We start from the raw sequence: 144179 nt of genomic DNA, 5'->3' as shown, positions 1-144179 counted from the left end.
TGTTCTATTTCAAAAGACATAAGGAGAATTTTATTGAGTGATTCAGATGTTAAATATTTCAGAGTCCTTTAAATCAAACCAGAAGTTCTGATGGGGAAAACAAGACATAAATACTGGAAAAGACGTGGGCTTGCAGCTGACAAAATTTGGCCTTTGGGTATACGTTACTAAGTCCACAAATTACTCTGCCAAAACTTACGGCAGACTAATGGTATATTTTAATGCAATTATGGAGCGAGATGCAAAGAAAAATCTCATCACAGATGACTAAATAATCCCTTAGGAGGGATTTTATATTCTTGAAACATCTCGAGTTCCAGAGGAGCTCTAAATTCAGCAGTGAAATGTCAGGCCTGCATTATGCACTCCTGGCTGTGTGCCTGATGACACACCTTACCATGAAGCTGTTGTGTGTTCACTCTTTTGTAATGAGCTGCACGTGTAGCCCATGTATTCAGGCCTAATCCTGTCATCAGTACTTACTGCAGGTACTAAGCACCTCTGAGGACAAGACCTTCTTTACAAAACTTGAAAGAGCTGGAATTTTAAATGCATGTTCCAGAAAGGCATGAAAGTGGGATTTACCAGAAAGACTGTCTGCACAATGGCAGAAATACTGCTATCAATAAAAGTTTGCTACTAGTACTGCTGATTTTAAGTTCTGTAGGTGAGGAGAATACTCCAGATGACACACACAAGTGAAACATGCCTCATGAATGGCAGTCACTACGAAGAACCTTTTCTGTATAACCTGTCCTGTCCCCGTGAAAGCTCACAAAGGTCTGCTGTTAGCTGGAATGGTTGGGGATTGGCACCTCCCAGCATGATGGGCTCGGGGAATTAGGAATCTCCTTTGCTGTGAACTGCAAGGAGGACAATGAGAAGGCATTCCAGGCATAAGAAAAGACTGAGTGATGCATGCCAAGTAAGAAGGAACATATGCACATATCCAAGGGCCTGTTACCCTGCTCTGTCTCTGCTCTGAGCCCCAGATGCACCAGATACAGTCTGCCAAGAGTTGAATTCGTACAGCTTTTTGCATAAACCCATGAAGAAAGACTCCTCCACCCCATCTGCCTAAAGAGCACATTGCCCAATTCTGCCCTCTGTCTCAAACACCTTTACATTTTGTTTGGAAACAAACGTGGGAAGCTAAGAGCTGGCAGGTCACACCCTGGCTCGGGGTGTTCTTACCTCATCACCATCCTTAATGAACTCCTTCCGGCAGATGTGGGCCATAATCCCCGCAGCCAGGGCATCTCCCAGGACGTTGATCATTGTTCTAAACCTGTCTCTGGTAAATGACATAGTAAGGGTAAATTGTTGGCTCTTCAGCTACATGCCCTTGCCTTCATCACTGCAGTATTTACAGCTGAAAGTCAGTTTGGCTGTTTTTACAAGATAACAAGTTTAGAAGTTTAGTTATTTGGTGCTCCACTGGGTTGTCCAGTCTTTCCTGAACTTGGTGCACTGTGCCTCCATGTGCTCTCTGACCAACACCTTGAGAACTCACTGAGAATTGCAGCCACTGCCATCAAACCAGACTGATGCACTGGTTCCACAAAAGCAAGGTCGCACATCCCACTAGTTTTACGGTTGTGTTTATCTCTGGTTTTGTGCTAATAGAAAGTACTGTGTGTATTGTGTGACAGACAGCAGCAGAAGGGCAGTCTGACAAAATGGCATCTGACATGGAAGTGCACAGGAAGCAAAGGGCAGGAATTGAATTCCTCTATGGGGAAAAAATGGCACTCACTGACACTCATTGAGGATTGCTGAATGTTGATGGAGACCAAACAGTGGATGTGAGCACAGTGGTGTGGTGGGTGGTACATTCAGAAGTGGCAACAGTGGGTCGCATTCACTGGTGCAAATTTTTATGGGTACAACCTGCAGGCACTTGTTCATCACTGGTGAAAATGCAAAGCTAATGGCGAAGGGTATACTGAAAAATAGTGTTCTGTAGCTGAGAATTCACTCTGTCAAGTAGTGTTATATTCTTTGTATCTGGCATAGTTTCTATGGAAACAAATATGAAGCATTAGTTTTGGTGCAACCTACATATATGCTGGCCAAGACAACTCCACTGAGTGTGTCCCAGGCAAGCCAAAAGATTGGACACCCATGCACAACTGCTTCCCTGTGCATGCAAACTGATCCAGAACTAGAAAGGCTTAGCACAGCAGATCAAGACTGCATCAGTCTGATATGTTAAACTCCCTATGGGCTCATTTGGAGGCTGCTGATGCAGATGTTTTGATTCAATACAAGTAAAGGGCATTCAGTCCAAACAATACCTTGTACTGGGTATCAAGATCCCAGTCCTGCATTCTTGAGCAATCTTCTCAGTAAGAAGATTATTGTATAAATAGCAGAACACAATTAAAAGCTATTTAGAAGCTAGCTAAATAACTAAACTCACAACCCAAGCAGGCAGTGACCACTTACTTAAATCCTATTCATTTCTGAAAAGGTCCATGGTTGCCATGGCACCTCTGGCTCTTAAAGATTCTTCATTTCCAGTTACCTTGTTTTCCAATTTAACTTCTTATGTTTGACAATATTGCGTATACATACAGTTTCACTGTTTTTCATCTGGTTGTTTATGGGATCAGTTCTTCCCTGTTTTACATCTTTTAGCCACCAACATCTCAAAAATATTGACTGTAAATACACAAGAGTGAGTGGTTGCCATAGACAAGTCCTTTGCTTGAAACTACTTGGAATCTATTAGTTAAAACTGGTGAGATTTCAAATAGATGATATAGTTTTTAGGGCTGAAATATATCACCTTTTTCCAAGAAAAACATTCACGTCTGAAAGCTGTGTCAAACTGGTAACTTAATTTATAAATGTGGGTTATAAAATGGAGGCTCAGAAATCTCCAGATGTTTGGCTTATTAAAGGGAGTGGCAGTCCAATATCAACAATGCCCAGATTTCTGATCCTATAACTTATTATAGAAAAATAATTGAAACTGTGTGCTTATGTTTTTTTCACCATATATTTTAGGCATGTAATCAATGCATGCAAATGTTTGTGCAGTTGCTTGCCTAACTAAAAGAAAGGGTTCTTGCATGACATGTTATTTGCCTGAGCAGTTATCCAAATTATACATGCAATTGCATGTAATTTCATCAATTAAATTTCAGCACTTACACCCGAATATGCTTGTTGAATTTAGCATCCATTGCTAATCTTGTTTGCTGGCTGCATTTTTCTGGTACCTACTGTTCTGAGAATGGGTTTTGCCTTGAGGAAAATACCCACAGTCGTGTTTAGTTAAGCAGGGGAAACTGTTACAGCACAAACTGGGGAGGTGTTCCTGTTACACATAGGCTTCTTTTTCTCGGATGATCATCAGATTTGGATTCTTGGAAATCTGTTCTGGAACGTCTATTTTGGATTGTGCAAAAAGCTGTGATGGAGAAGAGGTTGTACGAACAGAGCTTGAAAGTTTGTACTCCCTGTTATCTCTGATTAGAATCTGCTCTGAAGACAGAATTTTCTGGAGGAAACAGTGCACCATACTGAAACTCTTAAGGAAATGGGTTGCATGGCACGCTGTTGGATCAATCCTGTTCCATGTTCCTGTCTGCAAACAGGCGCCTGCACCACATGTGAGTAGAACTGCACTGCACACCTCTGAAATTTCTCTACTAAGGGGCCAACCTTCTGCTTGTGGCATTTCTTTCAGTGAAAACACTTGCAGCAAGTGTTGAAGTGGTATTTGAGCTTTAGAGAATATCATAATTAAAGACACAAAACTTTTATCTTGTATTTAATAAATCAGCTGAGAAACATTTTAACTTTCTTCTTCTGTCTCCAGGCACTCGTGAAAGGCATGTAGTTCACATACATGTTATGTCTACTTAATGTATTGTAATACCTTCAGTGCACTGGAATGGGTATTTCAGTCTTGTGAGATCATCTAATCAGCCTTCTTTAAGCATTCCTTGTACTCTAGTGCTTCCAAAGCTAATATTGAAAATATTCATCACGTCAACCATGTTGACACTTTGCATCTGCAGGCTCTTGAACGCAAGTGCTGAAACACTGAAATATACTTTGTATATGAAAGGTCATCCACAAAAGACAGAAAACTGAGTCTGTTCCTTGCCTGCTTTTAATAGTGTCTGGAACTATAGCCCGAGTGAGCTTTTTTTGTCTGTTGTTTTGAGATGTTTTGTAAAACAAAAGCATAATTCCCATATACACTGGAAGACTTACTGGAAAAACAACGAAATGCTGATGTTGCAAGAGCTGGGTGAAACCTGAGCAATATAGAAGGAAAAGGGTTTTGTAATACAGCTTAAAATGCTTTGTGACTTTTGTTGTGCTTCTATAACTATGGAGCTTCAATGACCAGTAGTAGTAAAAATAATAAATATATATTTACGTATATTTTACAGAATTCTGACATAATTAAACTTCAATGCATTAAGATGGGTAATGGAGATACATTTCACATAGATTAATTTTTTTAGAAAAGGACTGTTTCTTTGTGGATACATATGCTAGTTCTGTAATTATTTGCATTGCCAATGAGCTAGGGACATGTGTTTTACCAATCAGTCATCTTCTTAGACTTCAAAATATGTTCATTTGTTTATGGACACTGACATAACAAGATTCCAAACAGATCACTTATTATGAATTTTTAAGGTGTTTCTTCTCACGGGTAACAGGAATCCCTTCTAGTCTGAATACGTTACGTTTCTGTTTCTGTTCCTGCTGTGAAATCCTTAGTGATTAGGGATCCAGCACAGCAACTTCCACACTGAAACCAGAGAACCTAACTGCTTCAGGACCCCTGACAAAAGGAATGTATTATCATTCCTAATGCAGTACACTGCAAGTACAACATGCAGTCTGTATCATGGTTTAGTTGCAGTAGTAACTAAACATGGCAAAAGCCAGTGCTGTGCTGTGGGGTGGGTGTGCTTGCTTGCTGAGCACTCAGCCTCTCTGTAGTGTGCCTCATTACATGGATGTGCTGTCCTCAAAGCATCAGAGGGTCAGGAAGCACTGCACTGGAAAAGCACATTTCCTAGGAGTGCTGGCCCCTCACCCTTGTCCAAAATACGTACTTCCCATGCCTTTTAGGTATATTCATATTAACTCCTTTGGGAAACATTTGCCTTTTTAGAAATGGAAGCCTCAGATGTTTAATGTTACTTACAGTGCCCAGTCAACAGCGATGATCAGTGTGATGTCATCCGTTGGGAGTCCAACTGAGGTCAGGACAATGACCATTGTCACCAGGCCAGCTTGGGGGATACCAGCAGCTCCTATGCTGGCAGCTGTTGCTGTGATGCTTTAACAAAGAGAGAAAGAAGTAAGCTTTATCAGTGATGGATTGCTCTGCAAGAAGCAAAACCATGTTTCTACAGGAATTTTCATATACCACTCCTTCTTATACATACCACTGCAAAGAAATGCCAGTGTTTGGTGGACAGAAGCAAGCTCAAAAAGCAAGGACAGGACAGACCTCTTCTATTTTGCACTCCCCAGTGCCAAATTCTCACCCTCTACCTTGGCAGCCCTGGCTGTGGTAAGAAAGTTGTGTGTTCTCCCTTAACCTCTCCAGTGAGGAGAAAGGGGGCTGTGTGGCTGTGGCCTCTCTGAGTGATGTCACCAGCGCCATATGCCACGAGCCTGCCAGCACTGCTCCCTGCAGCTTCAGCCTCAGCAGCAGAGCTCTCTGCAGACTTCTCTGAGTCATCACTGTGGCTCCTGTGCCAGGCAAATCCTGTGCTGGCAGCAGTGAAGGCCTTTCATGTCAGTCCATCACACAGAGGCTAGGCCAATGGTAAAGGGGCTGGGCCAAGGGTGAAACTTGCACAGCATGTGACTTTGCATACTTGGATCTAAATGCAAAGCAAGCACAAATGTGACTGTACCTCTTAAGTTTCAGGAAATTATTTTTAGTTGACCTTCACACCATTTTTTCAGCCAGGCAAGCAGAAATGAATGGGAGACCAGAGCAAGAGTGGACCTGGCAGGCCTAACATTTTCTTCATAATGCTATTTGTAGGGGATGGATTTCATTCCTTTTTCCAGGAGCAGAAGTGACTGTACATATTCATTCCCTCCTATATGGCCACTTCCAAGAGCCAGGCTATCCAGCAGAAAGAAAAAAAAATGAATTTTGACTATTGTAAATGGATGACATAAAGTATACATGGTGATAATCCACTGCATTCATTGGTTCAGAATTTCAGAGCTATTGGCAAGGACCTACGTCTCATCAACCTCCTTTGGTGGAAAATGAGTGTAACAGTATTCATCCGTATGGAAACTGAGACAGAGATATCCAGTATCTTGCTCACAGCTGTACAGTGTAGAGCAGTGTAAGTATTTGTAACTAGAGCCCTTCCCTGAAATAAACAAATACATTTGTGTGTGGGTGTGATGGGGGAAAAGAAAGATTTAAAACTGAATTTTGAAAAATTTAGCATCCTAATAGCATTTTAATAGGCAGGGCATAGCTAGGAAGGAAGGTACAGAAGCTCAGTAGTTGTATAAGAGATAAGTATAATGAATATGAATAATGAAAAGTGCTCTAAACTGGCTTGCTGATTAGAACTGCCTCTGCCTTTCAGGTCAGTTCAGGCAAGAATGTCAAAATGAGCAAAAATTAGAATGTTTATCCAACACTGTACAGGCAAACTCATCTGCTTCTCTACTGCATTTTGACCTTAGTATAAATGATTCTTCCACTAATTGGCTCGAATGATAGGAATATGATCTTTACTCTCTGCCACGTCTAGGATTGTATAATCACACTGATATAAACTGCCAACCTGGATTTTACAAACTGTGAACAGAGTAGGCTGATTATTTTTCTAACGTTTTTCAAAAAAAAAAATATCCTGGCATTCAAAATTGAATTTCAACTCTCCACCTCCCAGAATATCTGGATTTAGCAAAGGCTTGGCCCATAGTTAGAACTGGGCTTCACATATCCATTACGTAGTGAACCCACTGTAAATTCCTGTTTTCCCTTCTTCTGTAACCCAGCTTTATTATTTCTTTTCCTTTTTTTATGGGGGGATTTTTCTAATCTTAATTCGTATAGGCAGTGAAAATAAAAAGATAAAAGAGGGTTCTGCTAAATAAGAGTTAGAACTTTCCTTCTTCCCATTTACCATCACTCTCCTTCCTCCTTCCTAATTTTTAAAATCACCATTCTCTGCTTCAAGGTATAAGTAATGTCCACCCACAGTCTGGGACCACATTCTAAAAACATCCCCAAATTTAAAATCATAAATGACTATTACATTAGTACAGGAGCATTCCAATTATTTTTTAGAGAGAGGGAGAGAGAGAGCTCAAAGCAAGAGCTCATATGGGCACAAGTTTTTTCTTCTGCTTCTGCTGTAACCAGATCTTGCCAGAAGTCCATCAGCAGGCACCAGCTGCCATTGGGGCTAGTTTCAGGACTTCTTCCTTCTTGAAGCCATGAAGCTTTTCAAGTTCAGCAGAGGATGGACAAGGCCCAGCAAAGTGAATGGGGCAGTGAGGTCACTGGGTGGGTAAGAAAGCTGATCTCAAAATTGTTGCACAAGGCTCTGACTATGAAGAGTGTTTTTCTGATCATCTGTTCCCTGCTGGAAACCCGCAGGTTTCAGTCCCTGAGGCATTCTTTGGAAGTCAGTGGAGTTACTCTGGCAGTAACTGTTCAGCTGGATCTTTTCTTTTGGATCCATTACTGACCTTTCAAGGACAGAGTATGCAGCTATAGCACACTACCACTGACAGCATGGTTGTTTATGAAGGCTTCTGCTTTGACAAGCAGCAGAGAAGATGTCTAAAAAATATCTGAGTGCTGTGACATCCTCATGAAACCTGCCTTGATAGTAGCATGCTTCTTCCTTCCCAGACCCCACTCTCCCAAGGCTTGACAGAGCTCCCTAGCACCCATTATTCCCTGAATGTATTACGGAGCTTCTCAAACAGAAACCTGCTGTTTGTTCATGTCCATGCACTTCTTTGAAATGGTACCAGTACAATTTTCCCCTTCTGCAGTCCTCAATCTCTGTATTACTTCAAAATAACCATCCTATGAAAAATGAGTGCTTTGAAAATTGAGAAGATGAGTTTTGTTTTGAACGTTTCTAGACATGAGAATCATAAGAATGTCCCACTCAACATCATAAGCTGGGCACGTGGAATTTGAGATTTATACCTTATAGTAATAATCTGCCCAAAATCCAGTTCATAGTTGTTTACTTGTGCAATGAAGATGGCAGCCACTGCTTCATAGAGTGCAGTCCCATCCATGTTGATGGTGGCTCCCACAGGCAGCACGAACCTTGCAATCCTCCTGTCCACGTGGTTGTTCTCCAGCAAGCACTTGAAAGTAATAGGCAGCGTGGCTGAACTGCAACACAGCAGACAGAAATACACCAAAATTATTACATTTTCTGGGGAACAGAATGAATTGTAGCAAAACTTCTCCTGGAAGGGTAAATTCTGCACTTCATTCCTTGGTCTGCACATGGGACCCACTTGCCCTGCAACTCATTTGCTTGAATATTGGGGGATAAATGCTGTCTCACATACACAAGCTAGAGTTATTGCAAGTTTTGCTTTCCAAAAAAATTAAAATGTAATTCTCTCTTTCCCTCCTTCTGAAGAAAAAGGACAGAAATCCTGCAGAGTTAGTGTTGTACGCTCAAATGCAAGACAGAAGAAACACCCCTGCAGCTTATTATCAAAACCTTTGGAAAGTAATGTGCATTGTTTTTTAAAAAAGTTTCCTTCCAGGCCTCCTGAAATAGAAAGCCATTTTTGAGCAGCAAGAGTAGCCATAAACCGAGAAAAGGTACAAACCAAGAAAGGCTCCTAACTCACGTTAAGGAAATACTTCATTAAGACTTTGAAGTTGCCTCTTAAAAGAGATGAGTAATTTAGGGGCAAGTATTGGTATCATGATACAGAGTTCTTTAATTTTCTGCTCTCTTGTGAGCTACTTGCCCCTGGCAGTGAAACAGTGATGTCTTCCCACTAGTACAGGCAGTCTGAATTGCTCAGTCACTGTGTTAAGAGTCTCACATCAGCAATTTATCTCTGCTGTCTCACAATGGCCATTATCTGTTCTTCACGGAAAAAAAGACAAACAAAAACCCACACATATTTGATTGACAAATGCTTTCTCAGTCATGACATTTGTCCTACAAAGTCAGGAGAGCTTCTGAAAGTCCTAGTATCTAACTCCAAAGTTTCAGGAATGCATTAGCACAATGTTTCCATGAGTAGGAGCTGTCATGTTGGATTCGTGCAAGCTGTTGTTCGAGGAAAATCACAGTTAGTGTTTGGAAAGGAAAAGTAGTTTCCTGCAATAGAAATGCAAAATGACCAAGAAAGATCAAGGATGGGATGCTTTCAACACAATCTCTCTGTTTTCCCTAGCCTTATAATGCCTGACTGGTGAATGATTTACCGTGGTCACTGCCATGTAAATCTGGGCAAAAGAAATTCACTAGATATGTAAATAAACAGAAAGGACAAGGAATCAAGAAAAATCTGATTACTTCTGGGAACAGGGTTATGTTCAACTTTTTCATACTGGCAGTCCTAATATTTAATCAATATTTACTTTGAAAACCAAACAGAGCAAGGCATAATGCCTCAAACTATACACTAGATGTCATTCCCTGCTTGAGCGTGCATCTGCTTATTTTTTTTACACATTCATTTGTGAATGGCTGGATTTCTCTATCCCTTGTTTACCATAAACTACTTATAAAATATGAGTGAGACTGGAGTTCACAGGTAATGCAGAACAGAAAATCCTGCTGTCCTAGCACAGACACCCATTCCACGCAGTCTCACTCAAATTCAGATCTTAGAGGTAGCAGTGTGTCTGTCCTAACTACTCATAGACTGTCCCATATTTAGGGCTTTGGCTCTGGATAATTACAAGTAGCAAAGAAAAAATGGAAAGTTTTCTACTATCACTTTTGATTTATGTTCATATATCACTTCAATGGCTAAAAAAAGAAAAAAGAAAAAAAACCCACTAATTTGTCTATTCAGTTAAATTAAGTGAAATTTATGTTCTTGAAAGCAGCTTTATCCAGTAGTAAACAGTGGAACAGAAATATGAAAGCCTGACATGTAACATGTATTTGGAGGAAAAAATACTCTAAATCAGATCTTAATCTGCTAAGTCTTTTAGAACTTTCCTAAATCTTCCAGCTTAGAGTAGAGCTATCTTCTCTCAGCGCTAACTCTAACAATTAAAAATACATTTTTAGAGTCTCATCTCAATTTTGTTTTGGATAAAATGCTGCAGCTGCAGAGTGAACATAAGCTAATGCTGGATCAGGTCAAGCTCTTAGTGGTGTGAGGCACAAAGGCAGCTAGTCACTGTGGAAGAACAGCTGTTCAGCCTGCTCTGTTTATCTTATCATTCAAATGCATTTTGATATTTGCTCCAAAAAATCAACAAACTGATCTCATCTCTCCCTGTCACTAAATCTGCCTTTAATTTACACTGTGCGATGGCCAAGATCTGAGTGTTTCATAAGCAGCAAAACCCTTGAACGAGTCATATTTTATTGTTTGTCTTCACAGAAGATGAAAATTGCTTCTTTTGATGGGATGTACCACTGAGGAGACGCTGATTTAATTCATTAATGGTATGGAAAGATGACCTAGAAAAATAAAACTCCCTCATACCATTGGAATGAGGAAAGCTAAAAATGAGGAATTTTTGTCTGTGGGCCAAATGCTGCTCTTTTAATGCAGAGGTGACAAGATCAGGGTTAATGTGGGGGGAAGAAAGCAGCAGGTCAAAAATTCATGGCTATGTAGAAACTTTCACTGAGGGGAAATGGGTTGAAATAATGTGCAGATCCAATGAAATCATTGCCACGAGATGACTGTTAAGTTGCTTTCAGGTTCCCTTGTGTTACATTCTTGGGTTTTGCACATGGTACTGTTTTTCCCTCATGCAGTTTGACTTTTAGCTTAGAAAGAAAGCTTTTCACAGGTGCAGACTAACTGGAATGAGTATCAGAACACTGATTTGTGGCTTTCTTTCTATCTTTAGATGTAGACATGAGCTGACAGAGAAACATCTGCAAGGAACCCATCAGTATACTTAAAACCAGCTCTTTGTTCTCTTAGATGATCTGAAAATCCAATACCCACATGATGAGTGTTATATAATGCCCCTGTGGCAAGTATTATTTAACCAAATACAGATGTGTTGACTATCAGGAGAAGCAGCTCTTCTGCCCAGACCCAATTACTTGTGCATTTGTGCATGTTCTTTTGGCAAAAGCTCAGTTATGTGCAGTATCCATTCCTTTCAGTGTAATGAAGGTGAAAAGTTCAGCCATCTCTAGACAAGACAATGCTATTTGAGAAACAAAACATTAAAAACCTTGTTGGGCCTATATGGATTTACAAAATATACACACTGGTAAGAAGAGGAAAAAAAATTAGTCATCAAAGTGTACAGGCCTCAAACCTGGAATTTCAGAGCCATTCCTCGGGGCTCACTTTAATCTTGGTGGTAGCTTCTGCCAGTAGAGATAGTAAATCCCTTCTGGTAGCAAGTCCTGAGCTGCTGGTTGCTGCCAGAGCTGATCCCAAACTTCATGGGGACTTCCTTTGGAGCTGAACTCTCCCCATGAGGAGCCTAAATGTGCATGAGGGGGTTCCAAGTGATTGAATGCTGCCTAAACGTTAAGCTTTGGTGATCACTGTGATAGGCAAGTCTTTTAGAAGGGCCAGCTTACATATGCTAGAGGGCATGCATGTTCTATCCTTATACTACTGCAAATAATTAAGAGAAAAAATAACTAACCTAAAAATTGCCAAACCAACTACAACTTTCTCCAAGTTGTAATCTAACTCTGGCACCCATGTACAGAACAAGGAAATCAAGACCCTGCAAAGCTTAGTAGATCCAGTTGTGTATTTATTTATCAAATCTGACTTTTGGTTTTGTTTTTTAAATAATGCTCTTAGCATTGGAACATTTCCAACTTTGAAAGATGCTGTGACCAACCTGGACATGAACATATTATAAACTGCAAAGAAAGCACTTTGTGCATGTAGGCAGACTTGACACTTTCAAAGTGAGAGACACGGCATGGAGATGAGGTCCAATGAAGAAGCAGTGAACTGCTTTGATAGGAGACAGATCTTTAAAAAAGCACAAGCCTAAAAATCAGTAATGGAATTGTTAATTGGTTATAAAATCAAATTGCAATGATGGTGCAAAAGAAGGAAAATTAAGGAAAGTAATCCAGTTTTAAATAAACCACACTTGATAATGGAATCTGTTGTGAAAAAGTGAGTTAAGTAAAGTAGGAAAAAAAGAAGGAAAAACTCTTCTGTAGATGATAAAGGAGGAACAACCTTTTATCTTTATCTCTTAAAACAGAAAAATTCGGATTAGATTTTTAAAGAAAAAATATTTTTTTTCTGGAAAAAAGGATCTCTATTTCCTTATTCCTTTCTAGAAAAGGAGAATTAATGAAATAGCACAGAGAAAAAGCCTGAATTGCCAGCAATAGAGCACCTTCAGAAACAGAACTCCCAGAACTCCTAGAGTAGGGCAGATAGTCAAGTGTGTCAAATGTGAGAGTGAGGAGTCTTTTCCAACACTAACATCTCTGAGTGAAAAATTAACATCTTACTTGAATGTGAGGATGTGATGACATCACAAACTACAAGCTTTTTATGCTCTAATAAAACAGTCTACCTTAATTATGTAAGTCTAATTAGAGTTAAAAACACCACCCAGAACAAGAATTATTCTTGACTTTGTGTTTCTCAGTATGGTGCTCTTTATAGGTCAGTTTGGGGCAAACTATGAAATATGAAAACACCCTGTAAAGTGAAATATGCTGGAAAGCCAATATATTAAAACTGTGCTGAAATGATCACTCCTTCCTCTCCTTTCTTTTGATTCTTATATATTCCTTCTGCTCTGCTTATTATTGCTTTAATGTAAGTATATTCATGAGAGAAATAGCCATCTGCATATGTGCTTCCTCCCCCACATTACCATGTTGGTCCTCATTAGAAGTCTAAGGAAGTAATGAGCCTAATCAGGCCAGTGGAGTAGGGATGAATGTTTTAGAACTCTTTTCCCAAGTCTGGCACAGGTCTGGCACTACTTCATTTTTCTCTTTTGCATTGTCCCTTGTGTAAAATAGACTATTGCTCTCAGCATTGACTGTAATTACAACACAGAAAGATAATGTTTTGAATCAAAAATGTTTAGCAGAAGATTACGGTGAAAATGAACAACATTAACTAATCTGAGTTGAGGGAATGTATACAACTGCTTCTCCATTTGTGAAGATACTTAGGATATTATCAGTTGCAGATGATTTTCAGATTTGTGCAAAACCCACATAATCATTTACCAGCAGTGATGCTCTATGCCAAACCATATGCTCTGAATGCATCATGGCCCTTATTTGACTATTAGAAATAATTTATTTAAATTTTCCCCCTGTAATCCCATCAATTAAAAATGTACTTTATTTCTGAGTGGGTTCCTTCACTGAAAGATGAGAGGTTATATTAATTCCTCCTCAAAGAGCTTGGGAAGTTACCAAGAAAAATAAGATCAGAGGCAAAAGCTGATACAACCCTATTGCTGTAGTGTGTGTTCCTTAATATATTTTAAGTTTGCAGAAGGACAGTATCTGTTTTTATAGAAAAATACCCTTATTGCCTTTTAGTTCTCTAAGCAAAACTATTTTTGTCCAATAGTTTTTAAGCTGAGGGAAAATAATGTAACGAGCGCAACAGTCAAATGGCTTCCACTCATAACTTCCAAATGTTGACAATACAGAAACTAGATAATACCTGGAGGAGGTGGCCAGAGCAATAAGCAAGGCTTGAAGAATCCCTCTGATAAAGACAATAGGATTCTTCTTGGTGATAAAGAAGTACATCATTGGCAGAATGAACAGCCCGTGCACAACCAGACCGCACACTACAGTAATGGCATAAAACCCCAGTTTCTTCCCAATGGCTGAAGGGTCATCCATTTCTAAGATTTTACCAGCAATTAGGAACACAATTCCAAATGGAAAGTACCTGAGGAAAAAGAAAGATGGTCATTAAGAGGAGATAGTTCACTTCCACCTTACAGTGTGAGGGGGCAAACTCCTGTATCCCATCCATAAGTGACACAGCTGGACTCAGTTGTGTCAGTCCAGATGTGCTTAGGCCCACACCTGATAAGTGGGTCCGAAGCATTATTCCCACTGCTCCTTTACCTGGGGTGATACTGCTGGTCAGGAATGAACTTATAATGTTTGAGTTCAGAAGAAAGTTCTGACTTTGTAGCTTAAGGTAGGTCATTTTCTTGGCAGCAGGGGAATGAGTCCCAGGCTCTGCTGTGTTGTTCATACTGATGTGACAGCTGGAAACTGTAAAGTAGATGTTTAGGCAGCCTTTGGAAGACATGGAAGAATTACCAATATGCATCAGACATGCTCTTGGACTGCCAAGGCAGAAGATTACCTAGTTTCTGAATTGTGGTGTTCACTGCAGAGGCTGCTGAGCTAGCAGTATGTATACTGGCTGCAAAACAGATCCTGAGGGCCCATCAGCTTGAGCAAGCTGAAAACAGGTGAGAATTTTTGTGGAGCTGTGCTACAAGGTATGGGAGTACTGAGGTGCTCCTGTGTGTGGGTTGGATGTGTTATAATCCCCCAGTGTATCCAGCACCCATCCACCCAGCTACACTGTGCTGAGTAATATCTGGGGTGCCTCTGTTAGAGTGACAGAACATTCCCACAAAACTAAGGGTTGTTCACTCTCAGTTATTTCCTTGAAAATAGGTTTATGCCATTTCTGTCAATTTTTTTTTACTCCTTTTTAAAGCTTACTAAAACTGTTACTTACCAAACAGCAACTGCCACTATCTTCATGACAGATTCATTTAAACACTGACAAAAGCTGACCAAAGGAACACCACTGTTTCCCATTCTTCCCAACATTATACCTGCAAATGTAAACATTTCTGTTTAAATTCTCATGTGCCTTTGTGCAAATCCCGAGCTTTCCCTCCCTGCTATAACTCAAGGTGAATTAAATGGGACATGGCTGGATGAATGTCTTGGTGCAGTAGGAATAGACAATATATCTGAAAATCTCACCTGACGCAGACACAGAGCTCTGAGGAGTCAAGGCACAGCCTTTTTCTTTGGCTCCCTATTGGGCTCTGACCCCACTTGACATGTTTGAGGTCTTATTGTCTCAGGTTTGTCTGTAGCTACTACAGCCAGGGCTCACCCAGCAGCTGGGGCTGTTGTGTGCATGGCAGCAGTGGCTGTACATTCCATGTATCAGCCAGGACAAAGCCAGCCCTCAGCTTCCATCTCTCGACTCCTGTGCCAGCAAGAGTTAGGGAATGATAACAGTATACCTTCAGCTCTGTGAAGACAATGAATGGTTTTCTGTGCTGAGAAGTCCTTGATTCTATTAAGAATATGCAATTAATTCATTCATGTCCAAAAACTCTCGGCTGGAATATTGGTTGCTGTGACGTTGTACTTTGGGAATTGGCTGTAAGATATAACAAACTGAAGGACAGCCAATTTCCAGCAGCGTTGCATATGGAATACCATATACTGGAGAAATTAAAAAGACAGACAAATCTGCTAACTCTGGACTTGATTTTTGACCCCTTGTGCTAGTACAAGTAGCAATATAATAAATAGTTAAAGATGTTTTATGGAACTACCATAGCTGACCAGGTTAATTTCAAAGAAGAAATTAGATAAAGAAAATTGTATCAGCATTTTCCTGTAATAATCATCTGAACATAACCTTTGTCATCGTTAAGTAGGGCATATTAAGGGAGTGGTTAAGTCCCCCTTCCTATTTCACGGGGACAATACAACACACATGGCACCAGTGTTTCTCCAGCAAGTGAAACCGAATATATTAGCTAGAGAGAGCTCTTACAGTCCACTGAGATAAGCTACTAGATGGTATATATATATATAAACATTGCACAATGAAAAAAATGGAAACAGTGAAGTTTCAATCAGGATCCATGAATTTAAAACTGTTTAAAGAATTTTCCTCTGAAACTCACTCACCGTATCTCTGAGGCTTATTATCTTATTGTGCTCTTAGATAGGGAAGTGATAGTTACATTTTACACTAATAATGTAATAAAATGTGATTAAGAATGGATAAGAACAACAGACAGGGCAGATTCCAGGGCAAAAAATCAGTTTACTGCTTCCTGAGGAGAACTTTAGTGAAGGACCTGGTCTGGAAGCAGATTAGTTTCAAGAAACCCAACAGACCAACTCTTTTTCTCTTCAAGGGATACTTGGATTATTGCAAACCAGTGTGTCTGAAACCTACCCATTGTTGCAGAGAATATCACAATCCCTAGCACGTTCATGCCATCACTAGTGCCTGGTTCTGATTTGTAAATCACTTCAGGTGGAGGAGTGATGTCCAAGGCAAAATTCTGGACATTGGATCCATTCTCATCCTGGACTCCATATATTATAATGCGATGAGTCGTGCTTTCAGATGATGCCTTGTTAGCTTTAATGATGGGAATACTCTTGGTGCGATACTGAAAGAAAAGAGAGGATTTTTTTACTGCAATATCCCAGCAGAAATTAACAGTTAAAATGAGACTTCATAAGTTATTTAGATCAGGACGTTTGTTAAGGGACCAGCCCAGAAAGAATAACAGCTCTTGACCCTATGCGCAGAAAATGTTGAATTTTTGGAAAAGCAAAAATCAAAATTTCCTAAAATCAGAGCCATGGTCAGTAAACACATGATCTGATAGAGCTGCTTTAGACATTCCCTTGTATTTCCTTTCCTACAGGATATAATCAGGAATTACTTCCCAGATGTTTGACTGCCCTTCTCTTTGTCTCACAGAGTTCCTAATAAATATTTCCAATAAATAAATACAGCCATAAATAAATAATTACACACAACTTTCAGATACGATTTTCTGGCCAAATTCCAATTTCAGCAATTAAATTTTTCCTAAATACATTATTTTGTTGCTTTAGTTGGATATCGTATTCTGTTCTTTATGTGGTGTTACTGTGCTCTCTATGAGCAGATCTAAGAATAGAAAGAAAATGGGGTCCACATATAGACCCCACACCTGAACCACGATGTGTGCTGGCTCCAGTCTGGAAAGAGCAGAGCTGTATTATTAGCAAGGTGAGGTGTCCTAATTCATCCTCCCTCTGAGAACTGGGTATTGTATGGCTGACCTGGCACAGCACCGGTGTGAAGCACTTGATGTACGTTTAGCTACTCAGGCTTGAGTCTCCAAAGAGTTCGAGGTTTGTAAAACAGACAGTTACATGATAACTCAAAACAAAGCACAGAATGCTATGCTATAGCAAAAATGTAAATTCCTGAAGGTTTATGTTGAAAAAGAAATTGTGAAAAAGATTGTATCCATAGCCTACTCTATGTCACAGCTTTGCTCCAGATGGGAGCTCCAAGTGGGATCTTTACTGGACTATTAAAATAATTTTGACCCACCAGTTGTAGTCAGGCTACAACACTGCTGAGGCTAATGAAAATGAGCTCATTAATTCTTAAGTGCTCAAGGTACTTGTAATATCTGAAGTAATACACAGTGTCTGTACCTGGATTGTGTTTTACATCTTTCTATGATGCTGGCTCACCTCTTCAGCAGTGACAGAACAACAGCCACTTACCTGCTTGAATGTGGCCTCAACAAGGTTGGCTGGAAACATGTTCCTAGAAATGAACAAATACAATCAATACTGTGGGACTGAAGGCAGTTTCTGCTTACTGGGTCTCAGACCACTGAGATAATTATTATTTACCCTACAAGAGAACAAGGGCTTCACCCATTCATGGTGCAGGAGGCTGCCACACAGATTTATGTGTGGCACAGCACAGCAGGGAGACAGTTCTGCAGAATTAATGTTTTGGGACTCATTTCTAAATACTGGAGTGAAACCCAGGAACTCTAGTTTTAGTTTCTGGATCTAACGCTGTCTCCATGTTGCAACTGGCAACCTAAATGGTATAACTCCTTTCCCCATCTAACTGGGGAGAAGAATATGTCTTTATTCTGTATTCTGTCTTGCTTATTCAGATAATGAGCTGTTCAGAATCAAAGTTCACGGATGTACTCCTGATACCCCAGGATATTGTGTTGTGATCTACTGTGGGACTTTAAGCACTGCAGTGAGATGACCTCTGAGCAGTAGTATGTCCTGATACATTTTCATCACTAAACTTCTAAGCATTGTAGATTTTGCAGAGGTTCGGTCACAAACAGTTTGCTTTTCAAACAAATGATCTGGTTCCTGATAAAAAGAATTGGGACTAGAGCTGCATAGTGTCTGCTAACTTAGTTTTGTTCCGAGGCTTCAGAACAAAAGACTGACATGAGGCAAACAGCTCCATCTGTGCTGACAGCTGAGCTACAGCCCAAAATAATGACCATACACTCTGAGATCTGCGGTGAAATTGAAAGATTTTTAATTCTGAAAGGGACTCCTGTTACTTTTTTCTGACTTACTCTGTATATCAGACCATAACATTTCACCCAATAATATCTGGAGTTAATTTATAACTTCTGTTTGAACTAGACTATTGCCTTGTAGAAAGTTATTTAATCCTTATTTGAAATGGAGAGCGCACCCTCTAGAGGCTTCAAAGAAGAATAATTGAGCAAAAAAGCTGAAAAGTCATATATTTTCATGTAGCATTTGGGAATCAATATTTGTATGATTACCCTGATAGTATCTGATAGAACTGATTTATTTGCAACGGCACCAAGTTTCTGGACCTAAAGGCAGAAAAGAGTGGAACCTTGTGACCCAATTCTATGCTTCCACATACATAAACTTATGCAAAGGGAATACTTCCTGAACTCTGAATTTTCTAACCAAGTCAAGCTTCAAGGCAAGACAACACCTAAGCATATGTGAAAAGGCTAATCTCATTCTAAGGAGAATTATAACTGTGTATATAATTAAATGAAGGCCAAACGGAAACATTTTCCAGATCTGTTTTCCTCTTTGCACCAGCAGCATATGTGTGCAGGCTTAGTTTAGAAAAAAACAAAACAATTTCATTACTGTTTTAAGTCAAGATAATGTGACATTATGGTTACACTTTGAACTATGAGGTAAAGTCTGTTTCAATATCATCAGACAGAGCAATTACTACAAACAGGGAATTAATCTTTTCAGGGTAAAGCAGAGGGAGAAGAATGTGAATTACAGGCCAGCAGCACTGTCTAATGATTGAAACAGAAGACTGAAAATCAGTCGTACTGTTGGCCCAGTGTAAGAGCAGACAAGGTGAGTGAAGGCATTGTTTGCCACCTTGGTAAGGCTGCTGCCTTACAGCACAGTATTTAATATCAGGTGAGCTCAGGATGATGCACAGCACTTCTCATCTTTACCCCTCCTGGCCCTTACTCACACCAGTGGAGGCAAGCCAGCCCAGATGACCTTCTCTTGCCACCTGAAGTGCTGCTACCTGTGGGATCACAGCATCTCCAAGCTGCCTTGCACACTAGCAATGTCTCCTTCCATTTTACCTTCCCTGCTTAAAAGCCCCAGGCATGATGATGGCTGCATTCTAGAAGGACATGAGATTAGAAAGCTCTTCCCACATAAGCAACTCGTCATAAGGTTCAGTTAGCAAGGTTTAGTTAAATTAATGCAGTCCCCTTGTACACACCATTGTTTAATTGGCATTAGCTACAGACATGCAGTGATGTGGTTATTAAGAAGCAGTGCTCACTACACTGCTGCAACTCTGACTACTTTCACCTCTGTAACAGCAGCAAAAGCACTGAGTTATCTCTGCAAACTTTCCATAAAAGCTGATCATTCTCTAGTTCAAGTGCCAAATTTGCAGCCAAAACAACACACAGATGACAGCCAGATGTGCATCACTTTCCTATCAGATGCAGACACAGCCTTTTGCCTGAGCCCCAGGAACTTGGCTGATATAGAGGATGAGCTGAAGGACAGCTGGATGGAGCTGGGAGAGATGGAGAGGAGGTTTATAGGAGAGGGAAAAGTTTGTTACTGCTTTAGTATGCCTCATAAGGGAATGCTGCTTCCACAGTTTTAGAGAGTTCATTCATATTAAATGGCATTTGCTTTATGATTTGAGGTGCTACAGGACTGCAAAGTGATAATGTAATTATTGTGATATAATCTGTTATAACTTACTGTGTGAATGTGGATTATTCTGAAGAATGGAATTGCACTGAGGAGTTCTGCTTAGGTCTTACTATGAATGCCATGTACAAGACAGCTCTACAGAGCAATATGTATGTAATTGCTGATGATTTCTACTTTCTCTCTCCACTTTATAGAAGAATTAAGAACAAATTAAAACTGCTTGAGAAAGGGAATATCATGCGGTTAGTAGCTAGATTAAATGTTTGACAAATTTGAGGAGGATTAAAGCATTTTATTTCTTTATCATTCTTTATCCTGCAGGAATTACAACTGCCCACATAATACTGGATGCTGGAATGCTCCCAATAATTTTTAATATATTATGCACTGTGATCCAGTCTTTGAGACACAATTTATATAGTGAATGGATGACCTGAATGTGCTTGCCAGCACTTCAGCTTATTTTTTATTTTAAGCTGGTTTACTTGGATTGAAAAAATCCAGTATTAGCCAAAATTTAGTTTTGTTAATGAAAAACACTGAAGGGAGCAATTTGTGGAAGAGGACTCTAATGAACCAAAACCAAATAATAACAGCCACAGATACTCAGGAGATGAGTGGGAGTTTACTGACTCAGCCAGGCCTCTTGGGAAACATCTGACAAAGCCTTTCTGTAGAGATACACCTTGCTGCATGTTGATATTTGTCCTCCTATCTTCCAGGCATCCAACCTGAAACCAGATCAGCCCTGACACATCTCTACTACCTTCACAAGGATGAAGTCATGCCCATGTGGATCTGGTATCAGGATCATAAAGTGAATCTGCCTCTCTTCTCAGAATAGGTACTGTGTTTATCACTGTCACATGCTGAATTAAAGACACGGTCAGTACTTAAGAAGTAATCATTTGAGCTGAATTACTTGTTGCTGCCACCACCTATAAATGCTCTGGTGTTTATTCAGTTATAAGAACTAAGCAGGTAAAATATTTCTAGATTTCCATACTACTGCCTGATTGCCAATAAAATATAGAACACAAATAAGACTGTGGGAAACAAAGTGATCTAGGATTCATTTCTCTATCACAAGTGACTGTTTCTAACCTCAGGGGCACAATTTGGCATTCTCGGCAGAAATAATTTCACACAATAATAGAGAATTATATATAGTGAATAAAAGTGAGGGAGATTGGTGTTGAACACAGACACATTAAGGTCTAAGACAAGGATATGACTGTAAAACAGAAGCTTAGACATGTGGCTTTTGGTTATGTAAAAAAATTAAGAGCTAAATACTATCTGCCCTGAGGAAGAACAGAGGACACATTTCCCAGAGCATCTTTTGCTTCAGGAATTCTGCCAGACAGAGCAGGTGTGTTCAACACAGGCTGAAAGAGTGAACATATATGAAGCTTCAGTATGAACTCTGTGAACTTTCTACAGATCATGAGCTACTGAACCAGAGATGACATACCTGGCCTGTATTTGCTGTGCTATCAGCACATACAGACAAGGGACCTACTGAACGCTTCCGAGTGCATCCTGCTTTGATGCACAGGCTGGTTTATTCTACTAGCAAATTTTGGAATCCTTCTCTCATTTTTGTATGAGATGAGGATTCAGGCATAAGGATATACCAAGAGTTAGAAACAAGTATGCAAATCAAGAGGTGTTTAGCAATGGAGCTGAAAGAACCATGAAGTTGAAAGAAATTCCTGAAGACTTGTAGCAAGCATGGACCGGTCTAAGGAGCTGCTCTGAGGGTGCAGCTTGTAATATAAGCAAAACTATTTAGCACCTTGTCAATGCTAGTGAGAGGCTTTTTTCCTTTCTTCATTGTCTCCCAGTAATTAATCTAGCAATTTTCATTCATTATTCACTCATTTTTGCTCCCTTAGCTTTCTGCTCTTTTAGGAAGCTGAATTGTTTTAGAAAATCATTTTTCAGCTCAAGCAATGCTTTGGCAGTGCCCCAGGATGTGAGTGCCCTCCTGCTCCCTTCAGAACGTTGCTGACTCTGAGAAGTATGGTACTGAGACAAACATCAGCACTGTTAGACTATTTTTCTGCTCATGCATTTATTCAAATTGTCCATGAAGCACAAGTATACAGCTATTGGAATAGACAGTTTGATGGCTCCTGGATAACTGCTATTACAAATAAAAGGCCAAATTCTGGTTGCAGTTATACTACTGAATGTCTGAAATACTCATTTGGAGTCCTGACCACACCATCTGTTGATTCAAAGCACTCAGTTTTCTGCAGATTTTTAAGAAGTTAAGCTAGCAGCCACAGGTACAGCAGATGTTTCCTTGATTCAGAACACCCATTCCCTCTGGGGCACTGTTTGCTCTGCAGCAGCAATCTGGTTTTGCTCTCAGGCTTTGATGTTGTCAGTGCCTAATCCCTGCCACACCAGACAGTCTTTGGCTGCAGTCTCCCACGCTGCAGAATTAAAGCCACCTGACTGGGTGCTTTTGCAACATACGTGTCCTGGTAATATTTTATTGGCCTATATTTGTGTTGGGCATAAAGCAGCTTTGGACACTGCTCTCTGTCCTGTATTTCTCACATTTGAACTAATTTAGCTTGCAAGAACATTGTTTTAAGAGTGCGTTTTTGGCAGTATTCAGTACAGCAAGAATATGGAGACAGTAAAAATGGAGTCTGAGCAGCTTGACACGACACCTATAAATTTTCCACTATTTACAGCTCTGCAGAAGAATGAACAGATAAACAGCACTGTGGTTCCTATTTACTGTAATCTGAAGTCAGGTGTTTCATCTTTCTCAGTGACATTCCTTTAACCTCAAAGACTCATCATTAGCTGTGCAGACGCCTGAATACTGTTACTGTACCACAAGCCACAAATCCTGTCCTCAGCTGTATAGGAATACATCTGAAATAGCTTCCTGCTGGTGTCAGTGGGCTCCATGAGGGTTTGCACACCTGAAATCAATGGCAAAATTTATTCCAGCCAGACTGAACAAGAGACCTATCTCAAGGTCCATGGAAGGATGCATATGGCACATATATAATCATCTCATTTGGAGTAGAATGGAATGGAAGAAAATAGAACAGTTTAGTTGAAAAATATCTACAAAGACCATCATTGAGTCCAGCTGCCTGACCACTTCAGTGTTAACCAAGAGCTGAAGCACATTATTATGGGGGTTATTCAACTGCCTCTTGAACACTGAACCATCTAACATCTACCATCAACACCTTGCTAGGAAGCCTGTTCTTAGTGTCATCCTTGCTATCTTGGCTACAAGGACCAAGCATGCTTTTGCAAAATAGAAGCCTTAAAGTACTATTATTATGGTAAAATATGCTAATGACATGCAAACATCACTAATCAAACCTAAGCCATTGTGTCATGCTTGTCTTTTTATAGATCGAGACTGAACTAATATGGAATCTGTCAAATACTTAGACGCTTTATACGTCCTGAGGGTGACACTGTTGCATGGCATTTCAGTTCCAGTAAGGGACCAGGAGAGTGAACCCCTTGCTTCTTCTGAAAGATAAGATCCTGGCACAGCTCGAATAGTGCTAGGACTTCTTGAAAAACTCATTTTTTGGGGTGGAAGCACAAGTACACCACATCTTCAGGAATCTTGAAAAGGTTGACTCACATCAAAAGTAGCATGACAGGCCCAACACATTTGCATTATGTTCCAGGAAAGCAAATTTATTTAATAGCAAGTGTTCTTTCACTTCAGAAGATGTTCAGGCCAAATTTCAGGAGGATGAGCAATTTATTCCTTTTTGGGGCTGAAGCTTTCCTAACACACTTTTAACTCATGGCTCCCACGTGTCGTCTGCTTCTAAGTCCCTCTTTCCAGCATCATTTTCATCATGGAATTATCTTTTTTCCATGTTGGTTTCCTTTTATGACAAATAGGTACCATACACTTAGGGACTTCAGAGCAATTCGGGTTGCTGAGCATCTTGAACTTCTTAAAAATTAACCAGAAGAGAACATCTGGTCACATACAGTGTCAGACAGTGCTGGCATCAGGCTTCTTCTGTGAGATAAAAGAAATCTGGAAAACTGAGCTGATTAAAAAAAGCTAATTTGCCACAGGAGACAGACAAATATTTCTGTCATAGGTACACAGTGGCTTTTGGTAAAAAAAAAAATAGTGTAATGTAGATCAAAGCTATTAAAAAAAAAGTTATTTTGTAGTTTAGAGTCTGAATTCTTAAATGCACTCTTAAATATCTTATTGCCTGCATATGCAATTCAGTCTTCAGCTGTAAACTTCTTTAAGTGTGACTCTTGGTTTTGCACAGCCTCAACTTGTTCCTAACAACAGCAGATATCAAATTTCTCCTGCCCTGTTTTGAAGAAATGGAATTTCTACACAAAATAAAATAGGCCTTAGCTTGAGAAAAGAGGAAGGAAATTATTTTAACAGTACTTGGGATTCCCACGACAATATAAATCCTCTACTGTGCTTATATTCTCTTCTAACTGTTAATGGCATATTTAAATAAAAAAAAAAAACAACAACAAAAAAAAAACCAAACACAACCCAACAGCAAAAACCAAAACAAAGAAAAAACCTCTTTGGTTAAAGCAAGTGAGCCAGACTCAGTTTCCAGGTACCTGCTTCAAAGTCTATTAAACTGAATGCAGTTCTGAATATTCAGTGGTAAAATTTATCCTTCCAGTAAACAGTGTATGAACTCTTGTGTTACGTTGGGTTAAGGCGTGATTGGATCTGGTCTGTATTCACTGAGTTGTTTTATTTGGAACTTTTGAGCTCAACTGGCTCACAATGTTGTTCCATTTGGTTAGGTTTAAGAAAGACTAAAAATGGCTGGGAGCCCTACATGTTGTGGTGCCCATTTGCACACACAATAAGCTGTATATATAACAGGAAGATGAACCCCGGTTTTGCTTGGATTTGTTTTCTTGAGAGGATGTTTATAGTGTTTCATCATTTGTCTTTATCTGATCAGACAAAATTTATTTCCATTGATGATAAATGTGATTTAAGTTGCAATGAAATTCACACTTATAAATCTAAGGTATATGAGAATGACAATTGAGCATGGTGAAAATAGTAACTGCTAATGTAGATAGTGCAGTCCTGTGTAATAGATCTTGTTTTACAAGTGTTCAACCCCAAGTTCTATGTATTTTCTATTCTATTTGTCAAGTGAGCATAAGTTCCTGAAGAGAACACACCAAATATTTTCAATTGGACATTATTCCTGTAAATGAGGTCCTTTATCTGTCCTTTAGAGTAAAACACTATCTTCTTCATTTCTTTACTACAAAAAGGCCACTAAATATGCTTCTTTTTTTTTAGTATTTGGAAAAAAGTACAGAGTTAATTTCAATAATTCACATAGAAGAAAAGAAGGCAAAAGTCTGTGCTGATTCACTGCTATTATTTCCATTGAGATGCCCCAAAAACCACATTCCTAAAACATGACTCTACTAGCTCTCATACAAGCTGGGAATATTCCCTCTGGCACTGCTGAATTTTCTGAATGATCCTCAGTGAGGTATTTTTTCCCCATACATCCCAGTTCTCCAGTTGTAGGAAAGGAAAATGTTTCTTCCCTACCTCACAGAAGTGATGCACATCATGGGAATAAATCCATTAAAATTCACAAGGCACCAGGTGCTTTGATGCATTAAAGAGAACAAGATGATGATCCTTACCCTGAGGATTTATATTTTTAAATATGGATGAAAATACAATTTCATGAGCTTGTACCAGAAATCTTGACAATAATTAAGGCAGATTTGTATATCTGTCTCAGCCCAGTAATAAAGTAGAGAAGAATTTTTAGAACAGCATCTCCTGCAAAGCTTCAGACTGAATATTACCATCTGAATTACTTTTGCTCTACAAAGCCTACATCCTTACATAGTTCCAAAGAAGAGAGGCACACTGGGGAAGGGGAGATTCCTGCACAGATATGAAAGTGAACTAGCTGGTTAAATGGATGTCTTCCAGCGACGGAAGATGTGTTTGATTTAAAGTTGGATCAGATTAAAACAAAAAATTCAGATATTTAAGTCCAAAACAGCACTAAAGACTTTGAGTGTAAAGGCTAAAAATGTGTATTTTATGCTGCATTCAGTGACTCTTCTGTCTAGGCTGAATTCAGGAGAAAGTCAGCAGGGGCAGATTCACATGCAAGATCACGTCCCCCATCTCTGGAGGTTCACTTTTGAATGGAACCCTTTCAAATACTTCTGTTCAGACATAAAATGGCTGACTTGTGGGTATGTTTCTTGAGGCAGTAAATTCAATATGTTGATCAGATTACACATGTCCTGGATGATGTGAGGTTTAGAGCCATTTCAGAATTGTGTGGTAGTGTCCTAGTCATGTCACATACTCTAGAGGTTTTGTTACTGTTTTTTAACTTCATAGATAAGTAAGCGGAGGAACCACCACCTGCAAAATAATACTGTATACATGCTGCATTATACTACCACCAGATTCTTGCATATAGCATCAGCACTCTTGAAATGTGAACACTGATTAATGTTATAGGTGTTCAGAATGATGATGAGGCTCTCCAGTAGTTCTCTGCTTTATTTCTGATTAAAACCACTCCTAAAAACAGAATCCACACCCAAAAACTCCAGAAATCCAATTTCAACATCCTTCCTCTCTGCCCAAAATTCCAAACCTGACAATGTCATATATAACATCACAAGAAATACTAACACGTGTCATAATTTCCAAGTGGCTTCATATCTGAAATAAGTGAGGGTGAATGTGTGCTGCCACCATGCCAAAATTCACGCACTCCGCTTGTACCCTTAGCATTCTTCTTTTTGAAGAATACCAGATGCTTCCTGTGCAAACTTCTGTGCACATGTGCAACTGATACACGGAGAGGAAATGAATGAATTGAGAAGATAAGCCAATCTGGGCCTGAAAAGATGTTCTCCAGCTGTGAATGGAAGTGATTTATCACTGAGCTGAAGGATCAGCTTTTCTAGCTCAAACCAGCAGATACATCATTACATTTAATCCAGACTTCCACACAGATATTTAGAAGTCTTGCAATTGTCTTCACCAGAGCCAAGATTTCACCCGTAGTGTTTATCTAGGCTGAAAGCCCACTCCCCACTGTTGCATTATTATTTATTTATTTAGTGAATGTGGTTATTTCTGTTGTGGAAGAATAAAAACCATCAGTGTACACTCAGGGTAGAAAGAGAGTGCAGCTGTGGATGGTTCTTAGCACAGCAAAAGGGGAGTGAGCTTCAGTCTCTCTGTTAAAGCTTCAGTAACGAGAGTGGCTACTAGGCCCATCATAGTTGATGTCTGTGCAAAACTGTGAAGATTTGTGAAGATCTCACCACTGAACTGTGGTGAGACTCAACGGAATAAAATGCTCCCAAACCTCACCACTAGGTCTGTGATGTACAGGGGGCTGAACTGGCCAGACAGAGAGGAAGAGGTGAAATCATGATTAAAATCTTGGGTTCCAGTTGTACGGACATAGAGTTGTTTTATGCAAACATATTATAGAGCTGAATATAAACTTTGCACCCTCCTCTTATTTTTCATCTCCATGAACTGGCTAGCTCTGGCTTTCAACAAGCATCCATGCTGCTGCAAGGGGATGGAAAATATAGCTAGAGAGACTCTTTCAAGAGCCAGCTATAAGGTTATTTTGGATGTAATAGTTCACCATATGTCTCCCTCACCCTAAGCCCTTATGCATCCAAGAATGAGGCTTTAGGAAGCAGCTCAGCATCCAAGGAAATGCTTCTAAGCACTGACACTATGAAGATAATCAGCAGGATTACACGGTTTTGTTACATTCCCTTTTATTTCTATCAGTCTCACATTCAAAGCTGCATTTCCTTCCTCCTGGTATATTAAAGTCATTTATGCAGTAGAAATTAAACAGTGTGACTTAACAAGTAACAAACACACACAAATCCCACTGCATGTAGATCAGATCAAAGTCAGGGAAGTAGAGATGCCATGAAGTGGGCATCCTCCCATTGCAGATTAACAGGATCATTTGATGGAAGACTACAAGAGAGTGCTCTTGGCTACTTCTCAATGACCAGAATAATTTGTTCCACTCTTGGTAAGACATTGATACAACAGAAAAACAAGAAAAGATTTTTGTAGGCTTTTCATCCCACTTCCTTCTGATTTGAGGTCCCAAGTAACTCTAATGAAAGTACTTTGTGTGCTGATGCCCATTCATGGTAAGGAATTTGGGTTTTCGAAAGAAAAGTTGCCCAACATCTTGCATTTTCTTAAATAAAACTCCAGAGATAGTTCCTCACAGTTCAGATACACAGTGGGCCTAAAATCCGTTGTTCAGTGTGAAATAAGGTCAGTGGCTTGATGAGTAGGCCAAAGGCAAAACCTGTTTTCTTTGCATGAGCAAAATAAATTTGAGTTACATGCTGTGTTCAGTCAGGAAACTCATCCTATTGGCACCTGAAATGATGATACAAAGAGAGATATCCAGACAAGGCTGTTATAATACCTAATCAGGGCTGTAATGCTGGCCTAAAAGAACAGCCCCCCCTTCTGCCAAAGTAAAACAAGAAAAACTACACATCAGATAAAACAAACGATATGATAAAAGTAAGGAAAAGATCCCAACTGTGGTCTTTTTAAACGAGTCCTTAATCTGAGAGCCATGAGCAGTTTTAACAGTGCTTTCAATAAATACTTCCCGAAATATGTCAGTTTCAACACTTATATTTAAGGTTTTTCCTAACACAACTGTCAGCCCTCATTTAAATTAATGTTACATTTTAATAATACTGTTTTTGATCTTACTAACAGATCTCCACAGCACACATGTGATTCTGTAGGAGTAAAAACACTTACTGCAGTTAGAATTTTTGTTCTAGTTCTTCTCCAATTGTTTAAAGTTTACTAGAAACAGACGATATAAACATCTCATAACTTTAAAACCATCTTCTGAAATTTGCTTTCTCCATTTAAATGAAGCGTTCATCATTATGCTCAGAACTTATCCTCAGACTACAGTTCCTCCTCATGCATTTATGTACAAAACATTATCTCCAGAAACCAGACAGAATGAATGTAGCTACCGGATTAAGTCCAGCAGTGCGTCTGCAGAGCTCATGATGGGCTTTCCACCCTCCTCAGTGCTCTCCTTCTGTGCTGCTCCACCAGGATGGATGATAGAGACCATGATTATTCCCACAATCACAGCCACAAATGTTGTCCACAGGTAGTAAGTGACGGTTATGATACCCAATCGACTGGAAGTCTTGGCATCCAGGGCTGCTAGCCCAGACATTAAGCTGTGGAAAGAAAACACAAAATACATGGCACCTTATGCACAACATCAATGCAACAGAAAACCTCATTTCCTAATTATTCCATTTTTCCTGATTCTTGCTTGACTGCCTTCATATCAGTGTTTTTAGAAGTTTGCAGTAACACAAGGCTGTAGCCTGAGCATCTAAAAAGATGTTTCCTTTGTGCTATATAAAATCCTGGTTTCCTGAAGGAACTTGCAAGCTCAGGCTGCACACATGGCATTCGAATCCTATTGACAGCTCCCTGAAGCTTGAGGGACAGTTTTATACAACCTGTGTGTTTAATGGGCCAGTTCACAGAAGCAATGGCAGTAATCTGTCAGGAAAACTTAGGCATGAATGCCTACATGTAAATTTACAGAATAATTCAGGTTGGAAGGGACCTCTGAAGGAAATCTATCAGCCCTTTCATCTCTTCCTGTGTGAAGAAAGACCATAACTTCAAAGTTAAAAATACTAAAGGGACAAGTTTGACATATGGTCAATTTTTTACCTAAAAATAAAAATAAGAAAAAAGCCCTTTTATTTTTTTCTAAACCCATACACATAAAAATATATTCTTTGTTTTAGGAGGAGGCATGCTGGGGGGCGGACAGCCTCTGTAACTGTACTGTGAGCAGAGGAGACTCCTTCATGGGCTGGTACAGCCAAGCATCACAAGAAACACTGTGGTGATTTCATCCCCTTCTTTCCCCTTTGGCCTTTCCCACCACTGCCAGAAGATGGTCAGGGGCCTCACAAAGGTTGCCTCTGCCATGCTATACAACTCTCTGCCAGGACGCCAGCCCTCTTTCACAGGCAAATTAAGGTGCTACTTGGTCCCTGAACTTGCCCTAGGCTGCTCTGACAGACCTTGCTGCTGTTTCCCAGTAATCTGAGACTGAGACTTGAGTTTCTAATGACATCAGTGTTTCTTGGGGCTTTTAACTGAGGTTTAGCTTTGAATTATTTGGTGTAAACTGTTTTAAACATGCATCTCAGGAATAGCAAAGTTGAAATAAAATATCACATTTACTATTTGATGTGACCCCACTGCCTAGCCTTATCATCAAAGCAGAACAGATTATCAAGCCTTTCCTCATAAAAAGTGATGTACTGAACTGCACCTCCTTGGATGAGACCTTCTTGACCTCACTCTACTCAGTGAAGCTGTCTGGAGCCAATACTAAAGTGCAGCTTAACCTTTATAGTGCATTTAATGAAATCAAATGGATGGGGTTTAGTGCTCGGGCTCCTGCTCTCCACTAGATTAATTAAGAAAATGCACTGATTTTCTGCATCACCAGTCTCTCATGTAGGACAGTTTTTGTTAATGCTATAGGAGCAAGGGAAAACGTTGGCAGTGGTGTAATATGGATCATTTAGAAAATGAGCATCTTCATCTCTCTCACTTCTGTACCCACTGTTCTTCCCTCTCTTCAAAGATTTTGATAAAAATTCCACCTTTCTGTGTGTCTGTAAACCACTGTTTATAAATGCAGCACTGCATATAAAAGCAAACAAACAAAAACAGCAGCAGCCATGATACTTCCTTGGCATTTCCCTATGGAAGACTCAATATTCTAAAGCACAGACTTATTTGTTATTTGTATCTCTGAATAAGCTGATTCCTAACTAGCTGGATGTTTTCCATAGTAATCGTTTGTCATAGGTACATTATGCAAGGAAACTGACACCAGTGGTATGAAAGCCTGATCCCTGACCAAGCAGATCTGCAGCTTTTGGGTAGGATGCCATGCAGGCTGATTGCTTGCAGAAGGCACAAGTGAGATGACACAGCACAGTTTTTTTCCCAGTGCTGCCTTGAAGCCATTTTCTCTGTAGGAAAGACACAGTGTTTCTTCCGTCCCTGATGTCACCTGTGCTGTGCTTTCTCTGCAGAGCAGCAGGAGATGAACTCTGCTGCACATCATTCTTGAACTGCCACAATTGTTCACCTGAGAAGTATGACCAGGAGAACTGAGGGCAAAACCTCATAATTAAGCAATTCCAGTGGGCCACGTGCCATTGGGGTGCCACTTCAGCCTCAGCCATTGTACAGTTAGGATCTGGGAGATGATGTGCAGCTAGAATCTAATCAGACGTTGGCTCGTAGGTGGCAAATCCTGAGGGGGCTAATAATGAGATTGCTCTGTCTTGGGGATATTCATTAACAAGATCATCATCTGTAATGAGATTACCCTGTCACCAGATAAAGTCATGCTCGGTTCATGCTGTGATGAGAAAGTTCTCAAAAGTAATTAACTATGGAGATGCAACAGGGGAAACTGTGGTGTGATGAAGCATGAATCAAGGCCTGGGTTCAGATAAAGCTATGTGTTATTATTCATGGCCTGCAAAGCTCAGTTTGAAGAGGAGACTGATGGAAGCAGTTTTCCAAAGGTTGTGGAGCAAGAGTGAACATTTTAAGCAATTGCTCAGACTAATTTTAAGGAAGAAATGTCTGTAAATTGTCAGAGACTGTAATCACTCGTTAACTACTTTTCATTTGTCTTAATACATTTGATGTCAGAAGGAACAGAACAGAAGACACCAAGATCAGCATATCTTCTGAACATCACAGTTACTGTATCAAGTAAGAAACACACAGTTACATCACAGGATTTCCTCACTGTTCATCACTATAGCTCTGGTGTTTATATAATGCAGCTGAAGAACAGTATGAAAAAGTAATTGTTCTCATTTTCTACAAAATAGGGAATTCAGGAGGAATAGCTTCCTAAGATCACTATATCACGTTCAGGTTTTACCTTTAAAACTAATGTTCATTACACACTCTTGGCTATATAAACCCCTTGCCAACAGCAACCCAAGCTTCTTCTATGACTGAACAAAGATGCTCCCGTGACCTTCAGCACCAGACTCTTAAAAAACAGGAAGGAATGATAACCAGAATACCTTAAATTCTTATTAATCCTCAGAATCCAATTAGGCTTAGAATAACAATGCAGATATTTGATGTATAGGTTAAAATCGTTGGTCTTACTATGTAGTTAATTGAGTGGCTTCCACAAGTATGTTTCATGCACAGCTTCCATGATACTTTTTAATGATTGCCAAATGACAAAAAAGGAATAAGACAATGAAAATGAATGTGCAGCTTTTCTGAATAATTACAGTATTCCTCACTCATTTAATCAGTCTGAACAAAAAGCAAGATAGAAAAAAAAAATTGCCATTTCCTATCTAGGGACCATTTCTCAGTCTGTGTTGAAAAAAAAAAATACAATGACAAGTTTAAGGCCTCCAAAATACATCTGAATTAGTTTTGGAAGAAATAATAAACCTTGTAGAGCAGGATGTAAGTGAAATCTCTGGTTACTGTGATTTATGAGGTTTTTTTGCACCTTGCTTTGAAACATCTGGTACTGGATGTAATAACAGGCATCAAAACAAACAAAAAAAACAGTCCCTTGACCTCTTTATTTCATGCATAGGTTGTTCTGGCTGTATGTGAAAATGATCTTTCCATGGTTTTTTGTTTGTTTGTTTGTTTGTCTTCATTTTTTGCTTATTTTTTCCTGCTGTCTAGAAGAGTCTGCTGATTTATTTTAAGATCCTGTTTCTCCAACAGATCTTGGATGAAACTGTGTATTCTCAGAGATGATGCACAATTGGGAACAATAACCTCCAAATCTGCTCCATCTGCTATATAACTGTATATCTGTGTACATATCTGCCCTATGGTCCTTCTGTGGCTCTCAAGCCTCTTCAAAGTTGTTTTTAATAACCTTAAGATCTCTTCATGATATGAAACTGATACTCCACAGTATTTGCCAGAAGAGATTCCTCTTTAAGGTTTATATTTCTTTTCTTAACAATTAGGTGTCTGGCGTTTTTTTTCTTTTTCTTCTTTTAACTAAGACTTGGGTAATTCTAAATCTACTCTTCTTTGTTTTCAGTAATTAAGTTGTTTCCATTCAGACAAATCTGTCTTTTCTCTGAACTACTGGAGATTACTACACATTTTTACTGGAGAAAGAGTCAGGAAGTCAGCGAATAAGATGGAAGCAGTTTGTTCAGAAGCTGGATATGGAAAAGTATTAAACGTATTTACTTGCAGCATTTTAGTGGGGTCAATATTTAAGGCTTACTTATTTCTCTGAAACTTCAATTGTTTAATTGTTTATGGTTAGTAAAAAACCTCAAACAAGCAACAAAACAGATACATTATTTTATCTAGAATCACTTGATTAATTGTTGAGGGGAAAGTCTCCTTATGATTTATGAAATGTTACAATGAATTATGTCTTTACTGGGTCTTTGTTGAGGGAGGACAGTAAGGAGGATCAGTGGAAAATCTAATGAAACTCAGATGAAGCTCTTAAGGGGAAACTGGAAGGGAAGATGTCCAGATCTCCAGGAAATATTTTTATATGTGACTAAACAAAAGTACAAGGTCTGTTACTATATTGTTTTAAACACTGGTAATAGTACAAACAAATGAAATAAATAAATACTATGTTTCACGTCTGCTTTGAGAGAAATCTGCACAAAATACCAAAAACTATTCGAGGAGTTTTTAATTAATGAGGAACGGACTTCTTTCAATATCGTGGAAATCTAATTAGCCCCCTGCAAACAATTAACTAAACTCTTGTGAGAACCTCTAGACTTGTTCTGGTTTCCACTGATAAGCATCAGAATACTTATGAAGTATTTTATTTACCTTCAAAAATAGAACTTCCTATCTTCCCTGCCATTCTCTAAATTTTTATTATCTGTTGCCTTCTGATAAAAGCAATTTTTTACTTCCTTCAAGATCAAAACCTATGTCCCCAGAAATGGAAAATACAAGAAGCTGCTGTAAAGACTCCATTCTGCTTGTTTGTCTTCCTTGCCACCAGAAGCCATCTGGATGTTGCTTTGAAATAGATGGATTATGGATGAAGTTATCAGAAAGGATTAGCGTGATTAGAAAGACATTAATCCTGTCAAGAAGTAATGGTCAAGTATTAACCACAAGCAGTTGGTTCTAGAATCATGTTTGTTTTCATTCATCCCATTCCCACTCTCTCATTCTCATTTTGTAATTGCGTGCCATAGAAAGGGCCTGGCTAAGCAAGTCCTCCTGGTGAGGCTGGGAAGCTCCTCTAACAGCTGCATTAGAGATGATTATATTACAGTCTAGCATCATGAAAGTGAAGTGCAGGCTCCACTAATGCTGCTTGATCGGGCAGGCAGGCTGTCCAGTAGCTTTTTGTCAAGGTCAGTGCCTTCAAGTTTCAACGTAGTAATAATCTCCATTTCCATAGCTCAAGCCATTTAATCATCTTAAAATGCTTCACTAATGTAAAAATCCATCATACAGAAAGGCACTCTTTTTTACAGACAAGGAAACAGCAAAATTAAGGCACTTATTTAAAGACAAACAATTTGCAGTGAAAATCGGAAGCCTGAAGTTATCTCTGCACTGTCACGAACCATCAGCACTTCCCTCACGGGTGCCCAGGCTGCTTCATTTCCACGGAGGTACCATTTATAGAGAAACAGTTTGCAACAATGAAAATAAGGCACTTCACAGTAATCAGAGAAAGAAACAAGGAGCCTTCTCTGATTCTTTCAACTGTGAGTTAAATGATAGGAGAGTTAAAATGATGTTAGCAGCCAGGATCAGAATGAGTTTTCCTTTCCAGGATATTCTTTCTTCTAACACAACAGAATACCAACAGAGCTAGGCAGAGAAGTCTGCTGCTGCCTACATACACCACAGCAACAGTGGTACTGGTGGGAGGACTGCAGCCCATCTCTGCTTCACCTGCACTGTCTTCTTTTACTTAAAGTGACTTAAGTTTCTATCTCCAGATGTCATATAACAGGAAAAAATGCCTCCGGCCCAGACATGTACAAACACATCTGCTTGGCACATCTGTTGGTCCCCACCTGTATACATGTCACACAAGAATCACAGAATCACACAGTCACAGAATCACAGAAGTTGGAAGGGACCTTTGGGACCTGAAGCACATTGTGTAGAGGAGGTTACACAGGAAGGCATCCAGGCAGGTTTTGCTACTAGTAGCTACTTTGCTTAAGATAGTGACATCTCAAAGGTGTCAAGCATGATGGAAAATCTTGCCCTCTGCCTTCAAACAACAGCAAATAAAAATGTCAGGAAATCTAGCTGTCTGAAATATACTATTTGCAGTTAATTGTGTTTTATTTTACAGCTAGACTTGAAGACAAGAAACTGAAAATTTATTTATTAATCTACATTTCTAGCCCATCACGATGTGCACCTTTTTGAGCAGGAACTCCAATAATGCACTGTACTTTATTAGCGTGCTATAGGGAATCTGTTCTTACAAATGAGTACAAAACAGGCAGGACTTTGCTCAGCAAACAATGAACATCAAAGTCCAATGGCTGTTCTGACACTGCTTCCTCTCCAGTAATCCAACACACAAACCTAAAGTGACAGACTGTGAATGCTGGAAGGAATGAAGAGCAACCTTTGGTCGCTGACTAATGAAGGACACCTGAGACACTGTACTACAGCACACACAGAATTCAGCATGGCAGATTGACTTCAGCTGTTCCGATACAATATTTCCTAAATTCAGATGCTGGGATGCAAACAAAAATAAATTAAGCATGGATGTGAAACTTCCATCTGTGGGGAGCAGGGAAAGAGCCAAGAATCTCAATGATACTTGATTTTCTGTTCAGACAATTCTTTCAAGTGTTTTTAGATTAAAAGACCAGAAGGATTTGGAATACAAATTTGGATTATAAAAAAGTCAGATTTATTCAGCTGCTTATAGTTCACACATGGCTTTATCCTAAGGAAACAGAAAGATTAAGCCAGCTCCTCAGACTTCATGTGCCATTGCCACTTCTTTGCAGGACATTAACTACTTCATACTTAGAAGACTGCAGAAGAATTCTGCCACAAACTATTTGGACCCATTTGTAATTGTATCAGTGCTCTCCACACTCATTCACCTTGTGATCGCAGACGTCTGTCACATATCATTATACTCCTACTGACACTGACAAAATCATTTGTATGGAGTTGGTCCAACTTTGTCATTATGACACGAAAACCTCTGCAACATGTCATTTTTCATTGGAAACACTCTGTACCTCTAGGTTACACCAGTAAGAAAAAACACCAGAAGACTATTAGATCCAACTACTAGATATGGTATTTCTAAACACATGTAGCTATATGAAAATGTTAGTTTATAATGTAATGAAGTCTCTGAAAATATCTGAGGCGTGGGGAGGGGATTCACAAGGTCTCCTAAGAAGGCAGAATGAAATTCTCCTCTACAAGCTCACACAATCCTAAAGCACCTTTTGCAGAACTTCAGGGGTAACCTGGGATCAGTTCTGCAGTGTAATAGAGATATGGGTAATTAAAATTTATGGTTAATTACTACCAGTAAGTAGTTACTGGTATTGGGTGAGCTTCTCTGACCACTTCTTCTTACCCATGAATAGAACTTCCCGTTCACTTTCATTCAAGTACATTTCTTCTTTTCATTTGAAAACTTTATACATTTATTTCCTTATCTCCTTAAAACTCTCATCTCTAGATGAACTGTCTCCTCAGTAAATCTGTAGATAACACATCCTAGGAAGGGACTAATGCCTTGTTCTCACCAGGGTGAAATTTATTACTGTTATTATTTCTATTACAGTGATACACACAGCAGGTGAGTCAGAAATGGGATGATATACACGCTTTACTTTACCATTCAAGTATCACACAGTTTTTCCCACACTAACCCAACAGAATACTCACTCCTCTGCTGGGAAGTTTTGTTCCTGAGTGCACTTTATTAAGCCCCAAAGCCCAGCTTAGCCCTGCATAAACGTAGGAACAGTGACTGATATTTAGCAAAGAACGACTAGAGGGAATTGTTTAACTCATACATAGCAGAGAAGAACCAAACCAAAGCTGTCCACAAGTCCACATTGCCTATCCTTTCCCATTCAATCTTCTCTTCCAGGAAAGGATTAGAAGAATGAGCACTTAACGTACTGTCATTCATTACAAACCAAAACCATAGGGTAAATGAATTTTAGCTGGCTTCTCAGTTTAAATTTAATGACAAATACAAAAAAGATACTTTTCATAACCTTCTAGAGATTTGCATCTCCCTTCTGAATGGACATTATGTTGGCTGTATCAGTCACAGATTTATATTCATTTTAGATTGCATAATTCAGTACCAGCCTTTGAGTGTTCGGGTTTAATTTTTCATCCCTAGAAAACTGTAAACTTAAGTAGTAATACAGATAAATAAGTTCCAGTCTGTGGTGTATTGTCAGTTTCATCTTCAGCTAACAACAAGCAGAACAGTGCACAACACAGTTTTCCCAAGCCACCCATGTCTCACAGCATAACTAAACTCCAAACTCTCAAGAAAATTCTGTTGCACAGAAGTTATTTAGGGTATGTCTACGCAGACACGGACATGCCCTGTCTTCAGCCTGAGCTGCCAGGACTGCCATGGAGACACCTCAGCTCTTTGCATATGGGCTTGGGATCAAAGCCACGCTAATGCAGCTCTGTGGCTGGTGCAGGTCTGCCTGGCTTGCCTCGTGGGCTGAGTGGGCTCACATCGGCCTGCACCCAGCGTGTCTCCACATCTTACAAAGTTTATACAGTCGTCAGCTCTTCATATACAGCCAACAAGTCCTGGTGTGGAGCAGTAGAGCAGAACAAGAACAGAATTCCATAAAAACAGAAGGAGCAGAATTTTTCATTAGTGGGACATTAAAATGCCAATGCCTTTCCTTAATCAAATGACTGAAAAAAAGTATTTATATAAATATATATACATAAATATATATATGGGTAAAAGGGTACTATGAAGGAGTAGTTTTCTAGCTAAATACTAGGCTTTAACAGCATGAATAAGAATGACCCACTCAGGAATCTGAGCAGAAGGATAAGGGATTACCAGAACTGATGGTATTATGGACAGGAATCCCCTTAAAGACAGACAGTTCTATATTTAGCATATCGTATTTAATTCAGCCAACAAAACCCCAAAAGTATCAAACATTTAGAATGAGCTTTACATTAAAAAAAAAAAAAATCCAGGTCAAATTGGATATTTATATGCGACTATAAAGGGAACCATCTTTCTTTAATAGATTCTACTAAGGGAAAAAGAGCAAATATCTGCTACACGTTATTTCTTAAGTGTCCAAAAATGGTTACCATTAAATACATTTAAAATGCAATAATTATTCTGAGCTCAGCACAAGATAATTTAAGTTCCTGTAAGGCTTGTAAAACTGCATGCCTGGATATAGGAAAAACATAATCTGTTCAGTTCTAGTATTATAGGTTCATAGGTTCATGAGGTTGGAAAGGACCTACAAGATCATCTAGATGCTCAGCAGGGAGTTGGCACCATGTGAGTGGAGGCACAGTGATGGCCAGAGTGCCTGGCCTGCACTCAGCCAGCCTTTGTGGAGGCCACTGCTGGCACTGGGAGAGCTTGGTCAGAGGTTTTGTGGTAGCTTTAGCAAATTTGAGGTGCTGTTGATGGAAAAAAAAAAAAAAAGAGCTTTCCAGCTTTTCATTCACTAAACTGAGTGAGAGTTAGAGATTTTGTGATTTTCTGGTAGGTAACACTAAAAAAAGCCCCAAAGGCATCCAGACGTACTACTCTGGAGGAGCTGCAAACACTCCACTAACAGCTCGCAGATCCTGGCTCTTCCACACAGAGCCATCTCCTGGCTGAAGAGGGGAAATTCATAGTCTGGAGAGAAGTCTGGTTAACAAATCTGAGCGCCTCAAACCAGCTGATCAGCAGATCATAGCTCAAGAACTGGACCCACGTTTTTTTGAGACATGTCAGAGGACTCAAGACAGGATGCACTGAGATCCACTTCTATCACTGCTGTGAATGTGAGTGCCTGTTTGAAAGCCTGAGATATCTGCTGAAACCTATTGGATATATGAGAGGAGATGAACTATCTGCATTGCAGTAATCAGCAGAAGGTAATCAAGTCCACTGTCCCAGAGAGAATCAGTGAACTTCAGGTCTTCAGATGATCTTTCAGCTTTTTCAGTCTGAGGCAGTGTATGTGTTCAACCATGCTTGGCTTCTGCTCTCTCTCAACTCCCTTATTATTCCCATTTCCAGTATTAAAAATAGTATCCTATGTTTATACAGGAGAGAAACAGTGTGCATCTGGTATCTGCAGAGGGTAAAATCTGATTCTGTAGCAAAACACCTACCAAATATTCCCAGGGCAGATACAAACTCTGTCAAAATATTTATCTTTATTTCTTTATGTTGCTTATAGTAGTGTAGCTATTGCTGTGTGGCTACCTGTTCTCACCACAAAGAACTGCAAACTCGGTACATCACACACTTAGTGGCCAGTAATAGAGATGGGCAGGGCTAAAACTCTGACAGAGGATGGGGCAATCAAAATATCCATCTTTTAGAGCAATGCATTATGGTGTGAAGCTTGTTTATGTAACCAGATAACTTAAATATCAACTTCCATCCTTACTGAAGGCACACATCACACCAACCCCAAAGCTCACGTGGGGCTCAAACTGGCTGGCAAGTTTTACTAGTGGTTGCTTCTCAAGACTTTTGTGTGTGCAGAAAAACAATAAAAAACAGGTGATAGGAGACATCAGAAACAGGTACAAGGGCAATTCCAGGTGCTGTGACATCACTGCATAAGCTAAGGAACAATATACTGAAGAAACAGCCTCCCAGTGTTTGACTGATTTCTTCTGCAGCCAGGGAACTTTTCAAACTAACACAGTTCAATCAGAGATTCCTCAGTATCTCTCCTTCCTAAGAAAGACCATCTGCAAAGTTTCCATTTTAACTCTCTATCAGGTCACAGGGATAGCACAATTATTCACCCACTTCTGTACAAGCAGGATGTGAGCAAGTGACATATAAGTACAAGATTTCCTACTCTTGTCAATCTTCTGGACCACACACTTGGCTTGGGATTGTATAAAACAAACAAACAAAAAGGGTGTACAAGAATGTAACTACATCTGGAGTATTTTTTTTTTTTGTTTGCAAACCCCCCCCCTGAAATTTCAGTATGTAATATCAAGTAAGGGTCAGTTTGTTATACAGAGAGCTTAAGTCTTTCTTCCTTAGAAAATGGAATCTATCAATTCCAATAGTATGGCTCAGAGATTCTTAGCTGACACATCTGTAGGTAACCTATAGCTACCCCAGGCTGTGTCAGTGCAGCTCTTTCCCACTGTGACTCCTCCTCACAGCATACCAAAACCCTTAAGGGTATCTAAAGAACAATACATTTTAGGGAAGGCATGCAACTCTACTCTCTTCTGTCCTTAGAACATCACTTGCTCATGTTACATTTACGTCTTCCTTGGGAAACTCTCCTTTTATCTCTCCCTAAAAAATCTTTTATCTTGCACTGATGTTTGATTGCAGTGTGGGACAGAGCCAGGTGGTCACACTGCCAGCATTAGACACGCGCACACCTTGAATTGGCTTCGTTCTGTGAAAACCATGGGAAGTTTGATGCAAAGGTGGGATTTAAAAACAGCATTAGCACTGGATTTGTGTTTTAACTCCGAATGATCTGAAGTCATCTGTTCTTCAGATCATAACTGAAGAACATAACTTTCTCTTAAAATGAAAGACAAGTTTTTGACAGATCTATTAGGTTCCAGAAGCTGAGGTTTCAAGGAAAGGCACCAAATATTACAAGATTTTTGTCTCAGATCTGTTAAGGTAAAGTTAGCTTTGCTACTCTTCATCTCCTCTTATCTCTCTCAACACTGGGTACATGAGAGGGTTTTTGTCCATCTTACTGGCATTTGGTTGTTACTGTAATCAGCTGGAAGACATAAATGTACAGGGCTTGTCTAAAGGCAGCTGGTAGAGCACCCTGAGCACCTAGATCATCAGCTCTGCCTCTGTCAAGGTGGCACCATTCAAGCTTCCACATTTAATATATTAAGAAACCATTTTCACTTCCACATATAGCCACGCATACACCAGTAAGTCACTGGACACATGCTTTTTTCCACACTATTTCTCACTATGCAGCAGATTTCTCAAAGTGCTGCAAAAGATTATGAACTAAATGTGCTTTTTCATCTTTTTTGTGTGGTGCATTATTTCAGTTGTTTAAATTTAAGGCAGATTTTTGGTACAGTGGGTTAAATGTTCTTCAAACATTTAACTGCCATTTCTATAATACCTGTATGAAATATTAGGGAAATGTTCCTATTGATGAGAAAAGATGTCCATAGCCCTACTTTAAATATAAACGTACAGCAGTCAGTAATGTTCCTGGCTGTCTGACATTTATTCTGTTAAAAAATAGTGGTGAGTGCATGTCTTATTTAGGAAACTTCCACAGTTATTGGAACAAGCATTGTCCTTACTTACCTTGAGACAACCAGGGGGAGAATCAGCATTTTCAGCATCCTCATCAGTAACTCACCAGGAAACTGGAAATAACTAATTTCCTAGAAATACACAGAGAGATGCTTACAGTTTTGTGACAGCCTGCCCTTGCGAGTCCTGATAGAGCTGTGGGTCAAGTGGTATGAGCAGGTAAAATCTGCAGCTCTAGTAGATAAGGTGGCAAAGACTGAAGGCATTAAAAGGCTGTTTGTAAATCAATTAAGTTACATATTGTGTTGTAATTCAACAAAAAAACACACAGCATTTTTCATTGCTTTGCAAAAGAAGACAGAAATGAAACATGCTGCCTCCTGGAGACTGCTGCGAATAGGCTGCCGTGAATAATCCCTTCACTCTGCATTTTCTGTGTTTTGCTAGATGTGTATGAAGCTACTGATAGGAACACAAGTGTACAGACTGCAGTCAGGGCAGCAGAACAAAGAACTGTTTAAGCTATTGTGTTTACTAAGTGCCATCACTTTTAACTGAGGTATACACTGTGTGCTCAAAGCATTCAGCAGTGCCTGTTGTCCTGTTTACTAACAGACCCATACAGCAGTAAGAAACAAGTCACTGCAAAGAGCTTAGCTGAAGTACACTGGAGGAGAAATCCCCAAGTGACTTTAATAGCATAGTCTGTTAACAATGGGAAATCTCAGATTTATTAATATAAAATACCATCAGTGTAGCACAAACATCTGTACCCAATGGTGAAAATTATTGCCAGCATTTTCTTTAGATGTACACATTCCAAACTAACATAAAATCCAACACACATATCATAGTGTTTTTCCATACATTCAGCTTATGATCCGTACTCACAACATTACAATGGGGTCATGCTGGATTTATTAGTGTCTTAAAGACCAGAACCTTTACAATATGCACTGAGAACTGTGAAAAGCCCCCAAAAGCAGTGTGTAGATTAACAAACAAATCAAATTACACAAACTGAACAAGTACACAGACATGTTTTCTATCTCGAGTAGTCCATCCTGAAGTTCTGCAAGCTGTGATGCCTTTTGTTATGTGTTTTCCCTGCAGTGATGCACTCTGTGGTGCCGCACGTACCTGTTGGGAGAGCCGCCTCGTCCTGAGGAAGAACCCGAGGAGACAGCCAATGGTGACCGACAATACTGAGAGGATGAGCAAACCGTTTCTTTTACAAACATCCTTGATCCGAGCAAGGATCGCATCCAAACCCACCGCCATGGTGTCCTCCGTGCTCCTTGGAGAAGAATCAGCATCCCATGCAGGGAGAATCCACTCGCTTCTCTTATTGGAGAGGAACAGACCTCGCTCTGTATAGATCAGATCAAAGCACTTCCAGTTCTGCTTAGCTGACCTGCAAGGTCACCCCTCTGCCAATCGCCACCAAGCAAGCAGCTGGCATTATTGTTCCAAATTAATACCGACAATCCTATTATCGACTACATCATTAAGAGCCTGCAAGAAGATTAGGGGGCTCTGGAAAATTAGAACGGAATGCAGCAGAATTTCTAAAACAAGACTGCTTCAAAACAAAGTGACACACTCGGCGTGCATTCCCGGGTCTTCCCAGTTTGGGGTTTGGCCATCCACCCCTACAAAGGGAGCAGTAGGAATGATGCACACAAACACAGGGAAGGAACGTTAGCGCATTGTTTTTCTGTGCAGGGAAGAGCAGGTGACATTCTGAACTGGACTATCACAACAGGGCAAGCCAGGTAAAACTAGACTTCATTAATTAAAGCAGGCTTGGATTTTTTTTTATTTTCCTGAGCAAAACAAGACTGAAGGCACACCGTAAGAACCACGCATCGATCAGAAAACGCTGAAACACAGAAGGAAAGCTTTCGGCATTCGGCATTTTAATCATTTTAATTTTGGAAGCAAAACGATTTCACTTTTTCTTCCACCCCTCTGTTGATTAGAGCATGGCCAGTTTACTTTCAGAGGATTATCAGAGTAAGCCACGAGGATTGCTTTCCTTCACCGTGTCTGCCCTCAGTACCGACGCCGGTTTTTATGCTGCTCGCTGAAACGCGACAGCACAGCCCGAGCCATTCAGAGATTATTCAGCGCTTCTGCTGGAAAACACGGAACAAATTCGGGTATTGACAGTGCTTTACTCTGCGCTGCGAGGCAGCGCGAGCAGGCGCGTGCCCACGTGTGAGTGATGGGGTCCTCTGAGCCCCTCCCATAGGACGCTGCTCCCGCCCCGCAGCCGCATCCCGAGGGCGCCGCTCAGCGCGGGCAGGCGGGGCGGGGCGGCGACGGGCCAACATGGCGGCGCGGCGACGGGCCAACATGGCGGCGCGGCGGCTGGTGCTGGAGCGGGCGGCGGTCCCGTGTTGGCGGCGGGCTTACAGCAGCGCGGGCACCGCCGAGTTCCTGCACCGCAGCATCGTGCCCACCATGCACTACCAGAAGAGCCTGCCCAGGTACCGCGGGACGCTGCGCTGTGAGAGCAGCTGGCAAAGCGGGGGGTCCTGTGCGGAGCAGCGCTGGGCCCGCGGGGCTTTGCGGGTCCCTTCCAACTCGGGATGTTCTGCGATTCGGTGGTTCCGTGAAATTAAACCTCTCTTCTGCGTGGCTGCTGCTCCTTGCAGCTGTTTGTGTGGCTGCGTTGCCTGCAGGAAACCCTTCCCTGCAATACGAGGCAGTCGGGTTATGCTGCTCGTGAGAACTTTATGCTGTGATAACATAAATTCATCTGTTCCCTCTCTCCTCCTTGCACAAGAAACCATTGAGATAATAAGGGGTGTAGGGAAGGATAGAGAACACGGGAGAGAAATGCGACCACGGTGTGAGAAGCTGAATCTTCATCGATAGCATTTCTGAAGTGTCTCTTCCCCTTTCTGCAGACTGCCCATTCCCAAACTAGAAGATACAATTAGGAGATATCTGAGCGCCCAGAAACCTCTTTTAAATGATGACCAGTTCAGGTATGGACAAGTAAGACATAATGCAGTATCATTTATTGTTTCAAAGCTGAGCATTATGTATCGTTAATACGAATTGTGACAGCATTTCACATCTTTTCTGATTGCTGTAGGAAAACTGAAGAACTTGCTCATCAGTTTGAAAAGGGAATTGGAAGAGAGCTGCATGAACAACTAGTTGCTCAAGACAATCAGAACAAGCATACTAGTTACATCACAGGTATGTTGACCAAGGGGTACTCTGCTTCTATAGAGCTGTGAAGGTGGTGAAGGGTCTAAAGGGCAAGCTGTGTGAGGGACAGCTGGGGTCCCTCTGTTTAAGCGCAGAGCAGAGGGGCCTGAGGTGAGGGGAGGCCTCATGATGACTGCAGCTGTTCACAGGGAGAGGAGGGATGGAGGGCTTGAGCTCTGCTCTCTGTTGACTGTGACAGGGCCTGAGGGAGCAGCGGGGAGTTGCATCACGGAAGGGTCAGGTAGGGGTGAAGGAAAGGTTCTGCCCCAGAGGATGGTGGGCACAGCTCTGAGCTGCTGGTGCTCAGGAAGCCACTGCTCTCTTAGGGTTTGGTTTTTGAGTGGTCCTGTGTACAGCTAGGGTGTGGACTTGGTGATCCTTTGGTGAACCTTTCCAACTCAGGTTATTCTGTGTTTCTGAGATTCAAATTGGATGCAGAAGGAGTCTTTAGGTCATCATACTTGATAATAGGCAGCTCATAATGCTACAAATAAAATGGGTTAAAGCTTAAGCTCTCTGTTGCATAAGCTTGGAATAACACAGCTTTGATTATTGCCTGTGACGGTATTTGGGCAAATTCTGAATCTTTGGTTGAATGAAGAAGGCCAGAATTTTGCAGGATGGTAGAATGTTGCTAAACAAGAATTGCTGTCCTAAAGACTTTTTTTTTTTTTCTTTTTGAATAGGAAATGCTCAGGTCATTAGTAAAATGCAGTTGAAAAGGGAGGGAAAGAACAGTGGTGCTATTGGAGTGAAAAACAATGGAAGGAATTGATCAGCCATACACCTAATCTGTAAAACGAGTTAATTATGCAGGTGGCTCTCTTAAGGAAATGAAAGCAATAGTTTTCAAGGAATTCCAAGTTACTTAGCAAGAAAACTGAACTGTGAGGGAGGTCAGAAAATAGAGGCAGAAGTGGTCAGTACTCAGGACTTGAAACAACACCCTCCAAAAAAAGAAAACAAACCAACAAAAAAAAACCAACAACTCAACAACCAGAAAGCCGTATTCTTATGAAAAGAAACTGAGGGAGACAGAAAGTGGAAGATGAGAGTAAAGGAATACAGATTGAGAGCTTTTAGGTTATCCTTCTTAATTGTTGCTTCCAAATGCAGACGTGTGCTTATGAAAGTTTCAAATGTATGAGTAGCAACAAAGGTGGAAATACTCATGGAAGTAGGAGGTCGCATGTCGTCCTCACCGTCTGCTGAGGCTTCCCATTAGGGTGCTGGCTTAGCAAGCTGCCCAGCAGCCACAGATTCTGTACAGAATAGCAGAGTGTTTCATTTAAACTGCTGTTCAGTTTATTAGCTTATTCTATCCATTCTCTTTGTACACTAGGTGGGGTTTTAACTGCTGCTGACTCTGTGGTGTTTGTCAGTGCTAACCAACATGCTTCTACTATGTGTCATTGAACTACAGAGCATTTATCTTCCTTTTATGTAGTTATAATTCTTTTTTTAGGCCTCATAAAGGACGTGTTCTACTTGAAATTGGTTTCTGAAAGTATGTATAGCTGTCCCCATTATTGACTTTGAAGACCAAGTTTAAAAGGCTACATGACAACGAGGAATGTGATTACTAATCAGTGAGAAACAGGAATTATAATTGTGACTTAGATCCTTGTGTTACTCATTGCCCTTCTTACAGCCTGTCTCTGAGAGGAAGTTGGTGTCTGTTTGCTTCCTTTGTCTGCTTCCAGACAGCATGTAATACCAAAACTTACTTCATTAAGAGCTGTTAACAATAGAGGCAACTTAAACCAACCAAACAAACAAACAAAACAACACCCTTCCTGCCTTAGCTTCCTGGCGTTTTGTTTCTCAGAGACAAATATGAAGGCACGACCACGTTTTAGAGGTATGATGGACTCCCTTGGTTATGGCAAGGACAAAACCTTGGTGTCACATTTGTGCTTCTTCATCGTGTGGCTTGTCGACGTGTAAAGTGAGACTGACTAAAAGACCTGTGTGTATCAAATGTAAATTTCAGCCTGGAAGAGTTACCTTGAGGTTCACCCATCATTTTGCCAGTTCTCTTCAGTGCTGTTAGTTTCAGTGGATAGAAAGAGAAATAAGTTACCATTTATTAAAGACATAATGGAAAACATGGAAATTTTCACCTATTGTTGATGACATTGACAATCTTTATAGAGATGGCTCTAAAACCAGTACTTTTACAATTAACCAGCAGTACTCTCTTCATAATTGGAGGCTGGGAGAATCCTTGGGGGAATTATTGTGTATGTTTCTCTTGTTCATATGCACTGCGGTAGGTGTTTATTCTTGATCGCTGTTTGAGGCAGGATATTGACTTTTTGAACAACTATCTGATTCAGAATGCTGCTGTTATGTTCTGACCTGTTTCTCAACTCTCTGTTTTCAGGTCCCTGGTTTGATATGTACTTAAAAGCACGTGAACCTGTTGTTTTGAATTTTAATCCATTTATGTCTTTTAATCCTGATCCAAAATCTGAATATAACGATCAGCTCACACGAGCTACAAACATGACTGTTTCTGCTATACGTTTTATGAAGACCTTCAGGGCTGGTTATCTTGAACCAGAAGTTTTTCACCTCAATCCTGAAAAAAGTGACACTCAGCTCTTTAAAAAAATTATCCGATTTGTGCCTTCTTCACTTTCTTGGTTTGGTGCCTACATGGTCAACGCATATCCCCTAGATATGTCACAGTATTTCAGGCTTTTCAATTCTGCACGGCTGCCTAAACTCAACAGAGATGAGCTTTATACAGATGAAAAGGCAAAACATTTACTGGTACTGAGAAAGGGAAATTTTTATGTATTTGATATTATTGATAGAGATGGCAATATGCTGAAACCTTCAGAAATACAAGCACACTTGAAATACATCCTTAGTGATAACAGTCCAGCCTCGGCCTTTCCTCTTGGCTACCTCTCCAGTGAAAACCGAGATACGTGGGCACTGCTGAGAAAGGATCTACTGGATAATGGCAATGAGGAAGCTCTTCGAAAAATAGACTCTGCTGTGTTTTGTCTCAGTTTGGATGATTTTCCCATCAAAGACTTGGTGCACTTGTCTCACACTATGCTGCATGGAGATGCTGCTAACCGCTGGTACGACAAATCCTTCAATCTTATCATAACTAAAGATGGCACTGCAGGAGTCAATTTTGAGCATTCCTGGGGTGATGGTGTGGCTGTGCTCAGATTCCAGAATGAAGTCTTTAAAGATAGCACCAAAGCACCAGCTGTCAGCCCTCAGTCCCAGCCTGCTTCAGTAGACTCTTCCACAGTGGTACAGAAACTTGACTTCAAGCTGAATGATGCCTTAAAAGCAGCAATTACCAAAGCAAAGCAGAATTTTGATGCCAATGTAGAAGGGCTGTCTCTTAATATGATTCAGTTCCAGGAAGGGGGCAAGGAACTGCTAAAGCAGAAGAAGGTAAGCCCAGATGCTGTGGCTCAGCTTGCCTTCCAGATGGCTTTCCTTCGGCAGTACAGTCAGACTGTTGCTACCTATGAATCTTGTAGTACTGCAGCTTTCAAACATGGGCGCACAGAAACTATACGTCCTGCCTCTATCCATACAAAGAAATGTTCGGAGGCTTTTGTCAGGGAACTGTCCAAGCATAGCACAGAAGAGCTTCAGGAGTTGATTGTGGAGTGCTCGAAGTACCACGGCCGTTTGACGAAAGAAGCTGCTATGGGTAAGTAGGACTGAACCAAACACTCTTCTTTTGGAACTGTTTGTTAAACTTGCTGTAAAAATTTCCTTCACACCTAAATAACCAAATTTCGATGGAGGCCTAATATTCACACGAACAACAAGAGGTAGCAGAAGGATACAGCTTAAAGCCCGTTCTCTGAGATTCATTTTTTCACTGGGTGGGAATGTCTTCGTGCTCCTGGTTCACTGTTAACGTGCCTAGATGGTTTTTATACTTCAGATTTTGTCCACAGAGCAGTTGGGTGATTTGAAGCACTAACAAATACCTAACTGCACACTGTATTCTCCAGGGCAACCAGGAACTTTGGCTTTATGACTGAAGAGTTGCTCATTTATGCCTGCAGGGTTATAAGGCTGTAACAGCTTCCAAATTCAAACTGATTCTTCAGCTGTGCTACTCCTGGTATTTTTCTTTTGAATTGACCTTTCCAGAAGTATCACTTGCTTCAGTAAAGTCAAGGAGACTACTGAACATCAGCCAACAGAGCCTAAAATTTGCCTCTTTCTAATGATGCAAAATCCTCTTCCTTTTTAGATGAATAAATTTTAGGAAGTCCTTTATCCGTTTTGAACAACCTGGAAATGTTCAGATAATTAGTTAATCAAATAATTCAACCCATTACTGAAGTTGTCTGTTAACACTGCAGTTTGGTTTACTATGATGATTCCTGGTTGAGGCTAGCAGTGACACAGCAAGCCCAAGTTTCCTGGCATAGGTGCATCAGAAGTGCAGAATGTCTGGGTTATGAAAAATTATTTCTTGCTAATTCTGAAGAAATTCTGAGCTCTACAGACTTTTTGCGACTTAAGAGCAATGTGAGGTCTAAAGAAGTGAGTTTACTTCCCACAAAAAGTAATCATATCTCTAATGCTTGTTTTATTTCAACAGGTCAGGGATTTGACCGACACCTGTTCGGGTTGCGCTGCTTGGCCTTATCCAAAGGTATTGCACTGCCTGATTTCTATCAAGACCAAGCCTACGCTCGGCTTAATTACAACATCATTTCTACAAGCACATTGGTTAGTCCAGCCGTGCAATTAGGAGGATTTGGCCCAGTGGTGCCTGATGGCTTTGGAGTAGGATATCAAGTACATGATGATTGGATAGGGTGCAACGTTTCCTCTTACCCAACTAGGAATGGTAAAGAGTTCCTTCAGTGTATACACAAGTCACTAGAAGATATTTTTAATGTTTTAAAAGGCAAGAAAGTTGGTAGTTAAGAAATAAAAGATAAATATGTTCTTAAAACACATTTAGAATAAAAAGCACTGTTAACAAATTCATGAACTCTAACATTTTTGTTGTGAGTTTCAGCACCTTTAAAATGATTGATCTTAAAACGATACAAGCAATAGTTTTAAATCTGAAGGAGTGATTACATATGCACTCTTTCATTAAGCTTTCTTACAAAGATGTCACACTTACTTTTCTATCTGGACTTGAATAAATATCAGAACTGGTTGTACCTCAACAGTTTGAAGCCTTTCCAACATAACAATTTCTGAGAAATGAAAGATGAAATGAGAGGCTTTAACTAAGCTGCAGTCACCTGCTGTGCTGTTAAATTGACTGGAAGAACTCTATTGTAATAAAGCTGTCTATCAGTAACTATAAAGTTCTTTTATTACCATATCAAAATTGTACAGTATGAGTAGTCCATTATCAATAGCTTGTATTTCTTATATGGGTTATAAAGAACACTTCTGAAAGTGTGCTACAATGTCTCTCACATTCCATATGTGAAGTCTGTCCAATAATGTGCTTTTGTTTCTCTGTGTACACTTGCTCTTGTGCCTTAAAAAAGAAATATCACTGAACTCCTTCTGGGGTTCTCTCTGCAAAGTTCTTCCTAATGCAGGAACCTTAGCACAGCATTTTCTTGAACTTTCCCCTTGCTCTTTACTTGTCTTCTGTCAACTGTGAGTTTAGATGTCATTTGTTGTACCAAATGCCAGAGTTTTACAGCTTACAGATGTATCTTTAATGCATCAGGGTTTGTAGTAGGAGTTCTGAAGACAATGTCTTCGCAGAAATCTCTGAAGGATTGCAAGAGAGCTTGAGTGTACACATCATTAAATCTTAATCACACACATCTTGGATTCAAGATCAAACCAGTGCACACAAGTTCTTCCTGCTGTTCCTGGCTCAGACTCTGGCAGCTAAAGTGGGTGGGAACAAATGGGACCTTTTAGCCAAGGTGTTCGAAGTAGTTTGGAGTCAAATGCCCTTTGCTGAAATCTCACCTTTTGCAGTCAGTTCTTCCTGGTACAGACAACTTGAACTCTTCAGTCTTTTAAACCTTCATAACTTCCATATTGTTTTTATTCTGGTGAGTCTTTCTTTGTAGCTGAATTAGCATCGTAGTGCTTGCTTCTGGAGCTCTATGGAAGTAATGCTTCTTCCAGCATAGTCCAGTGTGTCATGGACAGCCAAACATACTGGCAGAACTTGCAGACTGAGTATGTTGGTAGGATGTGCCATGAGTTTTAAAGCTCAGAAACGTATTCACCTTTACCCTTCTTTTGTGTATCTCAGCTTCCAGATTTGCTTGGTGTCTTTATTTAGTGCAGGAAGTGTAAGCAACACCATAGCATGTACTGCAAGCACCAGGAAGGGGAGACACAGCTTAAAATACATAACCCCAAAGGCTTATGAACTTCTCCTTGTCAGGGCTTTTTCCTCTGCAGCCTGTGATGTACTGTTGTAGTTTTCAGTTGAAAAGTATTTAAAACTTGGTTTAACACTTACCAGGATTATCCTTTCCATTTGAACAAAGAAGGGAAGGTGATCATTTTGGCAGATGAATAAACAAATATAATCAGTGCAGAAAAACTTCTTTGAATGAAGTTAACAAGAGAAAGTATTTATTTTTTAAACATGAGAACAATGTGCAAGATTGTGAAAGTGTTTGCCAGGAAGCAGAAAGCCTGTCTGCAACTAGAAGTTACCTAATAATGTATTCAGAAGGGTAACTTTATTTTCAGAAAGCTTAACAGCTAGCTGTAAGTGTCAATAGCAGTTAAGCTTATTAAGTATTTTCAGAAAAGTCACTTCTGTGTCTTTTGCTTTCTGACAGTTCAGTGTATACTTTATTGCTTCAGCAGTTTGTATTCTCTCTTTACCAATGCTCTTAGCCATCTCCTAGGTATAGTGGGTGAAAAGCCCTTATTTGCTAGGCACTGGAATGTGGTTATTTCTTGACAACTTAAACTAATTAAAACTTAAGGGTGGTGAGTCATCTAAACACTGAATACAGCCCGTGTCAACCACGTGTATTCCTAAAACAGACAACACTAAGAAAACATTTGAGTTCAGCCAGGCATGTGTATAACTCAGTGTGTACTAAGACCATCTCAGAGCTCTCTGAAAACTCTTTTATTAGACATTCCACAGACAGTAAGTACAATTTGATGAGGTTTACATTTGTGAAGTTTGACCGTGTGAAAAATAACTCTGGGGAAACTCACTCTGATGTTTTCAGCTCCCTCCTCAATAAGCATGCCAAGGTTTGTTAGCAGTATGAACATCAGCATTTAACAAATTTATGGGTAACTTCATAGATTCCAACAGATTCCTTTGTTTTTTCATCATAGTCATTCCAGTCCTGTAGGAATTAAGATTTCATAGCGTTAGCCACAGATGATAGATGACAATAGTGTCTAAATCACAGACTGGAATTAACTGAAGCTAAGCTTCACTCAAAGTTTGGGTCTTACTGATTACATGGTGCTTCCAACATAAACCTAAGCTGTATTCTAATTTTCGAGAGAAGCAAGAGCACTGACCTGAAATGGACTGACCTAAATGGACTTCAGTGTTTTTATCTTAACAAACTTAAAAAATAAAAAGCAGTCCACAGCCTGTAGTGGACAAAACAGCAACCACGGCAGATGAAAGGATTATCTATCATTTACAATACCCTGATCACGTGGTTCAGCAGACAAGCAGATCCCTGCCAAGTAGGATACAGGGGAACAGATTTGACCTTGAGATTCTTGCTCACAGCCAAGGAAGATTTGCAATGCTGGAGTCATTATCCTGTGCTTTGAAGGAGAGTGTCTTTATCTTACTTTTTAATATCCCTCTGCAGAGGAAAAACTACAGACATCTTAAAGAAATGAGTTCACCACTCTGAGTAACAGCAGTTATTTAGTGCTGTGGGTATTTGCTCTTTGGAATTTCTGAATGACTTAGAGGCTGCATTTCTGTCTTTGTTAGCTCCCAGAATACAGAATGTACACTATAAAATGAAACTCTTAATAGTGCTGATTATTCACAGCTGTATTTTCTCTCTCCAGTTATGACTTTCCCATATCTACATGAAAGTGCAAAACTAACCTCTCAAGTGCAAGGTACATATTTCAGGCTAGTGTTGTAGGGAACGAAAGCTAGATTATTAGAATTACTAATGAAACTAAGAACATACCTTTTCTAACAAGTTTATGTCATTGAAAGGTGTGCCAGACTCTGCACCTTCAGCAGCAAATCCTGCCTGCAAACACATTTGCAGTAAGTTTTTAAGAGTAAGTTGTGAGAAAATATTAAGGATGATCATTGAGATACTTAAAGACAGTAACACTGCACGTTTTTATTGTATTTCACCTAAATTAGGTAGGAAAAAAAGCCAGTCTGTTTCCTAGACAAGGGTCGTGTATGGGGATCGCTAGGTCATGGCCTGAAAACCAGGTGAGGAGTAGCTAATCCAGGGCACACAGGTGCAAGCAGTGCACCTAGGCAACCAGGAGGGTGGGACCAGGAGGGGTCTACCCCTCCTCACTCTCATTTAAGGGATAGCAGCTGAGGAAGCAGGACCTCTATTTGGAGACTGCCCCTTCTGGAGCATTTTCCAACCTTCAGAAAGGGTAAGTGACTTGTCCCTGTATTGTTTTCTGTACTGTATCTCAACAAATACCTGTATGAGTGTGTTGTATCCTGGTAGAACGCAGTATCGTTGCCTTCCCTTGCTCTGCAGGTCAGTATGATGCTGTGATACCTCCCCCCCAAACACACGCACGCTTGTGAAATGAGTGGTCTTGATACAAACAACCACAGTGTAAAATAAGGTAACACTGCTCTTCTATGTTTCCTACCAGAAAAGTACCTTCAATAGTTCATCTAAAACTTAAAAAGTGAATTTGAGATCTATCAGTGTTCAACTACTAATAGCTTTCATTTGTATTTAGAATTTATACAGGCATTATGTATATAGCAGCTACATAATAAACTCACTCTGAGGAAACATAGAAGTATGGAAAAGAGTTAACTGTTCTGGTTTAAAAAATGATTGTAATCCAAGCTGCTCTACAGAAGGAAGTAGCCTATATGAGATTTAGGTACAGAAGTGACTAACAAGCCTTGAATGAAAGGAGGATCTGTTAGCTAACTGAACAAATAGCATCCAAACTTAAGAGTTCATCTCTATTGCTACTGTTCCTGTTTTTAAAGAGGTGAAGGAAAAGATAGGGATAGCTGTAGGAGGGAAAATGTATATCAGATTTTTCTGTTAAAACATCTGTCATAAGGGCTTACAGTTATCAAGCTGTAAAATAAATTTAATAAAAGTCAACCACCTCAGTAGCATACAGGAAGGTTTCTTGTATTGCTGCTTCTAATCCCAGAGTTTTACTGGGAAGCATCTAGGGAGGAAAAGTGGTTTCTTGGTCTTCTGCTATGGATCTGCACCAGTGTTTTTAAGAAATCTCTGCTGGTACCAGACAGGCACCTCACAGTGTAGGAATGTGTTGTATAATACTTTAGGATTTAGTGGAAGGTTAAGCATTTAGGAGTTAAACAGACCACAGTGTGTCAGCAGTGACAACGGGAGAGCTGTCTGCAAGGCATGGTGTAAATGTGCCCTGTATGTAATTGTCAGAAGCCCAGTTCAAAGGAATTGCTGCAGCTGAGGAAGATCACCATCGTGGGTGAAAAAAGGCAGAGCTGAAGTATAGAACAAAGAGTAGAAAAAGAGATATTCACCAGCACTCCAAGGAACAACAAGCCATGTGATTGAATTTCAAGCTCCTATACCAGATGTGTTCTTACAGCTTTGGCTTCAAAACAGATTCATTTCACTGCTGAAGGAATCTGGGAAATGCAGTGCCTTGTCTGCCCTCTGCTGACTGACGAAGGACCTACAGTTACAGCAAAAATTGCTGTTGACTTTAAAGCAGTGTACTGTCACGCATCTGCTACCAGTGTAACTAACTAGTATTGTTGGCACACAGCAAACATGCTGAAGGTTTAAGAGAAATTTTATAAAGCCTCCATGCTAAGTTGGCCTCGGCTTGGTTTATATAAAAAATAATAATTCTATAATTCTATGCAGGAAAGACAGGCTGGCTTGGATTGTATCAAATACAACATGTTTATGGAACTGTAAGGAACCACAGAAGTACACATATTTGTTCATTTAGGCATCAGAAAATCTGCGTGGGGATTCAAGTGTAGTCTCCAGTTGACTGCACAGACTAAACTTAGGGAGTATTATATGAAAAGCTTATGACAACTGTGAAGTCTTTGTTCTGTAGATAAAAGTGACAGGTAGGATGCAGATCTGTAAACATCTGCATCTCAGAGGTTTCTCACAAATTCTACTAGTTCCTAGTTCTAACTGGCTTCAAAGCCTTCAAACAGGAGTAAGCTAAGATCCCTTGTGTTCCTCAAAAAGATGAACTCCACTTAAAATAAAAAATGATGACCTCCTCCTGCAGCACGATGCTGTGGTGACTTCATTTATACCTAATTCCTTGTAGGATCAGCTTTTTTCATGTTTGTTACTGTAGTGGCACAGTCTGAGGGGAGGATAAGACAAGTTTATATTTGTCAGTCTATTTACAACTAATCCGACTGGAATAATAGGTTAAATATAGTAAGGAGTTAGCTTGCATACAACATGACCATGCACACACAAATGAATCACTAGGAACTGGCTTGGCAGTGAATAATTTTACATGCTTCTGAAGCACATGTGCAAAGAATTCCAGAGTTGTTCAGCTGTTGGTGTTTTTCTGAAGTTGAATAAAGTACTGTGGAGAAGATGGAAAATGGGAGAGATCCAGGATGTTCCAGGAAGAGCAGCAGCATTTTAAAAACTATATATTTTAATTGCTCTAGTAAGTGCTCTTAAAAACTGATTAACAAATCCCAAGTGTGAACTCACCTGTGGTTGAAAATCAACTGGTTCCAAACCTCGGCATTCAAACTCCACTATTGTCTTGAATTTCTCACTGTCTTCAGCCTATAATTGAGTCAGAATACTGTTAGAATACTGAATTCAGCTAATAAAGACAGTGACAGGTCTGGGAATGAACTGCTTTAGAGACAGTACTATCAACTCTGGTGCCCCAAGTGACAGCAGACTCCTAGGGTTTGTTTAATAGGTTGTAATTAACTGAATGTCTTGATCTGCCCCAAGGAAGCCTTCAAAAGGACACAATTGCCTGTGATTTGAGTCAGATCATTACAGAGCTACTGTTAACTGCAAATTTTGTTCTTCATTAGACTGCAGAAGTCTATAAGAGTTTTTTTTATCATGTGAACATACGTACTTTAAGTATTCTTGAAAGAGGAATGCAATGATATGGCAAGAACCCACAACATTATTGATGTCTACTCATCTTTCACTAATATAAGAGAAGACAAACTTACGTTGTACGGTTTGATTGTCTGACTTAAAATATCTAAAAAATAAAGAACAACAGAAGTGTAAAAGTGAGTGGCATCACATCTTCAGAGTACAGCACAAACCAAGCAATTCCTGCAGCCGTTCTTCAAAAGACAGAATTACTCTTACTTCTCCAGAGAAGTTTGTTACACCATTTTGTTACCCTACCAATAAAATATTACTGAAGTGATGCTTTTGTGAAGTGACCTAAAGGATGAGTTCTGTTCCTGCAGAAACCTGAACTCAGCAGGAGGCCTGAGAACCCATCAGCTGCAAGGAGCATCACTGTACAATTCTTTCTGCCTGTGTATCTCCAGCTTTACCCCCAAAGCTGCCTTTGTGGGAATCCTGTGTAGGGCACACAGCAGCAAAGATCCTGCAAGTAACTTTCGAAGCCATGTATTTAGTTTATTAGTGTTTAATGCATTTCATGGGAATTGTAACTAATAGCCTAGCTCATCCTGCACTTTTCTTTATAATTTTTCTTTATAGTATGTCTTTATAAAGCTTACATTTCTAAGCACGTACCAATGGAGTTCTCCCTGGAGCACAGCTTGCATTTCTGCACCATAGTGGCACTTCCTCTGCCTCCTTTCAGGGGAGCACTGTCCTACAAACCATAACAATGCAGACATATTTAATTCTGTTTAGAAACTAGAGATGTGTAATTCTCCAGTAATTGTTTTAGATTTAAAACACTGAACAATGTTATAGTTATGTCCTGTACGTACAGGTGTATTGCATTAATAACTCAATATGCATTCAGTAGTATTCAATAGAGATGATTATTCTTTTCCAATAACAAAGCCTTTTCTTATCCCTGACAAATTTATTCTGGCTTATTTCATTTAACTTTTGGAATATGAAATGCAACAGCTTTTCCTGAACGTGTATGATGGTTCAGTGCAGGTCACCAACAGGGACGCTTACCATCAGCCGGAGGTACTGCCATTTTTCAGAGACTTCACCGCAGTTCCCACATTTCAGCTGAAAAAGAACACAAATCAGCGAATTTACGTGCATTGGGTGGAAGATGTACAAGACGCGGCCACTATGTAGAATATTATGGGAAGAACGCAGCTTGTCGCTTCCTGCAGCTGTGTGCTGGGGATGTCAGCATCCTCACCTGCAGCATCAGCAGTGCAGGCACCGACACTGGGAAAGAACCCAGCAGCTAAAGCGTGCCAAAGCGGCGTGCGCCGTGTGCCGCGCCGAGCAGCACCGCGCCCGGCACCATCCAGGCTCGGAGCGGCGCTCCCTGCCCTGCAGCCCGCACCTTGAGGTACCAGCGGAAGTCCTCTCCCTCGGCCCGCAGCCGGGTGATGTTCTCCAGGGTGGCGCGGAGCTGCAGCCCGATCCTCTGCAAGGCAAGAGGCAGCGACAGCGCGTCGGCTCGGCTCGGCTTAGCCCGGCCCGGCCGCCGCCCCGACCTACCCCCATGGCACCCTCCCGGCCGTGCGCTTTTGCCCACAGTCAAGATGGCGGCAGCTGCTCTTTGCCGACCGGATGCCGAGCTGCCCACAGCCAAGATGGCGCCCGGCGGCACGGCCTGCCACCTCCCCGAGCAGGAGCGGGGCCAAGTGGGAGGAATGGCGAGCGGCTGAGGGACGGGGTGGGAAGGCGGAAAGGTTCTCTGTCAGATTGTGGCCAGAGGAGGGAGAACCTGAGGGAGGGCTTCGGCAGAGGAGCTAAAGCGTAAGATAAGCTTCAGAAATTAGCATGCTGACCCATAACCTGCTTTTTTTTTATTGTGTAGGAAACAGCACATTATGTTGAGCAGAATGGAGAACTGCTATAAGCTTCCTACTCAAGTAATATGGATTTCAGCTACAGAGGATTCATCCAGATGCTCTGTAGTACCTTCAGTCACAGAGCTGATGCTGTGCCTCAGGTAAGGCACAGTAACTGCCCTTGTACAGTGTTCATCTATTAGTAACCTGGAGTTGCTTATCTTAAGCTCCATATAAGAAGTCTGTTAATTCATTTATCACATTAAAAGTTGTCTAAAGTTAAATTAGTCCTGCCACATTGCAGGGAAGTTACTAATCTGGGTCTGGTTTTGATAACATTCCCATTACAGTTAGTGTACCTTACATATTGCAGAAGTTTTAAGCAAGTTTCACCACGGCTCTCAAGTTTTGCATCTTGCAATGACTTTCTTCCATCTCCAAGCTTAACTGGGGAGTTAAAAACAAGAAACCCTCCTCCGCTCACCATGAGGCAGCGCCAGTATGTCAGGCTGACAGACACCCAGTTCAAGTTCACATTTGTAATGAAAGCCATCCATCTGCTTCCTATAGTGCTCGCAGAAGTTACCACTTTGAGACACATGCTTGGTCCTCCTCCAAGCCTCTTAAGTAATGCTACACAAAAGTTGTGCCAGCCTTGAACTTAACGCATTCTACACTTCTAATTTCAGTTCTTCAAAGAGAAGCTGCACAGGAGCATCAGTGAAAACCCTGGATGGCTCCTGCACAGTCTACCATCTACTTCTGCTCTAAAGGCAAGTGGGCATAACAGGAGGTTGTTACAACTTATATCTCTGCTATAACCATGTGTCATCTGCAGTCAGGGCTTGAGTTATTTTGATTAGGCCCTCCTTGTATACCAATTGTTATAGTAACAGAAGTTTATCTTGGCAACTGACAGAACTATATTTTCACAGAGCTACACTTAATTCTATCCTTTGCCACTGCATAGATAGAGAAGTGAAATATACCTTCGTGATACAAGAGAAATAACATATCCTAATTGTACCATGATAAAAGATGTATTAGGAAGTCAGTTTATCACCAGAAATTTTAAATTAAAAATACAGATCTCAACATTTTATTAAGACAGTCACTTACAGTTTGTAAAAAAAAAATCTAACATACATAAAAGCTTCGGGACTGAAGAAGCAAAGACTTGAAAAAGCATCCCTCCCCCCAGCCCCCCCCAGGTACAGACACTGTAGTACAAACTTCAGTTTGTTTGATTTAGATTGGCTTAATCTTGAAGTGCAGTCCAATAAGACTGAAGACTAGACACTTAAGGTCCTGGACCAGGTAGTAGAACACTCTCAAGCCTTCTGGATCCCTGCAGTGCACAATGGAAGGAAGGAAAAAAAAAGACTTAAGCTGTAAGACAGCAGTTTTTAGAATTAACCTATACGTAGATCTGTATACACACACACAAAGCCTATAGCAGGATTTTTCAGGGGTCAACATTAATTTCTTCTTGTACTGACTGATAAAACATTCCATGTTTTCAAGTTTTAAGACTTGACAAGATGTGCATTTTTACCACTGCACTGTAGCATTGCTTTGCACTTACGAAACAAAATATCCAGTCTTTTCTGAAATACAGAAGTCCTGGTGCTGTTAGAAACATGGATGTACACAGGCCAGCGATGGTTTAGTTCTGACTCTGAATGCATCTAACACGTGTTCTTGTAGTAAGCTTAGCTGCTCAGTGAATTTGAAAATCTATCAAGTAATGACATTAGGTTAATTATGCTGCAACAGAGAGTACCCGTGTCTCCAGGAGCTGATCTGTAGTTTGAAACCACAAGTATAAGCACCTAATAACCAGCAGGTTCTAACATAGAAGGCTGCATAAAGACAGCAACACAAAAGCAGAGGACGTACTTGGATTGATTGACATCGATGAGCGAACCGATTTTAGATGTGGTAAAGGAGATGTGCTCGTCACCAATTACTATTTCGAGCTCCTGCAAAGCAAATGATGACATCATGTCAGATTGATGCGCTGTGGCCTTAGAAAAACGTAAGCACTGGGGTGACACATTTTTCTATTGCAGGGCACGATGCACTGTGTCTGTGAACTACACAAACTCTCACAGCTAAGCTGCCATACAGACTGCTCGTGGTTTGAATTAACTCTTATTTACCTCTTCCTTACATACGGTGCTGGCTTGGCTAAGAAGTCCAGTTGAACCTTCAAGTGCTAGCATGCACAAGAACTATAAGGACCCCGAGAGAAGCAGCAGCACACCGACCTGGCGGCCCACCCTGTCGGGAGGGGGCCACAACGCGTCGTCCTCTTTGGTGATCTCGCTGTCGTCGATGATCCGCTTCAGCTCCTCCATCACGCTCTTGTGCACGTAGGCCTGCAAGCAGCACCTCAGCATGGCGGCAGCCGGGCTGCCCGCGCCCCCGCCGCCCCCCCCTCACCTCTTTGCGGATCATGACGTCGTTCTTGTAGTTACTGTTGTTGGCGTAGCGCAGTTTCCCTGCGGGAAGACGCGCGTTAAGGCCGCCGGGCCCCGCTGCTCGCGGCAGAGGAGCTCCCGCCCCGCCCTCCTCCCGCCTCCCCGCGCCGCTCACCGTCGGGCCGGAACTCGAACTCGAGGAACTCGTGCCCGAATTTCCCCTTGTGCCCCACGTAGTACCGCAGGTAGAAATCGCTCGCCATGGTCCCGCCGCTCCGCACCGGCATGCACCGCGGCGGCGCGCGCCGAACGCGTCACGGCGGAAGGGGCGGAGACAAGGCCGGCACGCTACCGCCCTCTCCGCGCTCCCATTGGCTGCCGTGACCGTAGCGCCCCCCTGCGGTGGGGAGGGCTGCTGCAGCCTAGCACGTGAACGAGGCCCGGGCCGCCATATTGCCACGGAGCGACGAGGGCGGGAGACACGGACGACTTCAGTGTCACGGTAACCGGCACGTATAGTTATGAATGGAGGTTAAGGCGTTCAAAAGAACCCGTAAGTGGCAAGGGATATCTGACTTTTGTTTATTGGTGTTGATTAGCCTCGCTGTTTTAGGAAGGCAGCTCAACTGGAAAGAATATTGTGCTGTTTTGAATAGTAGTCCACTTGCTCTTTGCTTGAAGAATGGCATATGGGTCAGAGTTTTGCTGTGGGACTAAATTAGCTATTTCTGTGTCTGGAGAGTTGTATGCAACTTAATATAGGAGACATAGAGGAGGGAAGAAAACCATTTTAGAAAACAGATCTGAAGTGTAATAAGCTGCATGTTGTATTTCTGTGTCAGATGCTGGTTTCTCCCTGAAGACACCTGACTTCCATGAGGCAGCTTATCCACTAAAAGACCTGAGTGCACCACAGGGATGCATGTGGTTCGAGAAGGATCATAAATTCCAGAAGCTTGAAGGTAACTAGCATATTAACCCGTGCAGAACAAGGCTCTCTCTGGGTTCCCGTAAACATTGTATGTTGTTTGGTCATTTTTTGTTTTGTAAGTAGATTGCTTTTATACCAAACAGCTTTTTCTAGCATGAGTCAGTGGAGAGAGATGTTAGTGCAGAATTACAGTGGCTCTGTTTTTATAGCTAGTTGTATCCCAGACTTAACTGCTTTTGCTCCCTCGCCCCTAGGTCAAATATCCAGTCCTGTCTCAGCAGCAGGGCTGGTGGATTGTTGGCCTGTGTGGTCTTGGACAGCTTTAAGGGAAACTGTACCTACACAAGCTCCTATGCTGAGGTTAAAAGAGTTGTGCACGTTTTCTGCTCTGTGGTTACACAAAACTCTGTACCGTATATTGGATTTACGAAGAAGAAAAGAGCTTAAATGCTTGCCTAAGCACTTTGTATCCTGCAGTGGAATAAAAAAGGTCAGGCAATAACTCATGTTCAGAAGGAAGACTTTAGTACAATGGAATTGGTTTATTTAATACTAAAGAAAAGGTCATGTCTTTTGCTTTTTATTCTCACATAAATGATTTTGTAAAGTTGAAGTTGGTTTATTACAGTATTTTTTTCCTATGGCTTTTCTATTCTAGTATTTGAGAAAAGGTCATCTTCTTAGTGGATGTTTGGTATTATATGGTCTATTAAATCTGTATTATTTCTGTTGATGCTAATGTGGGTTTTTTCTTGGATCTTCCTTTCCCTTTTTTCTCCAACTCTTCCCCAGTCAACCCAATCTTGACAGGGTGCTTTGTCACACAGTCTAGTATTTCAGAGATGCTTGAATCTGATTAATTGCTCAATTTGGGTTGTAGAATCGTGGGTGTCTTACGTCAGCCTGATGTGCCAAGCTTAGATCAACGTGCTTTTTTCACTGTGTGAGAGCTCAAAGAGATTTCCACTCTAGTGTCTGTCCTTATGGGAGTGAATTGTGTATGTATCTGAAAATGATGTGTTGGTGGAAGGCAGTGACTAAGTACTGGCGTTTTTATTGTTGCTTTGACCTTTGATTTCTCAACATAAAGCTGCTTTTAGAACTTCAAGCCCTTTAACCTTTTATTTATTTATTTATTTATTGTTCTCTACTGCTTTCTAGTAGAGATCCAACCAACAGAAAATGTGGCCATCTCAGGAGTTAAAGCATCTGGAAGGAGGGAACCAATTTGAGGACTGAAAATCTGGTGGTAGATAGAAAAACCGTGGAAAATGCCAGAGCCTCACTACTCTTTGTTCTCTCCAGAAATTTGTATTTTCTCTGTATACTCAAAATATCTTCTCTGGAATCACTGAGATGGCACAAAATAAAACTGTATTACTACTATAGTATAGTGGTATCCTGTAGGACAGTAGTTCTTAAGGAGGATTGCTGTTGTTTTAGAGGCATTTTTATTGATTTTGCCATAGAGGAGTAATACTATGGGCTATGAAGAAAATGGAAGCAGATAAAGACATTTTGCCAGTCTTGAACAATTTGAGAGCTGAATAAATATAAAATCTTTTTCTGCCACGAGTGGCTTTTTTGGTTCTGAGTGCAAAATGTCTACAATTCCAAGTTCTCTTTAGATTTAAAAGTAACAGAGAGCGTGCCAGTTTGTGGGGGGAAAAAAAACCCACAGAACCACAAAATAGTGCACTTGTATACTTGAAGCTGATGTTGTTCCTTTCTTCTCTTCTTTTCTTTCCCACCTGCACAGAGGTAAGAATATCTCTCTGTTTTTTGCTCTGCAAGCCAAGGCAGAACATCACATCTGAGATAGAACAGTATTGATTAAAACATCCAATGCAGATTACAAGCATGTTCTTCCTTTCACATCAGTGGTTGCTCAGTGGTTGTATTCCATTCCCTGTCTTCTAGGGAACATTTTTTCAGGGAGGAGTAATTGCACACTATAGATGTTAGCGTGGCTGACTCAGAATGAAAGTAGCTTATAACCCTTATGGTAATCTGCTAGAACAGAAAGATCATCAGAGACTGCTGGAAGGGGCTGTCAGCTGTGGGCAGCACATTCAGCAAAGAGAGGGATCTCTGGTAGCTGTGGTAGAAAATGATCCAGTGCAGCAGCAGTGTGTATGTTACCTGATCTCCTAACTTTATATTACAGGCTCTGAGCCTGAACAACTTCCTGTCCTAAGAACTACTGAATTTAAAATTTGTGTTGATTCCCACTCTTCACTTTTTCATTCACGTAGTGTAGTGCTTCTAGAAGCTTTTGTAGGAATCCTCTGAGGATCTGTCAGAACCAGTGTATGGAGTTGATACTGAGATCATTAGAGTGAATGGATTCAGTCGTGAGCTACTTCAAGTGCTAACGTCATCCTCAGTAAAGCTCAACAAATGTATGCTGAGCACTATTTTCTACGTTAGCCAAAAGCCTGAAATACTTAAGTTTACATTGGAATTCATTGATCTATAGTTCTGTGTGGTTTTAAAGTCTACAGAGGGGTGATGGTGCACACATGCACATCCTGTGCACACAACGAGAAGCTGGGATGACTCACCTCTTGTTTCTGCCTGTTTCTACTTAATGCAGCTGTTAAAAAGAGCTTTCCTAATTGCTGCTCTGTTTTGAAGTGGTAACTGCCAGAGGCACACCTTGTTGGCCTCATCTGTGCCATTGACACAGACTGACCTCCACCTGGAGGTGTGGAGGCAGTTGCAAATATAACCCCCAATCAACTGCTTCTTGTTAGACCAATAAAATAAAGACGTGTGTGTAATATGGCCAAGGTTTGACTGTGTGGAAGCCTAGCTGGTTGTGAAATTGTTCTGCTGTTCCTGATCTCAGCTAGACACCAAGAACCTTGTGTTGTCTGTGGACTTCTACAGCTGTGAAGAAGGTTACTATCTGCAGGTCCACTCTCAGTTCCCAAATTGTCAGGTTTTATTTCTAGAAGATTTTGAGCCATCCCAAAGGTTTCTTCTTGAGAGAAAAGCAAGAGTCAGAGTGACTGTTGCAATTCCTTGTTCAGTGAAGTAATAAGAAGGTCTTTAGGAGCTATTGGAACAAAATTGAGATCCGAAGGCAAATAAAGCACGTAGTGTAGGACAAGAAAAACGTAAGAAATTCCTATATTCACAGGCACTTGGTGTTGCTTTCTGTCATTTCTGGGATCCTGGATACATTTTGACTGTGAGACAAGGCTGAAGGGAACTAAAGGGGCAGAATGAATTTTCATCCCTTTGTAACATTTCCTTTGGAAATTAGAGGTGAGCAAGACGTGTACTCTGCAGGGTATTGTAAAAGAGCATTTCCTAGTGTAGGCTTATTGCATCAGTATGGTCAGGTCATTTCTTTCTTTGTGGGTTCCTATTTTCAAGTGAAGAATTTTTATTACCACTTTGTTGTCATTATAAGTTATCAATTTCTGAATGTATTTTACATTAAGAGGTAGCTATGTAGTTGCAGGTACTCTTGCTAGAAAACGTTTATATGAAAACGTTACATTTATGCTTCAGCTCATCATTGACCATTTGTCTGACTTTAGTCTTACTCCAGCAGTATTTGAGATAATTAAGGAGCTAAAAAAGACTGATTTGAACATGCTCATCAGATTGGAGGTGCTAGCGAAGTGAGTGTCTGCAGGAAAGGCTTAATTTTAGGGTGCTGGTAGATAAGGCAGTCATCTTTGTTCTCCCTGTCCTGTCGTAGTAGCGTAACGTGGTGGGTTGAGGAGTTGCCTGTCTTTTTATCAGAAATTGCCATGCACTTCTTTGCACTTCTCTTGCTGAACACAGTGAGTGCCAGCACAATAATTATATGTGAGTGCAAATCTCGAACTGCCAAATATTTTTGGCTTTATACTGAGTTACAGAACTAACGATGGGGTGCCAAAGCTGTCATGAATTCAAGTGTTAAAGTAGTTATAGTGTGTGTATTTTTTTAGTTGCTTGCATTTCTCCCATCAGCAGCACCTGTGTGTGTACTGTGAGGTTGTAATTTCTTCTTAGACTTCTAACAAATATTCTGAATGAGTGGCAGCTGTGCCATTCCCCTCCCATTGCTCATGTCCAGCTGCCTTTCATTTCTAATCGCCAGTCGTCTTACTCACACACTGCATTCTTTCTTTCTTAGTCCCTCTCTCAGTCCCTCTGGAAGGGCATGTTATTTGTTTGTTTCTTAAATAAAAGAAAGAAAGAAAGATAATAACAATGAGAAGAAGAGATACTTGCTGCACAGATAGGGGTAAGTAGACAAAACTGACATTACGTAAGATTGGTGTTAGCCAGCAGAATTACTGTTTGATTTGGAAAAGATAGCTTACTTGAGCTAGGACTTCTTTACAGCTGAGAAGAGCAAGAGATGTCCATAATCTTCTTCAGCAGATCGTTGGAAAACACATTGCTTAATCTTTTGAGAGAAGACGGTAGCTAGTACTGGGTGAATATGGTTTGATGTTTCTGATGCTCTTTGGATTTGATGATGTAAACGTTTTGATAATCGTGATGTGTTGGTTTTTCTTAAAGGAGAAAATATTAATCAAAATAGGGCTGCAGCTTTCTGATGTGCAGAAGCAGCTGGTGGTGCTCCATTTCTCTTGTTGTTATGAAGGTAGAGCGTGCTCTAGAAAGGAGACATTAAGTGTGTGGTGATGTTTTCCTAGACTTTGTGTCACCAATAGTTACTGATGCATTTATAAGATTTATTTGTGTATTATATTGCCTCTGTTAGGATTTTGCCTTGAATTGACTACCTGAAATTCAGAGCTTTCTAAAGCTCTGCTCTGGGATTTAGAGTTAAACTGAGCCTTGTGTAGGCTGCTGTGTGGGTAGCAGTGCACAGGTCCCTCAGGAGAGAGGGAGGTAACTGTCAAATAATTGCATAAGCCATTATTAAGCTTACTGAAAATTCATCTGTGTTTAAAAAACCAAACTCCAGCAAAAAGGCAATCCCATGCTGTCATCTGTAAAAATTCAGCATAGTGGAAGATGAACTGTGGTTGTCCTCTGTTGTGTTGTTTTTGCTTGGTGCAGCTTCTCAGCAGGGTGTCATTGCTTCTGAACTGTTGGCTTTTTGTTTTCAAATATTTCTGCAATTAATTTCATATATATATATGAATTTATATAATATATATATATATTCTATTGCCATGAGACTTGCCAGGACATTGTAATGTGGGAGTTAGGAAGGCATGCAGTTTCTAGGGCACTCTCTAGAAAGTCTTCTCTCAGTCTGTGCCTGCAGTCCAGGTGAGGCCTGCACAATCACACTGAAGGCTGTTAACGAATGGAACTTTGCCCCGTCCCCATTAAGCATCACCTGTCTGACTTTTAGGCTCTGCAGGGGCAGATCTATAACTGCATATTACTGCCACCTGTGCTGCTGCTCTCAGCTCAGCTGCTGTGGTCGGGCTCCATAGCAGCTAAGCTTTCAAATAAAACACCAACAAATAAGCAGTGGTTTGTAGAATATTATAGGAGCAGCTGAAGGCCTGTTCCCTGTAGGTCAGAGTTTTCTCTGAAAAATACTTAAAAATAAAATAACAATAATAAAAATATATACCCTTCTAGCAGCTTTTCTAGGTCTCTGCTTATTCTTCAATTTTTTTTAGTGCCCTCTCTGAATTATCCCCTGAAAATAATATTTCTGTGATGATCTTTGCAGTATTTCATCTAGAGGTGAAACTTAATCCTATGCACAAATTTTGTGGAGTTCAAGGTCTCTTAGTTTGTCAGCCCCTTTGTTTCATGTTGGTAATTTCAGATTGCTTTGGTTTCTCTTGGGGCTGCTATCAGTTGTCTCTGAGTGAAGTCAACTACAATTTTTAAATGGATTTCTGAATTAGAATGGATTTTTTTTTGTAAATAGAGATCTGCATCATATAATTTTGGAGCATGGCCTTCAGCAGATAAACACCAGAGATTAATGGGGGGAATTTCTGCAGTCTTTACTGTCTTTTGCTCAGGCTTTTGAGTCACAGCTGTTGTGGAGGGAAGTGTGATGTGGCAGGCCAAGCATTATGCTTAACAATTTGGGTGGGCTCTCAGTTTATTTGCCTTGAGTAAAATAACCGTTTAACTATTTGAACACAATTACAGAAAACGTTATTCATAGATTCATAGATACATTAGGTTGGAAAGGACCTATAAGATCATCTAGTCCAACCATCCTCCTATCACTATCCCTACCCAACTACTAAATCAAATTCCTTAGCACCTCATCTAAACGCTTCTTGAACAGCGCTAGGGATGGTGCCTCACCCACCTCCCTAGGCAGGCCATCCCAGTGCCTGACCACTCTTTCAGAGAAAAAACGTTTCCTCAGGTCTAATCTAAATCTTCCCCGGCGCAACTTGTGGCCATTCCCTCTCGTCCTGTCGTTAGTTATCAGGGAGAAGAGGCCTACCCCCTCCTCACCACAACCCCCCTTCAGGAAGTGGTAGAGTGCAATAAGGTCTCCTCTGAGCCTCCTCTTCTCCAGACTGAACAATCCCAGCTCCCTCAGCCGCTCCTCATAAGACTTGTGCTCCAGACCCCTCACCAGTTTTGTTGCCCTTCTCTGAACACGCTCCAGGGCCTCAATGTCCTTCTTGTAGTGAGGGGCCCAAAACTGAACACAGTACTCGAGGTGCGGCCGCACCAGAGCTGAGTACAGGGGGATGGATCACCTCCCTGCTCCTGCTGGCTACACTATTTCTAATACAGGCCAGGATGCTGTTGGCCTTCTTAGCCACCTGGGCACACTGCCGGCTCATGTTGAGCCGAGCATCAACCAACACCCCCAGGTCCTTTTCCTCTCTACATTCTTCAAGCCATTCTGCCCCAAGCCTATAGCATTGCATGGGGTTATTGTGGCCAAAGTGCAGGACCCGGCACTTGGTCTTATTGAACCTCATCCCATTGAGCTCAGCCCAGCTGTTCAGCCTATCCAAATCCCTCTGAAGGGCCTCCCTCCCCTCAGGCAGTTTGACACATCCTCCCAACTTGGTGTCATCTGCAAACTTACTGAGGGTACACTCAATTCCCTCGTCTAGGTCATCAATAAAGATATTAAACAAGATGGGCCCCAAAACTGACCCTTGGGGGACACCACTCGTAACAGGACGCCAGCTGGACTTAACTCCATTAACCACTACCCTCTGGGCACGGCCCTCCAGCCAGTTCTCCACCCAGAGAAGAGTGAGCCTGTCCACACCACGGGCTGCCAGTTTCCTCAGGAGAATACTGTGGGAGACCGTGTCGAAGGCCTTGCTGAAGTCCAGGTAGACTACATCAACAGCCTTTCCCTCATCTACCTGTCTGGTCACCCAGCCCTTTGTGAACCCGTGCTGGCTGGGTCTGATCCCCTGGTTGCCATGCATGTGCCGTGTGATTTCCCTCAATATCATCTGCTCCATAACTTTCCCTGATACCGAGGTCAGGCTGACAGGCCTGTAGTTCCCTGGGTCTTCCTTACGGCCTTTCTTGTAGATGGGAGTCACATCGGCAAGCCTCCAATCTTGTGGGACCTCTCCAGATAACCAGGAATGCTGATAGATGGCAGAAAGTGGCTCAGCAATCACCTCTGCCAGCTCCCTCAGCACCCTTGGGTGGATCCCGTCTGGTCCCATGGACTTGTGGCAGTTCAGATGGAGGAGCAGGTCTCTGACCATCTCTGCTTGGATCACAGGGGTTGTATGATTATTGCTGAGCACTTTGCTAGCCCTGTTTTCCAGTAGTGTTTTGGCATGAGAGTGCCAGAGTAACCTAGGATGCTTATGAGAGAGGTTCCTCCTCCAGCTTTCTTCTGTCTGGTCTTACATCTGCTGAAATTGAGCTACACTGCCCGCATCTTCCATGAGTTCTTTTCTTTCTCTTGTTTTAATTGAGAGAGGCTACAAATGCCCAAGCTATGAATTAGATTGGAGGAATGCTTATTTTTTCCTTTCTTCCTCATCACCTCCCAGAGCCTCAGCAACTGGAAGATTTCTGGCAAGGGCTCTGGAATATGGCAGTTGATCCCTTTCTGAATTTTGTGGTATATATCGGGGAGAATAATTCTCTTTGCTCAAGCTAAACCAATTTACTCATTTTACTTCTTTCCAGCATGCTTTTATATATCCCATCAGCTCCAGTTGTGATATTGTCACCTTCCTTACCTTATTCCACCCCTCCTCAGTTAATTCAGGGTAGTCTTCCTACCTGTGCAGTGGATACCAAAAGCATATGTGCTTTCTGCTTTGTAGATACAATGGAAAACCAGAAACTGTTGGCTTGTTGTTTTGTAAGCAGCTTACTGAGTAATTAATTAATTAATGCTGGAGTTGATCCAGGGTGGGTGTGTTGGTCCTATTTTTTTTAGGCTGGAGTGAGAAGTCTGAGAGAATGCATTCTTGCAGAGTTGTGAAGCTTGACAGTCTGTGTGTATCTTATTATTTAGAGTCTGTATCTGGGCTGGTTAAAACCATATAAGGACTGCTTCTGTAAACTGATAGCACAACTGAGGGGAAAAAGCAGAATGTTCTGCATTTAGTGCTTGTGCAGATGTAAGTGGTGGTACTTAAAGATATTGGTGCTCATTTGTAGCTGTGTCCTGGACTGGCATGATTGCTAAGGCAAAGGAACAACCTTAATTGTCACTTGGGGTTAAGAGGCAAAGGCCTGTGTTTTTATCTCCTTGCCTGCAAAGACAGAGCAGGCACTCGTGATTACAGTCAGTGGTTTTTATTGAATAGCTCTTAAATGACCATAAGGACACAAGACCTCATTTATAAATGTCACTTCTTAGCACGCGGTTCTGGTGTGGTAGAGATTCGAACCTGAAACATTGTCTTTAACTTCATATCTCCTTGGCAGAGGAGCCAGGCAACCTGCCTGGGGGGACAAAGAAAGGGAAAGTGATGCTATTCCTAGTTTTGTATGGGGACTTCAGCGCTGAGCGGAATACCATTTTTTAGATTTGCCTCATAGCTGAAAGGAGTTCAGCTGTGAACTCCCACTTTTGCCTTTTATGGATTTTTATGCCATCTTTTCTGCAGGGCTGAGGAGCTCTGGGATTGCATTGAGCTTAGCTAACTGTGGTTGGAGTTCTTGAAGAATCAGATTTTAAAATGGGCACCTCAGCTGCAGTTACCATTCATTCTTAGCTGTCTTACATGACCATTAATAAATTGTATTTTTACAGGTCAGCGCTCATGAATACTAAAGAAAACACATGCAACCTTCTTTGTGAAGAAGTGGACAGACATGAGGATGAAGTTGTGGGTCAGCAGAATCTGCCAAGCTTGCCTGTTGAGGTATGGAATGTTTCTCCATCGTGTTGTTGTGTATTAGTAGCTACTTAGATTTTTTAGAATTGAAAGTGTAATATTCTTTCAACAAATGAATGAAGCAAGCTCCAATGATGGCCAATGTGGTACAATGAGTTGGCACCTCAGTCTTGTGTGTTCCGGGCTTCTCAGGTTTAGAAGGCATTATGCAGTAGTGGCAATAATTCAGATTTATTTTGCAGAATTTGTGGAAAATTAGGTTTGTTTTATCAGAGGCTGCTGTTGTCCAACACAACCATTTAGCAGCTGGGCTCGTGCTTAGTGTTGGAGATCTGTAAAACAGAAGGCTTATAAGGAAGCTTGCAGCGTTCCTTTACGTTAGTGATAAGATTTGCTTTTAAAACAGTGACTTGTTTGGGGACTCATTAAATATACAGTAATTGCTACTATATTACTCTTCTAAAATTTTTAGTTGAAATATTTTAATTGAATAACTTAAAGTTACTTTGAAGATACACACTACTTCTGAAGGCTTAGCAGCAGTTCATGGAATGGATTAGGATGGAACAAAGCAGTCTGTTCCTCTACAGTTGACTGTAACCTGTCTTCATTGCTCGTGTGGTGATGCTGCAGCTGCTGGAGACAGTGAAACTGCAAAGAGAACAGCCCAAGTATACAACAGGCCCCTAAGCTCCACTTTCAGTTCTAACAACTGAGAGTTAAGGAGAAGGCAGACCAAAATGTGGTACAGTCCCAGGTCTGAGAGACAGCATTTCAACGACTGAAATGTAATTAGTTCAGTAGGCTCAGATAAAAAAGATTTAATCTTTCTATAGAAACAGTGCACTGTTTTACAAAGGTATTCATTTGGTTTCCAGTAATCCTTATTCATGTAAGTACAGCACGTGTTACACAGCAGACCCCTCCCTGCCCCTCCCTGCTCCTTCTGTCCATATCAAAAACTGAAACACAAAAGGCACCAAGCAAGAACTTACTTTAACAGAACTTCAACATGACAAGACAGAGCAGAAGTGATTACAGTGTTAAATATCATCCTGACAACCGGAACCGTTACTTAAAATAATGTCTTAAAACAAAAAAGTGTTTAGTTGAAATCAGCACTGCACACTGAGTTCATTTACAAAATTCTGCAGCCTTTTTTACATGGTTTATACAGGTTTGTGTGCCTGTGCTCTTAGAAAAGTATCAAAACTGTAGAACTTCCAATGTATTTACATGTCTGTTAGTTACAGCATTATCATGTACAGCCTTCTCAGTTTTTCTTCATGCACACAGTGCATGAGTTTGCTGACACAGAGCTTCATGTCGTAGAGAACAGTAACTGGGTATCTCAACCACTTCTTTACTGCCTTAAAATCTAGAATTTGAACAGAAGGGTGCTTGATTCTTTAGATGTTGCATATAGAGGCTGTGAAGTGTGTAATTGAGTGTGTAGTGTCGTGCTACACTAGGTCTTCAGGCACCTTGTTCCTTTCTTAGACGAGAATCCAAGTCCAACTCACATTAACCTGTGATTTTTCTTCCCTAAAAGGAATGTGTATGTTCAGAGGTGAGGAAGGAGGAAAGTGAGAAAAGGATATAATAAGGATGGGTTTTTTTCTATGCATCATATACAAAAGCTGTGATTGATGCAAGAAAGCTAGGAAGATTTCCTCAGCTTCCTGCAGACTGAATGTGTGGAGTAAGTACATCCGCTTCCTGGGAATCTCAGAGCATGAGGTGAGAAAAAAGCACAACAACAAAAAGAACAACACAGCTGAGCTGCATTGCCATCCTGTGCTCACATCAGCAAGAGAAGGAATGGGGAGGAATTGGACATTTCTCTCTGGTGGATGGAACAGTTGAAAAACACCATCTGGGAGAAGGCCTTATGGATGCCTGAAGGTGCCCTTTGAGGTGGAGGATCAGCAGCTGCTGTGGTTTGATAGGAAACTTTGTGAACCTGAGTGCAGAGCCTTACTTCCATTTCAGTGCATAAACCTCAGGTGAGCTACTGGAAATCAGAGATATGGGAGCAGGAAATGTAGCTATGCAGGAAAGGGAAGCTAGAATAGTGAGAGAGGTTGTTTTTGGTTTCTCCTTCCTAAAGCAGTGTCCTGGAAGCCCAGGCTAGCACAGAAGTGACATTCTTCAGCAGGAAGAGCCTGTTTTTAAAAAAATACATCTTTCTGCTGCCAAAGGAGTAAATATAAGAGTACCTGGACTCCTTAGGTGCATATTTAGACTCCTCCATTGTCTTATGGGGTGATGGTAACACTGTGCTATTGAGGTCTGCAGGAGAGAGAAACAAACTTTGGGAACCATAGAGAATGAAAGGCAGTTACTAACAGAACAGAATGCTTTCAACTTCTTTTTCCTGTGATGTTTTAGTTTTCTTCAGATACCTTTGAGTTCCAGGAATCAGCTATTGATAGAGCTGTGAATTTTGAACCTTGTCTTGTGCTCTGTGTTGTGTCATATCTACCACAGCTGCTGCACTTTTATGAATTCTACATATGGTGAACCAAGACACTGCCCCACAGTATCTCCTAAACTGAGACTCTTCATGAAGAAGAGAGTCGGGGGGAAAGGATCTACAAGGTAAGGGATTACCTTTGGTTATTGTGGGATGAGCCTTCTTGAGAGTGCTCACTTCAGGTATCTGAAAGAATGTCTCTCAACCTTTGTTTCTGCTAATTCTAAATGAATGGGAGGGGTGCAAAATGCCTATGGGGAGAAACAGTTAGATTTATAGTGAGAAGAAAATGAAAAAAATATGCTAGATCAGATTTGTACCAACCTGCAATAAGCATCAGTACAAAATGAAAAATGTAGTTGTCCTGCCTGAAATGCTGTTAGCAACAGCTCTGCAGCTCAGAGCAGAGTGAAGCTGGCTCAACTGGAAAAGGTGAAAGCAACCCTTGGAAGCCACTTTGGGAAACAGAAGCCCTGTTTGCTATGGCTGTCATTTATCAGCTATCTTGCAGTACAGCTGTTTCTTACTTTGTGTCTTCATAGATTTGAAAGCAAACTTCAAACACCTAGTAAAAATCCAGTTATCCCTAATTTTCATAAACGTAGCCCAGTAGTTTTAAAATATATGTATATATTTATATATATGTATATATTTATATGCCTATATATCTATCTAGACTAGATAGATATATACACAGATAATCTATGCACAGCAAGCCAAACATACAAAAAATAAATACTCTCACTCCTCTACTATATTTACAGATCAGATCTTATAATCCAGATTTTGTTAATAAATATTTCTAAACGGCCTGTACAGGATTTATTTTACTTATGTTGATGGATAGCCACAAAGCATATTCAGTATATTTACAAAATATCTATAAATATAGTCTTAAAATAAAGCAGTTGCTACTGAACTGTCAGCCTGGCTGGTTATGTACATTGAGTTAGTAGCTCAGCAGTTGCTTATTGACTATCACAAATGGGTAGTGCAACAAGTTAAAGTGTGTATAAAAGATTATACATACAAAACTCTCACATCCTTTGGATGTTTGCAGTTCATTATAACTCTGTGGTTACCCTTCTGCAACATAAATAACGAGTCAAACAAAGAAGCAGGTTTTGTGATCCAAAGAAAACGTGCTGGGTGTGTTCTGGCTGGAGCAGCAGCTTTCTCCTCAGGGCAGCCCATCGTCCTCTAAGCTCAGTGCCACGCGCTGCGAAGGAAGAGAGCATGCTTGAGAAAATGGGTGACCTGTGAACTTTGATGCGTGAGCAACAGCATCAGAATTCAGTTCCAGGTTGTGTTTCTTGTTAAAAATGTCTCTGCTGCCCTAAAATAATGGTGACAATATTATTTCATGCATTGATTTTCCCCTCAATGGGGTTTCTCCCTAACGTTTACTACAGAGACAATGGATAAAATTCCTTGTAGGGACCGACACATTTCTAGTGTGATCTTTAGGTAACACAGAACATTACTTAAGTTTCTGTCCTATAAAAACTATATTACCTTCACTCACATAAGATCATTCTCTCTTCTAAATATACAGAACAGTTAATTACTGCCAACACTTCATCTCACAGGGGCTGCTCCTTGGAACCAAGCTCCAGTGCAGACAAGCTGTGATGCAGAACAGTTTTTCTTTTTCTCTGCATACAAAGACTTGCTAACAAAGAGAGTATTTAATTTTTATAACTATTAATGTTGCCAAGACAAATTTCCTTGACTTCTTACAGAACCTCCTTCACTTCTCCTTGTGAGAGATCAGACTCTTAACACTGTTAAAATACAGTTTATCCCTGGGTTTGTATGGAAACCCAAATAATCCTTAAAGTAGTTCAGGTATGTGGTAGCAGTTGAAGCACCACGGAACCTTTTAGAAGATAAGTAATCAGTTGTCACATATTGAGCTCTTGAGATAGAAAGACAGCAAGTATAAAGCTGGCTATGTGTATTGATTAGAACAGTTGCTCTTCATTTAAACAGTATTTCATCATAGATCACTATCTTTTAAGGCAAGTTTAGGCTTCTGTCTATTCAGTGACTACTGAGGTGTTATTAAAAAGTTCTGGGTTGTTTTTTTTTTCCCCAATCATTTTATGTCAGATAACCAACAACGTAATCATGGAGATATTCTCTGCAAAAGGAATCTTAGAGAATTTTGGCTGAGGCAGCAGATTGCTCAGATACTTACTGCTGGATAGACGTGTCCAATTTGGGCAGTCCGACCGATATGGATTTCATCTTCATCTTCCTCTTCTGTTGTCTTCCTATATACTGGATTGTCAAAATTCATGCTTTTAGTGTTCTTCCGTTTCCAGTTTCTCCAGATGAGGAAGCCCCCCATGCAGAGCAAGCCAATAACCACTGGATGAAAGGAGAAAGAAGCTGCTGTTAACCAGTTTTGTGGAGAGAGCAGGAATCTGCTGAGATGTTCCCATGCTGTGTCTGTCCTTCACAACTGCCTCAACTCCAGACTCATTTCAGCAGTTCCTCTGCTCTCTCCCATTCCCCAATATCTTGAGTAAGAAGAGCTTCTTTACACTAACATTTCAGTATGATCTCCTTCAATGGTTAAATCAAATCAGCTTACCAACAGGAATGACAATTCCAATAACAGCTGCTGTCACAGTCGAATCAAAGCTTTGACCATTATTCGAATCTGTAATTACAGAAATCACACAGATCATTTCACTCATTCACGGGTTTTAAAGCCATAGTTAAAGAATACATTGTGTTAGTAACCTGTTCTGCCTGTCATAAAGTATTTGCCATCAAAGAGTTCATTAGAAGTTTTGGAATGAAATAATCAGGGAGAAGAATGAAAAGAAAAGCATGTACACGTAACTCTGGGCTGGGGTGAGCTGAGCTGTTTCTTAGGAATTAAATGCCTGCTCTGTGTGCCTGTGTGTATTACATCTGCATGTATTAACACAGCTATGGAGTTGGCCACCACATACATCCCTGGTTGCTGCAGCCTGCTACAGCTGCAAGAGTGACCTCAAAACTCAATAGGATATTAACGTTACAAACCTCAAAATGTTTGCTCTGAGCTCTTAAAATAGGGGATCAGCACAGAAAATATTTGTGTTTAAGAAGCTGGACTACAGAGAAAGGACACTAAATGTAGTTTGTCTTCTGATGCATCAATTCATGGAACTTAAAAGGCAATTTATCCTTTTAAATAATTCTCCTTGGCAGATTGTTTTATTACATGGTTATTCGCCTAATAATGGCCAGGCTATTTCAAACATAGACAATTAAAGAACCTAGCTTCTGTGGCTCCTGTTAATTATTACATATTTGCAAGGAAATCTGCACAACCAGAACTTACTACAAGAATGAATTTTATAAATCACGTTCTATTTTTCCCATGCACTGCAAAGCAAGTTCACTGACAGCTTCGAATAGGCATGTTAGTCAAATTGGGATGGCTTATTTTTTGCTTTCCAAGTGCAATGGAAACAGCCTGTTCTGCTTATTAAAATGCTTTTTAAAAACTATTTTAAGCTATTACTCTTTTAAAGCAATCTGGATCTGTTTGAAGCCTTCAGTGACAGTCCTGAAGAATAAGTTCTCTCTGGAACTGAATTGCTTTTGGAAAAGCAGGTCAGCTTTTCGGTTTTGCCTGGGCAGCACAAGCTATAGGAATGATGTGTTAGCACTGTAATGGTAGATTGAGGTTTCATTACTCACTCACAGTGTAGGATAAACATCAGGTGTCCCTGTTAATGCTCTTAGGCTGCTTTTGTGATATGCAGTGCAAAACTTCTGCTGTGTTTCGTGGATCAGGCCACATTCACATACAGAGCACAGCCAAAATTGTAGCAGCTTGACTTGGACTGCAGTAATCCCACATGTCCAATGGGGCTACAGCTGGACAGGAAGCACGCCTCACAGCTTGTGATGCAACTAATTAAACAGAATATATAAGCCAAGCTATAGGCTCATTCATGTTGAGGTCGACAGCACTAGCAGGGTGGACTAGTAGTGGGCACAAGGCAAGGACTGGGATGCATTTTGTGGGGCCTTACCTCTGGAGTCAGCTTTACAATGCATGGGATGAAAGCATGACATGAGTGCCCTGAAGCTCTGAGCATTCCATCAGCTCTGCACACAGAATTACCTGATTCCTCCTGCTGTGCACGAGGATGTGGCCTTTCATAGCTCAGCTTTACGTATGGGTTCCCAACAGTTCACAAGTTTTTGTAGCAGTGTACAGAACGAAAAACAAAAGAAGAATCTCATTCACTTACAGTGCTGTGACAAGTTGCTGTTTCCAGTGGTCATCTCCAAATCCATCAGGATGGATGCTGTTGAATGAGAACTCGAGATGGCAGTGGTGGCTTCTGCTACAGCTCGGGGGATGGTGGTGTTGGCACTGCCAGTCACAGTGGGCATGGTGGAGGTAGGGGCAGATGCTGCAGCTGTGGGAGCCACGACAGTAGCTGGAGTAGTTGGAAGATCTGGAAAGCAAAAGCAGTGATGAAATAAAACTGGCAAATCACAAACGGTGATGATATAAATGTGGGGCAGACTGTGATGTGTGCTGGTTAGAAACGAACCAAATTCCAGTTCCAGCATCCCTTTTTTTCCTGTTTCCCCTCTGTATTTTTTCCTGATGATGCTTTTGAGAAATAAAATGTTCAGTAGTGAACAGCACAGAGCAGCATTCAGAAGTCAGAATGTGTGTGGCATTCCAGAGCGGATGTCTGTGCTCCACCATCAGCAACATTTGCTCTCACTGTTAACAGTGAGCGACAGTAACGTACCACAGTATGATTTTACTGGGACAGTGATGCGATTGGATTTACCTTTGTAGCATTTTTTCATGTCAGGACCCAGCCACATGTTGTCAGGACAGGCACACGTGTACTTGGGGGAATGGGGAGAGATGTGAGGAGCAGGAAGACACAAATACTCGCAGCCTCCATTTGGTTGGGGGCTGAGCTCACAGGAGTCTGGAGCTATTCGAAGACAGAAGAAAAAAAAAAAGGTTACTTTTTTCCTCAGCACAGAACCATTAAGCCCTCTCAGAAGACTCTCTTCCTCTCCCAACCTCCAACAGTTGCCCTCCTCAATCATCTTTACAGTTTGGAGTAAAACCTTACGTACTACTATAAAAACTGAGGAGAGATGAGCGAATAAAAAATGCACAGCCTCGTGCAGCTCCAGCTGCCTTTGTGATAACGTACTCATCCACAAGGCAATGGTTCAGATACTGCACAACAAAGATGGTATCCAAATTGCTGATTACCACTAACAACTGTTATAACATTCACAGACCAATGCTGCCTACATGCTCACAGTAACAGCAGATGGACACGAGCCACGTTCTGCTCACTGAACATCCCCAAGTTGAGTTTCACAGTTACTCTGGGTCAGAAGTTGGCTTCCTAGAGTTGTTAATGTTTTTTTTCTGGTGACTGCTGCACTGGGAGATATAAATATGCTTGCTGCCCAGCATTCAGTGCTGGTAGCACCCCAAGGGAGCAGTGTAACTTTCCTGGGTTGCCAAACTACGCTGAAATCTGTGCCACTGCACACACACTGCTGCCTCACTGTGCCACTTCAGGCTGTGCCACAGCCCAAATATGTAATGAATGGGAAGGATCACGGTAATGAGAGTAACTGTTATCAGAGATGCTAATTAAACAGCAATTAATGAGTGGCAGATTTTTCAGTAGGTGCTGCTGGTGAATTAATTACACAGGAACTTCAAACATCAGGCATTGATTTCGCATTACTACCTGTGCTTTTTCTCTCATCAAAAACCATCAGGAAGCATTTCATTTAGTCGTTCAAATAAATGTGATGTAAGGCCACGAGACCCCGAGGACGTGTCTTACCTTTGGGCTGCTTTAATTCATGAAACACAACGATATCGTGAGGATTATTGAGATTTTCTGCTAAAATGGAGATGTCCAAGCCACTCAGCCTGTTAGCACTGAAGATTGCTTCATTCTCCAGGTCAGTCCAGAACACTCTGTCCTGGAGGAAAATACATAGGATTTCTGACCTGACCCCACTCAACTCCAATGCAAGCTGCATTCAGCTCTGGTAGTCACAGAATCAATGCACTGCTTTCCTGCACTGAGATTCCTTCGGTTTTATGGTATTCCTATGTGCAGCTCTCTTCTTCTGCATGTCTAAAAGCACAGTTCTCTGAGTGCGATCAGTAATTTGGAGCAGGAATTTGGTCCCATCCAAATTCTGGACCTTCTTGTTTTCTTAAAGACAGGAACAAAGAAAGAGTACTGAATCTATGAGAGCAATTGGGTTTTTTAAGTTAAGTAGGGACCAAAAGCCTAATTTGTGAAAACTGACATGTTTTTGTAGGGCTAGAGCTGTAGTTTTTTGGACAGATACATTTATGTGTGGCAGGATTTACATGTCATAACAAGAGCAGCTGAAGCTCAAAGACAATCATCTGCCTTCCTGAACTAGATGAACAAATAAATACCTTTTTTAATGCCAAATCCCCAACCTCAGCAATGCAGTGGTGCACAGTGACTGCAGGGGGAGTGCCTGGCACACGTACTGCCCACTGGAGCCTTCAGACTCCTGACACAGGTGAAAATGTTTGAGGACACTGCTGCAGATGTTGGGATGGCTGCAAGGCCTACGTGGCACCCAGACTTACGGGGCCATGCTTCCCTCAGGATTCTGTTAGCACTGGAAAGTGCAACACAAGCATGCCAACACGGTACAAAACAAAACTTCTGGGAGCAGCAGTGGGTTGGGCAGCTGCTCTGAGCCCATGCAGCTCCCACTCCAAGTCTGACTCCTCTGAAGGCAGACACAGGACCTGCTGTGGTGTCACTCTGAACGGCTGCCCCACTGCTGATGGCAGGCAGTGGTTTCCCCTGTCCCTTGCTAACAGTTCCCATCTTGGCATGGGTGGTTGGCTCAGTTCACCTCAAGGGAAAGCTATGACCTATTCTGCAGTCATCCTCACCATAACTTGGAGCACTGCCTGCCCTGCATGGACTCACTTGTACTACATTAGGTAAAAGTGTGAGGCAATGCATTGCTCCTCACTGAGGGCTTCAGAAAACTGTTTCCCCTGCTGAACCCACACCAGGTTAATCTGTTTCTATAGCAGCAAACATCCTTACAAGCTTTCTATGGCAAAGCTTTCAATCAGGAGGAGCTTTGAGACCTCCTGCAGCCTCCTGTCTGTTCTCACCCGATCTTGACTCTTACCTCAAACACTGCTAAGCCAAAAGGATGGCTCAGATCATCAACGGAGGAGATCAGAACTTTTCTGTTGCTGCCGTTGAAATCAATGCAGGAGAGTGAATGCAATTTGGAGTCCACCCAGTAGAGACGCTGATTCAGCAAATCTGAGAAGTAAAACACAATGAAGCAAAATTACACACAGCTCCCACAATTCTTTTTCACTTTCCAGCGTTTTTTTTCCTGCTGGCAGCATGACTAATCTCTTTAATATTAGGCTTTACTTTTTAACACTAGCTCTCATTTTGACTCAGTGCCCAGATATGCTGGGATAAGACCTTATAAGTAAGACTAAAAAGGAGAAACGTGTGTGTGTGTGTGTGTGTGTGTGTGAATGCTGGGCTGGCAGTGCTGTAGCAGCAGCAGGAGCAGGCCAGCCACAGCTCAGGCTTCACAGAGGTGCTCTCCTCTCAGTTAGTTCTCTTGCTGGAGAATGACAAGTGAGATTCACATGAAAGCTCTCTGAGAGAGCCACGTCGTTAACACATTTTCAGTGATAAGAACCCTGAGCTCCAGAAATCCCCGTGCTGCAGGCTGAGGGAATGGCAGTGGTGGGAACGTTCCTCCCCAGAAAAGATTTTGGGGATGGTGCAGGTAAGGGTGGGAGGGAAGGGACTGAGAACTGAACTTCTCTTCCTGGAGCAGATCCACCACGCTGAATGCAAGTGGATGACTGCCAACAACAACAACAAAAATTCTGTACTAAAACAAGCCTTTAATTAATTTCTTAATTACTAAAGGATAATATTATTTGTTCACAGCAGTAGCACTTCAACAGTATGCAATGGTAGGAACATTTTCTGATATCCTTTTACGGACAGAATTTTCAAACACAAAACCAAGTGGAGAACCTCCCATCAGCACGGTGCTGAATGTGGGTGGCTTTAACTCCAGCTGTGTTTTCCTACCCAGCAAGAAATTTACATCAGCCACAGCAGACCCCGGCGCTGTGCCCCGGCTGCTTACCAAGCGTGATGCCATTTGGCCACTCAATGTTGTCAGACACCAGCACTTGCCGCCCCACGCCATTCAGGCCTGCTTTCTCAATCTTTGCTTTGTCTCCCCAGTCAGACCAGTACATGAATCTGAAAGAGATGGATGCAAAGAGACAGAAAATTGGACCCAAGGGTAAGAAATCTGAACTACTGATCAGGGAAGGAGTTGCAGTGCTCTCTGCTTCATGCTGCAAAGCCCCTTGGTCCCTGCATACCTGAGCTCAGGCCCACCTGACCCACGGCCCAACACAATTTTCAGAACTTTAACTGCTGCAGCCTTGCGAAGATTTACCTGAAGCATCTCAGCAGTCCCATGTAAGCCCTCACAGAGAACCCTATCTTTAAATATGTAAGTAAATCCCTTAGTATTGATAATCTACGGCGCGAGTGATGCACGTGAGTTTTGCTTTTCCAACAGAAAAGCATCAACACTTCACAACTCACCTCCGCGTGGGGTCAACAGCAATGGCTCTCGGCTCACTGAGGTCGCTGTTAAAAAGTGTCCTTCTCCTGCTCCCATCTGCAGTGGCCACCGAGATAGTCTTGTTTCCAGAATCCGTCCAGTAGATGTTCTTGTGAACCCAGTCTACTGCCAGGCCTTCAGGAGAGTTCAGCTGGCTGTCTATCAGGATCACCTGCTCCGCTGTGTCACTCGCTTTGTCTATGTAAGCACTGCAGAGACAGGGTTTGTCACAGGGCACAGGGAAGGCTGTACAGATGTGCACAGGGCTGGAGCTCAGGGAAGGCTGAGTGCTGGCAGCATCACTCCAACCCCACGGGAACAAAGTGCACGTGTGGCAAGGTGACCCACAGAGAAACCTTTATGGCTGAAGACTGCATCCTTCTGCTGCTTTCTCCTACACCCTGTGTCTGTCTGGCAGGAATTTGCAGGACAGGGAACTGTGTTTCCACCAGCTTCCTGCCACAACTGCACAATTTAGCAAAACGTCTGACTTAGGGCACATTAACTTCAACAGTACCATTTAATGGGATTTATGGACATTGGAAATCTTACAATCTCCATTGCTCTGCTGAACGGAGTTGAATTTAGCATACAAATAAATGTGCCTAAACATGTTGCAGAATTAGGACCTGTGTAACTAATTTTAATTCATCAAAGGGATTCATGGAGCTGTACTAATTTGGCAAGTGATCTCTTGTTAGATAGAAAGAAAATCTTCACTTAATATCAACGTCAGCCTCAAAACCTTTTAAGATGCTAATGAAAGGCAGCAAACACTACATGGAGGTTCCATAAATAACCCAACATTACACCTACAGCACAGGTGATTTGGTTGTTTTGCAACTATAACAGTATTAATTACACAGAGTGATTATAAATGGAATTAGAAAGTTTGCATCAGTGCTTCTAAGAGCTTGGTCTGACTCTTGGATGAATTTGGTTAAAAGCAAACAAATCAGAAAACCCCAAACTTCCCCTGCACAGTTGAGGCTCCAGGACGGTTAAGATCTCCTATTTACTGTCCATCCCATCTTCAGCCATAGAATGAGCAGCAAAGGTTTGATGCTATTTTCTGGGCTGTAGCCCAGGATAGGATGGCTGTGCCAAGTCCACCTGGATTAGCAGCAGGTGCTGCGCCTTCAGGAGATGGAGGTGTTATGAGGAATGCCTTTGGTTTCTCTTTGACCCAACACCAAATGAATGGTGCCATTAGGGGTTCTGTAGAGCGTGTGGCCATGTTCCCAAGCTGCTGTTATTCTGGTCTGATGAACACCACACTTCCTGACCAGTCCCAGCTCAGCTAATTTCTCCCTAGTGAAACAGCCGTGTTCACACCTCCCAGCCAACACAGCACTGAGCTGCTGTGCTGAGCCATGAACGTGGCTCAATGCACTGGGGGGGGGGGGGAACAAACAAACTCATGGGGCTTCAGAATGAGAGGGTTGAAATAGAGAAGTAACGTTTTGAATCTGCCAGTAACTAAATATAGAAAATTAGCTTCTATCACCCTGATGGGGACTGCAGTTAAATGGCAGAGAGAACAATAAGGGAAGTGAAGTGAAAGAGGGGATCTATAGACTGCTGTTACCCACAGCACTCCTGTGGCAGACTCCTCTGTTGGAAGAATGCAATGGCCTTCTGCTTAGAAGTGCTTGATATTAGTGATAGCAGCAGCATCTCCATCAGCAGCATTAATTGTTAAGAAATGATGATTACACAGCTTGCTTTGCATGAGAAGATAGGACTTAAAGCAGAGCTAATGCAAGCAGGACTGAGAAAAATGAAATTTCTGCTGTTCAGAAAAGGAACCAAGCTTGGTACAGTCACACTAAGAGTATGAACACTGCTCAGGGCCCTCAGTCCCAGGACATTAACTGACAGAGAGCTGCACAAGGAGCAGTGTCTTAAATAATTCTGTGTGCCTGTGAAGCCCTTACGCAGCCCGCAGGATCAGGCACGGTGGAAGCAGCTCACCTCTGAGCCATCTCCCCATTTCCAGCACCCCTCAGGGCTGCTCAGGGTAACTGCCCAGCTACTTTAGTGCTTTACAATCAGGGCAAATTTCCCTGCCAATGGCACAGCCTACAAAAACCTCAGCTTGGCTCCTGCCACTGACACCCATCAACCTTTTTGTGTGATCATTAGCTAAAATCCCAAACAAATTGCTGTTGAAGCTGCAATAAGGTGCAATAGCTATGCAAATCAGAGTATATATGGGGAGTTTTCAGTGCATACATTTAGTGCATTTTTGACTAGGCACTCTCACAGGCTCTGGTACATAATGTGATGAATGTACAGAGTACAAACTGAAGCACAGCTTTAGGAAGGGAGCAAAACACACGTCCTCTATTAGCCCTTACCTGTAGATTTTTCGGTAGAACAAATCACACCAATAAATTCTGTTTGTTGCCACCTCCACATCCAGAGCCACGACATTTTTCAGCATGGGGATGATGCGAGAGTAGTCCCTCTTCACCAGGTCTATCTTACGGACCTCGTGGCGGTTGGTGAAGATCAGGTAGGGGCTCTTTCCTGACACAGAAAAAAGTGCGTGTGTCAATTTAACAGCTCACCTAAGGGCTGGATGCTTTCTTTCCTCAAACAGCAGCAAAGTGAAGAACAGTCAGACATGGATCTGCTTTGTGCCAGCAGCAGGTGTAAGAGGCTTCTGGTCAAATACAGACAGCTAACACCTACAGACACAGAGGGCACGGCACCCCTGTGACCCAGCCTCTGGGGAGCATCCTCACTTCCAATTACACATTTCAGATACAAAATCCAGGGGCCGGATTTCAGTGGTTCACGGTGAAGACAAGGAAGAGAAAGCCCTGCAGGGTGGCTGCAGGGAAGGCAGGCAGCCAGACCAAGGTATGGTTGAGCCACACTGAATCCAGCAAAGCCAGGACTTGTTGCTAGGAAGGCACTTTAGGCTGTCACACACATGCAGACCTTGCACCATCCAACTGAGCACTTGGGCTCACACAGCTCACATCTCTACTTTGTGGGCCAGAACATGCAGCCCAGGTGCTGGTCATACTGCAACAGCAGTCGTGTTCTCAGGCCAACCCAGGCCACAGCCTCCCAGAAAGGCAATCCCTCTGACATTAGCATTCATTTTTGCAATAATCCCAAGCAAGCTGCTGGTGTTCACGCTGGTATTTGTGTATGAGGCTGGGCAGGTGGAGACGTGGTAACCTACCTTGTTTTAATTGGGTTGTTTTCTTTTAACACTACTACCAGTAAATATTTTTTTCTGTGCTGTTTTTAGTGAAACCTGTCAGGAGGTTTTCTTCTCGAGTTTCAGCTTCAAACAGCCAACTAGTGACTATAATCTCACTCTGCACACCGTTAAAATATTCTGATCTGCATGATCAGTAGTTCTTGCCTAGAGACACATCTGCTATCACTGCAGCAGTTCCACGCTGCTTGAAATTAATGCCTTTGCTTGATAGTTAACTTTTGCCTCTGTTCCTCTAGGCTCAGCCCTGCAAGTGTGTTTTCTTATCGGAGTTGTGATGTTGGGCAATTGGAATTCAAGAGCCTGTCGGGTTGTCTTACCTACAGCTTTGCAGTTCTTGGACAGGGTGTCCATCTCGTATCCCTCGTAGCACTCACATTTGTAGTCCCCCTTGTAATTAATGCAGATCTGGCTACAAGCGTCTGGATTCTCACATTCATCTATGTCTGAAAGGAGTGTTTGAAACCCATCAATAACTTGAAATCAAACCATCTGTGATGGAGCAATGCTGAAGTGCATATAATCATGTCTCTGTATGGTGAAACACAAGGGACTGCTGTTGCATGTAAATTACCTCCACACGTTTTTTTATCCAGAAGCTTGTATCCAGGCGGGCATTCACACTCGTAGCCTATCTTCAAATCTTTGCATATGTGCGAGCAACCACCGTTGTTGATAGAGCACTCGTTAATACCTGCAAGAGGCATACAGATTGTCTAGAGTCAAGGAGGGGTTCTTGTCATAAGGCTGAATAAAATTAAGAAAGGTCAAACTCAAATGTTCCCACAGCTCTCAGCTCCTCGTAGCCAGGCGTTGGCCACACAGAGCAAATGAGTGACTTCAGAGATAGGAAGCCATCACCACCTCTCCTCCCTGCTCTTTGCTATTCCAAACCAACACCGTCAGGATCACTTGGACTAAAAGCTAGCAGCTAAATGAGGAGGGAGCCCTGGGGACACAACATCTATGTGTCTCTCCATCTCATCCATCAGAAACCTGCTGCATTGAGCATGTTCTGCCAGATGTGAGGCATTTCCAAGGGACCTAAGGGTGCTCTCCAGGAGACGACTCCTTCCCCATGCACTGAATAATGTTGATTTTTCTGAACAGTCTCTTTGAGCTTTAATAATTCATGCTAGGGGTATCTCATCTCCCAGAGGCCAGCTATTTTGAACTACTGTGCTGTTTTCCCATCTAGCACCAAGGAAGGATGTGTGTGACAATTCCAGCACTGCCAGAGCTGCAGCAGCCCAAGCCAATTCATGAAACAACAGCCTCCATCCTCTCCTGGGCCTCTGTCTAATCCAAGGCCACCTCTCTGATCCTGCTTTCAAGAGCTGAAATGAAAAATTAACTAAATGCGTCTTTTTTTAACGAGAACCAAATGAGAGACTGAAGAAAGATGATTTTCTCTCAGAAATAACTGGTTTTTTTCTTGTTGTAATTAACCTTCAGAAGGTGAAGAGAAAGTTTTCTCCTTAAGGCTGCTGTGCAGAAGCTGTGGGATTTCAGGAATAGCGGGTTCAGTGGAACAAACAGAACTGATTTACTTCTCAATGCAATTTAGAGGCTGAATTTTCATTTATCTTTTACTTCTTGATTCCTTGCATGATGCAGGTGAGCAGTGCAACACAGCTATTAAACCACTGTTCTTGAAAGAAAATGCAAACAACCACAGGCCAATTAAAGTCAGTTGGCTAGGAAGATATCATGTCAGAGAACCCCATCTCAGCTCTGGGATGCCTTCACCTTCCCATCAGAAACACACACATACATAGATACCAATAAGTTATTAACAGAGCAAGCTCACTGGGCTCCAAGAACATGTCCACAAAGTCACACTGTGTGTTGGCACCGTTTAGTGATGTTCATTAACGGTATAATCTATTCCTACACTTGCACAGGCCTCTAGGAAGTTGCATCATATCAATGCACAACTGCTCTTTGCAAAATACAACAAAGGCTGCTTCAGCTAACAAGCAAGCAAATGATTCCCCTGTTTTCAGAGGTGCTTTGTGAAATGGTTTTGTAGACTGTAAATCAGGTGTGGGTTCACTTGCTGCACTTCTCAAACAGAGCTGAGGAGGAACAGGCAGAGATGGCAGCCTGCTCTCTTTCTGCTGGACAGCTGCTGTCCCGTTCCCCAAACTTCAGCATCACATTCACTGCCTGCTTAGTGAGACAAGTGATGCTCTGCCTTTCACAGTGCTTTTCTGGGCAATCTTGGAAAGCACTGCAAGGGCTAGCAGGCAGCTATCCAACACAGAGCTGAGGAGCAAGGCCTGCATTTCCTGGGCTGCTGTGCAGATTACCTGTGGCTGCACGCTAAAATTCACAGCAATCTACATCATTCTGCAATCTTAAAGAAGCACGTTTCCTTTGGAGACTATTCAGTGCACAGCTTCCTAACTCAAATGACATTCAGCTGCCAGCCTAGGACCACAGTGAGGCAGTCACAGCACTGTGGTTCAGGCTGAGCACAGGCTCCTCAGCCAGCAGGGCTGCTGGCTTTGTGTGAGACCTCCACAGACAGACAAGTTGCAACACCCACTCAGAAAGACAGGGAGATGTGGATTAGTGCAGAAGAAAGCAGGGGTGTTCTGAAAGCACAGGGTAAGAGCATCCTTACTGGAAATTCACACGCTTCTTGTCCAATACAGAGGAGAAGCCAACAATTCTCCCTGAAGGGGAGATATTTCAGCTGCAGGCACAGAGCTCCATGCTACTGGTGCTCTGTGATGTCATGGAGAAGGATGGCACAGCAGCCTGCTGAGGCATTTCTGTCTCTGTGGAAAAACCAGAGGTGCAGTAGTGACGTGCTAAGTTGGGGCTGGTGCCCACAGTGCCCAGTAAGAAGGGAGAGAGAGAGGCTCAGCTCCCTGACCTGCAGCTTTCCATTCTGCTGACGCCCACTGCCAGATGCAGACAGGGCTCTCACGGCCTGGCTGTTCTCAGCAGCTCACAGCCAGCAGGACAAAGCAGACAGCAACTTGCTGTCATTTCTACAGGACACAGCAACAAACCCAGCAGTGGCTGAAGTCACTGCGTAGTGGATGCTGCCACTCACTGTGTGCTTTCACATGTTACCAGTGCTAAACCTTGATGGCGTTTTGTTCAGGGTTCAGTAATTCACAGGTAATTTTGGCAGCGAGGCCAAACAAACTGGTCAATGCTGTGGAGGACCCCAGTGTCTGGGAAGAGGGGGAATTCCTGGTTGCTAGTCCTGTGCTCAGCTCAAACATCCCTCCAAGACTAAAAGTTGAACTGAGAAGGGCACAGTTCACGTTGGCAGATGATCAGACTGGGCTACTAATTATATTCATGTGAAGGGTGAAGAGAGAATAAAGGCAAGGAAAGAGAAGCAGAGTGAGAAATAGCATTAGCAGCTACATGTGGTTACACTCAAAGCTGTGAGCACCAGATGGAGGAGAGGGGAAGCAGTTACAACAGGAGCAACACGTAGAAGGCAAGTACTGTACCACATTCTTTCAGAGGCTCGTCAGACCAGTCCCTGCAGTCTCTATGTGAATCGCACACTTTGCCTCCGTCAATGCACTCTCCACTCTTACACTGAAACTTGCTGGGACTTTCACATGCTGACTCTGTCATTTCGGGCAAGAGAGGAAAGCAACTAAGTTAGGTGAGGCTCAAGACAACAAAAAGCCTGACACAGAGCTCCAAGAAGGTGGCATTAGCAGAAATGGGATGAGATTAAGCAAATGAACATTAAAGATTGAGTATGATGCGAGGAACTTTTCAAGATGTGCAGTCTGCCTGGTCAGCACAACCATCTCTCCCAAGCAACCCCGCTGCCAGAACAGCTTACAGCTCTGCAGGAAAGCCTGTCGTGGCACACAGGAGCAACACACACCTCCTCCCTCTGCAGTGGCCACAGAGCTCTTGCAGACTTAAAAACTGAGCACAAGACGCAGCACTGTTTTGTACATACCTTGGACACAGCCTGCCTCGTCACTGTTGTCAGGACAGTCATGCACTTTGTCACACTGCTTTGCTCCATGGATGCAGGTCCCATCCCCACACTGGAATTCATCTGGTCGGCAGGTCACCAGAGCTTTAAGAAAACACATGGAAGTGTTAGCCATACAGCACCTGAACCGTCTGCATGGTACTTCTTAACTGACACTGCAGGAGCTTTGTGCCCTCCTTCAAAAGGATCAACTGCTTCCACCAGGCAGCAGCCACCTCAAGCACTGCCCTGTGTCCCCTGACATCCCTGATCACCTTCACCATCCTCACAGCCTAAGATACGTTTTGAAACATGTTCAGCCTAAGGTCAAAGGCAAGATACATGTACACTGCATCTGCTACAGCCATTGTGGTCACACCAGGGATGAACTGAGCAACACAGATGCAGTCATCTGGGTCAGTGAATGCCCGTGAGCTAACCACAGAGAGCCTGCAAGGCACAAGAGCTCCAGTGCCCTGTGGCTTGGTGTTTCTTGGGCTTACAGGCCAGAAACATCTCCACAGTGTCAAGTCAGATTTCAAGCCTGATGCTCATTTGCCCTGTTGCTGTTATTACAGACTCAAAACAGATCTGATGAACGGCAAAGTTGGAGAAAAAATAGATCAGACTGCTGCTCTGCTCATGCTAAAAGCAGCCACATTTCACTCCTCAAGGTTACAGTGAGACCTTCCCAGATGGGATGTGACTTGCACTGACAGAAGAGGCACTGGCTAGCCAGCAAAGGGCTGCAGCCTGCAGCTCACTGGTAAAAACAGGCTCCTTGTTCCTGAGGCATGTTATGTGGCTTATTTCCAGGGGGACAATCTTCCAGATGTTTTGTTAAAATCCTGTTAAGGCAGCACACCCTGGAGAGCTCTTGATTCTAACCTTTCCATCTTGCTGATTGCAGCCTGGTACCATATGACAGAAAATCACTGACTCTGAATAGCTGGAGGAGGTCAGCACTGATGTTACTACATGGGAGGCGAGAGCCACGTGGCAGATTTTCCTTGACAATTTGACAAACTGGTTCTAATACAAAAATTACTACTTTCAGGGAAACCAAGAAGAGCCATAGATACAAAGTGAGTTAGTGTCAATATCATGAAGCATTAGTATGCCCAAAGGCTCAGCGTTACTGGTGATAGCATCCCATGGGATGCAGCACCCAGATTCACAACTGCTGGACTAAGCTTCAGGTGCCTGCAGCCATTGAAGGGTGTGAAAGACAGGAAAAACTGCAACTGCCAGCTGTGTCACTGTGTTTTCCTAACAAACCCAGATGTAGAAATGCAAAATCTCAGTGGGACATCCAGCAGCTCCAAACCAAGCACCTGGGAACTGCTCCTCTAATGCAGGAGAGGGGGAAGTGAAGCTGTGGTCTAGGAGAACCACAGACCCCAGGTGTGGAGGTGGCACTCAGGTCCTGCATTGAGGCTAAGGCACTTCTGTCTGAACCGTTCACCTCCCCATTGGAAGCCCTGATGGTGGAGAGACCACTTTCCCTGTAACACAATCCCATCTCCTTCCAAGCTAAACCTTGGCCACTTCAAAGCTTTTCCGAGCACCTAGCCTCAAATTCCCTTGCTACAATTATTTCACATCTTCACCTTCCAACATGGAAAAGTTCTCCCTTTTTGTAGCGACTTCTGTTCTCTGGAGGCAGGATGGGATAGTCCTGCATTTCTGACTTGTAGTTTTCTGGAAACATGTTACACACAATTAAAGCCAGCAGGAGCACGGTCTGTCCTGGGGCAGAAGCAAGTTTCCAGTTAAGAAGTAAATCTGCAAAGCAACAGCTGCAGGTTGGGAAGGCTCATGTGATAAAGGGACTGCAAAGCACAGATGTGGGATTACACAGCATCTGCACAAAGCTCTTTCTTCACAACGAGTCGGAGGACTGGGACCAGGCTTGGTTTTCTGGCTTGCTTCTCATTCCAGCAGAGCTTTGGAAGTTCAGACCTTTGAGAAATAGCCCTTGAGCCTCTTAATGAACACCCAAAAAGAGCAGACAGCAACAGCTCTTACTGATCACAAAGATATTAAAATGAATACACAGCATTCCTATGTTTTGGTGAATTTCTCAATAGGAAAAGGGAGAATGTGATGTTCATACTCGGTGTGGGGAGGGGAAAGGGCCCTGCCCAAAACAGAGCAATGTCCCAAGAACAGACGTGAGCTGCACAGTTCACTTGCACAAGATGTTCAGAAAGCTGCTGTGCTATTTTGGGGCGTTTGAATCAGTGAAATTTCAGCAGTTCTATAGTCACCTTGGCAGCTCTGCAATTTCAATATGAAACAATTTACCAAAGCTCTGTTAAATTAACTGGTACACTCTAACAGACATTGGGCAAATATTGGTCACAAAGCTGCATTGCTCAAATTCAGCAGATGTATTCCTGATTCCAAGTCTGAGCCTGTTCCTTCTGTCTTTTGCTTCATTTTTCCCTGAAAATGTTAACTGAAGATCAAGAACATTTGCAAAACACATCAGTCCCATCTTACTGATGGGGAAACACAGGAGGTCAGAGATCTCTTTTCTAGCTGTCAGGTGTTAGCATTATTTATTCCCCCTCCTGGGTACCCCAAGTCGCAGAAGATATTTTAAAATATAACCATTTTGAGAATAATAAATCTAATCTAATGTCCATTTTGTATATGTGTGCATATATACATATATATTTAAATATACATACTAGGGAAAAAGCAACCATCCAATGTCCTCACACAGCTTTCCTGAAATGACTTCTTCCCTCCTATTTATTTGTTGGATTCACTGCCAAAACCTGTTCACCAGCTGTCACCCTTCACTCCCACTCTACTCGTTTATCACCTCAAAATAATTACAACAAATATCCACTGACGGCCTCGTGACATTTTTTTAAAGCATTAACTCCCATCCTTTTGTTTTATACAATGCAGAAACCCTAAGAGAAGGCACAGTGTTGGTATTCCCAGTTTTAATCCCAGCAAAGCCAGTGGTGCTTGTGCCATTCCTGTTGCTACAGCTCACACAGCTGTAACTCCCTGTGTGCCATACAATGCTCATCTCAAAAAAAGGAATTTCTGCAAGTGAGAACAAGATAATAAAGGTCAGTCCCTGCACTCCTCAGCCCAACAAAGGAACAGTGATTCTGTGTTTCCACAGCACTCAAATACCACTTTCTTACCACAGTCAGGATGGGGAAGCACCATCACTTTTAGCTCTGAGTCAGTGTCATTCAGTGCCATGGGTTCTCTGTGGGCTGCTGACCTGAACATCTCCCATCTGCAGTGTAAGCAGTGGCAGAGTTGTGCAGCTCAGAGGCACAAAACTGCTAACTTGCAGAGGTGCAGAGCAGACAACCCTACACAAAGGAGCACAAAGAACACGGGGCTGTGCAATCCCACTGTTTCTTGGCTTCCTGAATTGAAAGCAGCAGAAGCAGCTCACATGCCTGCTTCTCCTGGGTGGATAAGCTGCATAATGTGCTGTACTGAGTGTTAGCAGGAAAAAAACCCTCAGGCACTGAATCTTCCCTAGTTGGAGATCTAATAGTCTCAATGCTGTCCTGGAGATGGAAAGATGGCGCTGGAAAAGTTGGACACTTCCACACAAACCTTCGTAAAAATGTATGCTTTCTGCATCTGGTTGCTGCCTCCCTCCCTGAGGTGGTCCAATGTGAGAGCTGCTAAATATATACAGCTATGTAAATATTCTATTTTATTCCAATCTTGTGATTACGAATACTTTAGCAAAACATTTTGCTCTTATTTTCTTGTCGTCTCCCTCCTCAGGTAACTGACCAGTTTGAACAGTTTAGGGGCTAAAAATGGATGAAACATTCAAATACTGTGCACACCAAGAACACCACGTTAAATGCATCAAGCTAGCAGAAAAGAAATCCATTATTTATTAGCTCTGTGCCTGTAACAGCCAAGCTCAAAGTGCATTTCAAACTGGATTATTCAGAGGTGCTTCCTTGCTCAGTATACTCCAACTTCAGAGGTAGAAAATTAATTATTTTTTTCCTGCTGATCATATATTCCCTTTAGCATCGTGGCTTTTAACCTGCAGGCTGTGACCCCACCATGCAGCCTGAGGGCTTTAAAAATATTTCTCATTTCCCATTCCCACGTTTTCTAGTGAAACAGATCTTCTCTGAGGCACGGTGCCATTCAACAGCTCTTGCAGCCCCTCCATGAATGCTGACAGAACAACAAAATAGGAGTTTCAAATACACCTAATGCTGCTGGGCTGGGCACGCAGCCATGCCTTGGGGCACCAATGCTCCTTGGCAGACAGGTGCTGCACAGACAACTTGCCATGAAGGCCCTGCCTGAAAACACAACCCAGGGCAAAACCTTGGCTGCCCTCCCCGCTAAGGGAGAATCCCCAGCCCTGCCCACACTCACGGCAATCCTGCTCATCAGACTTGTCCTTGCAGTCTTCATCCCCATCGCACTTCCAGTTAAGGAGGATGCATTCACCGTTGCCACACTGGAACTCATGAGCAGCACAGGTGTTGAAGGCCTTGGCATCATAACCACACTTCTCTATGGACTCATCTGAATGGTCTTCACAATCTGCCTGGCTGTCACAGACCCACAGCTCTGGGATGCACACGCTGTTGTTGCACTGGAACTCATTGGGGCTGCAGGTCAGTGGGGAGCATTTCCTTTCGTCGCTGCCGTCACCACAGTTGTTGTAACCGTCACACACGAAGTTGATGGAGATGCACGTCTTGTTACTGCACTGGAACTCATTGGGAGAACAAGCTTTGGAATAAAAACGAACAGGTGAGCTGTGAGGTTCCCCCATCTACCCCTTGCCACCACGCCGGTTTTAGCACACGATGTGTATCAGAGTCAGAGGAAGAGCACAAATGTATAACCTTGGCTACCCTAACCCAATAGTGCCCTCCCAATGGTAAACTGCATGGTAAGGAAGAGGCGAGGACATCTCCATAGCTGTGATATGGAGCTCTCCCTGCCCCCAGCTCTGCCCAGGAATGAGCTGGTCCAAGCTGGGAGCCCAGCTCAGACTCCCCCACTGCTTCTCCGGGCCATGGACAGCCCTGCAGCAGAATGGGCAGCAGGTAAAATAGGGGGCAACTGCAGCACTGCCCTGGTGCTGGGGCTCCCTGGTGTATAGGGAGGTACAGGGAGGGCTGGAGGAGCAATGGTGGGCACTGGGAGCTCACACAGCACCGAGCTTTGCTCCATGCTGACATTAGCAGCTTCCTGGCTTTCATAAGCATGGAATCAGGTTTGAGGATTTCACAGCGTGCCTGGTTTTGGACATATTAAGTGGGATGTGTAGGGTAAATATTTAGTGAGGCGAGCATCAATTTAGTTGCAATCTGCCAGTAAGGCCCTTTACAACACACTGAATGCCTTCCCTGGAAATCACAACTCAACATTAACACATAAATGAGACATTTGTCAGATATGAATGTGAGTGCTGTGCTCTTGCTTGCAAGCCTGATGGACAGCTGCACCATAGAAGCCTCCTAAAATTAAGATTTCAGGTACTCCAACAGCATGCACTTTGGCAGTCATTTTGTCTCATCAAGTTATGGAGGAACCAAGACTCTGAAATAAATTTTCTCTAAGTGCTTTTAATTAATGCTAATTTTGTCAGTTATTTAAAAAAAATCAAGCTGAATATATCTCTACATCTGCCCTTCTGGGCACATATAGAAAAGTTATGCATTTTATAAATTACAATAAATATATATAAATAAATTACAATAAATTAAATACTTTTCCTAATTGCACTTGGGAGTCTTTCTGCCTTCAGTAGCTTCAAGCCCAAGCTCCATCCAACAAGGATAAATGTTAAAGAGAATCTCTGCTGCATGCCCAACTTTCCATCAGTAACTATATGCAGTGACATGTGGTCACCAAAGGAGCACCCAATGATACCACCAAGTACTGCCTGGTGCAGGCAGGACACCCAAGCTCCTACCCCTGTAGGATATTTTTGGTGATAAGAGAGGGCCTAACCTGTATCCTCCAGGCAATGAGGAACTGAGATCAGATACCTGACTTTAGGAGATGAATCCCTCCCTAAAGGACCCAAACCACGATCAGAGTCTGGTGGTGAAGCACATAAAACCCTTCTGCACATCAGAATTGAGACCACTAAAATGCTCCAGCCTACCCATAATTTCAGCTCATTTTCTTCACTCAGAATACTTTTCCATCCTTATCCCATAACTAGAAATAAAATGAACTGCTACTCCTACTGATCAGCATGCTGCTCTATGACCTTATGATCTCTCCAAGTGATGAATAACACGGAGCTACCAAATGGAAATGTAAAGTAAGAGTTAAAATCTTAACATCCTGGTCGAAGAAGGAAGCAATGAATGGGAATATTTCTAAGGCTATATACAATTTCTATAACACATCAAGATTGAGAAACAGAAAATGCTTTTCTGGCATTATTTTGATCCATTTCAGAAACACCGTAAGCAAAATTTTCCACAGTCCTTTGATCCCCAGTTTTTGGGCAAGGTTATGATGATTTGCAAACTCCAAACGTGCAATTATTTCCTTCCCACCATCTCTTTCCCTCTGTTGTTTTCCTGGTCCCACCTCCACCCTTCCCCTTTTGCCTGTAGGCATTTCCCTCTAGACATCTGTTAGTCAGTTTGAGATGGATAAATCTACGTGTGGGATTCACACAATGAGAGTCTGCACAAAAGCTCCTCCTCTGCACCTACAAATCCCACTACCAGTGTGAAACTACTGATAATCACAGCCAGAAAAAAATAAAAGCAATTCACCTTTTGTAACCTCTCATAAGGACATTTTTCAGTTGGTGAACTTCTAGCTAGAATTAACTGCACGGTCACGATCATTTTATTTCTTCTAAAAAGTTAAGTTTTGTGAGCTGACAGCACTAGAGACGTTTCTGCCTCCTCAGACCAAGCACAGTCACTTGCTGTTGCTAATTCCCCCCTTCCCAACCCTGTGGGCCTAAGGTGGGGCTCAATCTCCAGGATTCACTATGGGGCAGCTCTCTGTGCTCTGGTCTTCCTGAAGCACTACAGAAGGCTGCTCCAGACATTTCCTGGTCAACTCAAGAAACACAAATGCCTTCTTTACTTACAGGCCTAATGGTCTTCTATGTGGGAGACAGACAGGTTGGCTTGACCTTGTTAAATGTTGCCTTGCTGATAATACGGTGCTGGGACAGAGGACTGGATAGAACAAATAGGGACGTTTTGTAGCTAGGAATAAGATAAGCTCTCTACTGTTTATGAAGACTTGTTTTGGAACTTGCTTGCTGTCTAGCCAATAGATTGTTAGTGGAAAAGTAGTGAAAACACGTTAGTATATAAAAAGCCTTGCTTAGAAGAATATAAGAGAGATGCAGATGCAGCAATAAAGAAATCTTCCTTGCTCGAGACCCCTGTGTCGTGTTGATACTGTGCAACACAGTTCGTGCTGGGTCACATGTGCCTGGAGCAGAGACCTCTGCCCAAGCTGGCTCTCCCATGAGCCACAATGAAGGCAGATTCTGCCCCAATTCCTCTCTCCCTTTTGCTATCTTCTCTGGCCAGCTAAAATCCACAAGGCACGCAAGGATAAAGCAAAGCCTGCACTTCCAGGCACTCAGGGACTTGCTCCAGCACAAACAGGCAACAGAAGAGGAAAGCTGCTTACAATCCCTGTACACCAACACATAAGCCAGCATGCTCACGTTTCTCGAGACCTCCACTGCACAGTCTGAAGAACCTAATGCAAAGCAGCACTATGAATTTCCTTACGTAGGCAGCTGGAGAGATGAGGATGGGAGAAGTAAAGTTCCAGGGACAGCTTACTTCATGTTGCCTTCCACACGTCTGTCAGGGTACCTGGGTAGTCCCATCTCTACAGCCTGTCACTGCCTCTGGAGCATTTTGGTAGAAATGCCTTGAATAAAATGAACACCAGGGTATCTTTTCTTTGATGCGAGCAACTTTCTTATATTCTCTGATTCTCCTACCTGTTCTATTAAGAGCGTGCTTGTATGAAACAAAGGAAACAAATATTAGCTCACTTTCCTTACTGCCAAAGAAATTAATAAATGTCATAATCTCAGATGCAAAGTCTCCTTCAAATATGAAGTGATCCCAATAGAAACATTGGAAGAGTTTAACCAACAGGCTTCAAAGCAGTAAATAAGTGTAATTACAAAAGTCGTTTTGTAGGTTACTGTAATCCATTAAGATTCCTCACAGTTTAAGGAAGAAAACATCACATCTAAATGGCAACGTACACATGCTTTGGCTTATAGACAATGTATAGCAGAGGTACTCTGCATTAATTGCTGCCTTGTACTGTAGCCTGATACATCCAACACAACTGGCACAGTTTCTCCTGGCAGCCCCAGCTGCAGCCCTGTCACATCTCCGGAGAGGGGAGCAGAAGCAGCCTTTGGATGGGGGAAGAAAAGAGATTGTGGTTGTGCAGTTGTGTTTTGGTTCTGGTTCTCCTCTGCCCTGAGCCAGGATTTAAGCAGATGGTTTAACCAGTGCTCCTGTATAGCAGTGACAATCTTAGCTCACAAAAAAAAATGCAGATAACTCTATCAAAGGCTTTTACAGTGCTTATAAAGAAAAGTAAAATGCTGTAAATATACAGAGCACCCTGTAAGAACTGTGATTTCGAATACATATCTGTAATTCTACAAAGCACAGATCCTCAAATCTGGATGAAACTCAAAATGTGAAATAAGCAGGATACCCATCGTTAGTAGGATCTGGGAATGCTGTACAATGGACTACAACTGTTTTCAATGCTTTTCAGTAAGAATACGATACTTTAATTCATCTTTTTTCATCAAAAAGCTCAGCTCCTCTTGAAATTATATGAATAACTTGGAGAAAGATAACCATTTGGTAAAGTTTGTGGCAAAGTGGATGACAGCAATTACTGATGCTGAAGAGAAAAAAATAAGACAGACGATGGCACTGCAGCTGACACCCTTCCCAAGGCAACTAAGAAAGCTTGTGATTCAACATCTCTTGTTTGCTTAAATCCAATAGTGGATTTTCTAAGGAAGGCAAAGGATGATTTGTACACACTAACATTTGCACTGGGGAAAGAGATCTGCTGCTGGAACACTGGCCGGGGAGGCTGCGGACTTGGAAAGCCTTAAGCTGCGAGGTTTAGACCAGAGCTCTGCGTGGCTGCAGCAGTGCAGTGCCTGAGCTCCATCTGCCCAGGTACTCTGCATGAAGGGTAATCCTGCCACCACAGCCCACAGCCATTAATCTCTGAGCGGGACTGAGATAAGGAGGTCACAGAGCCCAGACAGGCTGAATTAAGTTGGAAGTCCCAGCCCAGCTCCAATGCAGTCAGTGCGGTAGCTTGATTGAACTAGGATTTATTTTCAAGCTTAATTGTATCTACATTGTTTGCTTTGTCTGCAGAAATCGCTGCACTTACTGCGTACCTGAATATCTGATCCAGACCTACAGTGAAATGTCAGTCTGTAAAGCACAGGTTCATCCCTGGAAGGCCAAGTTTCCCACGGAAAGCTGCTCTCCAGGAAGGGCAGGGACAGACAGTGGTAAATGAAGACGACCTTGAAGAGCATTGCTCCAAGAACTGACAGGCCTCCCACGGAGGGAATAACGCAGCTGAATTGCAGTCTCACTGCTAACAGTGGTTGTTGCTATGGTGATTGATACCGAAAAGCCCATATAGATGAAGACTGCAGAAGGAATAGTAATTCCTGATATTGTTCAAATCTCTAATGGAGCTAAGGAGCCATTTCACGCACTCCTGCAAATGAGTATTTGCATGCACTCGCTGCCTTTGCCACACCGCTCCCCCTCAAACACCAGTGAGTTGTTTTCCCCTTCTCCATGGTGTTATTTCCATAGTATTGGTTAATTATAAGGGAGCAACCAGATGCCAAAGCCCCTGCTGACATACAACGGGTGGTTCAGAAATGCATTTACTGTTGCAGAATGTATATTTCTGGACAATCATATATTCATTCAAAGTGGTTTTCTGAAAATAGAATTAATTTTGAGCCCATAATTTATGAAGATTAGCAGCTTATCTAAAAAAGATATGTACACTCTGAATTTCCTCCATCTACAACGTTGCTTATGTACAGTAAGGCTGCAAAACTCATTCCTTCACTTTCCTCAATTTCATTCCATACTGGGAAAGTGCTAGGAAGTTTATCACAGGCTTTTCAGGTTAAGTGATATCAAATAAGAACAAGTGAGTGTAGTGTAGAGGATTTAGAGGTAAAATAGTGCAGCTTGGGGGGAAAAAAAAAAAAGGGGGGGATGGTCAGAATACCAAAGGTTGACAGCTTTGTTCAAATGACAGACGCTCCACAGGGATCTTGTGAGGATAAAGACCTATCATTACTCCTTTATATTTTGATTGAGATGTAATCAGCTGAATCTGAATGGAGATGTTTTGTACTTGCCAAAATTTAAATGGCAAAAAAAAATATGCTGGGATGCATTCAGGGGGTTGGTTTTTTTACTCTGAAAATTGGAACCTGTATGGGACATCAGCACTGCTATTCCCTCAGACATAACTTACTTATTAAAACAGCAATTTTACAGATTACACCAATCAGGCAAATCCTTCAGAAGCATCTAATAACATCCAGGAAGCTAGCAGCTGCATCCACAGCCTGTTTCTGAGGAAGGTGTAAGAGCAGTGCTTCCAGCAACCAGCACAGAGTGTCACTCAACACGGCCTCGATCCTATGCCAATGCACACCAAACTCATGTTACACTGCATGCAGAGCTCCTGGATCCAGCAGGACCCCATGGTCTGTGGGGTGACAGCCCATGCAGACCCTTCTGTGTGATCAGGAGTTAATCTTGTCATTGTCGAGTTTAGATCACAGATACTTTGCCAGGATTAGCTTGTTCCATAGATTTCACCTTCTGTCCACAGGGCAGACTCTTACTCTGTGCTCATCTGGTAATATAGAGGCATGGGATGTCATCTTACACCTGCATGATTTTACCATGTGCAGGTTTATCTGTCAAACCCACAGCCACATTGCTGCCCTCTGGGTCTGTCCCTGAGCCACGAGGCCAAGAAATCCTTTGGCTGCAGCAACTGAGAGCTCCTGGCTTTAAACTTGAATGAGTAAAGAGGGACGAGGCAGTTCTCCCATTGCAAGCAATGAGGTCAGTGCCCCATTAAATCTCCACTTCCACTAATTTAGTTTCCTTGATGGAACTTTTCTGTAAGAGGAGGTATTTCTTTTTACTGCAGTTTGCTTCACTACTGGACTCTAATTTTCACTGCATTTAGCACACGGCACCATTAACTTTTGGCGCAGAGACAAGGCAAGGAGTTGTCACAAACCCTTCTGTAACATCTCACCCAGCTGTCTCTCACATTTCTCCAGGACCAGAGATCCAACATAAAGGCAATCATAAAGATCCTTCTGAAATAGAAGAGTTTGCAAGGCCATGATAGGAAGGGATGAATACTTTAAAGAAGAAGCACAGAGGATATGGCAAGACAGACAGCAGGACTGTCAGATTGAAGGTTATGAATATTTGCTCAGACCGTAGACAACAGATGTATGAAGACCACCGAGGTGGATTTGGGAGGGAAGAGACTGACAGCCTCTTTAGGAAACAACCAGCCCCTAATTATCTTTCCTTATGTGATATTAGGGGCTCAGCTATTCTGTGAGGTAAATGATGTACCTAAATAATGTACCAATAGTCCCACAAGAAAAGAAGGCAATCATATTTGGGAAACTCTTCAATTTTCCTCTCAAATGGAACATGAAAGCACTGAGTGACACTCAATGCGATTAGAAGTGTAAGGGTCACATGGTATCTGCACTCACTTTAATAGTACTGAGATTTCTAGGACATAAGGTTTCACCCTTCCACTTCTACTGCTTTGAAATTGAGGGCAGCACTTTGCTGAATTGGGGCTGAGAAGATGAATCAATTATAGAGCACGAACATTTATTTTTAAATTTCTGGAAAAAAGAAGCACAGATATATACACATGCATATAAACTATGACTTCCCAAGTCATATTTTACCAAAGAAACAAATTTATTTGCAAAATATAAGTAAAACTAATCCAACCACCTTATCTTCCTGTTTGAATACACTGTTTCAGCTACCAAGATCATTTTTAGATGCTGTTTCATTTATTAACACAACTCACAAAACAGCTTCCCCTCCCCCCCCCCCCATCTAACACAACACGACCCTCTCCTGCGTAGGACTGTGCTGAGTTCAAGCTAGCTGATTCTGATTTAAAATCATATGCTCAGGAAGAGCAACTGTTAAGCTCTGCTTAATTAGTGTAATGCATATGTACCCATGTCCACTGAAGGGTGGAACTTCTACCCACCGTAAGGTGATCGTTGGCACTGACAGTTAAAGGAGATTTCCCTTAACAAAACTAAACAGATTCTTCCCTTTCAGATGGATCAACTCAGAATCATTGGTCTGTTCTTATGAAGAAATCACTTTGGGGACATGAAATACAATTGCGTTTGGCAATAAAACGCAATTTCTTGGCTATTTCAACTCCAAGAGCTCTAAATGTTGAAAGACAGACTGCCCAGAAGACAAGCATCAACTCCCATCAAATTCTGCTCCTTTGATATTGTGAAATATGAGATGGGAAAGCAGCTTTTTGTGTATGCACACGTAGCATGCAGTCCAGAAACACTAAGTGGTTCTTAGCTTGGTTCTAATTAACCAATTTTTTTTTTTAAATATAAACAATTTTTTCATTCCTCTCTTCCATAACTCTAAAAAAAATTATCATTTGGGGTCTCTAGGAGTGGGTGTGTCAGAGTGCCTGCAGTATATTCTCTTTGCATCCACTCTTTTTTTCATCATGTACCTTGACAGGAAAACACTAAGGGAGTACTGCATTCGAATTGCCTTCCTTTTTGATTGTGCTCCCTTCCTGTATGATTTGAAGGATCAGTTACTCAAAAAAAAACCCAACAAAACACTGATACAGACAGTTAAGGTGAAACAGAGTGATCAGCACAGTGCAGATGTGCACGGGCAGCCAGCAAAGCCTGCAGTGGTGAGAAGGCACTGCTCCGTGCTAGGAAACTCCACCTGCACAACGTGTGTCTGTTCTTCCTTACACCTGAACTTAACAGACAGCACTGGGAAAAGAAGCCCTTCTGCAGACAGAGCCTTGGCAGAACTCAGACCGTGGCTTTTGGGTTTAACTCCTGACTGCCTTCCCCCTCACCTCAAGCTGATGCAGTGTTTTCCATTTAATTACAGCAAGCTCACAATGCATTAACAATGGGACTACCTTCATGTTTCTGTAGGAATGCAATTAAAGGTAACTACCAAGCTCACTTCTCTTGCTATTTTGTTTTGAAGGAACTAGGGACAAATATGCTTATGGGATGAGATTTTTCCTACATAGCAATGAGGATTTTTCTCCAATTACTACTGCTTTTGAAGGAGCTCTAATACTTTAAGCAGTGATAAAGTGGCAGCTGTACATGTTTAATTTCTGAGAGCCAGGGCATAATGCATAAGCATTAATCCCTCCAGCTGTCCAGTAATTAAACATCATGTAAAGCCCAGAAGATATCACTGCTGTGCTACCTTATCTTATTTATGAAGGACTTTCATTTGTTAAATCTATAATCATTTTCTTCCCATTCTCAGAAATAATTGTAGAATTCCTCCACCACGTTAAATGTACTCAAGTTACAAATACCTTCTAAACAAATGACAGCAATTTTAGGCTAGCCATGTTTCTTTTCACCACACACTGAAATAATCATGAATATTAGATAAATATTATTTCGATGAGCACAAATGCAATAGCATGAACTTTAACCCCATTAAAATTCAGTTTCACAGGGAGATTATATGGCAAAATCTGATCCTTTGCATTTGATTTCCTTCTGAACTCACTGAGGAACGTGACTTTACTCTGCACCTTGCCTGTTAATGAAGACAACAAACAGAATTCCTAATTTTGAGGAAAGCATGTATTAATCAGGCTGCAAAGGATTTGCAAGGAAGGCAAAGTTAGGGCTGTATCACTGCCAAGGTAAAAAGCTCTCAGCAGCATCTGCAGAGAGCTGGCATGAGCAGAACTGGTACGGCCCATAGACGGCACTGGAAGTGACTCTGATATGCAAAACACAGGCACCTTTCTGAATCCACGAGAAAATGGCAAGATGACACAAAGATCCTCATCCTACATCCCTACATGATGAAACAATTTCACTGTCAACAGAAGGGAGAGATTTTCTAATTCGTGTGAGTTTAGGGGCAGGAACAACGCAGGGGAAGATGGCTTTAAATCAGCTTTGTAATTTCCCCTCTTCAGCTGGCTCATCACCACGTGGATCTGCTAGAAGGATCAGACCAGCTTGGTTCTCCTTTCTGCCAAATGCTCTCAAGTGACACCAGGGCATTGGAGAGAGCTGGCTGATTTTTTCTGCAATTGGATCCTCCAAGAAAAGGACCACTCACTGCTCTGTACTGTGCCTGGGGCTTTGAAACGTAAGTGAAGAGTTTCTGCACTGAGGATCTTAGAATTTATAGACACCACGGGAACCTGGAGCTGTGAGCAAGGACATAGGGCTTACAAAAGGCAAGACTGTGCTTACTATTGCTTCCCCATTAATTTAAGAAGTATTACCTAGCCTGCTCAGTTTTTATTGAGTACATCATCTCCTGGAACTGAAAATTCAGAACTAATTCTGAGATATACAGTAGACAATTAAAAGCTGTAATATCAGAGTTCAAAAGTCTCTCTGCGGACTATCAGACAAGTAAAAAAAAAATCAGGCTTTCACCAAGTAGGAAAACCGAGGAAGAAGTAAAAAAATGTTTATAGGAATGGAGTCTAGCATATGAAAGTTAAGAAAGAACTCAGTCCCTGCTGCTGTCACTGACTGAACACAGCTCTGCTCCTTTTCTTAATCCTTTGAAAGAGCAGCATATTCGAATACTGCACTGGGAAGACATGCACCCACATATAACATTCTTGACTTACTTAAAGCTTAATATATTAAAGGTGTGTTTACACAGAGCTATAGAGATCTGGGATCAGCATCCCCTGTGGGAACCAGCAAGCTCATCTCACATGGCACACAGCAAAAATAGGCGAGAGATACAAGTACACAGCTATTAGATGCAAAGATGTGGGACCTGTGAGACACTGAAACACGTTCAGGTTAAAGGAACATCATCCAAGGGCAAACAACTTAGTACCTTACAAACAGAGTATTCACGGATTTCCTAAAATGCTGTGCATGTCTGCAGATATGCTCTTCTGGGAACAAAGAGCTTTGTGTCTAAGGAGCGTAAAGATAAAAAACACAGAAAGGAGAAAAAGGCAAAAATTGCAAAAGGACATATTTAAGATCTTGCTGTCTCATGTAACACAAATACTTTCTCTTACAGCATAAGACAACCTCAATAACAAGGCCATATCTGTCAGGGGACATTCTTGCAGGAATTCCTGGCTCTCTGGGACAATGCTAAGAGATCACTATAAGATCACTATTTTTACCTGCATAAGTGCCCATGCATTGCTCTCTCTCTGTGAGTACTTAAACAGAATAAATCATTGCATGGGAAAATCAGTGCATCAATATATCATTACACTGTATCTGCTGCAAAACAAGGAATATTGGTCAGTTCCTTTATTTGCAAGACAAGCTCTACTCCGGGTGCAAAAACTGGTGTGGGTGAGAACCATTAGGAGCTTGAGAGGAGATGGGGCCTGCACATGGCTCTCACTGCTGACCATCCTACATTTCAGACACCCATTAAAGAGATGCAACATCCACTGTAGCTGTGAGAGGATGGCAGCACTCCTTTTCTATAGCTATGCTGAAAATGCCTTCTGCATTCCTAGGCAGGTGACAAAACACTAGTCAATGTCTCTCTTAGAGATTTAACAAGTTCTACAGTAGTTGTTAAAACCCAGACCAATCCAGAGCTGTGATGCTCTACGTATGGACTCTCACATTTAGTTTCCCTTTTTAGTCTCAGTAGATGTGTTCCTAAGCTTATCCCAACAATTTTTTATGAAGAAGAGGTATATCAGGAGCAGAAAACCTTGACAACAGGAATCAGTCCAGTAAATTCAAGACCATTCTTAACTCTTGCTACCTGTTGTAGAGAAGCAAACCAGATTTACGACTTAATGTAAAGACACAGATTAATTCTGCTCCAAAGAACCAAAAAGTAAGTTTATTTTCATGTATCCTTTAAAAAAAAAAAGAAGAAAAAAAGGCAGGTAATTGCGTTTCCAAAAATTGTGCACTCAAAGTTAGCAGAAGACTTAAAGCCTACTGCTCAAACTGCTGGAAGTAAATTACTCAGGCAGACGGACACTTAGATACATACATGCAAGGATTAATACCCACAATTAATCCCTGGTGCAATTATAACCTGTGCAGGCACAAATCTGGATCCCTAATCACTGGTGCTTTATGCAATGCAGGTTAAATAATTCATAGCTTCCACTGCTTCCTCAGTGGAAGTTTTTCCCCAGATGAAAACATTATTTTTACATCTTAATTGTGGGTGAACAACAAAAAGCAAAGCAAAACATACACACAAAACCAAAAATAACCACACCACTGCCTTTCCATCCAGTCATAATGGGGTCTAATCTATCATGTTGCTGTTCCTCCCCCCAGACATGGCAAACTAGATCCTTGTTTCAGACTAATTTCTTTACTTCCAAGGCTAGCTTTCTATGGGGCTGGATTCTATGGTGGGAAACGTAGAGCTTGAGGAAATATGTGACTTATCTAATCATCCAGCATGATGCATTTTTTTCAACATACCTGTGCTCAGGTAAGTTCAGAGCTCGCTAACTATGCTGATGAACGCTACACATGGATACCATTCAAGGCTGCAAATTCCTTCATTTCTTGAAGGAAAGATATCCTAAGCATCGCTGTGACAAATCCATTTCAAACCACATAGGGTGCCAGTAGTAAAAGCTAGTCTTCAACAGTGACCAAAAAAGAGGATGGCAGTCTGCAAGTTCCACCAAGGATGTGGCCAACACAAAACATTAAAGGAGAACACAACCCAAACAGAAAATCTCATATTCTTATTCAGCACTTTCCCAAAATCTCTGATCAGCAACTTCTCTCTCCAGCTGGCCTTACTACCAGTGGCCATACTGATCGTGCTGGGTACATTTCACATTGATTCAAAAAGTAATTACATAATTCATGAAAGAAAAATCCATCAAGAATTACCCAACCCAGAGCAGTATCAGAAAAGCAAGTTGCTGGATGCCAGAGGCAGACACAGGAAGAAGAATCTGAGTATACTTGCTTGGGTTTTTGAATGATGCTACTACTGGAATCCTTGTTTTCCTCACACATACACTCCTTCACTCTCCCTTAACTCAGACTGTGAACATTTTGACACGGGAATAGATGCTTGCACTGTCTCATCACAACCAGTCCCTGTTCCTACCTTTGCAAATCAGTACAACATTTATAGATTTATGAATTAGAAACACAGAAATGCAGGCTCTAGTAATGTTCAAAAACCCCATATTTAGGAAAAATTCTTTTGAAAGATTGTAATACTATGAGGTGGTTATTCCTATACAGAAATTGGAGCATCTGTAGTGAAAATATGCTTAGAGTCTCACATTAGTTCAAAGCAATGGTTTTACTGACATTGATTTAGGAAGAGCTTAGGGTTTTTCATCTGGGGGCTTTCACTAGCATTATCTTCAAGTCATCTTCCATTTGTTTATTGCACATGCAAGCTCTCAACATGGCAATTAGCGTACACACAAACAAACTCTCTTCTAAACATTTGTCTAGAAAAATGTGTTGTCTAAGGACAGCTTTGTCAGCTCCGTGAGAGGTGCAGCCTCAGCTGGTGCTCTGCTCCAAGGGGTCGCAAGTGACAGCCAGGGATGGAACCTCATTTAAAATGAGAATAACAAAGTGAGTGCAGAGGTAAAAAGAAAAAAGAAAAAGAGGTCTGAACCTCTTTCTTTTTTTTTTTTTGGTCAGCCATTTTCCTTTTTTTGAATCAGGATGATGTGTGCTACCGAGATAAAACGGATATAGAAGGGTTCTGAATAGAAAAGAAATGGGAATGTTAACAGAGTATCAGTGGATAGGCTTAGCGAGGTTCTATCAGATTTGGATAAAAGAGAGGATAGCAATCAATCCTCTGCAAGCTCTCAGAGTTTAAATGGCTAACACATTTGTTCTCATCCATGACAAGAACAACCTTAATTTGACAAGCACCCTCGTTGAAAATGCACCTAGGACAGACATTCAGAAGTGCCACCGTTTCCTTCTTGGGCTAAATTTAATGCCTCTGAAAGAGGCCGAGTCAACAGATCTTAGGATTGAAAGCCTCTGATGCTTGCACCAACCCAGGAAGCTCAAAGTCCACCTGCCAATGCCTTCCTGCCTCATCCTCTGGCCAGAGAACAGCCACATTTAGACTCAGCAGTGATTGCCACCTCACTCCCACTGAGGTGGCAGCCACCATTGGCATGACATTCAATCATAAAGAACCAGGTGAAAACCACATTCAGCTCTCATGAGTTAACCAGCAACCATCAGAAGATGGTAATTTGTCCTTGAAGTAAACTTCCATTTTACAAACCTGCATGTGCACTAAAACTGCAGAAAATGAGTGAGGCTAGAGATGCTGAAACATCCAGAAGGGAAACACTCAGCTTTTTCTAAATTTGTTAATAGCATAATTATGCTGAAATTACAGGGCATCCAGAACATACTTAAATTCTTTTTGGGGGCTACTTCAGAGTCTTGAAAAGAAGAACTTCAAAGCAAGCAGTTTCAAATGAAGGTTGTTTTTTTTTTAAATAAATAATAGACTCCATGCAACAACTCCTACTAGTGTGAGCAGCATTAAATTAGTAGAGGTATCCACCAGCATAAAATTGTTTTAACTTCATTAACTCCTACTGAGGGAAAAAAAAATCTTATTTTGCTAGCAGTTCTGCTTTCTTCTGAGCTTTTCTCTAGAGCAGTTCAACAACAACAACAAAAAAAGCATTTGCTATAGAGAGAATGCTAAGGGTTTCATAAAGAAAGATACTTTCAAAAACTGTCAAAGAATAATTACCTTAAAGGACAAAGGATTAGGGCACATTACCAACTTATCGCATCATAATTAATGAATTAGGAATGGTCCACGCACAGACACTTAATTCCACATGAATTAGGAGACAATGTGAGGCAGCCTCTGCCTCTTCCTTGCAAGTAAACCCAAGTGGAACTATGCTGCATACAGTCAGAGCAAGCAGGGAACCCATCACACACACAGTAACCTGTTACCATTACCCTGGACCACAGAGACACATGCAAAACAGAACAGAAATGCTTTGGAAAACTTTGTGGCTCATCTGTATTGCAGCGAATTAGTGATTTATGTAGAAGCTTCATACTTTATACAAGAGCATTTACGTAGAGAAAGAAATTCTTAATAGTCTGGGACTATTTACTCACAAAGAAGTTAATAATGACAAGTAATAACAATAAGTAACTAGTAACAGAGTTATACAAAAGCAGTAATAAGAATGAGATTTTACTTCTGCATAGTAAAAGACAGACTGATATTCCTTAAGTCCTGGTGGTCTGTACATAAACCAAGTTGGAAAATCAGCTGGGATATCAAAGGGAGCCACAAAAATGAGTCAAGCATTCATTCAGAAGAAAAATACTTGACAACAAGAAGCACGCAGAACTAAATATGTTTAGTCTATCAAAAAGACAGTTTGAGAAATGACTTGATTACATAGTGTAGGAGTTTTCACAGAGGGAATACACTGTTCAAGAGCTCTTTCATTCAGGAGAAAAAGGCCTAATGAAAGGCAATGGCCATTGAGGGACTGAATTTAAAACTGTTACAGTAAATTGTATATCATTCTCCCTCTGTCCGGTAAAATCAACAAGCCATTTACAAAGAAAAGTCCAGACCTATCTATTACATCCCAGCAGAAGCTAACCTAGCCAACAGGGCTATGCTCTGCAGGAGGAAGAAGGCAGCAGTAAGCTGCTAAGCTGTAAGAGAAAAATGTTTGCTATTTAAGTCCTTAACACATCACCTGGGTATTAAGCCCTCATAATCACAACCAACTAACTATATTCTACCACAGCAGTAGAAGAATACTTAGTTCTCCATAGAGTTCCCTTTATATGCTCCATCCATCTCCAACTGTAGAATCCCTTGTTCACATCTTTTTCTAAGACACACTACTTAGCATTGCAAATGTAGAATGAATGAATTTTGTTGGCAGAAAAGTCATCCCTTTACATGCAATTTGTAATAATCACTCTAAAACTTTCATAGTCCTAAGGGGAGACGTTGCATGTGTATTAAAGTATTTCTCCAACTCACCAGGAGCACATCCAGCCTCATCAATACCGCTTTCACAGTCCTTCTGCCCATCACATCTCCAGGACGATGGGATACATTTGTTGCTTAAGTCTCCACAGCTGATTTTTTCAGCTGGACATACTTGTTTGGCTAGAAAAATAAAGAAAAAACATACAAGTTTAGCATATTTCTAGACATTGCTAACACTGTTTGCACTTTTTAAGTTACTTTCATTTTGTATGGCTCAATCCTGAGACTTGTAATGAAATGTGGAGCCCACGGTTTTCAGGTCTGTCTGCTTACATGCTCCCTGAAATGCATCAACAGCCTGCTCCTCAGCACGTGCCTGACCCAGCCACCCTGCTTTAGGAACACAACCATACAGCAGCATGCAAACATAATGAACTAACCAACTAAAACAAAACCTAACTGCCTAAATTAAAGGAGACTGTGATCTAAGACATGGAGACACAGAAAGACCCCAGAAGCATAAATCCCAAGTACATCCAAAGAATATAACTATGAAAAACTCCTGCCGAGTTTATGTGGAACCACATAAGCTATGAAACTTATTCTCTCCTTATAGCCATTCTGCACTGCCAAAATTCCCCCCCTTTTTTTTTTTTCATACTCATGTAAAGAGCAACAGATCTACATTTATTGTGACAAGGCTCCTTGCGTGCTGACGCTCAATCATTCCAACACTGTTTAGTATTCTGGAATCCTCACCCAGTTTGGCAGGATTTGTTTATTATGCAGATCAACTCTTCTGCTCAAAACGATACATTTCCAAATAGTTTTTCCATAGGTTTTAATAATTATAATGCAATATGTGGCTGCAGCCCGACTGAAAATGAAGGAACCTAAATTCTAAATAAAACCTTAAATTCTGGACAAGAACTGAAAATGTCTTTCATGATATGCTACCCTGGTAAAGAAACTAATGGAAAGCTTGTCTGCTTTCCAAGTACTGAACAAGAGGATGAAAATGATGCCCTTCTTTCCACCTGCTCAAGGCATCAGAGGGCTCTCTCACAGCCTCAGAGCATCGACTGACCACTTAAAAGTAGCACCATTTAACCACTCCATTTAAACCACTTCATCTTCTCAGCGCCTTGGAGCCCTTCAAAAGCAGTTTCTAGAAGCTGTGGGCAACTAATACGTCACGAAAAATTAGGTCCTGCCACAGGCAAACAGTTAATAACAGACGTAACAAAGTTTTGTAACGGGGGGCAGAAAAGCATTTCTGTTGAAATTTGCTCATGACACACCTACGTAACGCTACTGAATGCTGCATGATCTAAAGTGAGGCGGTAGGGAAGAGATCCTACTTAGGGCTTCTGTTTTTCCTGCATCGAGAAATAAGTGGGTGAGGACAGGTGAGAAGACTTTCCACACACCCGATTTTAAAGAAGGTGAAATACAATTCTAAAATGCCATCGTAACACTGAGATCATCAGTTAGCTCCTTTACTGGTCACTGCCTAAGTGGGCTTTACTTTCACTTGGGTGCTCTGGGCACATAATAGCTTTGGCAGGCTGAAAGGTTTGGAGAAGCATGGACAGAAGACTCCTATTTATGGAAAACGATCTCTATGTTATTCATCTCACAGACAGAGTAATTACAGTTATTTAAAAAATGTAAATGAAAGCTTGAACTTGCAGGGATGCAGCAAAAGAAGCTGCTTTTGCTCGCAGTTAATCCAATCTCTGCATTTCAATGGTTTCTGCACCTAAGCGTCACTGCACGGAAGCCAACAGTCTGTAAGCACTAGCAGGCAACAGATAGAGGATTCTGCATAAAACTGGAAGCACAACTCTGATGAAAACACTTTGCATTATTTCAGCAAGGTTGCTATTTTCAACTGGAGACACTGCAGAAGCGCAGGTGAACTCAGTGTCAGTGTTGGTGCTATGAAATGGGCTTTTAGCAGCTGAAAACCAGACTTACATTTCTGTTTCTGCATGCTGCTTACACAAGCACCAGACCTTCTGGACTTACGTGACCAAAATATTTACTTTCTTCTTTCCTCTTTACCTTCCCAGAAAGGAAAGAGTTAGCACCATACATAAGAGTGAGTGCTTACCCTGGATATAGTCTGGACCAACTGGAGCTACAGTAAGGCCTGTCTTTTCAGAAAAGCACCATTAAACAATTCAGTTGAAATGTCAGACACATCAGCACCAATTTATCACAATGAACTGCAAATGCCAAGGATGGACAACAATGGTTTATTTATAAGGAGACAAGAGCAAAGAAGACAAGAAGGTTCCATTTACTCACTACCGCCAATGGCACATTATTCTTTTTCTTTACATGAGGCTACAAAGTCTTTCACAGAACTACAGAGCCTAACTGGCGCCCCACTGTTTGCTTCCTCTTGTGCCACTGCTGTGCTTTTCAGGCTCCGGACATCATGTATATTCAAGAAAGCCCAAGAAAACAGAATTGATTTACTTTCAGAAGACCGTCTGTCAGGTTCTCACCAAACAGGTACTCTAGGAGCATACACAAAATGTAATTAAGCAGCTTCTACTGGTGGGAAACCCACAAGATTTTTCATCAACACCCTGAAAAGAACTCCCCTTTGTGGAAACTCATCATCTTACAGGTCTGGACAGTTTCTCAGTCTGTTCTGAAATAGCTTCCCATCCTCTCCAGACTGCCCCTGCATTTATCCAAGGTTCTTCAGAAAAAAAAGCAGAAAAAGAACAGAGCAACTACTATACTAAGATGGTTTAATTCATTTGGACATGCCATTTAATTGCTTCTCAAAACCTCTACTGCTACACACAGCACAGATCTTAAAATTTCTACCTTATTAACCCCAATAATGGTTTAGTTGCTCTTTGTTAAAGGAAGGTTTGTTTTTTTAGCAAGGAACTCTCTCCTCAAATACCAACCTTCTTTTGTCATAGCTGGAAGTCCTACGTCAGAGATATACCATGAACAACATATACATTTATACTTGTCCTCTGTGTTTCCATCCAAGACAAACACAACTGTTAAACGAGCACTGTTCAGATAGGAAGGGATTCAAAGGGCAGAGATTGCTTTAGGAAATTCAGGACTCAGAAATCACAATTCCTGGAGATGTATAGTTTGAAAAAACATCTCAGTCACAAGTTACCATATATATAGCATATTATAGATATGAATGTATATTACAGTCTACAGTCACTACTGACTTCCATCCGATACATCTCCACTGAATTTTCTGGGATGCATAACAACATTTCAAAATCCATCTTGTGAATGCAATTGTTATTGCAGCTGAAGGTGTGTGAGTTCACCAGTTCTGTGGTGGCATTCTCTCTTGCCTTTTCTCCCATCTCAACATGGATGAGCGTAACAGTGCCTTCTACACCATTCACCCATGTCCCCTCTAGTTCAGAAAAACTTGCTTTTGCTGTAGTTTCCTCCACTTAACCCTACAAGACACATCAGATTTTCAGCTCAGAGCATTACATAAATGTGTTTTATTTTGATGACCTCCTTTGTTCCCTCCTTGTGTTAAGCCAAACCCAAAACATCAAACAAAACCCCGTTTCCACTGAGGACATGCATAGGAGCAGCAATATCTGTGATGGATGTATCTCAGGAATTTCTTTGGTGGCACTGGTGCACAGAGCACACCATGACCTCAGTGGAACTCTGCTAACACACAGCTTCTGTGGGTGCTTGCACTTGGAGCCATGTGCAAACACAGAATGCACCAAAAGCAATGATAAAGAACTGTTCCCACAAAAGTTTAAGATTCAGCAGTGAACTTCACCTTATGTCACACTGACAGTAACCCTGCTGGGACGACCAACCTGATGTAAATTTACAGTTTCTACTCAAGTCAGTGCAACTGACTTGAAACAGATTTTGTTTGTTGACCATACTTACAACAGGCATACACTTGAGAACACTGAGAAATGAAGATGACTTTGTGTTTCCAGTTGAAACCAGCCCAGGCCAAAATGAAAGGCACGAACAGTGGCTTACATGAATTAAGGCTGCATCACTCAGAGACTTGGAATGAGACCAAGCCCCTACCACAACTGATGTCTTTGTTGACAGCCACCAGCTAGCACAGGATGATCCCTGCAGGTCAGAATTAGGGCACACTGCAACACCACTTCCCAGGATTGGGGAATGGGAGCTGCTTGCCACTCAAGTCCACATTTTGGAATATGTGCAATAACCTTTGTGTGAGCATGTAAAGGCAGGGTAACAGTGAAAACCTATTTTCATCCTACAAAGACAGATAGTTAACTTAAGGCCATTACCTTCAGACTTTGAACATATATTGCCATAGGGAACTCGGAAGACAAATTAGGAAATGCTACTACAAAAATGTAACTTTAAAATGAATCATGTCTTAAAAAGCCTTAACAGTTGATAAACCTGATAAAAAGCAACATTATATGGTAAGATTTCTATGATGGTGATTTATGTTCAGAAGTTCCTGGATGAATGAAAAAGGATTTATGGAGATTTAAATCCACTGCACTGCATAGTACAGATCTTACTAAGCTTGTTCTCATGTGCCTGTAAAAAAGAAAAAAAATTCAATTAGGAGTCATCAATGAAACAGTCATCCAACTCCTACCTAGAGCAGGGAGGGCTAAAATAGGCTAAATGTACAAAAGGTTTAGGATGTCTATAACAGAGAGCATGTACTGTGCCCTTGTGCAGACTATCACCTTTGTGATTAGCATCTAAATATCATATGATTAGAGTGAAATAATCAAAATCCTATGGTTAATTCTAATTGTTGAAACAGGTTAACTATCAAAATAAAAGCTAGGTAGCTTTTATGAGAAAGATACGTTATAAGCAGACAATACAAACAATATTAATGAAGAAAGCAAGTTTCAGGGTCAGCACCAGATACTTCTAACAGGTTACTAAAAAGCGTGCCCGACCCAAAGAGATAAGATCTTTCTATAGCGGGCTGAAAAGACAAATGGCATCAGGTTTTATAGCAACAAATCATCAAGTTTCATGTCCTGGGACTTGAGTCATCTGCACGGGTCATGAAGGGCTTTCCTTACTAAAGCTCACAGCAATTGTGGCACATTTGTGATTTTTTTTCTAATCAGTCCAGGGATGCCTACAATGCAAACCTGAGTCTGGCTACAGGGTACCTTTAAAATTTATCACAGTCCACTGTGATCCCCCATAATTAGTGATGCATGATGCTGTCAAGGCAATTCTGATTCAGGCAGCTCTTAGGAGAATAAAATACTCAAAGGTAACAGCTGACCCAGCACACAAACTGGGAGCAATGTAGCTGGAAATCAGAGAAGTTCAAACAGACATGCTATGGGAAGAAAGAAGAGCATGAAGGAAGAAATGAGAGTCAGGAGGTTAAGGTAGCACAAGCCAGCCAAGAATGGAAGTCTGCTAATTAACCCTGAGAAATGCCATTTTTTACAGGAAAACTTGTCTGGTGCCCTAGTTCAGTGACTCCAAAGCCTTGTGAGCAAACAGATTCTTGAACAACTTTCCAACTTTCTCACAGCTGACAAATTGATGCATTGAGCTGCTGAATGCAGCTCTCTGCACTCACGATGGCCTTGAGGAGCAGAGGTGTGCAGCTGGGAACAACTGCCTTAGCCTTCCTCCACTGACATGTGACTTATTAGGAGTCTTCTGTCATCTATTCAGGTACCAGCCTGGCTGTGTCAGCTCTGTGCGTACAAAGGACAGCCTAACTCCCATTATCCAAGTGTCCCATGGGCACACCAGCCCCAACTCTGAAGGACTGATTTATGAAGCCTATCCCTTATGACCTGAATTAGCAAGGACTGTGGAAAGGGCTCCACAGAAACACAAGTACTAACTATACTCTCTCAATCTGTAGCAGTACAGTAATGCTTTTTTTCTTTATTTGTAGGCTTTAGGTTTAAATAATACATTGAAGCTTTATCAACATCAACCTTCTCCACTAAAGACTCAGCAACAAAATACTCCCTTGCACCAATGTTCCGTGCCCATTTTGGGTTTATTGATACAGAGTCTTGTAACCTTGCTTCAACTCTGTGGCACTGTGACCCTGATTTGTTAAAAGATGATTTCTAGAAAGAAGCCTAGCAGTAAGTCCACCAGCCACATCCCCTTGGTCAGCACCACAGTTCTTAAGAAAAGTGGATGAACACAGCACCAGGAGCTAAGAAACCCACGAGGCTGAAGGCTGAGCAGCCAATGAGAGCTGCTAGTTTCTTTACCTTCCCATACACAAACTCCTAGAATTCCCCACAGTAAATGAAAGTGTTCCAATCTTATTACAACAAATCCGGAAGGAAACTGCAGAAGAAGGCACATTTCAGACACATTCAGGCACAATGAAGCTCGTGTCTTCTTCACTTCAGAGCCAAATTAATCCTCAGTTCTAAATTAGGCATAGCTTAAAAAAACAGTCCATCAGACTGTATCAAGCAATTATGAAAAATCAACTTATTGACGTCAGTCATAAACTGAAGATAGGAAAAAAAAAAATCATACTGGAAGATTTGAAAGTATGCCTAAAAAACACCAAAGTGAGAGAAGTGCCTCTGCAAAGTGGCTTCATTTTACCCATTCTACAGGGCCTGTGTGGACTATGGATTTGAAAGTACTAAAGAGACCAAAGCAAGCATCCACAGTGATGCAGGGATGAACTCACTGGCCAGCTAACTTTGTAAAAGGGGTGCTGTGGGAACAAACCACGTGAAAGAACTCCTCACAGTAAGTGGCTATGTACTGCTTGCACCCATTCAGATAACTGGCAGATAATTTATATGCAAACTGTATTATGTTCACCTTTGTGTCAGTGATGCCACCTATTATCACTTAAGTGATAACAAGGAAGTTGTTGTATATTCTAGTATTATGCTAAAGATAGGGATAGTTTGGTATCTGATGAACTAATGAATCTGCTGTTAATTGCATAACCTTCCTTCAGTACAGTACTTTCATTCATCAAGGGCACAGATTAAACATCCTCTCGGCATTACAGCATCCTTATAATTAATAATATATTCTTCTCATTTCTAAATATAGCCTATTATAAGAAGCTTTAAAGAATCCAAGCTGCACCTTTCAGTAAGAACTTTTGATCAGAAGGAAACAAGCCAGTTTGTTCAGACAAGGGATCTGCTCTGTGTTTGCTAGCTTTGCAGTAGTCCCAATCCTGAAGGCAGTGCAAGCTGGGCCCAGCTGCAAAGCCCATCAGTGTCAGGAAATGCCTTTCTATCTGCAGCACAGTCTTGCTATCTCAGAGGATATTTCATGCAGATCAGAGATGCACAGAAGTATCATTATGTATTAGATAACTCCTGCTTGATGAAGAATAATTATGTCCATGAGAACTCTGCTGTCAATCTGTTTAGCAGGCAGTGAGATTATGCACAGTGCAAATCTCACCAGTTACATCTTTCATCCGTGTGACACAGAATATCCCAAGCTGGAAGGAACCCATAAGTATTACTGAGTGCAACCTCATGCTCCATGTAGGACCACTCAAAATGTAAACTCCCTCTCACTTGGCTTTCATTCTTATCTGTTGAGTAAAGACATTATCTCCAAGCCTCACAGAACAGAAAAAGGGTTCACTGATACCTATGATGGTCAGCACCAGCCCTGCTTGCCCACAGCATTCAGAGGGCAGTGCTGGGCTGGCAGGGAGCTCTGCAAGCAGCAGGGACAGAGAAACGGACACCAAATTTTAGGATGGTTAAAGCTAATCTTTAGCTCATACAGCTGTCCTGTATGTTTTTAGATGCTAGCTACAAGGAAACATCTAGGCAGCATCCTGTATGGGCTCTGGCTGACTGCAGGCCCTGCTGCAGCTTGCCATTGGGGAAGAGTGGCTCTACCTCACCCATGAACTATTTTCCCTTAAACGAAGGAGGCTATTTTTACCCTGCAAACTCCTTCACAGTGATCTGGATTGCATGAGTAATTCCCAGACGGACTGACTGCCGGTGGCAGAGTTCAGCACAGCCTGCAGCATCTGGGCCAAATGTTTTCACGTAAAACCATGCAGCTTCTCTGAATTCTGCACCAGCTGAGACAAATTCCCACATCTGAAAGCTGCGAAACCATTAAGATCACCAAGTGCTGGCACAGCAAAAGCATGCAGTTTCTACATCAACACGCCATTTCAGTGACAGCACTTCTTTAAGACAGGTGCAATTTTGATTTACAGACTTCAATTGCTAAAGATTTCTGGACAAGCAAGTCCATTTGTTTATTTATTACTATTGTTAAGAGCAGTATCTTATCTCTAGTTCTAGTCCTTATCTCTACCTCTCTTATCTAGTTTCAGCTTCTGGACACAGTATCAAACTGCTAGCCTAAGGAAACAACCATATGAGGAAACCCCTCCTCTAAGCAGACAGGTGTGTATCCATAAGGTCTCTCAACTCCCTCTTCAAAAAAAACCCAAATCACCTCCTAATAAGACATTTTCCAACTCTGCAATTCTGTGACCCTTGTCAGATTGATCACACCCCCATATATAAGAAGCTTTCTGCTTTACAGCAGCTACCTTTGTCTTTTACCATCTCAGACAGCTGTTTAATTTAACACGTGTTGAAGTTCAGTTTAACACGTGTTACCACCACACCTTAGCTATTTGCTAATGCAGTGAGACCGAGTTCTCTTTATTTGCAAGAATCTGCAAGGGGGTAAAAGTTCACAGAAATGTAGTACAACGCACTGGGGTCTTAAGGGTTGGTATGGGCTTTTTAACTTTTTCAGCAGGAAGACTTTCTAACTTACAATAATTAAAAGTGATAGAATGGATCTCTGAGACAAGGCTCTGTCACCTGTGCACGGGGTCCAATTTGGGCTAAACCAAGCTATTTTGATGACCTTCAAGTTGACAGTACACCTCATTTCCTATGCAGGTCAGGTATAATTTCATTTCCAGTCACCCACGACTTGAGGGAGTCTGATGTCAGAACTTTAAACTGCTTGCTGCACTCACTGTGTCTAACCTTTCCAAAGCCTTCTCTAACAATGAGACACTCTTTATGGAGGTTTTTCCACCTGCAGGAGAGAAACAGGTGGATCTCAAGGGGAGAGGATCTAACAGTCCAAGAGCTCTGCTGGAAGACCCCAAAACACCTGCTCAACATCACACTAACAACCAGAGAAGCAAGAAGCTGTCATCTCTGTCTGGTAACACCAGGGGCATGAGATGACTGGCAAGCACTTGCCATTAATCATGCTATGCCTTGCAGAAAGGTCAGCTGCACTGCAGTGAGTCAGCTCCTTTGCAGTATGGGCATCTGTGCCACTTCCCCAAAGAAAACAGATGCCAGTCTGCTAATCGGCTTTTACAAGAGGAAAGGGACAGCCTGGCAGATATTCTCATCTGTATCACAATTACAGCCTAAGCCTGGAGCAACACATGCTTCTGATGATCCCAGGCTGGGGTTAACAATGCAGGCTGAGCTCAACCATTACATCCCTCAAAACGTACACAAAACAATCTCTTATCTGCTACCCAAAATGCAACTGGAATTATTGGAACTGTCTGAAAACCTGAAGAATTCCCCCAACAGAATGAGGAAAAAACACCACACTCCAAAAGAAGCCATGTGAGCTCAGCAAAATCAAACACCTATTAGTTACTGTTTGAAATAACACCAATAACCCTGGAGAAGTGTGTTCATACCAATGTTCAAATGCATTACTGGAATATGTCAGCCTCCTGACATCAGTTACATCAATGAAGGTATCACTGGGAGGTCACGCAGAAGAGCCTATATATCACCCAGCATCCAGACTCAGCACTCTTTTGAAATAGTCTATTCTCAATGAACCAAAACATACAGAAAAATCACAAATCAATTTTGTGAGAATATTTGAGATGATGACGATATAAGGCACTCTTGGTGACTTTAAATCAACAAAACAACCTGACTTGCTTTGCCCAGCCTCATCATTAGTGTCTAGGTTCAGGTCATAACATGGCTTTACCCAATGGCACATAAAAACTACGCCCTGTACAGGAGCTCCAGATTTTCAATAGACATCTTTTCTTTATGTGTGTTGGCACGTGTCAACCATGGCATCCATAAAGCATACATCATGTCATTACACAAAAGCTGCATGCTACCATTCTTCCTTTTTTCTCTCAGACCTCTCCTGTGTCTCTATCCAGTTCATTTTGACATCTAAGGATCCCTGGTACAGTGAGTTAGTACACTTAAGTACGGAGAAAGACTGCAAGTACATGGGTTTGAACTATCAAATTCTTTTCTTTGGCTCAGCAGGAGAGAAAATGTGTCTTGAAAGCCTGAAACATCAGCCCTAGTTCTCAAAATATTTGAAGAGCAGGCAGGGATGTATTCACTCCTTCTGGGACATATGTTACACAACAGCTTCCACTGGAAGCTGTTTTACACTTTTTGGAAGAAAACACTTCTTCCAAGCCAGGAACATACAAGATAAATGAAAACATCCAAGCGAAGGGGAAGAACGTGCAGAATTGTTCCTAGGCTACGAAAGAGAAAGAACTTATCTCACAAATGTGAAATTCACAGCACATGAATTCAATTTTTTAAAATTTCAATTATTGCACACAGTTCTAGATGGTCTCTACTCCATTTATTATGTATGACTGGAAATTATTTATTCTTTAAGATTATTTAAATTGGCCTTTCCTAAACAAAATTTTATAGCTCCAAGCTATTTTCCTTTGAAATATTTTCACAGTGGTCGTCTCCCTGGTATTTAGAAATCACCACAAACACCACCTCATAATTTCTTAAAATATTTGTAAGGAAAGAGAAAAATTCTTTGATTTATGTCACTAAATGAAGTCTAAATGCTGTCTCCCGAAACCAGACTTAAAAAGTAATGACAAATGTTTTACACCACATAATGAAAACATAACATGCTCCCATCTTGTAAAGAAAACAAAAGTCACATCCTTGGAAACTCCTCGCTCGCTAGCTGGTGGAAGGAAACAGTAATGCAGAACTTACTACTAGATTCAGTGAAATCCTGCACGTTAAGACTCACAACTGCACAGACCTCAAACCACCACTAACATGAGACCAGCAGTACAGTCTAGATCTGTTACTTTATTCCACTTCTCATTCCACTTCTCATTGCAAGTACCCTTTGTAAGGATAATTATGCATTTCAAAAGGTTTTTTGTTTACATCAGCATAATTAAAGAAAATAAGAACAAGAATAATCTTTTTCCTCATAATGCTGACATAATATTGCTCAAATATTTCTCCTGGAAAATGTCACTACCAAGATTACTAACTCACAAAAAGTAACAAGGAATGGTTCCAAAGGCAGTAGCTTAAGGACTGTAAACCAGGACTGAGACCACAATGACTTCCAGACAACTCAAATACCCACACTCCCCGACCAATAGCAACTAGAAGTAGCAGTGGTGACCCTGAAGTTTCAGGACAACAAAGTTCATCTACAACACGGATTAGATGCAAATGCTGAGAGCACATATGGAAAGGATCATCTGTGAATAAAGGCTGCACAGATTTCAAACCTTTTTTTCTTTTTTTCCCCTCTTTCCTTCTCTCACACTGCTGGGTTTGAAGAAGTTGCTGAAGCTCAGTCCCTGTCCGAGGCTGTGCACCTCACTGCCCTCGCTAAAATACTGATGCACATACACATTATATTAAAGCATGGCCATGGCCAGATGCCACCCTTCCCACTAGCACTACAGAAATAGTCTGCAAAATAAATTGCTTCCCAGAAACGATTAATTTAGGATGGTCAGCTTAGAAGAAACTGCTTAGCACCCAGAAAAGGTAGATTTAAAAGCTGACGAGAGCCCACACGAGTATTTCCTTGTGCACTTCCAGAAGTCTGGACTTCACTCCTTACCTTCACTTCTTAGAAAATGGTAAATTAAGAAGATACCTCATTAAATAAATATAAAGAAAATCTAAGTCAGGGACTGTGAAAGAACAATGTTAAATTTTCAGTGTCAAATCTTACTGAGTTAATAAAAGGTCTGTCAAGAAATTACATGAAGAAGAGTATCAAAGTTAGGAGAATTTAATCCCATAGACCAATTCAGCCACAACTTACAGCCCTAACAATATAAACAGACTTAATCCAACCACGTAGAAAGATGCAATGGCACCAACATGAGCAGCTTTGACAAAATCACATCACTTTGTTTTTGTACATGGTGACACACAGAACCTCTTCACTAACCTCCAGTCCCTTTGTGTTTCAGCAGTGTTCCTCAGCAATGTCGTGCAAGCCCAGACTGATATCCTTATTGCGCACCACTACCCTAGCATGTAAAGCAAAACCAGCTGTGCTTTGCCACTGGCACAGACTTCTGCTTCTCCCATCCCTTCCTTCCATCTCCCTACCTCTTCTGCTGCTTGCTCGGCCCCCTGCACTGATGTCCTCCTAGTCTTCCTGCTTGAGCTTCTTCTCAAAGGCTTCTTCTGCCAATCCTTTAATAACCTTGGTAGCAAATGATGCATCTGTGTACATTTAGAAGCGTAACGTTCAAGCCATTCTTGGCCTCATATCAAGACCACTTTGACCCTATGGCTGTCATCTTTATTCTACTCCTGTTCTCCATTTCATTAGCCCTCTCACTTCACTTGTTTCTGTTCTCATATAAATTTACTTTAAAACACACACAAGTAACTCCACCACAATGTAAGTACTGCTAGAAAGCAGCTATGTGGGTCTGGGCAGAACCCCTCTGGTTTCAGTTACACTCAGCTGCAAATATCTAATTACAAGGGAAATGCTGAGCACTGTTAACAGAGCCATGTTTGATTTATTTTCTGAAGAACTTCACACACATCTTGGTGCTGAAATAATCACCATCTGCAAAGTGCTCGGGTGGTTATCAGGCAGAAGTACTATTTAGAAGGGGCTCAGAGTACATAAATTAAATGCAAAATATTTAAAATGTGACTTTAAAGTTGATAATATTTCTTTAATCTCTTAAAGGCAGTTTAGTTCACCATCTAGCTTGTAAATAATGGATCAGGAGTCGTTTTGGGGAGTTTCCTATCAGATAAGCAGGTAGGTAATTACAGAAACAAAATGAAACTTCAATTATGCAAAAAAACCCAAAAACAACCAACATACCCACACCAAAAATCCCAACCCATGTAGTTTCTTCTGTTGTGATCTTCTAAAGCATCGCTGTTTCTTGCAAATGACCATATTGTGTTAGCTAGGAAGAAAACACTGATTAAAAAAATTAAAAGCCCTACTAGAAACTTGGATGTGGTTTCCTTTGTGAAAAACAACAACACTGCAGCTCACTGGCGGAAAGATTTGAACTGCTTCTTCCAAAGCGCTCTTTAATTTTTCCTCACATATTAATTTAATTAAAACAAATATTACAAGGTTGATTGGTGGATTTTTTTTTTCATTTTTACATAACCTATATGAAATCTTGGTGCACACTGATAAATGTAGAAGATTAGAAAATTTTATCTATAGTATTCAATCTTAATTTTCTACTAATTATCTCCAACTGAAGCAACTTGTCTGATTAGCATGCAGTTTCCAAGTAAATCAGTGATCAAATACTCATAAAAGTGAAACATTAGTTGAAAGAGAAGTATCTGACAGAGCTACTTTTCAGTTCCTGCTCTGAAAAGCCGCAGCATCATTAAACACAGGGTAAAAGAAATCTGAGACATCAGGAGGAATCCCCAGCTGGAGTTATCTCCCACGTCAGGCTACTGAACAGCCACCACTCCTTCCCCAAATCTCCACTTTCTCAGCAGTGCAGGTGCTCTGCTGTCAATGCCTGCCCAGGGCAGCCACATTTGAACCAGCATTGCAGGGGCTCTGGTGCAGCATCTGGAGAAGGGCTGCTGCCTCTGCTCCAGAGTACGAGTGAGAATGGGGAACACGTGGGCACACTGGGTCCTTCCCTTTCTCTCTCAGGCTAATCCTGAAAGAATTTTATATCCGGAGTGTGGGGAAGAAGGAATGCTCTCAGACTGCATGCTGGGCTCCACCAAGAGCCCGCTGGTTACAAACAGTGGTGAAAACACAGGCTCTTCAGAAGGCTCTCAACTGTGGCTAAGAGTCCAAGCATAAACCTGCCAGGCTCTCTGAGCCTCTGCATCAGCAGCTGCTCTTTCATTATGCCTCTGCCCAGGCTCATTTTCTTTCTCTGGTTGACAGAGATTACTCCAATTCCAATCAAAACAGGGAGGGAAAAGCCCCACAGAACACTAGGGGGACAGAATTATACAAAGGATAAAGGAGCCAAGCAGCACTGAGACCACATCCATCGTAAAAGAGATTATGGCTGCAAAAGTGCTTCTTATCAATAGGGAACCTACAGCCTCAAAAGGTCCCCAGATGAGCAAACATAATGAAACCTGCCAAGATGAGTGATAAAAATTATAGGAAGAAAAATTGTACAAGTCTCCAGCAAACTGCAAGAATCCATCGTGATACATTTTTTTTCCTGTCCACAGAAATCTGCACCTTATCTACTTTTAAACGTAAAGCTTCCCCAGGTATGCTGCAACACTGACACTGCACCTTGTGTCTGCTGTTACTGCATGTCCTCTCTGTTCTGTACGAGCACAAAGTATACAAATATCATCCAGAATTCTGTAAAAAAACTAAATAAATCACACAGTGAAGGCATCTCATGTCACACTCTGTGTTATGCTGCCTGCACAGTAGCTGAAAAGAAGCCAACCTGAAGTACTGAAGTATATCTGCATGGCCACAAAGAAGCCGCTTCTTCACCAACCGGGGATCCAAGCTCATGCCAAAATGAAGATGCTGCTTTCCCATATTAAGGTGACAACTCCTCTGGGCTGGTGAAGCTATCAACATATGAATTCCCACTCAAAGGGGCCAACAAAGCACGAAGAACTCAGGGTAGAAAAAGCATTCAAGTAGACAAACATAAACTTAATCATTTTTAAGATATCCTCACTCTAACATACATTCATACGTGCAAATAGAAAGATTCTGAAAAGACTCTGCTGCTATTAAAAGTGTCTCTCTCAGAAGGGAACATTTCATCTTTTATATACACACAAAGAAACTCTCCCGTTTTCATTTTCAGACAATGGAACAGACAGCTTAGATGGTATTTTAATTGAATTTGCTCAGGCCGTTGCACAAAAACAGTGGTGTGCAGACCTGTGGCTGAGAACAAAAGGTGCTCCCCTGCCATTCATACCTTCTCTTCATTACACATAGCCCTGCTGGTTCACCCAGCTCACCTCCAAGCCTGATTCTCACACGTCTAAAGGCAGGAATTGAAATAAAAACATAAATTCTAGCAGAATTTAGTATGACAATTGCTATTTCTCATTCACATTCTACACACAGCCAACATACCTGCTGAAATGCATGAGTGACATATTATTTTGTGTATGTGCATTTTAAATATGTGTATAATATTATTTGAAATTGCTGGCTGACCAACACTCGAGACATGCTTCTTGCACCACAAGGAGAGGGAGAAGCATGGTTATGTTCACACCAAAAATGACTATTTACAACCTATCACTGAACACTCAGCCTTCACACAGTAACTCAAGTCCCATAGAACAGTACACGTGGAGAACTCCAATGACGTGGTAAGATGCCCTGTCCAGCGGTATAAGTCAGAAACATGGAGCACTAACTGGCATTAGTGCACTCATACAATATAGCACATACACATCCATGGCCTAACAAAGTGACTGAGCTAAGGCCTCTTGTATTTTAATACAAAGTGCATCACATCCTTAGAGGAGGCTAGAAGCTATTGCTAAAGCAAAGATCTGGTTGAGGCACATGGCAGCTGTGGACGTCTGCTGCATCCCACAAATACACAGGGCAAAGATGTGTGTGAGCATCACAAGTGCAGACAGTGCCACCAGTGACCATGCCTTGTCCTGGGCACAGTACGACTGAAAGCATTTCAGAGAACAAAAGATCTCCAGGGCAAGGTTTAAGTTACATAAATTATCTAACAAAGCATGCCGAGGCTGCATATTAAACCAGTCTTAATCATGATCCTAATCCTCAAGGAAGCAGGATGGAGCATCAGGAGACCCTCATTAAAACTGCAAACGAGTTCAGTGGGAGCTTGTCCTGAATGAAAACATGATCCCATAACCACACAAGGAGAGGAAGACAGGAAAAATATCTATTAACTAAAACATTAAGAATCACAGCTTCAATCTACAATAAACCCATTATGACATTAAAACACAAGGTACTGAAATGTGGAAAATGTGACAATCTGAATTTCAGAAGGCAAGCAGGAAGAAAATGGAAAAAAAGAAAAACGTTAGGCAGTGAAAAGCTGCTTGAGTATTTCTGAAAGCCACTTCAGTTTTTACCAGTTCAATATTCATGGGCTTGCAAATAATTACGCGTACAAGGCCGTCATGTGTTCAACCCTCACTTTCTTGCTCTTCTCTCTCACTGAAGTAACTGCAAGATTAACAGTAGCCATAAAAGGCAGCATCAAGCCGTGTTATGATCTTCCCTGTTTATCTATCTGTCTATCAACACATTAGACCAACAGGAAAAATATTTAAATGGCAACACTCAAATATTTGTAACAGTCAACTAACAGAAGCTCAGAGCTGACCTGAGGTAATATGAATACCACAAATGCCAAATCCTGCAAAGCTACATAAGAAAGCACTTTTCTTGCAAGATGACTTCGCTTAAGAACAGCAAAAGCATATGAAATGATCCAACAGATAACTTCTAATGGTCTAGAACCTCTGAAAAGGTCACTTGGGGAACACAAGCTCTAACCACCTTCCCTTGAAGGAAAAATTGATTTTCTGTAGAAGGGAATTACTTAAAAGTTTTTAGCACTGGTAGAACTGAAGCACAATCATCGCATACCCTAAATTAACTTGCATCTCTAGGTAAGTAAAATGCTGAGACCACCAAAGCCATGTAAATCATCGAAAAGGAGATGTAATTTGCTGCTCAACGGCCACAAATAAAGTTATGCAGCTACCAAGGATAAACAGCGAGGCTGTGAGCTTGCTGAATTTGCTTTGATGTAAAAGGATAATTTCATGCTTCAATAAAAGGAACAGGATGCAAGAAAAGCTAGATTAGGTTTCTCATGCTGTCAAAGATTTCTTGTGTTAGTACCTACCGTTTTGTGTCCCTTGTCATACTGAGGTCAATCTGGGGTTGCTCAACAAGGACCCACTTGGACATATTCAGATGTGCTACAGTGATAACAGAACCAGAGGCACTTGTGAAGGAAGTATACTTTGGCTGAGATAAGACGATGAAAGTAGAAATGCTTATGAGCATTTGAAGAGTTACACGTACTTAGGATAAAAAAAAGACTTCTAGAAATCTTTACAGGACCAGAAGATATGATCTGTAGGGAACTACTGTCCTTCTAACCGGCCCTGACAAGTTTCATCCATCTCTAGAGTATTGTTAATGTGTTCACTGAACAGAATTTTTAAGAGTCTGAAACCCTCCACTGAGTACACTTGGAAGGTAAGCAGCAAACAAGAGATGCAAAATGAAATATTTTTTAAATTATATTTTGGATGTGATAAGGCACAGAATCGTGCTGTTTCCAATTTCCTGGCAAAACAGTAATAGACCGCACACAAGGAAATATTGAGAGAACTGCATTCAGCCATCAGAAGAGGAGGCTGGTATTACTGCCTTCAACTTTGAAATGGGAAGGGACTACAATTCCCCATCATCGTAACACAATATCAGCAAATTATCTGCTCTTAATGTTGGGAAAAAAATAAAAATCCTTTCTATTTCTGCCCCAGGTTCTGAAATACGGTATCTGGCTGTGCCTGGATGATTTGACCCAGTTTGTTTGTGGTGGGTTTTTTTCTTTTTTTTTTCCCCCCTCCTCCTGTTTGAAGTTCATTGGCCCAGTGTACATGATGGCCTGAATGAGACAGTCCACCCTTCTTCAAGAGAAATGAATTCTCCAAGGGCAGGGAACAGTCTATTAAGTCACTTCCCAGAAAAGCGCAGTAATGTAACCAAACTCAGTCAGATGTGCACGAGATGCAGATCAAAGATGAATAATATGGAAATAATTTCCTTTGGGGTGAATGGGGAGCTAGGAGAGGGTTGTGAATTCTGGGGTGAACAATACTGTCAGCAATACCTATAGCTGGAGAATTATGCTTTCATGCAACTTAATAGCAAGCGAGGAACATTACATGCTGATCAGTATTACTAGAGATCAGCATTACACATCAGCAGCACAAGAAGTGCCCAAGATCATGGAAAATACCCATTAAAAATAAAACTGTCAAGTTTGGATACATCTCCCTGAACGACATGTACTTCGAAATATGAAAGACTGCATGAACTGACACTGTATTTCAAACCAACATTCACGGATTTCATTTTATATTCCATTTCCATTATAAAAAAATAATCTATTTCCAGGACTGCTGCTTATTAAACCTGCTCCATTAAACCATTCCTTATTACATGCAATATGAATTCAGGCCTCCCTTTTTCTCTCTCATAACATCCTCCTGTACCATTCCGTATAACAACTGCTCTTAACTAGGAGAATGTCACATATCTGATAAAGAAATAAGAATTGGTGAGTTTCTGCTGCCTGCATTCCTTGATCTCATTATATATACGATGTCCTTAGGCAAGAGTTTGCCAGCTCAGATCTTCACTTGCTCTATCCCTTTAATTTATGTTCCCATCAGTGCTGTTACTGTTTGCTAGCATTTGTTTTTATTTTTCTCTAGAGATTTTTATTTTTCATTAAATAATCAAATCCAGAGGAAAATTTAGAATGTCTTTCCTGTAAAAAAGCCGAATGATTCCATACCTGTGTTGGAACAGCACTGGGTGGCTAACATCCATTCTGATAGAGGTCTCTTAGCTCAGTAGGGAGAATGACTACCCTTCCCCCTTCCTCAGCTTCCAGAGACTGGATGGTGAAATAGCAAGGAATCTCTCACACTTGAGCAAAGCCTGTATACCACAGTGATGACTGCACCACCACCTCAGGATGGGCACTGAGTAGCACTGGGCTGCTTTCACTGAGAACAATGAAAAAGACTGGGGCTCCTCAGCAGGACGGTTCATGGGGTCCTACCAGAGATCTCCTTGCATCTGGCACAGACATGTTGCTGCATAATCTAGTAGCAAACAGTTATAAGATCCTCAGGTGAATGAGCCTACTCTGAGGTCAAAAATGTTTTCTGTATGTCAAAACAGCTCCTGGTGCTGTAGGTGGGAATCAGGGGTGTCTGGCTAACTCTGCTCCCACTGCTTCTAGACATTCTGTTCTTTTTCATGATTTGTGGGAAGCTCCTTACATACTAACAAGCTGGCATGACAGAGATGAAACCCATTACCGTGTCAGAACACTTTCCAATGATGGCAGTTCTGCACCCACGGCAGGTTTTGCCTCACCTGTAGGCAGAGAGCAGCAGCACTGGCTCATGTCAGACAGAGGATAAGCCTGCATCTCCCCTGGCTGCTCTCTCAGCAGGCATCCCACAAGGCCTAAGTGGTTCATTTGCTTTAATACATGCAGCCAACCTTTCCTGAACAGAGGCTTCTTGAACCTAGAAAGGCTTTGTGAAGGAAGATGAGGCCTGAGCATGACATGCTGAAGCATTAACTCTTCCCCTTCCCACCAGCACTGCAGTGCAGCACAGCTGAATGGTATTCCTTTGTTCCACATCACCCACCATTCCATTTCTTCTCATGTATTAAGTACGTGTCTCAAAATAACTTTCTTCCCTTCAACATTACATTTCTCCTCCTCCTTCCTCCCCCAGCTTCATTCAACCCAAGTTCTTAAATAGTGCATTCTGTCCCTTCTGCCCTCTGTGGATGGCATTAATTTTTGAGTTTTCATGGCTTTGCTTCCCCTGTTTTAGGGGCTCTTTCTACTTCCATGCAAAAACAAATTAAAAACAAAACAATCCCCTTCCCCCATCATTATTTCTGAAGACTACTTCAGAGAGAACAGACCCAGCCCACAAGTATATGCCTGAGCAGATCAGCTTACAGAAGAGGGACACGCTTGTTTTGGAAACTTTAATATAAAATAAATGAGACCAAATAAACACAGGTGGCAAACAAAAGCACTGAATAACTGACAGATAGCAGAACACTGAGGTTTAGCAGTGCTGTGTATGCTACATGAATAATTCTCTTGGACAAGTCTACGGACGTAAGAGTGTCTTTAGGTCAAGGATCTAACACAAAGAAAAAAAGAAGAAATCTAAGCAGCTTCTTCTTCATAATAACCCATTTCAAACCGGAAGCCTGAACAGCCATCCTCTCCAAAATCAACTCATGCCAGATCCAACAGTGAGAAGCCCTATAGCTTCCATCAGCTGGGAACTCCATAGCCACTCACAGCCACTGCTCCCAGCCACATTCAGTGGCTTGGAGAAAATGCACTTTATGTGGATAGCAGAAAAAAACCCTGGACACCACAGGTTGATCAAAGTCAGAAAGGCTGTGATGATTCCTTATCAGTGAGCACAAGACAGGTCTCACTGTCCTGAAAACCTGGGGATGGGTAACATCCCGAGAGAGGATATTGTAGGTACAAAGCTGAGAAACGTCACGGATCTGGGAAGCAGTAGCAAACAGAGTAGGGTGTTTTGGCTTTTTTTTTGTTTACAACAACCATTTATCTTTAACTCAGCATTAGAGACAGCAACATAGAATCTGTAATAACCAATCAGAGCACACAAGGTATTTAAAAAATAGCTACAGAAGCATTCAGAAAATAAAAAGCCATTTAGCACATGGCTAGGTCCTGGGAGGAACCAAGTTGTTCTGATCTCTCTGTAAGCTGGAAATACTCCTAAAATGTAACATTCAGCATTATCAGTGCTCTCAACCTCCATATCTCTAACAGACCACAGACAGTGTCCCAGCATTGCATTTATCAAGGAATAGCTCTGGAACCTGGCAGAGATCCTGGTAATTATGTGGCCTGTCTGAAAGCAATTGATTTTATAAAGTAACTTGATCTTGCCAGAGGTGAGAAATCTCCATTTCCCAACCCATCTCTTCCCTAGGGAAAGTCCACACTGCAGTCATAGAGAAAGTGAGACAGTCATAGGAGCCCTGCAGTTGCTTCTCAAATAGAAGCAAAATAGGTAGATAGATCGATCCATCGATCAAGGACTGGTGGGAGAGTCCTAGGAAAAGACTCACCAAATGTCTCACTATACATTTTGACTCTCACTAGATTTTCTGTCTGTAATGCAGCATTGTCCTTGTCCTGGTATGGCATTTACATATACAGAGAGTTAGGGCTTTCACTCTGTGGGTACACAATAGCAGCAAATCGTAACGCTCCAGTTTTTTGTTCAATAATCTGCCAGGTTTATCACCCACTGCTGTCTTGACGAGTGGCAACTGGGAGATCTGCAAGCATATATGAATTAATCCCACAACCAGCACTGTGCTTATCCGTTATCAGGTTGATTCTGGTTCCTCAAGAGCAGATCAGATCAGCCTTTGAGAAGACACATACTTTGACAAGGATACAAAACATCTGGGAAGAATGGCCTTACCATACAAATTAAAGCCTATGGCTATCAACAGTTGTAAGATTAAAACTGCTTGATCTTCATCTGATTAAGTGTGAATCTCAGATCTGATTAATCCCATAAAAGTACTGAAGTTCCAAAATTCTACTTGCAGATATTTTTAAGAAAAAAGCACTCACTCGTGCAAATTCCCCCTGGAAGCCAAGAGACCCTTCCTGACTCACAGACACAGATATTATTTTCTGTGCATAGAAATGCTGCAGTTGTAGGCCGTAATTACATGCCACAGTCTCTGACCTGTTTTCAAAACACTTGTGCTAAAAATAATAAAAAAAAAGACCGAATCAAGAATTAGTCCACACAGGCACTGTCACCTCCACAATGAATTCCTGATTGACCTGTCACAGCACACTACAGAACTGGAACAGATTTCTGTCTGCATCAAGGTGACACTGGCCCGCTCCCATTAGCAGCAAGGAGACATTTCAAGGGACATTATTTTCCTGATACTATCTGACCAGAAGAACCACTGCAGAAATGTAGCCTTCAGTTTTTTAGTAGGTTTCAAGCAGAAAAATCACACTAAACGGAACAAATGACTTTCCTCTCAGGATGGCAGCCCCATATTGTAACAATCAGAGGCTCAGGTCAAGCATCCTTTACAATACTTAAGTTTTAAAGATGATTTTCCCAGAGAAATAAAGTAAGTGGGGGAAAAATGGAAGGAATGGAAGATGATCGAGAAAAATCACCAGGGAACTAAGAGCTGCGTGGTCTGTACCCTCTCCATGCTATGGCTTCTGCCAAGAGATTTACAGAGAGCAACACCAAGGAATGGAGCTGCTTAGTTATGCAGCCCCCTCCACACAATCAGGTAGCGGAAGGAGCATTAATCAGATAGCTTTTGACTACGGCGGATGCAGGGTGAAAGACCAACACTTATAGTACATAAATATGCTAATGCAGTTACTGAAGTCATTTCTTCTGTAGCCAGTATACGGCTGCAAAAAATATTTCATTCATTTTATATAAAAGATAAGCTTATTTATCTTTCTTAATTAGGGAGGGAGAAGGTAGAACAGGTACTAGGATTAAAAATAAAAGCACGGCTATTTGTGAAGCCCTCTATGTGCCAATAAAACACTTCCTCCAGCACTGCTTCTGACTCATGGGAATATATTTGTGAAGTACATGACTGGAAATTCAATAGAATGGCTTGTATAAGTTTCTTGGTCTTCCCAAAAACAAATGTGCAGATGTAAGCAAGCTAGTGTTTTCATTAAAGCGTTCCTGGGATTTCCTTCAACTCAGCACCAGACCTTCAGAGTTCTGTAACAGCAGTGTGGACAGAGGTCCTCCAAGAGCAAAAAGAACAAGATTACATGTGCTATCTATGTGGAAATTAAACATGTTCTTTTACTTACTAAATCAATATATTTTTAAAAGGTGTTGCCTGCACTGAACATCTGTTCTATTTACTCTTAGCTTTAGTTATTTTACCTTGCTCATCTTTTGTCTGTTATCTTTTTCTTCGCTCATTCTCCAAAGCAAAAACTAAAAATAAGAAACAATAACACTGAGCAATGCCCTAGAAGTTGCAGTTCCCAAGAAGTTCTCGGTAGTGACAGAAGCGCTGTGGGCAGCGATGAATCCTAAGATGCTACCATTCAAAATGCTGCACATTTCAGTTTCCAAAGGCCTCACCCCAGGTGCACAGAGCTCATGGTGCTTGATTCAGACCTTACACGACTGTTAGTGCAGCCTCACAGACTAGTAAACCTATGATCCAGGGAGTAACAGTACACCTTGTGGGTGTAGGACTAAATAATAGCTTCTGATTCACTTTGCACTCTGCTTTCTCTTTCATGAGAAGATCAGGATATCTTAATGCACCACTGCTATCACGAGCCCTGAAACTAGATAAACTGCAACAGAGCTAGAAACATTTCCAGTTCCATTACAGACAGAAATGCACTTTGTACAGTTCTGTCTGTATCACTGTCTGGAAAACTGGTATGTTAGAACATTTGGAAGCCATCTGATTCAAACAACCTGAATCTTTTGTGTCTTTAATTTCTGTTATAACAAAAGCTGAAGTTTAAACATCACTCTGTGAGTGTTAAGAATAATACCTTCCATTTATTAACGCTCCATGCTTTGACAACGTGTCTGAGGATCACCACTTGTCTGTGCTACTTACTGCATGCTGCTTCTGATTCATCTGACCCATCAGAACATTCTTCCTCGCCATCACATTTCCACCTATCTGGGATGCAGTGGCCATTGTCACAAGCGAAATCCGACTCGGCACAAGTCTTCTTTGCTGCAGGAAATGAAACAAAACTGCATTTGAATATAAGCAGAGCAGATCACTTTCCCCTCATCCAATCCCACAAAGGACAATACAGATTTCCCCACATCAAGAGAATTCTGTCTTACATTCAACACTGCTTCTCCACGACAGAATCACGCAGGTATCACAGGTGGGTGTTCCTTTTCTCTAAAACTCTTATTCCTCAATTAAATGGATCCACTGTTTTATATTCTATTCCAGACATTAAAAAATAAAAATAAAAAAACCTACAGATGCTCTTTATCAAAATTAGGATCTGGGGTTTCTACTACAAAACACCGCTGTCTATATGGAACTGAAAGTGTGCTGCATGATTTACAGACAGGTAAGACAAACAAGTCGTGCCTTTGGAGTACTACGATCTAACAACGTTTTTATCTACACAGTCTATTCATGGCTTTTTTTAGTACATCTGTCACCATATTAGATGATCATAAAGCACTCCTCCAGACAATAAACATCATCTCATTAAATGTCAGCCACTCAACACTCCTTGCTTTACATGCATTAATCTAGGGCTTGAAAAAGATGCAAGGCAGGAGCTCAAGCAATTAATGGGTCTATTCCACTGCGCTGGTGGTGCAGCACACTCAGTGCCCTTAATACACATCAGAATTATCCCACTGCAGCAGAAAGAAAGCAGTCTACAATCTGGCCTGTTCAGTCCTTGTTCTCAGTGTGTACGTGATCACCAGTCACTGTCTTTTCCAATGGTGTGGCTTTTCTACAAGGAAATGAACTGAAGAGCAGATCAATTGACTAACCAATTCATACAGCAGGTGGTGGCAGGGAGATTTGTTTCTTCCCTTCTGCAAAGCTGCTCACAACCTAATAGGATCACAGAAAGTTCAGGCAGTAAAGGACACCTGGAGGCCAAGTCCAGCCTCCTCCTCGAGCCCTAAGGTCAGACCAGATTACTCATGGCTTCGCTCACTCTGGTCCTAGCATCTCAGGATGGAGACAGCATGACCTCCCTGTGCAATGTGCTCCACTGCTTGCCTGATCCCACAGGGAGGCTTGTGCTTGGTACCTACTCCTTGATGCACGTTGTACATCCACATCACAGCTTCATCAGCATTTCTTCCAGCAAACATTTTCAAAGCATTAAACACAACAACTTACCCTCCAGGGCTTAATCTGATTTCCTTTTTATATTTTCTTACATAAGCATGGGCTCACAAGCCCATGGCCTATGCAGGAAGAGGGTCATTGCTGCATGAGGTACCACAAAACACCTCCAAACAGCTGTACAATCTCTCAGGATGCACTTCATAAGGACAATATGCATTTATTCCCCTTCCACTGCTAAATGAACCATGTTCTGAACCAAATGGACAATCTGCCCTTCAGTCATTCAGAACCAAATATCATAAACAAATATAGTGAAAAACCACACAGGCCAACTCTTTTATAAGAGAGCAGCTTCAGTCTAATCTTCTAAGGATGTTGTACATCCATTACAGGAGGGAACAGACCTTCTCCTCAGCACTTGCACAGTTAGCTATCATGGGTTAATTCCAATGTATTTATTACATCAGATTGATTAAATTAAATGTGCATGTAATGGTCAGAAGCTCAGACCAGATGCTGGTGGGATATGTATATATAAGCACAGTTAGAGCATTCCCCTGCCTGCTCCCAAGCTGACTGGGTGCAGCCTCAGGAGCTGCTGTCAGGGGAAAATTGTGGCAACCACAAATGAAACTACTGCATCTTTGCCCTGAAAGCAGAGACAAGCGTAATGCCAGAGACACAAGATACTTAATTTTTAAAACACGTTTAGTTTTATACTAGCTCTCTCAGCATCATCATGTCTTGCTTTCATCAGAAATCTCTGGTCCTTAGCTCATTCCCAAGAGACCCAGACTGTGACCCAGCTACCTTTCCACCTCCAACCAACCCACTCTTTCTCCATTAGTCTGACATCCCAACCACTTATTTCCAGGACACGTGGACACAAATGAGGGGTCAGCAACAGACAGGAGCGTAACAGGCATCCTTCCCAGCCTGCAGCACGGCCAGCCTCGCAGCAGATGGTGGCACTGATTGCTTTGTTCCCCCGACACTGCTCTTGGGCAGCACAATTAATAGACTGCCAGGATTCACAAAAGGGAGAAAAACACATTGCTGACTTTCACGGGGCATCCTTTGAGGGTGTAAACGTGCTCCCTCAGCAGAGCTCCTCTTTGCAAAGTGAAGCTGTGCCCAAACACCCAGCAGCAGCAGCAGCCTGAGCACAGAGAAAGGGGTCCCTGCCCACACGCCCACCCAAGGGCCCCACAGGCCCCTGCCTGATACATCAGCAAGATAAAAGCACATTTGGTCCTTTGTTTGAATCTAAACTGCTTAGTCTCTTAAAGCAGCAGGCTAAGGGGGACAAGCCCTTACACCCTTCTATGACTATTATACTTCTACTGTTTTTTATTTTGCTGCTTTTTATTATTTCTATTTTAAATAACATTATTGTTATTCTTACTATCCAACTCATCGGGTCACAGCTCCGCAGAACGTCTTAATTAAAATACACTCTGCTTTGTACAGCAAACAGCAGCCCAGGTTATTCAAACTGCGAGAAAATACTGAAGTCCTGTCATCTCTCACCACTAATACAAGACTGGAATCTCTTTTTTTCAACCAGATTCCCCTTCTGGCACTCAATCGTTGTGTCTCTGCAATCACGGCACAGGCAGGGAGCAGTTAATTAATATATCAGCTCTGTGTCATTTTCCTCCTTTTCTTCTTCAAGTCCAATAACCTGTTCTATTAATCTCCCATGTTATACACCTTTCTTCCATCAATTCTCTATTAAAAATTCATTCAGGCTCACACCATAAATTGTCAGCAGCGCATTAGAAAGTAAAATAAATAAATACCTCTCTTTTAGACAATGGGGAGGACACACAGGTTCATTCTATGGTTTCACCTGGCTCAGAAATAGCCAAGCAGAATTAATTGTTCCCCTGAGACCTATTTCCTGTGCCGTAAGCAGCACAGGCAGCTCTACTCACATCTCTTCCAAATGAATATAAGCAAACAAGAGTAACTAGTCAGATTCCCTGCGCCTCTGTTCCTCAGGGGGGCAAACTGATACCTGGAACAAGAAGAAAGAAGGCTACTGAAGCATACACACAGCCTTTCATCTTCTTCCCTGCTCGGATACAGGGAGTGACACCAAAGAGACTGCATTTCTTTTGGCTCTTGCTCCATTTGCCTTTGGTACCTGCCTTTCCTTTCTCACATCTGCAGCTGGGCAGATACAATGGTGGTTCCAACCTGTGCAGCATCAGGGCTCATTCCCAAGGTGCTGAGCATTGGTTTGGGCAGATTTCCAAAGCTTGGTTAGAAAGGAATTAAATCCAGCTTCTCTTTCCCCAGTAGAACAGACAAGAGAGGAAATAAAGCCATGACAGAAACAAAAACTAATGCACTGAATTTTAAACTAAATTACATAGGACCAGCGTGATCCCTCATTTTGCAAAAACGTCCTTCTGTTTTTCATTACTCGCATCCCTTATCCCACAAGGGAGGTGAAGAGTCAGGGTTCATTCCTGGAGCAAATAAGGAGCAGAGTTTGAGAAGACTAGCTTAAAATATGAACGTTTACTGAGGGTATCCATAAAGAAACATTCAGTGGGGACACATGGTTAGACAGGAAGAAAAAAACGCATAGCGAAAGGAACAAGTACTGGCAAGGAGAAGGAACAGGATGATCTAAATGTGACTTCTAACTTCAAAAATACCTGAATGTGGCCACTGGGCAGGCGAGGCAGGGGAGGAGGGCAACGGGATGAAAAATAACCAAAACCCTCAGACACTAGGACAGTGGGTTCACTAGTTCTGCTGCCCACACATGGGTCCTGCTGCTATTTTACTTGTGAATCAGCAGCAGGCTGCCCACTGACTGCTATCCATTCTCACCTGCAGCTCAATTCAGCCTCCTCAGAGGAAACAATTTCACCCAAGCAGCTGCGAAAACAGAACAGAATAGAATCAGAAGCCATAAAATGAAAATTTTGAGGGAAAATACCTAACCCTGCAAGACATGAGAAAGGGAAGGGGGTGACAGGCCAGAAAGAGAAACTGAAATTCATGAAACAGGGTTTCATTTCAGGCTTGGAAACGTCAATGGCGACTTTGATCAGTGGTGTACCAGAGAGACTGACAAGACTCCACGTGAGAAGAAGAAAAGCAGCACCACATGAGTGCAGGGCTTAGCTTGGCCCTGAGGCACCGGGCAGCAGTGTGACAGCCACACAGCTCTGCCCAGGACATGCTTCCTTGCTAGGGCTCACTCTGATGTTCTGGCAGGTCTCAAAAAATTCAGCCCAGCTGACCCATTTACTTGTCCCTGTGGTGCTTTGTGCTTACCAAGAGGAAGGTATCCAGCTTGAGAGAGACTCTGGGTTATTCAACACTTGACAGCATGCAGATGCCTTCTGTTTATAACTTGGTCCACTCTTGGCTGTGAACACAGCCATGTGACACTGCAGGTGATGCTCTCAAATAAGAATCTGAAGTTTTTTTAATCTACACGTGAAACTGAGTTCACTGCAAACCTTTTCCATAACCCAAGCTCAGAAAAAAAAAGAAAAGATCGATTACCAAACCATTTGATCAGGTTAAATACCCAAACGATGACTGTCTTCTCTTGAGGAGATTTGAACATCCTAACCTCCATCTTAGTGTTGTGGCCTGAGTGCTGTAGACTAACGTGGCACTCGTTTAAACAAAAAAGGAAGTGTAACATGAGTGTATGGCAATCCACCAAGGTGTGACCTTCCCATGGCAGCAGGTGGGCAAACAACTGCCTCATCCCAGCCTGACCCCACTGGCACTGGCTATGGGGCTGGCTTTAAGACACCCAGGAGCGCTCAGCTGGCCATGCTACAGCTCCTCAGCGTGGGAAATCCCAGGAACAAGTTGTTTTGAAGCTACAAAATGGCATGAGATAAGATCGAGAGTTGAAATGCCCGGATATCCTCATGGATGTGGGCTGTTGAATCCTTTTCCTTTTCAGACAACTGAAGACACCTTGAAGTAATGAAAGGGAATATTTAAGCAGGCTCTGAATCCGGCCAATTTTTTTGATGCTGCCATCTCAGTAGGCAGTTACATTTATAAAGCAAGACGAATGAGATCACCTTAAACCGGCAGTGTTCAGACGCAGACTGCGTTTCCTTTGATACCTCACATGAAGCACTTTTAAACGTCTCCTCCCCACGACCCCTGAAGCCAGCTCAGCAAGCAACAACTGACTCATGGGGACTCCTTGATGCCCACGTTCCAGCCACTGCAACAGCTGTGCAGCTGCTGAGGCAAAACTAGCCTCTCTGATCAATTAAATCAGGCCAAGTACAACACTGACATCCTTTCCTCATGTTTCTGGTGCTATTTCAGACATTAAGAAGGGGCTGCATGCTAAGAAGTTGCTCTGTTTCTTTCCAGATACACAAGTTGATCTAACAAATGCAGTATTTGTCTCTGCAAACTGTTTCACCAGTGATAAAAAACAGTAATGATCCTCTTGGATTGTAATTCCAGAAAAGATCTCAAGGACAAAACACACAAATGGGTGAGCTTCTCAGAGGTCTGTACCACATACAGATGGACTACACAAGACAAGTTCACATCAGGAGCTTGAAGGCTTCAGCAGGGCTCTGGCTTCACTGGGGGGAGGCTTTGCAGCTGGAAACATCCCCAGCAGATACCCCAGGCACAGCCTAATTTTGCAGGAACATCTGCTCCCTCAGATTTTCCTTCAGCTAAGTTTTTTGGGTTTTTTTTTTTGAGATTCATGTGCAAAGAAACAGAGATCTTTTAAGCTGCATAAAAACAAGTTTTGTGACAGTTTTCTCATTGCTATTCTCCAGGAGCCCACATCACCTTAGTCTTCAAGGCTCTGGGATTTAAAAGGAAAACAGGCAAACAAAAATCAAGCTACAGGTGGAGTGAGGGGGAGGCTGGTAAATTGGAAAACCGTGCTTTTGCTGAGGGGGTGAGGAGGGAGAGATTTTCCTTCCAGTACCTTCAATTCGCTATGCTCCAACGTATCACTTTGTTTTCAAATATTTTTCAACTAAAGCTTATCCACACCGACTTTTACTGACAGAATTGCCAGCTTAGTCTGTCTGCTTTGGGTTTTGTTTTGCTTTCTTTTAACAAGCAGCAAGACGCTGTTGCAAGACAGAAGATCTTGGGTGGCACCTACGTGTGTATGTTATTTCACAATGAAGGATGCTTGCAAACTCCCCAAGAGCCATTTCACGTTATTCTGCCTTTCTGTTTCTGGGAATTAAACACTAGGGGCCACGTTCTACACCCTGATGAAAAACCACCAAAGTCCATGAATAATTATTGGCCTCAGTGATCTCTGTGCAAAATTGGACGCAGATGTTTTTATGACACCCTATGATGTGTGTTTTTAATGCAGGTTTTACAACCCTCAGCCTAAGTTATGTGCCTCAAGGAGGCATCAATAAATACTGCTGTATGACAGGGTGGTCACAGGGATAGGAAAATGCTCCCAAGGCAAGAAGGTAGAAACAGTCTAAAACTCCCCATACCCAAGCTTGGGAGCAATCACCAGTGTGGGACTTTGCCACCACGCTGATTCCATGCTGCAGTCCCTGCTGCTTTTAAACACACGATAGCCCCAAATTATTAACAGCTATCGCTTTCCATAATGAGGTTAAAATACCAATCCAGTGATGAAAAAAGGGGTGGGCTTCCCAAGGGCAAAACACACTGAGGCTACTTCTGCTGGGAAGTATTAAGAAGAAAAATGCATTATGTCCACAGAGGTATTTTTATTCCTACTCTGAAACACGTCTATACCTCATCAGTGAGACAGGTACCAGGAAAACAGAAGAACTGTGCTTTGAGGTTGTATTTGTCCTCAGAAAAGAAGACTAAGGACACATGAATGCAGATCCTTTCACTAAGCAATACCGAGGACTGGAAAGAAAAAGAAGAGCCTCACTGTACAGTCATTATTTAGCTTTCAGCTCCATTTAATATGTTAAAGGACTATTCATTTTTCAACAGGCTGGTGAAAAGATCTCCAAGACCAGTTGAAAACATGGCAGGGAACACGTCCCCAAAGCCTGAAGGGCTATTTCTAACCTGGGCTATGCTGCTAAAGTGTTGCAACACTGCAGTTCACATGGAAGATGCTGAATTGCAGCAGTCGCCTTTCATAGCTTGGACACAACCTTAAACTTAGTGCCTGAGTGTAATAGACAGCTGTAAGGATGAAATCTACCAAAGCAAAACATGGCAGTTTCAGCAGAATTTCGTGCTAAGTTTGCTGAAATTCACATTTGCCTGAGGGAGGTACATCCATGAGTCCCAGGCTGCAGAATCAGGGCTATGACAAATGCTCTGCCATGCTCTCACTGCAGTTGCACGGCGTGCTGCCTTTGGGGTTAAAACTTGTGTCAGGTACTCCTGGGGTTCTTCAACCCCTTGCTGCACATTTCACTGTTGGAGTTAGCTCCTGTGTGAGGTGGCAGCAATTGCAGGTAAATCCCCTTCCCCTGCAGCTCAGCCTGAAAATAGATAGGAGAGAATATACACTATTTAAGTCCTGATCTACAGAAGTTGGCCTGGCTCCAGGCTGCATACTGTTACTGTGTGGAAAAACAGTAACCTGATATTTACACCTGCAAGCTCTGTGTTTGCAAGCGCAGTAAAACATCCGTACAACACGCCTATGCACAAGTATTATACATTCCCAAAATGTGTTAATTGCTAACAGCCCACATATCTCTGATCTGTAATATAAATTATCTGGAGCTAATGACACGCTGAAAATCCAGCAGAATGCAATGCAAAGCTCTCAAACTATAACAAGCTAAAGGAAAGGAAAAAAGCAAAGGCCCTTCAAAAGTCAAATAAATGATATAAGTCCAATACTCAGACTCAATCCTCTCACCAGCAAAGTCATCCATTTTGCATATAGGAAAGAAGGAGAAGGGGCATGATCTGGAATAACAGGAAGCATTGCTGCCTCTGTGCAGGGTGTGGGTGGCTGGCAGGGAAATGCAACCTAGGATGCACTAATGAGGGAGTTACACCTACTGCAGCACACCTGATCATGTTGCTTTGTACCCTACAGCAGGAGAAATAAAGCGGTTATTTCTCCTTGCTCCTGCTGTGCTTATTTATTAGAAGCTGATCACATTTTACAGCCCTTCTATGCATGCTCTAGCTACCTAACACTGGATCACTGTATGCTCCTTTTCTTCTCTTTCTACTTTAATCAAGCTGCACAGCGAAGAACGCAACAAATACTCTATGCAGTTAAGAAAACCCACACATCATGTTTTACCATCCAGGAAAGCTACAGTACTACAAATTTAAACACACAGATCAGAGTTTCAGAAGAATAAGGAGTCGATAACAATGAAAGGAGAGGGCATTTTTCTGAAGATTTTGTCCGCTATTAAAACGTGCAAGTTATAGTATACCTTACTGGAAAGTATTTTTATGCTACTGCACTGGGAATGGTATCATATCGTATCATACCCCATGTTGGAAGACACCCACAAGGACCGAGTCCAACTATACAGGAACTTGAATTGAATTAATTGCACAGCAACCCACCAGGAGCGTCCAAGATGAGTAAAAAAATAAAAAAAAAATTAGGTCCTGATTCTTAACATTTAGTTAGCCCAGAGCCACAGATGTCTGTGGGTGCTCCCTGTGCACGTACATGTGCAGACACCTTTTCTTTAGCTCTGTGCTAAAGAAGACATGAATTGCATCTGAGACTCCAGATGACTAATTTGCCAGGAATCTCACTTCTTAAGGCCACTGAATTAGGGCTCTGGGAACTGTAAGGAATTGCACACAAAAGCATTTTCAAAAACGTCTCCAAAGCCAGCATCATTTCAGACTGAACAGCAGGTTCATCCTCTGATCCAAGTCTGTTACAGAGAAACAGTGCCAAACAAACGTCTATTAATATTCTGCCAGGAAGCAGGAGCGGGTGGGCTCTGACACTACATGAAGCGAGGTGGTCAGGTTAGGAGCTGGGCAGTGGTCACACCATCCCTCCATTCGAGCACAAACCTCTTCACCCATCATCGTCTGCTGTCAAACGCCTTTGTGCACTGCAATATGAAGCATGAGTACCCCGGGGATAGGAGATGAATGGGCACAACACGGGAATTATGATGCATGCAACAATACACTTTAACCTGTTAATGAGTATGACCAAGCTTACTTATTTGGAGCTCCCTAATCATAAGGCAAGAAGACATCAACAGCTACTGTGTCATGCTGACAGGGCCCTCCAAAGCACGTGTGGTTCAAAGGTCCACAGCAGACAATAAAAGGCTTTGTCTTTTGATGGGAAGAACAAAGCTACCATGTGGTACAGCATCACACATGCAATTAGTCAGGAAAGTTAATTCAGCAGAAGCAGATGGTGGGACCAGTGGCAATGCTTTCAGTGGGCATGTTTCCCCTTACCCTCGAGCTCCTGTGAGCAGAGGTGATGGGGGAGAGGTAAGCAGCTCGCTGATGAGCTGTGCTGAGGCACTGACCTGCAATGCACAGTATCTGGGTGAGATGCTGGGTGCCTGCCTCACTGTGCAGATCCTGTATCCTCCATATCTCCCCACCACAACCCCAGGTTGCCTCAAGGAAGCTCCATGGACCACACTGCACATGGAGGGAAACTGAGGCGTAGAGACAAAGCATCTCAGCCCTGCTTGTGCTGGGAGATGCTGACGAGGAAAGGAGAAGTTTATCCCTCTGCTTCTCACCCTACAGCCCATTCAGCACAGGACAGGAACAAAAGGCTTCTTGTACACTGCTGATTACTCTGACTGTGAAGAAAACCTAAAAGCTAAACCACAAGAATCACACAAAAAGCTACAATATGGGAAACACTGTGATTAGTGTGGCTTTGAAGTAACAGCCCTGGACACAGTCTTCAAAGTCTCCTCTGCTAAAACAGTCACCCAGTGCTGCCCTTGCAAGTATCCACAGCACCCACAGTGAGGATGGCTTGAGCCTCCAGCTAAGCCATTTGATTAACACAACATGAAGAACCAGCAGCAAGACAAACCACACGTATGTTCTGATCACTACAGAATTCTCTCAGTCCAATCTCATATTTTTAAGGCTCCTGGTAACCCATTAATTAAAACATATTGTTTACAGCTTTGAGGGGCTGGAAGCCATGGGATGCACTCACAGGGATTCACAGAGCTCTGTGCAGTCAGTCCTGCCCTTGCCTGCCTCGCAATCACCGCTGTAAAAATGGGCAGGAGGTGACAAAGGAGCAGCAAGGTGTGCTGGAGGGGGAGCACAAGGTGAAAGTGCACGAAGGCACAGACAAAGAAGAACCCAACTGCTGCTTCCAAACACCACAGAACCATTCTTGTGCAGGTACAAGCTGATGGAGAAGGTTTTTCACTAATGTAGAAAACAAAGCTCTTTCAAGGCAAGTGCAAGCAGGTGGGGTGGCTGGAGCACCCTGCCTTCAGTCCAGGGCAGGACATCGTTAGGGATTTGTGGTGAGACAACAGTAACGAGTTGGGCCTCAGCCAAAAGCAAACCCTGAGGTGAGGAAGCATAGTTTAACTCATTTAATAAGCAATCCCCATGCCACTGGTACGGCAGCAACAGCTGCAGACAGAGGTGCTCCACGTTCAGGAGGAGTTTCTTTATTTTACTCCATTATTAAGTAGTCATGCTCATCAGCAATTCCCTTGACTTCGTAGGAAGAAAGCATTGAATTTGAAGGTCTGACTGACAAGTATAACAAAGTCTGCTGGGTCTTTGAACTGATTTCCAAAGGTGGTTTATGAGAATAAAGGGAAAATAAAATTCTATGGAATTACGAAGTTTTTACTGCTTAAGGAGTCTCACAT

General features: G+C 41.9%; 5 protein-coding genes across 7 annotated transcripts in view; 1 reads left to right on the top strand and 4 right to left on the bottom strand.

Annotated features, from left to right (window-relative positions):
• SLC1A7 (solute carrier family 1 member 7) overlaps window positions 1-43135 on the bottom strand; it is a 44037-nt gene extending 902 nt beyond the window's left edge. The window contains exons 1-10 of one of the 2 annotated variants that reach the window (XM_065746157.1): window positions 42941-43135; window positions 41852-41931; window positions 29244-29459; window positions 17709-17751; window positions 16369-16588; window positions 14893-14992; window positions 13846-14079; window positions 8192-8386; window positions 5183-5317; window positions 1195-1294 (exon numbers count right to left, since the gene is read on the bottom strand). In XM_065746157.1, the coding sequence (XP_065602229.1) occupies window positions 1195-1294; window positions 5183-5317; window positions 8192-8386; window positions 13846-14079; window positions 14893-14992; window positions 16369-16588; window positions 17709-17751; window positions 29244-29459; window positions 41852-41931; window positions 42941-43081 (1464 nt within the window). In that variant the 5' untranslated portion in view covers window positions 43082-43135. The remainder of the gene's footprint in view (window positions 1-1194; window positions 1295-5182; window positions 5318-8191; window positions 8387-13845; window positions 14080-14892; window positions 14993-16368; window positions 16589-17708; window positions 17752-29243; window positions 29460-41851; window positions 41932-42940) is intronic. The other variant, XM_065746167.1, reaches the window with a different exon arrangement.
• A 1021-nt stretch (window positions 43136-44156) lies between these two features.
• On the top strand, window positions 44157-50240 carry CPT2 (carnitine palmitoyltransferase 2). Its single transcript, XM_065738699.1, has 5 exons — window positions 44157-44292; window positions 44716-44796; window positions 44907-45013; window positions 47412-48716; window positions 49626-50240. Exons 1-5 carry the CDS (start codon window positions 44159-44161, stop codon window positions 49955-49957), a joined length of 1959 nt encoding a protein of 652 aa, XP_065594771.1. The 5' UTR covers window positions 44157-44158; the 3' UTR covers window positions 49958-50240.
• Window positions 50241-51579: 1339 nt separating this feature from the next.
• Window positions 51580-57902, bottom strand: CZIB (CXXC motif containing zinc binding protein). 2 transcript variants are annotated; one of them, XM_065738669.1, is made up of 8 exons: window positions 57835-57902; window positions 57677-57760; window positions 57331-57387; window positions 56929-57010; window positions 56385-56416; window positions 55897-55974; window positions 53164-53229; window positions 51580-52341 (listed from the first exon to the last, which is right to left on the bottom strand). In XM_065738669.1, exons 1-8 carry the CDS (start codon window positions 57838-57840, stop codon window positions 52264-52266), a joined length of 483 nt encoding a protein of 160 aa, XP_065594741.1. In that variant the 5' UTR covers window positions 57841-57902; the 3' UTR covers window positions 51580-52263. The 2 variants fall into 2 exon arrangements, with proteins under 2 accessions (XP_065594741.1, XP_065594748.1); XM_065738676.1 differs by lacking the exons at window positions 57677-57760; window positions 57835-57902 and adding an exon at window positions 57527-57541.
• A 1297-nt stretch (window positions 57903-59199) lies between these two features.
• MAGOH (mago homolog, exon junction complex subunit) lies at window positions 59200-60832 on the bottom strand. Its single transcript, XM_065738625.1, has 5 exons — window positions 60729-60832; window positions 60576-60634; window positions 60401-60511; window positions 60030-60112; window positions 59200-59478 (listed from the first exon to the last, which is right to left on the bottom strand). The coding sequence occupies exons 1-5, from the start codon at window positions 60814-60816 to the stop codon at window positions 59379-59381; spliced, it is 441 nt and encodes a 146-aa protein (XP_065594697.1). The 5' UTR covers window positions 60817-60832; the 3' UTR covers window positions 59200-59378.
• Window positions 60833-73503: 12671 nt separating this feature from the next.
• LRP8 (LDL receptor related protein 8) lies at window positions 73504-134390 on the bottom strand. The gene is made up of 17 exons (XM_065745816.1): window positions 134327-134390; window positions 133144-133266; window positions 109480-109608; window positions 93515-93877; window positions 89102-89224; window positions 85727-85846; window positions 85473-85598; window positions 84275-84446; window positions 81896-82123; window positions 81423-81541; window positions 80424-80563; window positions 79067-79208; window positions 78032-78184; window positions 77474-77683; window positions 75811-75879; window positions 75412-75584; window positions 73504-74430 (listed from the first exon to the last, which is right to left on the bottom strand). The coding sequence occupies exons 1-17, from the start codon at window positions 134388-134390 to the stop codon at window positions 74392-74394; spliced, it is 2493 nt and encodes an 830-aa protein (XP_065601888.1). The 3' UTR covers window positions 73504-74391.
• Window positions 134391-144179: the final 9789 nt, after the last annotated feature.

This window comes from Cyrtonyx montezumae, unplaced genomic scaffold (genome assembly GCF_038088225.1).
Source record: "Cyrtonyx montezumae isolate F1298 unplaced genomic scaffold, pur_monq_1.0 scaffold_1, whole genome shotgun sequence".
NCBI classification, from domain to species: domain Eukaryota; kingdom Metazoa; phylum Chordata; class Aves; order Galliformes; family Odontophoridae; genus Cyrtonyx; species Cyrtonyx montezumae.
Note: the sequence above shows the minus strand (reverse complement) of the source record. Positions and strands in the feature narration are given on the sequence as shown.

Coding starts and splice junctions, on each gene's coding strand:
- LRP8 (XM_065745816.1), bottom strand. CDS start 134,390: ATGTTTGCTGGAAGAAATGCTGATGAAGCTGTGATGTGGATGTACAAC. Junction 133,267..134,326: donor CAACGTGCATCAAGGAGTAG/GTACCAAGCACA, acceptor CATTTCCTGCAG/CAAAGAAGACTTGTGCCGAG. Junction 109,609..133,143: donor TGAATCAGAAGCAGCATGCA/GTAAGTAGCACA, acceptor TTATTTTTCTAG/CCAAACAAGTATGTCCAGCT.
- MAGOH (XM_065738625.1), bottom strand. CDS start 60,816: ATGGCGAGCGATTTCTACCTGCGGTACTACGTGGGGCACAAGGGGAAA. Junction 60,635..60,728: donor GTTCGAGTTCCGGCCCGACG/GTGAGCGGCGCG, acceptor GTCTTCCCGCAG/GGAAACTGCGCTACGCCAAC. Junction 60,113..60,400: donor CCGACAGGGTGGGCCGCCAG/GTCGGTGTGCTG, acceptor TTTGCTTTGCAG/GAGCTCGAAATAGTAATTGG.
- CPT2 (XM_065738699.1), top strand. CDS start 44,159: ATGGCGGCGCGGCGGCTGGTGCTGGAGCGGGCGGCGGTCCCGTGTTGG. Junction 45,014..47,411: donor GCATACTAGTTACATCACAG/GTATGTTGACCA, acceptor CTCTGTTTTCAG/GTCCCTGGTTTGATATGTAC. Junction 48,717..49,625: donor GACGAAAGAAGCTGCTATGG/GTAAGTAGGACT, acceptor TTATTTCAACAG/GTCAGGGATTTGACCGACAC.
- CZIB (XM_065738669.1), bottom strand. Junction 57,388..57,676: donor ACTTCCGCTGGTACCTCAAG/GTGCGGGCTGCA, acceptor GTTCTTTTTCAG/CTGAAATGTGGGAACTGCGG. Junction 53,230..55,896: donor CAGTTGATTTTCAACCACAG/GTGAGTTCACAC, acceptor ATGTGTTTGCAG/GCAGGATTTGCTGCTGAAGG.